The sequence below is a fragment of the Tasmannia lanceolata genome, unplaced genomic scaffold, assembly GCF_043159265.1.
Source record: "Tasmannia lanceolata isolate RefF3 unplaced genomic scaffold, GAP_Taslan_0.1 ptg000021l, whole genome shotgun sequence".
Lineage (NCBI taxonomy): Eukaryota > Viridiplantae > Streptophyta > Magnoliopsida > Canellales > Winteraceae > Tasmannia > Tasmannia lanceolata.
Window position 1 is genome coordinate 5,272,048 of NW_027518698.1, and position 144,179 is coordinate 5,416,226.

General features: G+C 40.0%; 1 protein-coding gene across 4 annotated transcripts; it reads left to right on the plus strand.

The window, feature by feature from the left end:
• Positions 1–11,587: 11,587 nt before the first annotated feature.
• Positions 11,588–91,070, plus strand: LOC143855435 (transcription factor-like protein DPB). Of its 4 annotated transcripts, none has more exons than XM_077365555.1 (11): positions 11,588–11,856; positions 11,943–12,186; positions 40,934–40,984; positions 41,795–41,874; positions 42,240–42,283; positions 83,175–83,237; positions 83,368–83,514; positions 83,682–83,750; positions 83,956–84,054; positions 89,692–89,768; positions 90,210–91,070. In XM_077365555.1, the coding sequence occupies exons 2-11, from the start codon at positions 11,945–11,947 to the stop codon at positions 90,442–90,444; spliced, it is 1,107 nt and encodes a 368-aa protein (XP_077221670.1). In that variant the 5' UTR covers positions 11,588–11,856; positions 11,943–11,944; the 3' UTR covers positions 90,445–91,070. The 4 variants fall into 4 exon arrangements, with proteins under 4 accessions (XP_077221670.1, XP_077221671.1, XP_077221672.1 ...); XM_077365556.1 differs by having other exon boundaries at positions 11,596–11,856; positions 89,698–89,768; XM_077365557.1 differs by lacking the exon at positions 40,934–40,984 and having other exon boundaries at positions 11,599–11,856.
• The last annotated feature ends 53,109 nt before the right edge of the window (positions 91,071–144,179 follow it).

The window sequence follows — 144,179 nt, forward strand, 5'->3', positions numbered from 1 at the left end:
GGAGAGTCTTTGTAAAGGTGTGAGGGCATCCTTGTTTAATATCCCTTGGAATTGTAACCGCCTCGGAGCCGGGCATCGTGGAGGTCTCCAATAGTGGAATCCCTCAAGTGCGACCTTGAGTAGAGTGGAGTAGGCCGTTGGCCGAACCACTATATATCGGTGTGTCATTTCTCACTCTTGCATTTCCATTATTGTCTTGGTTTGGCATTTCACTTTGTTCTTTCAATTATATTTGCACTAACCAAATATTTAATTAAGTGAAGAAAAATTCCAATTAGGGTTTATATATAATTTTCAAAAGGCCTAATATTGAGTTAAATTCAATTCACCCCCCCTCTTGAGTATTTCAAATACCGCTGTCAAAGGATGAGCGAAACAAAGACTCTCTAACAAAGCCATCCAAAGGACGAGTGAGTCAACGACTCTCTAATAAGGACAAATGAGTCAAAGACTCCCTAATAAGAACAAACGAATCAAAGACTTTCTAATAAAAAATACTACAGAAGACAAATGAGCCAAAGGCTCTCTAATACTACAACTTAAAGGAGCAATGAGTCAAGGACTCTCTAAAAGGAGCTGCTCTAATATAAGGCTAGGTAAGCCTTCTAAAAATGAAAACCCTCAAATGTGACAAGGCTTGTCTTTAAATAGGGGCTCCACAAATGAGGCAAGGCATGCCTCCTACGAGAAAACTCCCTACCAAACTAAAGCGACCTCCCTAAGGGTAGGTTCAAAATGAGGCTTGTCTCCGAAGGAGCAAGGCCTAATGAGACATAGCATGAACCCTCTAATCCCCACAGCTGTCATGTAAATGAGGACAACTGAATTGAAGTACCCTGAAAGCTAAAAATGAAGGCGAGCTTACGAATATATCCTGGGAGCCCCCTTTTTCTTTTCATGTATGTAAAATATCTAAGGGAGATGAAGAAATTGAGGATTATAAATACCATCAGGTTGCAAATTCAACCAAATGACAGGACCTAACTTCAGCCCAGCTCAGCACCTTTACAAAACATGAATGGCCAAGGGTAGTTTACACATATGCGAAGCTAGATTACATGCAAAATCCAATGATGAATTGCAAGAACACCTTAATTGTAATCATCATAAACCAGATAAGAGAAATGAAGCTGAAATGGAGTTATCTTTTGAGAATCTAAGACATAAAATTCAAGATATTTCAATCCATCAACAATGAAGACAAACCTTCACTGGGTATGGCCTGAAGAAAGAAAAATCAGAAGCCCAAGCTGAATTATATTCACTTTCAACAAGTAAATTTCTCAGACAAGTATTCCAACTTTAAATTCAATTTAGCATATCAAATTTCCCGCTGATCATTTATAATTGAGATTCACACTCAAAGTTTCTCAAAATAGCAGCAAAAGTTTGATAGATGAGAGGGATCAAAAGTATCTTAGATTTATAAAATCTCAAACATCAATCAGTAAGAATTAATCATACAGTTTGGTCCAGAAATCACACAACAGTATCAATCTTAGATCAATAAAACAATGATGAAATAACCTCAGATATGTGAAATCACAGGTTTAAAACAACTAATTCATCATAACTCTGTACAATTCCAAACATCAAAGAGCAGATTAAGTATTGAATTATAACTATAACCCAAATTCTCATGTAAGTAACTACAAGATCTAAAGAAATTAAGCTAAATAAAAGAAGAGTACCTATTTTCCTTAACTGAGAACGAAAATTGATGAGAAAACACTCCAAAAGATATATGGATGCTTCGATCTCCCCTTTCTAACCTCTGAGCTTCAGATCTCTTAGTTTCATTGAAAAAAATGACGTCCGACTTCTTCGATGATGAGAAACGACCGGAGATAATGGCACCATCCCTTGATTGAGATTAAAACTCTTGGAAATATCAAACCAGCAGATGAAGCTTGCAAAAATGTCAAAGCCGCTAGAGATCCAACTCATTAGAAGAGAAATGAGCAAATCTTGTCGGAGAAGACAGAGCAAATCGCCGAAGATAATGATGATGATCAGAAATTTTGTCGAAAAATAAAGTCGAAATTGCAGGCGGGAGTGAAGCTTGTCGGAAAAGATGGTTTGCCTGAGGAGAAGGCTTGCCGGAGAAGAAAATTATGGTTTGGAATTTTAGATCCCCTCTCTCTCTCAGATCTGAAATCTAGCAATGATCGACCGGCTTGGAGGTGGGAGAGATGGTGGTGACGGTGACCGGAATCGCGTAAGGTTGGGAATGACCAAGCTCTCCTCCTCTCTTCTTTCTCCCAAACCCTCTTCTTTCTCCCAAACCCCCTTTCTCTGTGTATCCCTTACGAAAATGAGAGGGATTTGAAGTGGGTTTTAATGGTATTTGGGGAAAGAAATGAAGTGGCGAGAATGGGGTTTTGAGGGAGGAGATGGGCGGATATGGGATACTAGTCGGAGAAGATGGGTATCGGCCTGAGAAGGAGTTGGGGAGGTGATGATGGCTGCTAGGGAGGTGAGGATTTGGGGAAAAAGAAGAATAAGAAGGTGAAGGTGGGTCCGCCCGGAGTTGATGCCGGAGAAGAAAAATCGTCGAGGCCTCTTTCTCTCTGCAAATGGGTTTCTCCCTCTCTCTCCCTCTGCTAATTTTCTAACGAAAATGAGACTTCCCCCCCTCTTTTTGATTTTTCATCGGTGGTTTTTATACCCACACGATGGCTGCTGATAATGGCACACCCCAAATTGATGGGCGCACAAAATCTGATTGGCGCGCCCGTCAATTTGTCCTATTATTGCTTGAGTTGGCCCGCTGCAGGATAAATCACCCCCCTTTTCGGATTGCAATGCGCGCACCGTCCTGGTTCGTTGGCTAGGCTAACACGCTCAGATCACGATGAAACTTTTTCAGGGACTTATGGGAGACCTTAAGCTACCCCAGGGTTTAATTTGAGATCTCAACTCACTGATTCGACGAGGCCTTGCCCAAACGACACGAACTTGGGTCTGGTCAAAATGGGGTGTCTACAGTTACTGTCTTTTGTTACTTTCCTAACAAAGACATGTGTAATATATATATATATATATATATATATATATATATATATATCCACATTAATCTAACTGATCATATCCGTCCGTGCAATTACATAAAATGCGGAACCATGATCCATTTGGATATTACCGGGTCATTCGAGTTGTGAGTGGGATCGTCGTAGGGATCCGACAGTCAATCCTGCATAACCCTATGGTGGGCCCCACTGCGATCTCGCTCTCTAGTTAAACTACACTCGCATTAGGTCAGTGGCCTCCATCGAGACGTAACCCTGAAGATGACCGTCAGATCATCTTACCCCTAATCACATCATGTATGTGCAAGTCCTTTCTTCGTAACCACATCTACTGAGCTAAGTCATACGGGAGGTGCACACCCCCCCTTGGCCCACTCTTGGTATACCATTTTGGTCAAGTGGTGTTCGGCCTTCAAATGCATTTGTAAAATCCTTTGAAAATAATTCAATGTTTCATAAAACTTTCCGATAAACATTATATCAAATGCGCCTAGCCAGGTTATTTAATAGGCCTACCGCTCTCACAAAATTGTAGATGTCAATCCCTAAATTTTAGGGCGAAGAATCTCTTGTTGAGTATCACTATTGGTCTCGAGGGTTTGCTTTAGGATATAGCTCTATCGAATGTGACTCTAAAAATAGAATAACTATAAGATAGACTATGACCCTAGAACGGACCGGCAGACCAGTAAGATCCCTCAGGTCTAAGGACTTGTGAAGGGTCCTGTCTGGAAGAACAACTTTATACTTTCTTGTCCACAAGTTGTTCTTTATTTGATCTGGTTCGGTTACGCGATCTAATCGTCGCACCCACTCTTCTTGGTTAGGGTCCACCACCAAGATGACCGAGATAAGTCACCTTACGTCATGTGCTTGTAGGCAAGACTGGTGCTATTGTATACAGAAAGAGATGTCTAGTCTTCTTGCTCCCTTGGATCTGTGAATCCTTTGAGCATGACATTTCTACTATACTACCTAAGGACGAACATGTGTCAATAAACAAGCACATCACACACATTCATTATTATAATTACCAATTTATGTCATGAAATAAGCCTTTATTAATTTATAAATGTCATTTTGTTGGCTTTTTAGGGCACATAGTCTCACACAACCTAGAGTTTGCCCTTAGTCAACCTTCTGCCTCTCTTGAACTCATAGAGAGGCCTTGGTTGACTTCTTGAAAGTTTTCTTGTTCTTGACTTTGGAAATATTTTTCTTAGAACCTTGGCCTTTACCTTTTGTTTGTTTTTTTTTTTTGCCTTTCGATTTGGTAGTTGAAACTAAGTTAGCTTCAACTAAGGAAGATGATTTTTTTATTCTTTTTCTGAAGATCCTCAATAGATTGAAGATGATTCAACAATTCTGTCAGCGTCACTGACAGTTTGTTCATATGGTAATTCATGACAAAGTCATTGAATGATGGTGGTAGGGATGCTAACAACATGTTGACTTGCGACTCAGCATCTAACATGGCTCCTAAAATTTCGAGCTCATTTAGATAGCCCATCATCTTCAACATGTGATCTCTAACTGGGGTTCCTTCCACCATTTTTGTGGAAACCAGGCCCTTAATTGCTATTTGTCTGGCACTGTGATTTTGTTGTCCACACATCTCCCTAAGATTGTGCATAATATCCATGGATGAAGCCATTCCGACATGTTGTAGCAACACGTTCGACATCGATCCAAAGATATAGCACTTAGCCATTTGGTCGTCTTCATTCCATTTTGTGGCTCTGTCCCTGACATCTTGGGGAGCATCGGAACCAGGCAACTAAGGTGCCTCAGTAGTCAAGACCCAATGAACTTTCGTTGTTGTGAACGCTAGAGTTAAGTTCCTCTTTCAGTCCACATAATTTGGACCAGTAAGTTTGTTGTCTTCAAGAATCCTACCTAATGGATTGAAGGACACCCTATCTAATGCAAAGGAAAGGAGGCATAAAATTAGCAAGACTAACCATTTTAGATTTATCATGACATGTAACCATTAGATCTGGGTTTTTAATCTGTAATGGTACTGCCCATTGTTTGTCACATTTATGTGCCCTTCAAACACATAAATCAAAAGAAATAAGATGATTTCTCCAATGGGCATCGGATGCTCATTAACAACTACTTTGTTAAGTACGAGTGGATTCATCTAATCCATCTTATTATTAATATGATATGTGATTTGATTTTGGCCTCCAAGCATCGCAGTGTATCTATCCTTTGGGCATCAACACTCTTTGCTTGGTTAAGTTAACACCCATTACCTCAGAACCATTTTACAAAACATACTAGCTTCTGCTTTGGCATATGACTAATGTATTTTGCAAATATCCCTTATCCTTATAGGAATCTATTAGTTACTCTAGATAGATAATCAAGATCGGCTTTTGCTTTGGCATATGATCGTCTTGTTCTCTAAACTAGCTAACCAATAAATCGCTATGGAAGGCCATGGATATTAGTCCTTTCGATTTAAATCCCCATTTACAACTTAATATTTTATAAAGAGGGTTACTTTTAAGTGGGAAAAACTTATTCCTATGCATGCATCTAAAACAAACCATCCAATGGAAATACATACATAAGAAAAGGAAAATGCAATCATCCATCACACATCCAAACCACAGAAAAGTAAACCAACCACATCCATATGCTTAATTTTGGCATCTTGGATTTATAGGGATTCTCTCACTAACCTCTTTATAATTATCTAACAATTTTAGAGTTAGTTAATCTTCATAATTCCATATTGCCAAAATTAAGGGTGAAATTTAGGCAACTATTAGCTATTCGCAATAGAAAAAATCCGCCAACCTCAAGGGAATTTTTCAAAGATATTGGTATTGATATACTTCATCATATGAAGTATCTTAGATCAATAGGAATCATGAAGAAAGCGTCTGCCCTCCACTGAATCGATAAAATCGAGGTTCGCCATCATCTATAGCCTTCTTGAGGCATCGCCATGTCCAAGTTCTTTGATTCGTCGTTGACCATCTCAAGAGCAATTATCTTTCTTCATTACTTTTGATGTAAAAATAAAATAAACTACCCTAGTGTCCTACAATAGCCTAAATAATATGTACATCAAAAGAAATTCTCCATGGGAAACCAGTTGTCCGCACAACTACCTAGATGGAGTACATAAACCAATAAATCATTAATTATTACATTGCGGACTTTTAATTGCTATATTCCAGTAATATCAAACCATAAACATAAATAACAAACATCCACAAATATTATCCATATGCATCTCATGCATGGATAGATGTCGAGTAATCCTTTTTGGCCAATTTCTCACCAATAGAGATCAACTCATGCTGAAATTAAATCAAATAATTTTTAATTCGGCCATAAAAACTACTAACATCTAAAAAAATTTAATATAATCATTCCTTATGATGGTAGAAGTTACCACAAAATTGTTTCCCTAAAAAAAAAATTGTTTGAGCGAGAAAAGCTCAAAATAATGGTTTTCGGGAACCCTTTCAAAATAGCATAATTTTTGAATATTTTAAGTGGGAGAAAAATATTCGGACTACCATATTAGCTACTGATTATGCTTAAAATACTCCCAAATAATGTTTGAAAATTTTAATCTTCGGCTATAAATTTTTCTCACAACTTTGGGGCCATTCCGAAATAAAAAATGCAATTCCCAAAATAAAAATCAGCAAAAGGCTGCACTTTTGCCCTAGCTTGTAAAAATCATATCTCCCAATCCGCTCATCGGATTTTGATGATTCTTGATGCGTTGGACTCGTATTCGAGTCTACTTTTTAATCATCAAGAATCAGATCAAAATCACAATGAGTAGATCGAAATTACAAATCTTTACACAACAGTCCATATGTTGATTAATTAACACTACGGACTAACAACCTCAGATAGCTGGGATAGAATGTACGAACTCACAGCAGATATACCGCATGATCTATCTTTGGCTAATTTAATCCCCTGATCTGAGCCCTAGTTGCTCTGATACCACTTGAAGGAAGGTTATCCCCTTCCGGCAAGATCGCTATACGCAGCGGAACAAAAATCGCTTAGAATTTTAAAATTTTCTTTTGATCTTGCTTTTGCCCAAGGTCCTAGAGTCTAGATCAGTTAATTATGTTAATCAAACATAAATAAATGCCTTTTTGAAGAAGAAATCAAGGAATCACGCTGCTTGATCTACTCCTCGAACGGTTGCAATCGTTCTAAACACCGCGGACCCCGCAAGTTGAACCGATGGATTCTTTTTCTTTGCTCGGACTATTGTGGATGTAAATAACTCTTATTCACCTATTTAAGGTCTGATCTAATCAGTACCTTTGTTGTAGAGAATAGAGAAATTGATTGGAAGCCTTTCTCTTTGAAACTAGTTCAATTGGAAGAGAAATAAAGAGAGAGAGAGAGATGGAAAACTATTTTTCCAAAGGAGGAACAAGGGAGAACGAATTTTTGAGTATTCCATACTTAAAATTTCGTTCTCCCCTCTCTCTTTTATATAAAGTAGAGTTTTTGTTTGATAAATCCTTGTTTCTCTCTCCCAATTCCAATCCAATTGAGAAACTGACTTGAATTGAGACTCCTCGAGTGAATGAGACTCTCACAAACCTCCAAGGCTATGTGGAGACACTAAAGATACATGTGATAACATGTATGGAGGCCTCCCTCCAGCCCTCTTAGCCTTATCTCATAAGAGTTGGTATTGGAAACAAATTGCTTGCTTTGTAGATCCTACAATTTAGCAATTCTTATCCAACAAGGAGTTTGAGTGCAACTCAAAGTCCTTGAGCAATTGTGACTCTTTTCCCCAGTTCTCCAACTGATTTAGGAGTGTTGTGAGCCCCACAAACCTTATCCAAATGTGTAGTCCTATCCCAATTCCCAATTCCATTCCAATTCCTCAACTTTTGCAAAACCGGTTTGGGAATAACTATCCTCATTTGGATTACACATTATTATGATAATTATTAATAAAATTAATAATACATAATAATTTATAATAATTAAATAATAATTTAATAATTTAATCGATTAATAACTCACATCCAATGGGAGTTATTTCGCCTCCAATTTGTCTTCGAAAAATTCTCTTACTGTCTTTTGTTACTTTCCTAACAAAGACATGTGTAATATATATATATATATATATATATATATATATTAATTAATATCCACATTAATATAACTGATGATATCCGTCTGTGCAATTACATAAAATGCGGAACCATGATCCATTTGGATATTATCGGGTCATTCGAGTTGTGAGTGGGATCGTCGTAGGGATCCGACAGTCAATCCTGCAGAGCCCTATGGTGGGCCCCACTGCGATCTCGCTCTGTAGTTAAACTACACTCGCATTAGGTCAGTGGCCTCCATCGAGACGTAACCCTGAAGATGACCGTCAGATCATCTTACCCCTCTAATCACATCATGTATGTGCAAGTCATTTCTTCGTAACCACATCTACTGAGCTGAGTCATACGGGAGGTGCACACCCCCCCTTGGCCCACTCTTGGTATACCATTTTGGTCAAGTGGTGTTCGGCCTTCAAATGCATTTGTAAAATCCTTTGAAAATAATTCAATGTTTCATAAAACTTTCCGATAAACATTATATCAAATGCGCCTAGCCAGGTTATTTAATAGGCCTACCGCTCTCACAAAATTGTAGATGTCAATCCCTAAATTTTAGGGCGAAGAATCTCTTGTTGAGTATCACTATTGGTCTCGAGGGTTTGCTTTAGGATATAGCTCTATCCGAATGTGACTCTAAAAATAGAATAACTATAAGATAGATTATGACCCTAGAACGGACCGGCAGACCAGTAAGATCCCTCAGGTCTAAGGACTTGTGAAGGGTCCTGTCTGGAAGAACAACTTTATACTTTCTTGTCCAGAAGTTGTTCTTTATTTGATCCGGTTCGGTTACGCGATCTAATCGTCGCACCCACTCTTCTTAGTTAGGGTCCACTACCCAGATGACCGAGATAAGTCACCTTACGTCATGTGCTTGTAGGCAAGACTGGTGCTATTGTATACAGAAAGAGATGTCTAGTCTTCTTGCTCCCTTGGATCTGTGAATCCTTTGAGCATGACATTTCTACTATACTACCTAAGGACGAACATGTGTCAATAAACAAGCACATCACACACATTCATTATTATAATTACCAATTTATGTCATGAAATAAGCCTTTTTTAATTTATAAATGTCATTTTGTTGGCTTTTCAGGGCACATAGTCTAACACAACCTACATTATGACCCGTCAAATGGATGGTTTGAATCATCCTATGGATTTAGTCATACAATAACATTAAGGCCCAATCGTAGGCCCCACCCATATTTTTCAAAATGAAGTGTACTGTCCATACCATAGGATGATCGAAGCCGTCCATGGTTTGGATCATCCTATAGTGTGGTTCGTACAGTAACATTAAGGCTTAATTGTAGGCTCCACCCATATTTTTCAAAATGAAGTGTATGGTCCAGACCATAGGATGATCCAAGCCGTCCATTTGATGGGCCATAACGTAAATGGGTTGTGCCCCCAAAATCATTTGCATAGGATGATTGCAACCCTCCAATCTATAGAGGTTTCCATAAATAAGCAGTTTCTCTTTATATATGAGGGCTAGGATCATCATATGGAAATGGGTTTTTGGGGCACAACCTATTTACGATGTGGCCTATCAAATGGACGGCTTGGATCATCCTATGGTGTGGGCCATAGTTCATTTCGAAAAATTGGAGAGAGAGAGAGAGAGAGAGAGAGAGAGAGAGAGAGAGAGAGAGAGAATAAGCGGTTATCTAGTCCCCAGTTTTGAGAGAATAAGCAGTCATCTAGTCCCCAGCTTTTATAGATACCAATTTATTTAATAAATTCTGAGTCGTATGGCGGGCTGCAACGTAGAATGATCCAAGCCGTCCATTTGATGGGCCACAATGTAAATAGGTTGTGCCCCAAAAACCCATTTCCATATGATGATCCTAGCCCTCATATATAAAGAGAAACTGCATATTTATGGAAACCTCTATAGATTGGAGGGTTGCGATCATCCTATGGAAATGATATTTTTGGGCGCAACCTATTTAAGTTGTGGCCCATCAAATGGATGGTTTGGATCATCCTATGGTGAGAGTCATACAGTAACATTAGGGCCCAATTGTAGGCCCTACCAGTGGAAATGATATTTTGGGGCGCAACCTATCGCAACCCTCCATTCTATAGAGGTTGCATAATATGTAGTTTCTATTTAGATCGAAGGGCTAGGATCAGCCTATGGAAATGATATTTTGGGATGCAACTTGTGGCCCGGACGGTTTGGATCATCCTATGTTGTTGCGTTCATTTTGAAAAGCATGGGCAGGGTTCTAAGATGGGCCCACCAATGGTTCTTGTTGGAGAGAGAGGAAACATGGTAAAAAGTTGGGAAACGTGTTATATACGTTAAACTTAACGCTTACAATTACAACGTCGTCCGGGGGAGAATACATCCTCCAAAGGGGGGACCGGCGTGGGGGTGGGCGGGAACGAAACTTCACTCAAGTCGGGATCTGAGGAAGATCATTCACCCCCTCTAGTGGCCCAATAAAAGCATGCCACATTTCCTTGGGAAAGTTGCATTAAGCAATTATACCCCAGCTCTATTTTTATTGATAAAATGACAATTTTGTCCCTACTTTTCCAATTACGTGATAGTGTAAGCCGTATAGTCCAGTACGCTTCAAAAACTGGTAAGTTGTTTGAAGGAGGTTGTCCATCTGTCGCCCATCAAATGGACGGTTTAGATCATCCTGTAACGGTTTAGATCATCCTGTAAGGAGGTTGTCCATCTGTGAGCCTATGTGGCTGCTCTCACATGCAATAGAAGCCCGCAAAATGCTTTCTGCGATGGTCCTTAGCAGATCCCGAATTCAAAAGAATAAAGAATTTCATATAGAGAATGTTGCGTCTGTCACTAGTAACTTGGATAAATGAATACAATTTGGATACAGAGGGAGCGATAGAGAGACCCTGTATAGTCTAGTATTTTTTCAAAAAGTACCGTATAGCTTATTAGCTTACACCATAAGATGTCCAAACCGTCCGTTTGATGGGCAACGACGAAGTAGATTGTGCCCCATAGAATGATCTAAACCGTCCATTTGATGGACAACTACATAAATAGATTGTGCCCAAAAATTATTTCCATAGAATAATCTCAACATTGATTTATAGTGGTTTCCAAATTATTTATAAATCGTCCATTTGATGACCAACAACTTAAATAGATTGTGCCCAAAAATTATATAGATGTGTCTAAAATATACAATTCTTCTATAGATCGTAGGGCTAAGATCATCCTATAAAAATGATTTTTGGGGTAAAATGTATTTTGGCTGTAGCCCGTCAAACGGACAGTTTGGTTCATCCTACGGTGTAAGCGCACTTTTTGAAGCATACTGGCTCACACTATCATGTTATTGAAAAGGCAGAGATAAAATGGTCATTTCGTTAGTAGAAAATAGAACTGGGGCATTCCCAGGGAAAGGTAGCAATGTGGCATACTTTTATTGGGCCACGGCGGCGCGGGGGGGCGTAGGAATATCAGCGCCCTTAAATCACGTGACCTCACGTGAACCTACAAAAACATTTTGCCCAACTGTTCGTTCCCTCCACTCTCACCCCTTCCCCTTGTCAACAGCAAAGAAATCCAAATTTTCCAAAACCACAATCCACATAATTATTGTTGGCAAATGCTGTAGAAAAATAAGGGGTTTTCCACATGTACTAGAGCTGTTACTGATGCTCCGTCTCTGTTCATGCCCTAGGCCTAGTTCCTCAATTCTACAAAGGTTCGATTAGGTCTTTTTGGGTTTTCATTGAATCTAAGATATTTTGCTGATTTCTGTGTCCTTTTTTTTTTCTTCTAATTTTTAAGGAATGGTAACTGGTGGGATTCATCAAGAAAATGGAGGTAGAAACCCAACAAGATATTCTAGGGGAGCGGCTAGGTCTTGGGGGACAACATTTTCAGGGCAATCAATCTCGACGAGCGGGAGTGCAGGTTCTCCATCGAGCAGGAGTGAGCCAGCGATGGCGACTCTGGCGAGCGAGAATACTTTTGGAAGGTTGAATCAGTTGGATATTCATGGTGATGATGCTGGATCACAAGGGACTGTAGGGTGAGTTATTTTAGGATCACAAGTGTATTGTTTCATGCTGCTTAGAAATATCTATTTTCTAATATTTATAAGTAAATTTTCTGAATTGTCCTAAATTCTAAACCAATTGTAAGTTCCTGGATCACAAGGGACTGTGGGGTGAGTTCTTATGGGATTTATCCTTTAAGCTGAAATAGGTGGAATTCTTTCAAATGCTTTGAGAAATGATGAGAATTGGATTTTCTTTTGGGTTTTTTTGGAAATTTTAATTGCTTATGATGGTGGGCGTTTTTGCAATTGGTCAAAAGCAAGGTGGGAGCCATCTGGGTTTCTGATATGCTTTATTTCTTGGAAAGAAGATGTGAGATTTAAATTTTTTAGTGTGGGAATTGTAGTTATGTGTTGAAAATTGCAAAGACCTATATAAATTTTCGGAACTTCCCAAGTTGGGAAAAGGCCTATGAAAATGATCGTCATTCTCGATGGTTGAGGTTTGCTGTAATGCATTGGAACACATTGAGAATCATAGGTTTTCCACAGTGTCCTCCTATAAGGAAAAACCCTTGGAATTGAATTTTGTTTTTGATGTGTAAATTTTGGTTATGAGCAATCAACTTTGTCCACTAAGGTTAAATTCCTTGTAATGTGGCAAAGAAATGCTGGGGCAGTAAGCTTCATTTGTGTTTAGTAGTCTCATTTGTTTGTGAGACACCTAGAAATTTAAGTTTGTTCTTGAAGATGAGAAGTGCTATAGTATGTCTGAAAAGACATGCATTGTGTTTATTTCACTTTTGTGTTTGGTTTGGGACCCCTCAAATATAACTTCGTCACAAATGTCGGCATTGTTCTAATGTATTGTAGATTACTTAAAATTGGTGTTTTTTTATCTCTTTTTTTATTTTTATGTGGATAAGAACCCAATTTTGACTATAATCCAACCATGATGCTAGATAATGTTCTGATCTATGCTACACCAATATGCATACGAGTATCCAATTGGGTAGGGATAAGGTACAATGATTCTCTATACATTGAAATCCAAAGATACCATTATGACAAGGATCTAAAATGCATATGTTGGACACAACAATCCTCAAAACTTAGGATGCAACAATACATGCCTACTTTGATTCCAATTTCCACCGTTCTAGGTTTGATCTATCAAATGATAGCACAAAAATACCAAGAAATAAGATAAGAAAACAAGCACTATTGAATTAATGTAATCCAAAATAAACAACAGCGCTGCAACATTCTGCAATCTAAATAAAAAAGAAAAGGATATGAATTCGGCATATGCGTATCCTGATGAAGGTAAATTACTAGGAATCCACCTAAAGTATAGTTGCTTGAGAATCGAACAAAAGCATTTACAAATCAAATAAATCTTTGCAGAAGATGAGTGAGAGAGATAAACCAACTAAATCTATCATCAAACATTATCAAAGTAGGGTAAAACCCTCATTAAGCGAAATTTGTAACTATTCATTAACCTCTCAATGAGGTATTCAAAATAAAAAACTCTCCAAAAGTACATCAAAACATTGTGTCTGTGTGTGTAACTGAGCTGAGTCCATACTATAGGTTTAGGATCACTTTCAATAGTCAGGTCAACTAAAGTACATCATAGTTTTAATACTCCACCGCGTTTTCTTGGACTCCCCCGAGTTGACTCCCTTTTACCTTGGCCGCGTCCTTGTCCTTGTCCACGTTTTGTCCGACAAAGTTAATCAAAACTCCTTTGACTCTCCCATGTTATGACCGCGTCAACTAAGTACTCTCAACTGCGTCAACCAAGTACGTGACCGCATCATGCCGACTCGACTAGGATTTCCTTTGGCCGTGTTTTGCCACATTCATGTTTTGAAAAAAAATGAAGTATAGTCCACTCCTATTTTATAACAACCTAAAATATAAGCAAGAAGTGTATTGTTTCATGCTGCTTAGAAATACCTATTGAAATACCCCAAAAACGTCGTTTTTGTAGGGGTATTTTAGTCCCAAACTTAAAAATAATTAAAAGGTATTTTAGTTCATAATATATAGGGATTAATAAGTTTCCTAGTTGGACTAGATTAGGGCTTCCAAAACCTACTTATTTAGGACTCTTAACAAGAGTCCATAAACACACATTAAAGCCACAAATCTCAAAACTTTTAACCCTAAAGAGGAGAATGTGTGGAGTTCTTCGGGAGAGGAGAAAGTGTGGAGCTTTGGAAGATTTCATCTCCAAAGAGGTATGTAGTTTAGATAAAATTTAATGGTGACTATTCTATTCTCTACAGAGATTCAAAATCTCTTGAATGAAAATTAAAGGTTGTGTCTAGGGTTTGTTGAATAATAAACAACAAACATAGAACACACAGTGTAAATTTTGTGTTCTTCGAGTGAAGAACCATGGATAGGGTAAGGGAGATTGGTTTCTCCGAGGATCTTAGCGTTCTTTTCGGCGTTTGATGCCCTAATCAATTAAGAAAATTAAAAGAAAGGATATTAATATTGTTAATGCACAAAAAAGGAAGTAAAAGAAGGGTTTTTGGGTGAAAACCAACGAAAAACAGCAATCTCGCGAGTTTTGGAAAAAAACCCAACTCACGATACTCGGACACCCGAAACGGACGTCCGAAGGGGTCCTCAGACTCCCGAAGGGCGAGGGTCTGGCGCTCAAAGATGCGCACTCGAGAGATACCAGAGAGCATAAAAATCTCAGAGACGCCTGATGGAGTGATTCGGACGTCTGAAGGGGTCCTCAGACGCCCGATTCGGAAGCCCAAACGCACTGTTTGTGGCAAATTTCAGGAATGTTTTCCCAGGCAGTTTTTGAGGGCCAGATTCGCCCTGAAGTACTTGGTTATTGACTCCAAGGTATTGACCTATGGAAAATATGGATTGTAGGTGATAATACGCAGTAGATTTATAGGAATCTTGTTCGTGGGAGATGAATTCAAACAAGCACCGCAGGTGAGTATTCTTGTTCTATTCATTGCTATTTCATCTTCTAGATGTTCATTATGCTAGTTGTGCATGTATCTTGTTTATTGAGGCAATTATTGATGTGTTAGTGTACACATAGAGATTAATCAATAAAATTGTATGTTTCCGAGTACGGAATTACAATTTGCATGTTATATGCCAGTTACACTTAATAGTCACAATTTTGCATTGGGACATAGTGTTGTTCGAGTGAGATGCTACAGTATAGTCCTTTGAGACAAAGTTAAAATCTTTTGGGATTGATAAGCGTGTGTGATATATATCCAATGAAAAAAGAGAGCATGTGTGAGACTTTTCTAGACGATCGAAGGAGATCACAGTTCTACGATTGAAGGAGGTCACGGTTCTAGCCGCAGTTCTTGCTCTACGCAGTACCTTCGAAAGCATGATCCTTCGCAGTACCTTCGAGGGTGAAATCCTCCACGAGATTAGTTGGGATTCGGCTTCCCCCGGGTTAGTGGGCAGGTTCCGTTGACTACGTAGTCTAGTAGTACTAGTATCACCACACCAGACAACAAATTACAGTAACAGTTTATTGCATGTTTGTGACAGATTTGCTAGCTAGTTGCTATGCCAGTATATAGTGTTACATGGAATGCTAGTTTAACAGTTTATTTCAATTCTTAATGATATTCATGATATTGAATTGTTAGTATTGAACTTGTCTATCTCATTGAGCTTTAGCTCACTCTTTGTATTCTATGTAATAGATGGCGAGCAGTAGGATACTTTGATGCAAGGGCTTTTGGGAGTGAGCAAGGGCGCAAATTTAGGAGTTGATTTATTTCAGTTATTTAATTATTGAAATAGTAGAAGTAGGAATTAACTTCAGTTGATTTAGTTAATTAATTCGATGTAGCCCATTGGGCAAGTGATTTAGTTTCCACATTTTCACTCTGATAGTTAATTATTATCTATGGTTTGGTTATTTTAGTTGCTCTGTTTTATTGCATGGTTCTTTTGAATGCCTTTCATATTCGTGGTTTGATGAATATGTGGCGCTGTTACATGACTAGACCGGAACTAGGTTTGAGGGTGTGACAATTTTTTGGTATCAGAGCATATGTTATAAAACCTAGAGATAATGAAAACACTTAGGACACATTGACGATGAGAGTTGGGGATATCATGGGGACGATATAGATGTGTGTGTGTGTGTGTATACTAGTAAAAAGCCCCGTGCGATGCACGGGCCGACAAAGAACTGTACGGACCACATCATAGGTGGATCCAAACCTTCCATGTGATGGAACACAACATCAATAGGTTGTGCCCGTAAAATCATTTCTATAGGCTGATCCTAGCCCTCCAATCTATAGAGGTTTCCATAATTAAAAAAGCATAAAGGAGGGGGGTAGGATTGAAATTATGTGGCTTTAATGGGTGCCTTTGTTAAAAAGCATAAAGGAGGGGGTATGATTGAAAATATGTGGGTTGAATGAGTGCCTTTGTTAAAAAAGGTCAAAAAAGTGCTGTGTAATTCTATTAGAATTTTGGGAGAAATTCAAATAATTCTCTCCTTTTCTCTTCTGCTATATAATATATATATATATATATATATATATATATATATATATATATATATATGTATGTATTTTGCTTGTCAATATATGAAATTCTTGATTATAAGGAACCCACACCAATACTTATGACGCTTATTATTTGCATAGGTCCAGATGCCCCCTAAGCACTATAAGAGAAATACCGGTCCTTCTGCTGCCACAAATCAAGGGCAGCCACTTGTTCCACAGGGGACAGTGCAGGAGGAGTCCCATGATTCTGTCGGACGCTTCTTGGACACTAATGCTATAATTGGAGCGGATGGAGTTCCGCCAGGAAATCTGCATGGGGAGATTCTAGAAGTGGATCAACAAGTGAGTTCAGTAAATGCTCATTTGGGGACTCAAAATATAAATGAAAAGGAACAACCGGAATCTCCAAGTTCTAAGGATATGATGAAGACTTTGGTGGGACTGGTGACTATGCAGGCGCAACAGTCACAGCTGCATCCTTAACCTCAGCCAAAATAGCCTAGCAGAATGTCTGAATTTCAAAACTTAACAACTCCATTCAAGGGGAGTTCGGGTCCTTGGAAGCTGAGCAGTGGTTGATGGACACTGAAAAAGTTTTTGATTACTTGGGATACACGGACCAGTAGAGGTTGGATTCAGCCACCTTCATGCTCCGTGGTGGTGCAGATACGTGGTGGAAGATGGAAAAGCGAACCACGTGGAAAGATAAGCAGTGCACGTGCAAAGAATTTCAGACGGCCTTCAATGACAAGTATTTCCCGGAGAGCACGAAGATTCTGAAAAAGAACGAATTTTTCAAGATGAAACAAGGAGGGATGACAGTGACCGAGTGTGAGTCTGAGTTTAGTAAATTGGGGAAGTTTGCCCCTTCAGGGTTCATGGGAAATGATGGCGCATTGGCACATCTATTTCAATGACTCAGGGAACCTATTAGGAAGAGGGTGAAGGATTTTCAAATCTGATCATATGCAAAGTATGCGGGTAAGGCCTTCGCAATTGAGGAAGGTGTTGTGAGGGCGTAATAGGCTAGAGAGCTCCGACCGAAAAAGAAGTTCAAGACCTCAGAGTCGCAGAGTGGCCAAGTGAAATCCCAAAGGGCAATGCAAGAGGGGGGTGAATTGGGTGTTTTAAAAAATTTCTTTTAAACTACAAGTAAATGTAAAATTAATCTAATTAGTTCTAACCCTTGTTCAAAATGTATTCAAGTAAAGGAAAGAGATTACCAATACACCATGATAGAGGAGAGGGAGAGTAAGGAGACTACACAACAATGTATAGCGGTTCGGTCACAACTTGACCTACTCCACTATCCAAGTACTTGGTATTTCCTTGGGATTTTCTCCACTATTGTGAGACTTCATTATGCCGTCTCTCCAAGCGTTACAAACAACACCACCTCCAAAGGGAATAAACCCTTTTTGTACAATCTGCCTCCGAGGACGTTCTCCTTCGTTGCACACCCCCTTGAAGGAAGAAACTCCTCTTTGCAATACAATAATGATAAGGAAGAAAAGAACAAAGCTCTCAAGCCTCTGAAAGGCAAATACAACTCTCAAAGCTCAATAACTCTCCAAATGATTGAAACTAAATGCTTTTGGAGAACCTCTTGACAAGTAGTAAATGCAAAAAATAAATGCTCAAGAGGTTGATGAAGAATCCTTTTAATTTTTTGAGATTTAAAGCTCTAGAGTTTGATAAATGATGTTTCAAAAGGTTGTAATGAAGGTATTTTATGAGGTATATATAGCCCTAGCAAGTTTAAGACTGTTTGGGGGCAAAATCGTAATAAACGGGTCAAAGAAAAGTAATTTGCGCAAGCTCCAACGGTTAGCTTTCCAGACCGGGGCGGTCGACTGGGGTATGGCGGTCGCTCGCCCTTATCGGGCGCTCTTTTTAATTTTCAAAATTCAAATCGCCGCGGTCGCTTGTCGGTATTTTGCTCAAAAACTATTAGCGGTCGAACGGGGCATTCGCGGTCGCCTATCTTCCTGGATGACTTCTAGATTTCCACAAGCATATCCGCGGTCGACCGGGTAGGCCTCGGTCGACCGGCCCGCCTTTGTTGGGTGAATGCTGGGATTCCAGCAATCATCCCGCGGTCGCCCGGGATAGCCTGGTCGACCGGCCCTGCTTTGAAATCTTGTTTTTGAAAGTTTTGTTCATAGGGCATTGGGCCATGGTCTTTGGGCTTTAGGCTTATGTTTTCAAAACCATTTTGGGATTTATCAAAATGTTTTTCAAGGAGTTTTGAAAACACTAAATAATGCAAATACTAACTGTCAAGAGGACTCTAATGCATTCTAAAACATAAGGACCTTGAGTCTTCTCGAACTTCAATCTACTTGAGCGCTTGCATGAGCCATTCCTTGTCTTGAAATAGTCTTCAATCTTGTTCTTGCGCTTGTGGTTCCCTTGATTCTTTGATGGACTTTAAGAGTTGTAGGAGAACCACAAAGTCTTGACTTTCTCCAAGATGAGCCATTGTTCTTCTTGCTTCAAGTGTTGATATTGATTTATCCTGTCTAGAACAGAACACTAGAGAAGCCATTAGCCAACTACCATCAATTTGGGTTTGCTGATCATCAAAACATCAATGGGATGTACCCTTGGGCTTACATTATCCCCCTTTTTTATGATGACAAACCTTAATTGATTATGGGGATGGAGGCTCCCCCTTAATAAAGCAATTATGTAAATTGTGCCTCCACCTTAATTGATTATGTAATATGCTTATCATAATCTTAGTTTTGAGAGAAATTATGCAAGTGGTTTAGAATATAACTTTCGGCATGAGATAAGCATAGGTAGAGCTGTGTAAAGTGACTTAGAGAAAACATATGCATGGTGTATAAAATGTGATTGCTAGAGTGAGCAAGTACATGCATGAATATAATCAATTTACCATTCTTCTCCCGCTTTAGTCACATAAAAAAGAATGGGGAAAGATAATACATGCGTAAATCCCCCCCCCCCCCCCCCCCTCTTTTTTTTGAAATCTTTTCTCCACGTAGATAACTAACTACATGCCTATATAATTATAGTACAATAAAGCATGTAGACATGTTCATGGTCTTGATGAGGCATATAGCCAAAGGATTAGGTGTCATGATTATGAGTGAAGGTACTGCTTCCCTCTTAACCAGTAAGAAGGCTAAGAGCACCAATTGAGTAGCTTTTAAAGTTAAAGTTGACATCATGACCTTGCAGTCAATATCACACATTCAATCAAGTACATAGTATATATGTATATATAGACATTAAATAATTCCTTCAAATTCTTTTACTTGATGAGTGACCATATATTCAAACCACTCTTAAGATCACAAAATCTTTCTTCACTTAGTGGTTTAGTCCTAGAGTGTTGAATGGGGTTCTTGGTTAGATTGATCGCACTTGTGTTATCACAGTGAATTGGAACACAATCAAATTTAAGACCATAGTCTTCTAAGGTGTTCCTCATCCAAAGGATTTGTGTGCAACAAGCTCCGGCTGCAATATATTCAGCTTCAGTAGTAGAAGGCAACCGAGTTTTGCTTCTTACTAAACCAAGATATAAGAGATCTACCTAGAAACTGACAAGTGCCACTGGTACTTTTCCTATCCACTCTACATCCGGCAACGGTAGCATCTGAATACCCTACTAGGTTAAATTCTTTAGAATTTACAAACCATAACCTAGACTAAGAGTCCCCTTGAGGTACTTGAATATTCTTTTGACAGCACGCAAATGGGATTTCTTAGGGTCCGACTAAAATCTAGCACATAAGCAGACACTAAACATAATGTCGGGTCGGTTAATAGTCAAATACAGTAGACACCCTATCATGCCCCTATATTTCTTTTGATCAACAGATGGGCCAAGATCATCTTTGCTTAATTTTGTGGATGTGCTCATAGGAGTAGGCTTTGTTGGAGAGCTATCCATCCAAAACCTTTTAAGCAATTCTCTTGTATATTTTTCTTGATTTATGAATATGCCATTTTTCAATTGATGAATTTGGAGACCTAGGAAATATTTTAGTTCTCCCATCATGCTCATTTTAAACTCATTTTGTATGCATTGGGCAAACTCTTTACATATACTCTCATTTGTTGATCCAAAAATGGTGTCATCAACATAAACTTGCACAATGAGTATGCCATCTCCTTGTCTTTTGATGAAAAGGGTTTTGTCAACCTTGCCCATATCAAAGCCTTTGTCTAATAAGAAGGAACTAAGCCTATCATACCAAGCTCTAAGAGCTTGCTTTAGCCCATATAGAGCTTTGTCCAACTTATAGACATGGTTAGGGAATTTGAAATCTTCAAAAGCTGGAGGTTGTTCAACATAACTTCCTCCATGATAAACCCATTTAGGAATGCACTCTTGACATCCATTTGATATAACTTGAAGTCTCTATGACAAGCAAATGCAAGAAGCATCCTAATGGCTTCTAACCGGGTAACGGGTGTAAAGGTCTCTTCATAATCGATACCTTCTTCTTGATTGTGACTTTGGGCTACTAATCGAGCTTTATTCCTTTGTATCTCCCTCTGTTCTTCTAACTTATTTCTATAGACCCACCTAGTACCAATCACTGGGTGGTCTCTAGGTCTAGGAACTAATTTTCAAACTTTGTTTCTTTCAAATTGATTTAGTTCCTCTTGCATGACAGTAATCCAAAATTCATCTTTTTCGGCCTCATCTATATTTTTGGGCTCTATGTGTGACAAAAAGGCGGCAAACTCACAAACTGTAAGCCCAAGGGTACATCCATCTCTTGTTTTGATGATCAACAAATCCAAATTGATGGTAGTTTCCTAATGGTTGCTCCAGTGTTGTGATTAAGACAGGGTTCATTCATGTCAACACTTGAAGCAAGAAAAACAAGGGCTAGTCTTGGTGGTCTCCCTTCAAGCCGTATGGTGTATTGAAGAATCAAGGGAACCACAAGTGCAAGAACATGTTCGAAGACTATCTCAAGATAAGGAGAAGATCATGCAAGCGCCCAACAAGATTGAAGATCAAGAAGATCCAAGGTTATAGTTCTTAGAATGCATGGGAGTCCTCTTGGCATTTTGTGTTTGCATATTTTGGTGTTTTCAAATCATCTTTAAAACCATTTTTCTAAGTGCATAAATGTATTTGAAAACACATGTTTAAAGCCCAAAGACCATGGCCCAAAAGCCCCTGAATTTTAAAGTTAAAAATAGATTTTCACTCAGGGCCGGTCGACCGGGATAGGCCGGGCGACCGCGGGATGTTTACTGGAATTCGAAGGCATATCGAAATTTATCGGGGCGGTCGACTGGGACAATTCGGTTTAACCGCGGATGCGTTTTCTGGAAATTCAGAAAATATCCAGATGGGTATCAAAGGTCGACCGCCAACCCCTTGGTCGACCGCGGAAAGTTTTTAGGCAAAATAAATTTAAGAAACAGTAAGCCCATGGCGGGCGGCCGCGAAGGTCCGGTCGACCGCGTAAGCCTTTTTCAAGCCAAAATATTTTCAAACAGTTAGCTCTCTGCAGGCGACCGCGGCGATAAATATTTTGAAAATAAAAAAGGGCGTCCGATAAGGGCGGGCGACTGCGACGGTATCGCGAATTAGCCATTGGGGTCTGCAGTGGGTAGGTGCAACCACCCAGTTTTATTACAGTTTTGCCCTTGGTTCTTCCCAAATGTACTAGGGCTATTTAAACCCCATTAAAAACCTTCTCTAATACCTTTTGAACATTTGAATATCACCTAGAGCTTTCTCTTGAAAAATCAAAATGATTCTTCTCCAAATCTCTTGAGCATTTAAACTTGCATTCACTTCTTGTCAAGAGGTTCTCCCTAAGCTTTTAGTTTTAATTATTGGGAGTCTTGTGAGCTTTGAGAGTTGTATAGGCCTATAAGAGGCTTGAGTGTTCTTCATTTTCCCTTCTTCTTCCTTTCATGTGTACGTGAGATTGCAAAGAGGAGTTTTTTGCTTCAAGGCCGGAGTGCAACGAAGAAGAACATCTTTGAAGGTGGATTTGTAATACAAGGGTGTGTCCCCTTGTTGAGGTGGTGAATGTGTGTACGCTTTGTGAGACGGCGTCAAGGAGTCTCACCATAGTGGAGAAAATCCCAAGGAAAGGCGAAGTACTTGGGTAGTGGAGTAGGTCAAGTTGTGACCGAACCACTATAAATCATTGTGTGGTCTCCTTACTCTTCCTCCTCTCTCTTGTAGTGTTGGTAATCTCTTTCCCGTTTATTTTTAATATAACTTGAACAAGGTTTAGAACTAATTAGGCCAAACTCACTTGCAGTAGCTTTTCAAATAGAAAAATTTGAAAACACCAGTACACCCCCATCTTGGTTGTTGCCCTTCAGGATTTGACTTGGTATCAGAGCTAAAGGCTCTTAATAGAGATTTTATATCCTAAAATCTACAAGAGAAAGATCCATGGCAATCGATCCTCCTCCATCCTCATCTAATCCCCTTCCTCCTCCGGTAGCTCCCTTAGGGTATATCGAGGGTCATGCCTCAAATAGATCTCCGTATTTTAATGGACTAGACTACGGGTATTGGAAAATTTGAATGGCGTTTTATGTAAAATTCGTAGATTTTGAAATTTGGGAGTTAATCCAAGATGGGTACATTGAACCCACAACAGATAGGAAGGAATGGAGTCCCGCCGACAAGAGAAAGGCTATATTGGATGCCAAGGGAGTAACACTACTATTTTGTACTCTTTTTCCTGAGGAATTCAATCGTCTCGACTTGTAAGACGACGAGGGTAATTTGGACCTCACTTGAGACAACCCATGAAGGGACAACTCAAGTGAAGAATCTAAAGTGAATATGCTTATTAGTGATTTTGAAGCCTTTGAGATGCATGAAGGAGAATCTATCTCCAACATGTTCACAAGGTTTACTAATATTGTGAATGAGTTGAATGCTTTAGGAAAAACCTATACAAATTATGAACTGGTCGAAAGGCTCCTAAGATGCTTTCCTGACTCATGGGATCCAAAGATCACGGCAGTAGAGCGATCAAAAGACTTGGATACCCTTGAACTAAATGACCTCATGGGTAACCTCATCACTCATGAGATGAAGATGAAGAAGAGGGAAAGCAAAAGAAAAGGAAAGAAGGAAGAATCTAGGAAGAAGGATGTGGCTTTCAAATCCAGGGTGGAAAGCAAAGAAGATGACAGTGAGAGAGAGCTAAGTATGAAAAATCTAACTTCGGAAATGGCTCTTCTCTCCAAACGGATCTCGAGGTTTGGGAAGTTCAATCGGAAAAATAGGAGCTCAAGAAGAAGTATTTCCTCAAAGAGAGATAAAGACAGAAGAAGAAGAGATAATGATGATGATCCTATTCGATGTTTCGAATGTGGTAAAGAGGGACACATTCGTACTCACTCTCCATCATTAAAGAAGAAGGAAGATAGAAGAAAAGGAAGAGATGGCAAGAAGAAAAGTTTTAGTGCTAATTGGGATGGGTTAAGCGACACATCAGATAGCAAATCAAGTGGAGACTAGAAATCCAACTTTGTGTGCTACATGGCAAGTGATTCCTCCAAACTCAATGTAAGTCAAATCTTAGGCTCTTTGTCCAAAGTAGTGATAGTGATAATAGTAGTTGTCGTGAAAGTGATAATGAAAATGAACAATCTACCATGAATGAATTAATTGATACATGTAAAAAAGTCAACAAGGCACTACTTCTTGAAGTTTCCAAGAACCAAAAATTAAAGAAGTCACTTGAAAATATAACCAAGGACTTTGGAAACTTGAAAAATGAGCTTGATGAAAAATCTTCTCTAAATGATAAACTCTTCATGGAAAACACATTGCTTAAAGGAAAATATGAAAACTTGAAGTGTAAGTTTGATTATTTGAAAGAAGAAAATGAAAGATTGTATATTGATATTGAAAAAATGTGTGATGAGAACAAGAAACTCAAATATGAAAATGATAAACTTGTTCTTAGACATGCATCTGGAAAGGACAAACTTGAAGAGATTTTGGCAAGCAAGGTTTCTATTGGGAAGCAAGGTCTTGGTTACCAAGATTCCCAAAAGAAGGTTGCTCATAAAACCAAGTTTGTTAAGTCCAAAACCCCTAACAAGAAGTTTAATACTTTCTCTCCTACATGTTATTATTGTGGAAAATTAGAACATTATAATTATCAATGTAGATTGAGAAAATCATCTAACTTTTGTGGGCAAGAAAGAATAAGCCTATTGATACTAACAATGGAGGACCCAACATAGCTTGGGTACCTAAGGGCAAGACTTAAATCCTTTTTGTAGGGGTACTTGAGCTCAAGAGCCATAACGGATAGATGGTACCTGGACAGTGGATGCTCAAGGCACATGACCGGAGACCCCATCAAATTCTCAAGCATTGTCATGGGAAATCAAGGACATGTCACCTTTGGAAACAATGACAAAGGAAAAATCATTGGGGAAGGTACTATTAAATTCAAAGATCTTAGTATAAAAAATATTTTTCTTGTTGAAGGCCTACATCAAATCTTGTTAAGTATTAGCCAACTATGCGATGTTAATTGTGAAGTTTTGTTTAAAAATAAAAAGTGCATAGTTAAGAAAGAAAATGAGAGTAAAATTAAATTTGCAGCGGCTAGAGACGGAAGCCTATATTCATTGGTCCTAGAAGAGCTAAATGACCAAGATGTGAAATGTCTTTCCTCTGCGGAAGACAATTTATGGATTTGGCACAAAAGGCTAGGACATGCGAATATGGATCTAATGTCGAGGCTTGCCTCAAAAGAAATTGTGAAAGGTTTACCCAAGTTGAAATATGAGAATGATATTGTATGTAGAGGTTGTCAACTTGGTAAACAACACAAGAATTCATTTAAACCCAAGCATATCATATATACTTTTAGACCATTACAATTATTGCATATGGATTTGTTTGGTCCCATGAAAACATGTAGTCTTAATGGTAGAAGATATGTGTTTGTGATTATTGATGATTTCTCTCGATCTACTTGGGTTTATTTTCTTGCATCCAAAGATGAGACGTTTGAAAAATTTTGTACTTTATGCAATAGATTACAAGTTGAAAAAGGTTGCAAGATTTCAAAAACTAGGAGTGATTATGGAACCGAATTTGAAAACATTCACTTTAGTTCATATTGCAAAGAACATGGAATTGATCACAATTTTTCACCACCTAGAACTCCACAATAGAATGGTGTAGTGGAGAGGAAAAATAAGGTTCTTCAGGAAATGGCTAGGTCTATGCTTCATGACAAAAATGTGCCTAGAATTTTTTGGGCGGAAGCCGTTAACACGGCTTGCTATGTCATTAATAGGGTCATGATTAGGCCTCACACTCACAAAACACTTTATGAGCTTTGGAATGATAGAAAGCCTAATATTAAATATTTTAAGATGTTTGGATGTAAGTGTTATATCTTGAATATAAAAGATAACCTTGATAAATTTGATACCAAATCTGATGAAGGTATTTTCCTTGGATACTTTACTAGAAGCAAATGATATAGAGTATTAAATAGAAGAACACTATGTGTTGAAGAAGTCATTCATTTGAAATTTGATGAACTTAGTGAAGAAATGAAAAGATCACATGATGATGAAGATTATGAGGTTACTCCCCGAAACACAAACGTAAACGAAATTGAAAATGAAGTGTCTCTTGATAATATTAGCGAAACCCTAGAGACATTAGAGCTAGAAAGTCCTCCTAAAGAGGTTGATGATCAAGAGAAAGGGAAATAGATTCTATCTGGTCACCCAAGTACTCAAATCATCGGTGATACCTCTCAAGGAGTCAAAACAAGGTCTCAGTATAGAAATGTATGTGAGTTTGCTGCATTCTTGTCACATATAGAGCCTATGAGTATAGATGAGGCGGAGAAAGATGATTTTTGGATTATTGCTATGCAAAAGGAGCTAAATCAATTCGAAAGAAATAAAGTTTGGAAATTAGTTCCTAGACCTAGAGACCATCCTGTGATCGGCACTAGATGGGTCTATAGAAATAAGTTGGATGAATAAGGGGAGATTCAAAGGAACAAAGCTCGATTGGTAGCCCAAGGTTACAATCAAGAAGAATGAATTGACTATGATGAAACCTTTGCACCCGTAGCCCGGTTAGAGGCCATTATGATGCTTCTTGCATTTGCTTGCCATAAAGGATTCAAGCTATATCAAATGGATGTCAAGAGTGCATTCCTAAATGGATACATAATGGAGGAAGTTTAGGTTGCTCCCAGATTTGAAGATTTCAAATTCCCTAACCATGTCTATAAATTTGACAAAGCCTTGTATGGTTTAAAGCAAGCTCCTAGAGCTTGGTATGATAGGCTTAGTTCATTTTTATTAGATAAGGATTTTGATATGGGTAAGGTGGATAAAACCCTTTTCATTAAACGTCAAGAAAGTGACATACTCATTGTACAAGTATATGTTGATGATACCATCTTTTGATCAACAAATGAGAGTGTGTAAAGAGTTTGCTCAATGCATGCAAGATGAATTTGAAATGAGCATGATGGGAGAACTCAAATATTTCCTAGGGCATATTCATTAATCACGAAAAATATACAAGAGAATTGCTTAAAAAGTTTGGGATGAATAGCTCTCCAACAAAGCCTACTCCTATGAGTACATCCACCAAACTAAGCAAAGATGATCTTGGCCCATCTATTGATCAAAAGAAATATAGGGATATGATAGGGAGTCTATTATATTTGACTGCTAGCCGACCGGACATTATGTTTAGTGTTTGTCTATGTGCTAGATTTCAGTCAGACCCTAAGGAATCCCATTTGCAAGGTGTCAAGAGCATATTCAAATATCTCAAGGGGACTCCCAGCCTAGGTTTATGGTATGAAAATTCCAATGATTTAAACGTAGTACGGTATTCGGATGCTGACTTTGCCGGATGTAGAGTGGATCGAAAAAGTACAAGCGGCACTTGTCAGTTCCTAGGTAGATCCCTTGTTTCTTGGTTTAGTAAGAAACAAAATTCGGTTGCCTTATCCACTACAGAAGCTGAATATATTGCTGTAGGAGCTTGTTATGCACAAGTCCTTTGGATGAAGAACACCTTGGAAGACTATTGTCTCAACTTTAAGTGTGTTCCAATCCATTGTGATAGCACTAGTACTATCAATCTAACCAAGAACTCTATTCAACCCTCTAGGACAAAGCATATAGATATAAGACATCATTTTCTTAGAGATAATTCACAGAAAGGTGACATATCAATTGAGTACATTCACACTGATACTCAACTTGCTGACATATTCACCAAACCCTTAAGTGAAGAGAGATTTTGTGATCTCAGGAGTGGTTTGAATATGTGGTCACTTCAACAGGTAAAAGAATTTTGAAGTGGCATGCATATACATATATTCTATATATTTGAATGATTGTGTGTTATAGAAAGCATGGTCATGATGTCAACTTAAATTTAAAAGCTACTCAATTTGTACTCTTAGTCCTCTTATGCGTAAGATGGAGAGTGTACACTCACATTCTAATTAAGACATTTAATCATTAGGCTTCATGCCTCATCAAGACCATGATCATGTTTATTTGCTCTTTAAGTACTATATGTATCTAGGCATGTATTCTACAGAAAAAAGGGGGAGAACGGTTTTTACAAAAAAAAAAAAAAAAAAAAGAGTAAAAAAACCAAAAAAAAAAAAAACAAAAAGGGGGATTTTCACCTGTTTTATCCTTCCCCATTCTTTTTGATATGATGAAAGAGGAGAAGAATGGTAAATTGCTTATGTATGCATGTGTGCTCTCATACTTTTGTGTTTCATGCGTATGATTTCCCTAGTTACCATGTTAGCTCTACCTATGCTTATCGTGGACTCATGGTCATTTATTCTAAGTTGTGTCATAAATCTTTTAATCTACATATGTATGATAAGCATATATTGAGGGGGAGGCAAAATGTACATAAATGTTTTATTAAGGGGGAGCCTCCAACCCCTTAATCAATTTAGGTTTGTCATCATAAAAAAGGGGGAGAATGTAAGCCCAAGGGTACATCCCTCTTTTGTTTTGATGATCAACAAATCCAAATTGATGGTAGTTTGCTAATGGTTGCTCCAGTGTTGTGATTAAGACATGGTTCATTTATGTCAACACTTGAAGCAAGAAAAACAAGGGCTAGTCTTGGTGGTCTCCCTTCAAGCCATATGGTGTATTGAAGAATCAAGGGAACCACAAGTGCAAGAACATGTTTAAAGACTATCTCAAGACAAGGAGAAGATCATGCAAGCGCCCAGCAAGATTGAAGATCAAGAAGCCCCAAGGTTATAGTTCTTAGAATGCATGGGAGTCCTCTTGGCATTTTGTGTTTGCATGTTTTGGTGTTTTCAAATCATCTTTAAAACTATTTTTCTAAGTACATAAATTTATTTGAAAACACATGTTTAAAGCCCAAAGACCATGGCCCAAAAGCCCCTGAATTTTAAAGTTAAAAATAGATTTTCACTTAGGGCCGGGCGACCGCGGGATGCTTACTAGAATCCGCGGGATGCTTACTAGAATTCTAAGACATATCGAAATTTATCGGGGAGGTCGACCGGGACAATTTAGTCGACCGCAGATGCGTTTTCTGGAAATTCAGAAAACATCCAGATGGGTATCATAGGTCGACCGCTAACCCCTCGGTCGACCGCGGAAAGTTTTTAGGCAAAATAAATTTTAGAAACAGTAAGCCCATGGCGGGCGACCACGAAGGTCCGGTCGACCGCGTAAGCCTTTTTCAAGCCAAAATATTTTCAAACAGTTAGCTCTCTGTGGGCGACCGCGATGACCTCGGTCGACCGCGGCGATAAAGATTTTGAAAATAAAAAGAGCGCCCGATACGGGCGGGTGACTGCCGTGGCTCGGTCGACCGCGACGGTATCGGGAATTAACCGTTGAAGTCTGCAGTGGGTAGGTGCAACCACCCAGTTTTATTACAGTTTTGCCCTTGGTTCTTCCCTAATTAACTAGAGCTATTTAAACCCCATTAAAGACCTTCTCTAATACCTTTTGAACATTTGAATATCAAACCTAGCGCTTTCTCTTGAAAAATCAAAAGGATTCTTCTCCAAATCTCTTGAGCATTTAAATTTGCATTCACTTCTTGTCAAGAGGTTCTCCCTAAGCTTTTAGTTTTAATTATTGGGAGTCTTGTGAGCTTTGAGAGTTGTATACGCCTATAAGAGGCTTGAGTGTTCTTCATTTTCCCTTCTTCTTCCTTTCATGTGTGAGATTGCAAAGAGGAGTTTCTTGCTTCAAGGCCGGAGTGCAACGAAGAAGAACATCTTTGGAGGTGGATTTGTAATACAGGAGTGTGTCCCCTTGTTGAGGTGGTGAATGTGTATACGCTTTGTAGACAGCGTCAATGAGTCTCACCACAGTGGAGAAAATCCCAAGGAAATGCGAAGTACTTGGGTAGTGGAGTAGGTCAAGTTGTGACCGAATCACTATAAATCATCGTGTGGTCGCCTTACTCTTCCTCCTCTCTCTTGGTGTTGGTAATCTCTTTCCCGTTTATTTTTAATATAACTTGAACAAGGGTTAGAACCAATTAGGCCAAACTCACTTGCTCTAGCTTTTCAAATAGAAAAATTTGAAAACACCAATTCACCCTCCTCTTGGTTGTTGTCCTTCGAGATTTCACAAACATTTCTATAGTGAGACCTAGTTTTAACTTCTTGAGAGATATGACCAATGATTTGGGTACTTGGGTGATTGGATAAAATCCTTTTCCCTTTTCCTTGATCATCAATCTCTTTAGGACTCTTTAATCCTAATGTTTTTGAGATCTTACTAGTATTATCAACTTGCACTTCATTTTCATTTTCATTTTGGTTTGTGTCTTGGGGGTTTACTTCATAATCATCATCATCATGTGTGTTTTTGGTTTCTTCACTAAGTTTATCAAATTTCACATGAATGACTTCTTCAACACAAAGTGTACTCCTATTGAATATTCTATATGATTTACTTCTTGGAGAGTATCCAAGGAATATACCTTCATCGGATTTAGCATCAAATTTGTGAAGGTTATCTTTGACATTCAAGACATGGCACTTACACCCAAACCCCTTAAAATATTTGATATTTGGTCTTCTATCATTCCAAAGCCCATAAGGTTCTTGTGTGTATGGGGTCTAATCATGACTGTTAATTACATAACAAGCCGTATTAACGGCTTCGGCCCAAAAGATTCTAGGCAAATTTTTGTCATGAAGCATTGACCTAGCCATTTCTTAAAGAACCATATTCTTTCTTTCAACTACACCATTTTGTTTTGGGGTTCTAGGTGTGGAGAAGTTGTGATCAATTCCATACTCTTTACAATATGTGCTGAAGTGAATGTTTTCAACTTCAGTTCTATGATCACTTCTAATTTTATAAATCTTACATCCTTTTTCAGCTTGCAACTTTTTACGTAAGTTGCAAAATTTTTCAAAAGTTTCATCTTTAGATGCAAGAAAAGAAACCCATGTAAATCTAGAATAATCATCCACAACAACAAACACATATCTTCTACTATTAAGACTACAAGTTTTCATAGGTCTAAACAAGTCCATATGCAATAATTGTAATGGTCTAGAAGTAGATATGATATTTTTAGGCTTAAAGGAGTCTCTATGTTGTTTACAAAGTTGACATCCTCTACATACAAGATTATTTTCATATTTCAATTTAGGTAATCCTTTAACAATCTCCTTAGAAGCAAGCCTAGACATGAGATCCATATTAGCATGGCCTTAGCCTTTTGTGCCAAATCCATGAATTTTCTTCCAAGGTAGAAAGACATTTCACTTCTTGGTCATTGAGTTCTTCTAGGACCAATGAATATAGACTTCCATCTCTAGCCGCTACAAATTTGACCTTGCTTTCATTTTCTTTCTTAACTATGCATTTGTTATTTTTAAACAAGACTTCACAATCGACATTGCATAGCTGGCTAATACTAAGAAGTTCAAATGAAGGCCTTCAACAAGAAAAACATTTTTAATACTAAGGCTTTTAAATTTAATAGTACCTTCCCCAATGATTTTTCCTTTGCCATTGTCTCCAAATGTGACATGTCCTTTGTCTCCCATAACAATATTTGAGAATTTTGTGGGGTCTCCCGTCATGTGCCTTGAGCATCCGCTATCCAAGTACCATTTTTCCGTTGTAGATCTTGAGCTCAAGCGCCCCTGCAAAAACAAGATTCAAGTCTTGGTTTTAGGTACCCAAGCTATGTTAGGTCCTTCAATGTTAGTGCCGCAAGACTTGTCCTTCTTCACCCAAACAAGGTGAGAGGACCTTCTAAATCTACATGCATAGTTATAATGTCCAAGTAATCCACAATAATGACATGTAGGTGAAAATAATCTAAAACTAGTGTATGAAGTTTTGGACTTAACAAACTTGTTCTTGTGAGCAACCTTCTTATGGGAATCTTGGTAACCAAGACTACGTTCTCCAATAGAAATCTTGCTCTCTAAGATCTCATCAAGTTTGTTCTTTCCACATGAATGCCTGGGTACAAGTTTATCATAATTAACATTTAATCTTTTGTTCTCAATACATAGTTTTTCAATATTAACATAAAGTTTATCATTTTCCTCTTTTAAGTGGTCAAATTTATAACTAAAATTTTCATATTTTCCACTTAGTAGAGTGTTTTCCATTACAAGTTTATCATTTAAGGAAGATTTCTCATCAAGTTCACTCTTCAAGTTCCCAAAGTCCTTAGTTATCTTTTCAAGAGACTTTCAAATTTTGACTTTTGGAAACTTCAAGAAGTAATGCTTCCTTAACTTCTTGACATGTTATTAATTCTTCCATGGTAGGTTTTTCATTTTCATCATCGTTTTCACTACCACTACTACTATCACTATCACTATCACTATTTTGAAGAAATGAATCTAAAATTTGACTTACATTGAGTTTTGAGGGATCGCTTGCCATGTAACAAACAAAGTTTGATTTCTCATCTGCACTTGAGTTGCTCTCAGATGAGTCACTCAAGCCATCCCAATTTGCGCTAAAGCTCTTTTTCTTCTTGTCATCTCTTCCTCATCTTCTATCCTTGTCATTCTTTAGCAATGGGCATTTGGGACGAATGTATACTTCTTTACCACATTCGTAGCATCGGACGGGATCATCATCTTTGTTTCTTCTTCTTCTTCTATCTTTGTCTCTTTTTGGGGATTTGCTCCTTCTAGCACTTCTATTCTTTCGATTAAATCTCCCAAATTTGCTAATCCTTTTGGTGAGGAGAGCCATCTCTGTAGTTAAGTTTTCAATACTTAGCTCTCTGTCACCGTCTTCTTCATCACTGTCCACCTTAGCCTTGAAGGCTACTTCCTTCTTCCTTGATTCTTCCTTCTTGGTTTTTCTTTTTGCTTTCCCTCTTCTTTATTTTCATCTTATGGGTGATGAGGTTTCCCATGAGGTCATCTAGTTGTAGGGTATCCAAGTCCTTTGATTGTTCAATTGCAGTGATCATTGGATCCCATGTGTTCGGGAAGCATCTAAGAATTCTTTAGACCAACTCATAGTTTGTATTAGTCTTTCCTAATGCATTCAACTCATTAATAATGTTAGTAAACCTAGTGAACATATCGGAGATAGATTCACTTTCATGCATTTCAAAAGTTTCAAAGTCACTAATCAACATATTAACTTTTGATTTTTTAACTTCAGTTGTCCCTTCATGGGTTGTCTCAAGAGTGGTCTATATGTCTCTTGCCGTCTTGCAGTTTGAGACTATTAAATTCCTCGGGAGATAGTGCACAAAAGAGTTGTGTTACTCCCTCATGGTTTTAAATTTCGGCCGAAACGTTTCGTTTCAGCCGAAATATTTCGGTTTCGGTGAAAAACGAAACGAAATTCACAGTGAGTCGGAAAAGTACCAAACTTCGCCGAAACGTTTCGAAAATTTCGGTGAAATTTCGGAAATTTAGGTGAAACGTTTCGGTGAAGTACAAAATTTCATCCGAAATTTCGGAAATTTCGGTGAAACGTTTTCGTGAAATTTTTACAAGATTTCGTCCGAAATTTCGTACCGAAACCGAAACCGAAACCGAGATTTAAAACCTTGCACTCCCTTAGCATCAAATGTAGCCTTCTTTTTATCCGCGGCACTCCAAGACTTCCTTTCCGTGGTAGGTTCAACATACCCTTCTTCAATTAGTTCCCACATTTCCAAATCTATGGATTTAAAATAAAAAGACATTCTAATTTTCCAATATTCATAGTTTAGTCCATTAAAATATGGGGGTCTATTTGAAGCTTGACCTTCGGCATACCCGGAGGGAGCGCTACCGGAAAGTGGTTGGATGTAGAGGGGCTATTAGTTGCCATGGATCTTTCTCTTGTAGATTTTTGGATCAAAAATCTCTATAAGAGCCTATTGCTCTGATACCAAGTGAAATCCCAAAGGGCAACACAAGAGGGGGGTGAATTGGGTGTTTTAAAAATTTTCTTTTAAACTACAAGTAAATGTAAAATTAATCTAATTAGTTCTAACCCTTGTTCAAAATGTATTCAAGTAAAGGAAGAGATTACCAATACACCATGATAGAGGAGAGAGAGAGTAAGGAGACTACATAACAATGTATAGTGGTTCGGTCACAACTTGACCTACTCCACTATCCAAGTACTTGGTCTTTTCTTGGGATTTTCTCCACTATTGTGAGACTTCATTACGCCGTCTCTCCAAGCGTTACAAACAACACCACCTCCAAAGGGAATAAACCCTTTTTGTACAACCCGCCTCCGAGGACGTTCTCCTTCGTTGCACACCCCCTTGAAGGAAGAAACTCCTCTTTGCAATACAATAATGATAAGGAAGAAAAGAACAAAGCTCTCAAGCCTCTGAAAGGCAAATACAACTCTCAAAGCTCAATAACTCTCCAAATGATTGAAACTAAATGCTTTTGGAGAACCTCTTGACAATTAGTAAATGCAAAAAATAAATGCTCAAGAGGTTGATGAAGAATCCTTTTGAGTTTTTGAGATTTAAGGCTCTAGGGTTTGATAAATGATGTTTCAAAAGGTTGTAATGAAGGTATTTTATGAGGTATATATAGCCCTAGCAAGTTTAAGACTGTTTGGGGGCAAAATCGTAATAAACGGGTCAAAGAAAAGTAAGTCGCGCAAGCCCCAACGGCTAGTTTTCCAGACCGGGGTATGGCGGTCGTCCGCCCTTATTTTGCGCTCTTTTTAATTTTCAAAATTCAAATCGCCGCGGTCGACTAGGGTAGCCACGGTCGCTAGCCGGGGGCTTTCTGTCCTATTAAATATTTTGCTCAAAAACTATGAGCGGTCGCCCGCCAAGACATTCCTGGATGACTTCTGGATTTCCAAAAGCCTATCCGTGGTTGATCGGGTAGGCCTCGGTCGACCGGCCCGCCTTTGTTGGGTGAATGCTGGGATTCCAACAATCATCCCGCGGTCGCTCGGGATAGCCCGGTCGACCGTCCCTGCTTTGAAATCTTGTTTTTGAAAGTTTTGTTCATAGGACATTGGGCCATGGTCTTTGGGCTTTAGGCTTATGTTTTCAAAACCATTTTGGGATTTATCAAAATGTTTTTCAAGGAGTTTTGAAAACACTAAATCATGCAAATACTAACTGTCAAGAGGACTCTAATGCATTCTAAAACATAAGGACCTTGAGTCTTCTCGAACTTCAATCTACTTGAGCGCATGAGCCGTTCCTTGTCTTGAAATAGTCTTCAATCTTGTTCTTGCGCTTGTGGTTCCCTTGATTCTTTGATGGACTTTAAGAGTTCTAGGAGGACCACCAAGTCTTGACTTTCTCTAAGATGAGCCCTTGTTCTTCTTGCTTCAAGTGTTGACATTGATATATCCTTTCTTGAACACGACACTAGAGAAGCCATTAGCCAACTACCATCAATTTAGGTTTGTTGATCATCAAAACATCAATGGGATATTCAGCTTTCCTGCAGCAATATATCCCGTCTCATCATGTTTCCTCCGCTTGCTTAGTCTGTGGGCAACTCGGCCACAGGAAAGCCGATTGTCCTCAGAAGAAGGAAGATCAGGCTCAAGGACCAAGCCAAATGGTACCTCCATTGCCAGCACGAGTGAACCAGAACCGACCTGTGAACCAGAGTCCTCGAGTGCAGGCAAAAGCATATAACATCAATGAGCAGGATGCTCAGACCTCTAATGTGGTGGTGACAGGCTTGTTGCATATAGTTATTTTATTTTGATTGCATGCATCATAGGATTGGTAGTTATGAGGGTTTACCTGTCACATGTACCTTGTTGATTTCTGATGCATATGCACATGTTTTGTTTGATTTGGGCGCATCCCATTCTTTCATATCTACTAGTTTCGTTAGGAAGAACAAACTGAAATACGAACCTATGGAAATGGAACTAGTAGTGGACACTCTAGCGGGAGATTCTATAATGACAGACAATGTCTGTAGGTCTTACACAGTTGAGATTGAGGGTAGGAAGATACCCGTAGATTTGGTGATCCTAGAGATGAAGGACTTTGATGTCAACCTAGGAATGAATTGGTTGGCAGCAAATCATGCTAACCTAGACTGTCATCAGAAGATAAAGTTTTGTGTTCCAAACCAGACAGAGTTTATTTTTAGAGATAGTATGAGAGTTGTACCTCTTCGAGTCATATCTGCTATGCTGGCTGGCCAGACGACTATTGAGGAATCGATGTCAAGGATTTTTGGCCTCTGTTGGAGATATCAGTCAAGGAGATCCGAAGTTGGAGGACATTCCTATTGTGAAATAATATTCGGATGTCTCTCCGGAGGATTTGCTTGGGTTGCCACCAGATAAGGAGATAGAGTTCACTATTGACCTAGTGCCTGGCACGGGACCTATCTCATAGGCTCCCTATCGAATGGCTCCAACAAAATTAAAAGAGCTTAGCGTAATGTTGTAAGAGTTGCTGGATAAAGGGTTTCTCAAGCCTAGCGTGTCACCTTGGGGAGCACTAGTTTTATTTGTGAAAAAGAAGGATGGTAGCATGCGACTTTGCATTGATTACAAAGAGTTGAACAAGGTGACTGTTAAAGACAAATACCCTTTACCTAGGATTGATGACCTGTTTGATCAGCTTCAAGGGGCACAAGTGTTTTCGAAGATTGATCTTCGATTGGGATATCACCAATCGAAGATTAAGGCTGAGGATGTGCCAAAGATCGCATTCCGAATCCGTTATGGCCACTATGAGTTTCTAGTATTGCCACTCGGTTTGACGAACGCACCAACAATTTTTATAGATTTATTGAATAGAGTTTTCAAACCTCATCAGGATGAGTTTGTCGTTGTGTTCATTGACGATATTTTGATATACTCTAGGGGAAAGGAAGAGCATTAAAAGCACTTGAGAACCGTCCTACAAACCCCTAGGGAACAGGAGTTGTATGCAAAATTAAATAAATGCGAGTTTTGGTTCGAAAAAGTAGCTTTCCTTGGGCATGTGATTTCTAAAAACGGTGTATCCGTAGACCCTCAGAAAATTCAGGCAATGGTGGAATGGAGTCAGCCGACGTATCAGAAGGACGAAGTTTCTTAGGATTAGCTGGTCACTAAAGTTTGTTGAGGGATTTTCGAGCATTGCAGTTCCACTGACACAGTTGACTCCCATAGGTGCCAAATTTGTGTGGACAGAGAAGTGTGAGCATAGTTTTCAGGAAATGAAGGATCGACTTGTGTCAGCTCCGGTTCTCACCTTACCGTCGGGGAGTGGTGGTTTTGTCGTGTACAGTGATGCATCCAGTAGTGGCTTCGGGTGTGTATTGATGCAGCATGGTCGAGTTGTGGCCTATTCATCCAGACAATTAAGACCATATGAGCAAAACTATCCCACTTATGACTTGGAGTTGGCAGTAGTTGTGTTTGCACCCAAAATTTGGAGACATTATCTCTATGGAGAGCAATGTGAAGTGTCTACTGATCACAAGAGTCTGAAATACAGTTTTACTCAGAAAGAGATAAACATGCGCTAAAGAAGATGGATAGAGTTATTGAAAGATTATGATCTGACGATTAGTTATCACCCAGGGAAGGCAAATGTAGTCGCCGACGCCTTAAGTAGAAAATCACAAGGGTCAGCTTTGATCACAAATAAGAGACATCTTAGATGATATAAGGAAGCTGAAGATTATAGTGATGCAATTTGAGCCACGGGCCCAGTTGGCGAACTTGCGAGTTCAGCTGACCTTGCTAGAAAGGATTGAGTCTAGCCAGACAGTTGATGAACAACTTTAGAAAAATGTGAGCAGTAGTAGAGTTTGGAGCATAGACAGATTTCAAAGTGTCCATAGGGACGGGTCATTGAGATTTGGCAATAGGTTATGCATGCCAAACAATGCAGATTTAAAGAGAGAAATCTAGAGATTCACAATTCATGATATTCGATTCATCCTGGTGGTACCAAGAGGTACAGATATTTGAAGGAAAATTTCCGGTGGAATAATATACAGCAGGAGGTGGCACAGTGCCTAGTATGCCAGCAGGTGAAAGCTGAACACCAAAGGCCGACAGAAAAGTTAGAACCTTTCCCTATTCCCGAATGGAAATGGGAGTGTATCATGATGGACTTCATGACAGGACTACCTCGAACTCTGTAGACGAATGTTGCAATTTGGGTAATTGTCGACAGGTTGACAATGTCAGCCCATTTCCTGGCCGATAGAGTAGGAGTTACTCCTCTAGAGCTGAGGGTAGAGTGGTATATCGACGAGATCGTGAAGTTACACGAAGTTCCACTGTCAATCGTATCAGACACATACCCCAAATTTGTGTCACAGTTTTGGCAAAGCTTACACATACCATCCGCAGACGGATAGTCAGAAAGAACTATTCAGACCCTCGAGGATATGTAGAGGGCTTGTGCTTTAGATTTCAATGGTAATTGGGATAAATAATTACCATTGATTGAGTTTTCCTACAATAACAGTTACCAGGCCAGTATTCAGATGGTACCATTTGAAGCATTGTATGGAAGGAAATGTCGGTCTCGCATTTGTTGAGATGACGTGGGCGAAAGCATAATATTGGGTCCGGAACTGGTTCAACAGGCAGAGAAGAAGATTCGGTTAATCAGAGAGAGGCTTAAAACAGCTCAAAGCCAAGAGAAAAGTTATGCTTATACCAGGAGGCGAGATTTAGAGTTTCAGCCTGATGAACATGTGTTTTCGAAGATCTCTCCTACCAAGGGGATTATGAGGTTTGGGATCTGAGGGAAGTTGAGTCCTAAATTTGTGGGGCCATTTGAGATTCTAGAAAGGATTGGAGCGGTAGCTTACCGACTCGCTTTACCATCATCATTGGAGGGCGTACATAATGTAATCCACATCTCTATGCTTCGGAAATATGTCCTAGACCTGAGTCACGTTATTCAAGAAGCCCCGCTTTGGCTTAGGGAAGATCTGACCTATGATGAAAGACCAGAAAGGATTGTAGATGGAAGGATCAAGTCTTGATGCGCTGGACAATTCCCCACGTCAAGGTCAAGTGGAGTAACCATTCACAAAGAGAGGACGTGGGAATTGGAGGAGGAAATGCGAGATAAGTATTCACATTTATTCACAGGTATGCAGTTAGTTTACTAAATTTTGCGGACGAAATTTCTGTAAGGAGGGGAGGATTAAATACCCCAAAAATGCACGAATGTTTTTGGAGGGGTATTTTAGTCCCAAAATTAAAAATAATTAAAAGGTATTTTAGTTCATAATAAATAGGGATTAATAAGTTTCCTAGTGTCCGCGTTCAAAACAAAAAGTTTCCTAGTTGGACTAGATTAGGGCTTCCAAAACCTACTTATTTAGGACTCTTAACAAGAGACTACAAATACACATTAATTCCACGAATCTCATAACTTTTAACCCTAAAGAGGAGAATGTGTGGAGTTCTTGGGGAGAGGAGAACATGTGGAGATTTGGAAGATTTCATCTCCAAAGAGGTATGTAGTTTAGATAAAATTTAATGGTGACTATTCTATTCTCTACAGAGATTCAAAATCTCTTGAGATGAAAATTAAAGGTTGTCTCTAAGGTTTGTTGGAGCAAAAACAACAAATATAGAACACACAGTGTAAATCTTGTGTTCTTCGAGTGCAGAACCATGGATTAGCGTAAGGGAGATTAGCTTCTCCGAAGATTTCCGCTTTCTTTTCCCGTTTGACGCCCTAATCTAATAAGAAAATTAAAAGAAAGGATATTAAGATTGTTAATGCACAAAAAAGGAGGTAAAAGAAGGGTTTTCAGGTGAAAACCAACAAAAAACAACAATCTTGTGGATTTTGGAAAAAACCCAACTCGCGATACTCGGACGCTCGAAATGGACGTCCGAAGGGGTCATCGGACACCTGAAGACGCACACCCGAGAGATACTAGAGAGCACAAAAATCCTAGAGATGCCCGAAGGAGTGATTCAGACGTCCGAAGGGGCCTTCAGACGCCCGAACGCGCTATCGGGGCAAATTTCGGGAATGTTTTCATGGGCAGTTTTTGAGTGCTAGATTCTCCCCGAAGGACTTGGTTATTGATGTATGGACCTATGGAAAATATGGATTGTAGGTGATACTTTGAAGTAGATTTAAAGGAATCTTGTTCGTGGGAGGTGAATTCAAACGAGTACCACAGGTAAGTAGACTTGTTCTATTCATTGCTATTTCATCTTCTAGATGATTCATTATGGTAGTTGTGCATGTATTTCGTTTATTGAGATAGTTACAGATGTGTTAGTGTACACATAGAGATTGATCAATAAAATTGTATGTTTTCGAGTACGGAATTACAATTTGCATGTTATATGCAAGTTAGACTTTATAGTCGAGTGAGATGCTATAGTATAGTCTTTTGAGACAAAGTTTAAGTCCGTTGGGATTGATAAGTGTGTGAGGCTTTTCTAGACGATTAAAGGAGGTCACAGTTCTAGCCGCAGTTCTTGCTCTACGCAGTACCTTCGAGGGTGAAATCCTCTACGAGATTAGTGGGGATTCGGCTTCCCACGGGTTAGTGGATTGGTTCCCTTGACTACGTAATCTAGTGGTACTAGTCTCACCACACCAGACAACAAATTACAGTCATGTTTATTGCATGTTTGTGCTAGTTTTGCTAGCTAGTTGCTATGCCAATATAAAGTGTTACATGGAATACCGGTTTAACTCTTTATTTGAATTCTTAATGATATTCATGATATTGAATTGTTAGTATAGAACTTGCCTATCTCATTGAGCTTTAGCTCACTCTTTGTATTCTATGTAACAGATGGCGAGCAGTAGGATATTTTGATATGCGGGCTTCTGGGAGTGATCAAGGGTGCAGATTTAAGAGTTGATTTATTTTAGTCATTCAATTATTGAAACAGTAGAAGTAGGAATAAACTTCAGTTGATTTAATTAATTAATTTGATGTAGCCCGTTGGGCAAGAGATTTAGTTTCCGCATTATCACTCTGATATATTTTAGTTGCTCAGTTTTATTGCATGGTTCTTTTGAATGCCTTACATATTCGTGATTTGATGGATATGTGGCGCTATTATGTGACTAGACCGGAACTCGGTTTGGGGGCGTGACACCTATTCTCTAATTGAAATAGGTCACAAGAAAGAAAGTGTATTGTTTCATGCTGCATAGAAATACCTATTTTCTAATATTTATTAGACAATTTCTGAAATGTCCTAAATTCTAAACCCATTGTAAATTCCTGAATAGGATCCATAAAGTCCTACTTCAAATCTTAGAAACTTTTTATTAGAAAGATTCCAAGTTCTAACCCAAAAATACTACTTATGCTACCTAAACGTTCGCTAAAATTAAATAAAATACTAAATAAATCATCATAAATAGTAAAGGCTCAGCCTATGGATTTTTTGCGGGACAAGCCTAGTAGGGACCACAAATTAGCATTACCATTTAGTCTCTATAAGGCCTAATTTTTGGGTTTTGACTGCACCTCTTCTTTGCTGAATAATGTTTACTGGTATATGGGCTTGTTTATAAACTTTACTTGCATCATATATCCTTGAGAGAATATCATACTTAGCTTGATCATAAAGCTGTCAATTGCTTTGTTTTAATGAGATTCATGGTTTTTTTTGTTGCTAACCAAGTGTTGGTTTATAAATAGTGGTAAGAAGAAAAAAAGGGCTGCACGGGCTGTAGGTGGTGATAAAGGTGGTCGGGGACTTCGCCAATTTAGCATGAAAGGTGATGTTGACAAAACAAATCCCTATTGATGACTTGTATTGTTTCTTTTTTATTTTCCTTTTACTAAATGTGGGTCTGAGGAGATGGTACTTCCTTGAAAATTTTAGGCCAAAAATTGGTGAATGCTAGCATATTGATTATGGATTGTTTTAATAGAGTGTACCTTCCATGTTCCAGTATGTGCCTTATTTTGAGTCACGCTCCATTAGGCATTTGGTTCTTTTGGGTATTTAACATGCAATCACTGGCTTTTCTCTGTTTTTTGGGAAGGATTGACTGGATTTTCTTGATTGTTTTCATAAAATTCAATAAGATGAGTCTTTGAAAACTGACTGCATGTTTCTATGATGTTTTTGTTTTCTTAGTCTGTGAGAAAGTGGAAAGCAAGGGTAGAACTACTTACAATGAGGTTAGTTGGCTTCCTAGATTTTTTACCCTACAGTACTTCTATGTTACCTTTTGGTTTTTAATTTTTTTCATTGCATCTCCTGATGTTATTTGCAAAGGTGATGGCTAAGTTATCATGTGCACCTATTCACTCTATCGTTAAATGGACACAAGGGTTAGCCTTTTCAATTAATTCTTTAAGATTTCCATTCAATTCTTTGAATTTTTTCTTTTGGAAGGGTTGACTTCATTGCATGCTCACAAACCTTGCTACATAGCCAACAAACTTAATTAATCAAATTGATATTTTTGGAGGCCTATGACAAAGTAGTTGATTTGGATCGAATATGAAGAAAAAACTACCCAACGAATTGAGAGTAATGAAATAGAGGAATCTAGACAGGGAAATCTACAGAACAAGGTGAATCCACCCAAAACATAGATTAGCCACTGAGAGATGGAAAAGCCAGTCAAGAGTTTAACTATTCTAAACTTCTAATGATCATGACTAGAAAGTTTCCCAATTAAAGAATGATCCAATAACGAATATCAAACGGGTTCAATTCTTATTTCATCTTCAACATGGTCTAGAAGCCTCTCTCTCTTGGTAGGTAACATGGGATTGGATTGACAATCGAAAGGTTGAGCTATAAAGCATCATATAATCGAGCTGTAGGGTCATCCCCTTTAACCTCTCTCAGTCTCTCTTTTGGCACCCCCTTTTTCCTTTGATCGACAATGGAAAGCCTTAATTGGTACTAGAAAACCTAAACTACATTTTAAGAAACACATGAGACATATCTAAATTGGTCATATGGAGAAAATGAAAGCACAGGCTATACAACTAAGTTACATATCAATTAGTAAAAAATGGTGACTCAAAATAATGTAACATGCCTTGCTCTTGCTGCCAAATCAGCTTCAGAATTGTTCCTTGACACAACCATTGAAACTAATTTGAGTATCTCTCCTTTGGTATCCCACTTGTGATGTTAAAAGAGACTCCATCAAGTAAGTAAATGCCTCTAAAGAGAAACTGATTTATGGGATTTTTATGCCTAGCGTTAATGATAAAACCACTGCTTCACTAGAGTACTTAATAGGGGACTGATAAATCGACCCCCATATATCTTAAATCAACCCCCAATGTGTCTTTCTCTCCTTTTTCTCTCTCTAACCCAGAGGAGAGAGACAGACACATAGGGGGTCGATTTATGATATTTGGGGGTCGATTTATCATTGCCCAATACTATTTGGGCTAGGAAGGTTTCCACAATTCCCCTATGTCAGGCCTTATCGTATAGATTTACTATTGGAATACCTTTGAACCTAGCCAATCCAAACAAATTCCTTTACCTGATTCTTTTAACGTTATTTTTTCTTGATAGCAGTTTCTATCAGAATCTAATCCTATCACGTACGTGCAACTCCCATAAACCTTATACCAAAATAAAACATTTACTCTCCGCACAAACAACCCTCCTAATCTCTAAACCAACTAGTCTAGATACCCCCTTATTTTCTGTCCCGCCAAACACTATAATTTTGGCAATAACAATATTCTTTAATGCACCACTCTCCTCCCCAAACCTCCACAATCACTTCTGAACAAAGCCCGATTCTTTTCTTTTACTGTTCAAATCTGCAACCCAACATCTTTATATTTGTAAACCACACGGCTCCATTAATGATTGTTTCTTTTGTTTCCTTCCTATCTTACCAAAGGAAGTTCTTTTGCTGATATGTCCACCTCTAATACTCATAGAAGAGATACCAAAGGTTCACTGAAACAGTTAACAGTTAGAATAATTGATAACAAAACTATTTTAAAAATTACATCCATGCTTAGATATGGCCCTAGACATGATGAACAATTGAAGTAGTTCTTTATCAATTAAAAACATAAATTAGAGAAAATAAATATTATATTTAGCATATTCACGAACAAATTTAGCCAAACACAACCAAAATAGATCTACTATTAAGTAGGGACTGCAAACCATATTGAATGAAAGAGTAAGCATTCATCTCAAAAAAGAATCCCCAAAGTAGATGGTCCAATAATTTGATTTGTTAATTAGATGATTACTTTTTTTCCCTCAAAGCTATGTGACAGAAGTCCCAAAATCATTTTATAAACCTTTCAATTGTTTTGGTACTGAGCCAAAATAAAATGGTGTACCCAATGTATTTGGTAACTGATAATGCTCATCCATGTATTACATTGAAGAAAAGAGAAGTGAGAAAAATCAGTTTTAAAAGCTCAATGCTTGCCATTTTCCACCGCTCGATACAGATGTGATTCACCCATACGTATCAGATCGTATCGTTCGAAGCAAGGATTTGTATTGGATGAAAACACATAAATAGACATGACATTGATTTGAAATTCGATGTTTGTTAAACAATACATAATGCCATGCATAAACTGCACAAGGAGTATTAAAAAATTCTGATTTAATTAGACAAATTCTTTTGCGAGAATGAAGCCTTCTCTTTCATGTTGAGAGCTTGCTTTCAAATCTTCCTATAATTATGTTTCTTAGAGGTTTGGAGGGTCTCCCAATACGAAGGGGTAGGCTCATATAGGGATACTGTAGGCTTTCCCAAATGACACATTAAAACATTACCCGTCGCTAATTCCACACTATTCGCCACTTTCACTCCCATAACCACCAATGTGGACATATTATCTTCACCCTGCCTCATAACATCATAGCACCTCCTTCAAACGAAAAGATTGCTGAACCAAAGCTTTGCAAAGCAAGAGATAATCATTGTCAAGCTTTTCACAATTACAAGAGCTCCCTTTCATGTCTTTCTCTAATGACGCCTTACAGAGCTTCATAAAATTTTCTAATGCAAAGATGTAGGCTCAAATAGGAATATTGTAATCTAATTCCAATGGAACCTTAAAACATTAGCTATCTCTATTGCTACATCATTCTTCAATTTCATCCCCATAATAATCGATGTGGAGAAATTAATTGCCCCAAGGCCGCCTCATAACAGCTTAGTACGCCTTCAGATGAGCTTGCTCAACCGAAGCTATAAAAACAAGAGATTATCATTGAAAAATTGCAGATGGTTTGAAAGTTCGAATCAACGTTAAATCCTCTTCCCCCCCCCCCCCCCCCCCGCGCGCTCTTCTCTGATCACCGACACCCAATGTTTCCACAATTAATATAAAGAGAACTAGAGAAAGAGGTAGCCCTCTTGGCCTTTTAAAGAAACCTCTGGGAGACTCATTTCTGGGTATGGAGAGCACCACCAAAGCTACACACTCCCTCATCCATCTTTGTCACCTATCAAATCCCATTCTGCTCTTTAGCAGTCCAGGAATTCCCAATTAACAATTTCATTATCATATTTCGTGCGGCTTGCGTACTATCCTCTCTTTCTTGCATTATGGTGGGAGTCAATATATTCATGTGCCATTAACAGTTTAACACACTCTAAAATTTGATTTCTGTGCCCAAAAGCCCCCCATAGTTGAAATGCAATTGAACCTAAGGCCTTCCTCAATCTTGGTGATAGAATTGTTTTTGGATTACCTGAACCCATCCTCCTTAGAACAAGAGCTAGAGATATAGCATTTTGATTCTTATAAAGTTAGGATCTCTATATAATCAATATATCTCACAAAATTTCCTTGGAGATTCCATCAAGTCACATTTAACTACTTCCAACAAAATTTTAAGGATGCCATACAAAATTCATCTGCACTCGAGCTCTGTATTCATCTCAAAACAGCCCATGACTGCCTTGCCTGAAGAACTGTTCTGTTTTTTAAATCTTCTCTTCAACTTGCTTTTAGTGCATCAAAATCAATTTTGTCAAGTTTTGGTTTGAAGCCTGACAGGTATATATTTCAATAGAAAGGAATAACTGATTTAGTAATGACATTTTTAGTATCCTTCTTAACAGCATCCGCAATCATATCTTGAATTTTACTAAATATCCACCTAGCACTCTCTTTTGACCCTTTCTCGTCTTAGTTTGTCATGGATCAGTTTTCCAATGGATGGGCCTCATGAGTTGCATCTGCTCCTCTTGGTCTGGAAGAACTTATCCTTGAGTTTAGGTCAATGTTTGCATCTTCTATTTTTTTTTGTTTGAAAATTGATGTCTATTCATAATAACAAGATGTACAAAGTTTGGGGACAAGTAGTCCCACCCCATTACATGACATCATGAACTGCCAAAGGAGGATTGTCCAATGGCCAAAAAGAAAAGAAAAAGGAAAAAACACCATCAATAAGATCTTTAAAACTTCCGTTTGTAGCCCCACACTGCACCTCCAAAAGAAAATTCGGGATTGCAACAACTCCCCAAACCTGCGATACAACCGTAGGTTGACCAGCCTAGGAGCAAGAGAAATCTGCGATACAACCGTAGGTTGACCAGCCTAGTCTTTGCAACACACAAGACTTTCATTACCAACTATCCTTTCGTTCTGAAATTTAAAGCCTGAAACCTGCGATTCAACCGTAGGTTGACCAGCCTAGGAGCAAGAGAAATCACGAGCAGTGAAGGACTAAGGTCCCTCAAGCACCTCTCGGATAACATTACTGTTCATCCCCTTCAACTTTCCAAATGAAGACCTAAACCCAGAAAACAAGTCTAATTATCAAGTCCCCAAAACTTCCAAAATCAGGTACCCTTAATGTACCTCCCATAGAGCTGTCACCAACAAAACCTAAACACAGAAACCAACAGACGAACAAATCAAAATCCAGGAACTTCTAACAGCACCACAGACCTCCAAAAAAACTATTGATAATCCAAAGAACCCCTTAGCATTTCCTAAGAGCCTTAAGTTCTCTACTACGTCAGCCCGGTGTCTTCCCTTTTTTTTCTCCCGCATCCCTCTTCTCAATATCATAGAACATTTTCTTGGTCATCTCTACATTCTCTTCAAACCCAATACCCAAAGCACTTCCTATCTTTGACATATTCTCAAATTCGTCTGACAACGCCTTATCCTCTTCCTCCGAGATCTCTTTTTCCACCTCCTCAGAATCTTGCTCAGCTCTAAAAAGGCTCTAAAAAGGCATGTCTTAATTTTACCGCTGAGATTTGCGTCCAGAGAATCTCGAGGAAGCACATATTCACAATAAGGAGTTTCAATAGCCTCTTCCATCCGGTTATCTCCTGTTTTATATCCTTCATCTAGAGCTTTTTCTTCTTCCTCCATAGCTTTTAAAATATTGTAATTCATAGACCGGAGTACAAATTTCTTCCAACGATTTCTTGCCAGTAAGCTCTTCAATCTCCTTCTCCTACCCTCTAGCCTCATCATGAAGTTTCTTCCATTGAAGTTTTAGATATTCGAGGGCCACTTCCCCCTTTGGAGCCGAGTCCTGGCGCTTCCTATTTCTATTATGACCCACTCTCTTGAGGATTTGGCTATCCCCAACCCCCAGTCCCTCCTCCCGGGCATATTTCCTTTTACCCTTAAATTCCAAAGACTCCCCTTCCTCTGAGGAAGAGGAATCCCCAGACATATCAAAGCTTTCTATCATTGAAAGGAGGTTGGAAACGAACCCTTTTTTATCCTTCTGCGTCTGTTAAGATGTCTTCCTCCAACCTTCTTCTCATAGAGAGTAGGACCGTCCCTACTGACCACTGGCAATGAGGGGTTGTAATAATTATCCACGAACCCATACGCGTCGTGCATGTTAGAGACGTTTTTCCTACGAAATCCTTTCGTTTTCTGTCTTAGAAACTGTTTTCCAGCTGGAGGGCACTTAACAAAAGGTCTCCATTTCATTTTCCAGAAAGCCTTATTTGTTAGATTGGTTGTAAAACCCCAAGCAAAATCGCTACACGTTGCCGAAGAATAAACCGTGTAACAAATTTTTTGCTCTAACTCAGGATTCCTACGGATTAATTGATTTTATTGTAATTTAATAAACACAAATATAAATACCTTTATGTAGAAAAGAACTCGTTTGCTTGATCTACTCCTCGAAAATTCGCCGGCGATCTAATCGACGTGAAACCGCAAGTTGAATCAATGGATTCCTTTTGTTGCTCAAAGGTTCTTGTGTATAACTCTTTGTTCACTTTATAATCTGATCTAAATCAGATTATAATATGAGAATATGTATTTAAATCAATGGAGCTTGGTTGGATGTTTGTCTTTGATCTAGAAAAGACAAAACTAGTTGATGGAATTGAAGGAGAAGAAGAAGAGAGACTTTGGGGTGTCTCTATCAATTTCCGCACATGGAATTATGGAAGAGCTGTAGAAAACTCCAGCCATATGTCTTGTATTTATAAAGTTTTCAATTTCCATATGCACAATCCAAAGTTTCTAGAGAAATCCCAAAAACTACGGAAACTAGCCACAATTGGAAGCACCAATTGGGAAAGCAAGCAACCCCACTTATGGAAACCCATATGGGACGTCTCCAAGGGGATTGCTTGCTGCCCAAGCAACCCTTGGGTTGCCCCATGTGGTTCCCAAGTTTTCAATTTTATTTGTTCTTTCTTTCTTTCTCTCTCTTTCCAATTTCATCACATATGTTGCTTTAATTTGGAAAAACAAATCAAGCAATAATATTCTAAATATTATTTGAATTTCAAATTTATAATGGCACATGGGGCGTGTAGCCATGGGTCCCACCGAAATTCGTCCCATGTGGGTCCACTTATCCAATTTAAATTCCCATTGCATATCATATTTAATTCCCAATTAAATTAATGCAATCCAATCCAATAGAATTAAAGCTCCAATATAATTTATGATATTCTCAAAATACCCTTATGGTTAATACTTAACCATTGTGGTATTCCCAATGTATCCCATAGTGCATATACACTATGCATCCAATGCCACAAAACTAATTCGTGTAAGCAACCAAATAAATGCGGGACCTCTATTCATTAGATTATAATAGGTCAATCGAGTAGTGAGTGGGATCGTACCAGGGATTTAACGGAAGATCCTGCAGAACCTAAAGTGGGCCCCACTGCGATTATTGCTCCGTAGCTAATGCTACAATCGCATTGAGTCAGTGGTCTCCATCAAGACGTAACCCTGAAGATAACCGTCAAATCATCATACCCCTAGTCACTTCAAACGTGCAAGTCCTTTCTCCAAGTCCACATCTACCGAGTTGAGTCCTATGGGGGTGGACATCAATTGCCCCCGGGCTCACTCATGGTATACCTCTCAGTTATGCAGTGCCCGTCCGCAAATGCATTTGCTAAAACCATTTCAAAACTTATTTTGTGAAATCCTTTTGATAAACACTTTATCAAATCCACCTGGCCAGGTATTTTTCTAAGCCTACTGCTCTAACCAAAACCTTAGATATTATCCTATAAAATAGGTAGAGAATTCCTTGTCGGGTATCATTATTGACCTCGAAGGTTTATCCAACACTCCAGTACTACCCTCTGGTGATCAAAGAGAATCACGGTTAGATAGACAAAAATGAGAGACTCGCCAACCGACCAATTTGACCCCTCAGGTCAAAGGACATGTAAAGGGTCCTGTCTGGTAGAATAACTCAACGTTCTCCTGTCCACAAGCTATTCTAATGTGATCTTGTTCAGTATACAATCTCATTGTCATACCCATTCTATCTTGCTTAGGGTCCACTACCCAAGTAATTGAGATAAGTCTCTCCACATCTCATGCATGTAGGCAAGATAGTTGCTAATTGTATACAGGAGGTGTCCAACCTCAACCCCAACTAGAAACTACTAAGATCTGCAAAGAACCGGAATCTCATATCTCGTTGCTCCCTAGGATCTGTGAATCCATGAGCATGAGTTTCATACTTTGCTACCTAAGGACAAATACGTGTAAATAACAAGTAACATATCACACATTTATAACTTTTAGTGCTCATTTATTTATCATGAAAAGAAACTTTTATTGATTAATATGCGAAATATACTGGGTTTTAGGGCACCAACTCTAACATTATTGAGTTTATCTTTTACAGGATCGAGGGTTCTGACATCCTTTACTTTCTTCGGGACTAGGGGTGGGTTTGTGTCATTCTTTTTATCCTTTTTAAACTCCCCTCTTCTTTGGTTATCCGTTCCTGATTTGCCACGTTTGTGTGCATTTAATTCCTTTTGTTTTTCCAATTCAGCTAGTCGGCCTACTTCTCCTCCAGCTTTTGGGGGCATTAACATGCCAGCTAATGATGTTTCAGCCCGATTGGACCCCAATTCAAATTTGAATTGAGGGATTTCCAACGGTTCTTTTCCTTTCGTTTGAGATAGGACTGATTTTCCTTTTCTCTCCTCGCCGGAGACGACCATCTCCTCTGGTACCGGAGTTGGACTGATCCCCTACCTCAGAGTCGGTTACAACTCCCTGATGGAACCTATCATTAATGTTCTTTTCACCATTAATAGATCCTCCATCCGGCATGGCCATAACACCTATTGAATAACTTTTATTTTCAACCTTCAATCTAATGAAAGGAGACGAGCGTTTCCAATCTGAGGTAAGAACTTTAGCTGAAGCAAAGGTCATAGAATGGTCATGATTCCCTGACAGTTTTTACTTGAAGAACTTGACCAAAAACCCTACCTAACGCTTCAAATGTCGAGGAAGTCCACGCATGAAATGGAAAATCATCAAATCTTATCCAAATAGTCTTGACACCTGTATGAAAAGCCGGATTCCACGTATTTAAGGAGGCGATGTGATGCCCCAAAGCATCCCCTCCTCGACGTAGGACCCAGTTTGCTTGATTCTCCGATTCAAATATGAATAAAACCTCCAGAGGACTAATTACAAAAGATTTTGGGAGTTGAGGAATTTCCCATGACTTTTTGGCCCATTCCCAGACCTCCTCAAGCTTCCATTTAGAACCTTTCATACAACAGATTGGGCACATTCTAAGGACCATCTTCTGATCCTCTATCTCATTACCAGAGATGCTAATTTCTAGAAACCGGCCACTGATTCCAGATTTTAGGACATTCTCCTCCATGCCATTATTCGGGGGCACTTGAAGGCTCTCTACGCCAGCTATACCATTCTCTCTGTTCAGCAAACACTTTCTGCAACAACTATGCCAGCTATTTCCGGAACTAATGTTTGCATCTTCTCTTTGTGCCTTTAATGCTACCCTCAATCTTGGTCTATTAATCTTGTTCCTATTGTCAATCTCGATCTTGATCTTGATTTTGATCTTTGACCTCATCCTCATTGATCTCCATGCCATCACAAAATCCATGGTATCCACCATGATCTCCATCTATACTTTGGTCACAATCGCTATCTAGATCACAAATCCTTCCCGATCTCATTCCTATAGAACTATATTATGATCTCTCTAGAGATCACTCGTGTGAGTTTATCTAGTTTCTTATTAATCCTTTCAATAAGTAATATCATTTGGCCTTAAAAATGCTGGAGCCACGTACCAACATGCAATGGCACTTAATTTTGATGATATTCTTCATGAAGTTGTTGAATGTTATGTCGACAATTTGGTGGTCAAAATAAAAGATCGGCAAAACCATGTCATTTATCTCCGTCATATATTTGAACACCTTCGGATCCATTAATTGAAAATGAATCTTCTAAAAGGCATATTTGGAGTAACCTTAGTTAAATTCTTTGGGTTTATAGTGTGCCATCATGGAATTGAGATTGATCCAATGAAAATAATGGCCATCTTTGAGATGCCATCCCCTCAGATCTTCGAGAATTGAAGGGACTACAAGGAATGTTAGCCTATATCATGAGATTTATTTCAGATCTTTCTAGGCATTGTAAACTGTTCTCAATGAAGAAAGATATGTTCCTTTTGAATGGGATCAAGATTGTAAGAGTGTGTTTGAAAGAATCAAAGCGTAACTCGACGGGGTGGAAAAAGAGCGGAGGATTTGGGGCGAGGGATGACGAGGTTGGAGAAAAAGGTTGGAGACTAGATTTGGGGTGAGGGATGATGGTGTGGAAAAAGAGCGGAGGATTCAGGGGTCCTGAGTGGACGAAGAACTATGTGTGGAGGAAGAAATAGGAGGGGAAAAAACAATGTTCTCCAAATAATCCATCCCCGCTCCCCAAGGTGAGCCCAGGAAGATGGTCGGGAGATTGAACTTGTCCTTATTGTCACTATCATAACTTTAAATGGCGCACAAATTGCCGGTTGTGTTCCCAGCCGAAAAAGAAAAAAAAGAAAAGAAAGAAATCGGACCCCCTTTTTCTTGGGTATAACCAATCTTGGGCCACCGACAACACTGAGGGGGAATCATGGTCGGATTCTAGAGAAATCTCCTTCTTGAGAGGAAAAGGGATTCCGTCCTTATCGGTAGCGGGGAAGGAAGTGACATCTCCAATGAATATCTTAAAAGCATGCTTGGTCGGCAGAAGATCTGTCCCAAGCAGGTCTCTAGACGAACTATGGTCGTGGGCAAAAAGCTTTTGGAACATTCTTTCCCTTACATGCCCCTGTTTGCCAGCTTAGGATGAGATCCTCTTTTGCCGAACAAGCGTCTCAAGTCCTGGCTAAAGGTAGGGAAGCATGTGGCAACCAATTACTCTCCGTTTCAGCATGGTCTCGGGATTTCATTCAGGGAGTTGAAGAAACCTGGGTCAACTTTTATGGAATCCCCCTTTATGCATGGGCAACGTCAACTGTGGAAGCTTTGGGAAGCATCTTTGGTCAGGATTTGGAGATAAGAATGGAGGGAGAACATAGGGAGTGTATGAGTTTTGTCTCGGCTAAAATACTCGCCCCTAGGTGGAAATTCTCCTCATTTGTCCTCCTCTGGGTCTTGGATGAGGTTTTTACTATAGGTATTGAACTTTGCAAGGGACAATCTTTGGTCTCCCATAGATCTTAAAATTTTTCATCACCGAATTCTCTAGAATTGCCACCCTTGAATCGTCCTAGCGTCCATCGTACTGGGTCGACGCCATTGGTTCTACCGGAGGAGAGTGGTTTCCGGGATTTGTCTACCTGGAGGGTAACTGGCAAAAAGTCAGGTGATTTTGTGGACCCCTCTCGTTTGAATTCAAATTTCAAACCCCGTAATTGGTTTCCCTTTTTGGCCTTGCCATCCCGTCCCCCTTTTTCTGTCTTGGTGTTAGCCTAAGGGTTCAATAAGTAGTCCTAAACATTTGTTTTGATGTTTAACAAACTCAATTTGCCATGTAATGATTATTTGTACTAATGCTTCTTGATGTTTAAGTGATCATGTTCCAAGCACAAGTAATCTCAGGATTGTGCCTCAAAGGGTAAATCATTTAGTGATCAAAACAATTCAAAGATATGAAGAGAGCAAAGGTAAAGCAAAATCAAGGCATGATCAATCCTCCCCAAATGCAAGATCAAATCGCAAGGATAAAGTGAACTCAAGGAAGGTGAACGCTCTAAACACTAAAGCTAGGCACACGTGAATCAAAGGAGTTGATCGAGCCGAAACAAAGCCTCGTTGAAGTGCCAACAAATTGGAGATCAAAGTATACTTAGAATGTATGGTGTTTTATCATGTGTATTTCAATTTCATGGCATAAAAAGAGGACTTAAACCACACTAAAATGGACTATACGTGTATGTGAATAACCATGGTGGTGTTCATACATTATTGAACCCACATGGCATCACTAACTGAGAAAATCAAGTTCCGGAGGCCAAAGACAAATCAACAACAGATTGGAAGAAATGCTGTTCCAGGGGCCTCCACGGAACTCAGTTGGTATCCACAGAGCTCCGTGGACGGAACTCTGTGGACCTTCACGGAGCTCCGTGGAGCTATTTGTTGGAAATTTAAAAAGTGACCAACGGTCACTACGGAGCTCTGTGGGATGCCTCTGTACTAGCCGTCAGAGACTTCCAAACCGCCATATTTTAGTCTCTTCTATATAAATGAAGGTCTAGAGCTCCTTTAAACCTTCTAACACCTTGCCCAACTTTCTTGGATCATAAGACACACCTTAGCATCATAAAAGATCCTTAATCACTCTCATATCCTCTCTTTGTGCCTAAATCTTGAAATATATTTGTGAAACTCTAAGATTGATTTGTACTTTTCTTTTAAGTGAGAGTGAGTGTTCTGTACATTGTAACCAGTCTACTAAGAGGCAAGTGAGCTACATCCTTCATTCCTTCTTTGTATTTGGCGAAAGGGGCACCGTAGTTAAGTCCCTTGGAGCGTTCAAGCTCGGATTGTACTTGGGCGGAAGCAACGCCATATTTAAGTTCCGTAGAAGAAGATTCTTAGTGGATTCCTCAAAAGATCAACTTGAGAAGAGTGGAGTAGGTCTTGGGTTTAAGACCGAACCACTATAAAAATCTTGTGTCAAGTTTCATTGTCTCTTCTCTTCCTCTCTTTTCGTAAGTGCTTAACTCTTTACTCTAAAACTATTTCTTATCTTTAATCAAACTAAAACTAGAGCAAGATAGTTTTTCAAAATCTTTAAAAAATTTAAAAGACACCCAATTCACCCCCTTCTTGGGTTGCTAAGTGGAATTTCACTTGGCAAATTAAGCAGTGGAGGGGCTCCCGCCGAACTATCCTCCAAGGAAATATGTGGGTCCCTTATGTGTTTGGATATCTAATCCTAGAGGTCTCTATCTGCAGTAGTTTCTCACGAACTCTAGATGGTTTTGGTTTTTTGGGAACCGAAAAAGTAAGCTAGACGTGTACGCTACCCACCTGGATCTCAAAATCGATATATTAAATCGTGATCATCGTAAAGGTCAAGAAGGAGGTAAGGCATTCCCTCTTTAGGGGCTGAAGCCATCATTATTTATAGTAGTTCATTTATGGTGCCTTGGGTTATCTAAGGGGATGATTAGCAATATGTCGGAGTCCATGCTAGGGATCTTCTATCGATGTTTACATTAATTCAGGAATTTTGTCTTATTGCCTCTGGAAGACGAAAAGGTAGAATCCTTGGTCAGGAAGGTTTAGGCATCATAAATGCGTTCAACCCCAGGTTGGTGTCCTCGTTCTACGTGTGTTATGGGGGCTGTTATTAGTTTTAATTCCTGGGTTCTAAACCTCCTTGGCGGTTACCTCTGTGATTTAAGAACCTTGGAAGCATCTTGCCGGTTCTCTTAGACAGTTAGGAGAATCGATCAGAAACAATCTTCTCCCTTCTCTTCATCTTCCTCGGTAGGTCCAAGTAGGAAAAGGAAACGTCGTTCAGACAAGCCGGCTCGGGAGGAGTTTCTTTTAAGACTTAGGGTGCATCAAAATCCTCTCCAATGCCCAGGGAGAGAATTGGTGAATTCATTAAAAAGGAATGGACTCTCTTTAAAAGAGAGGCCAATAGGAGGAGGGAAGTCTTCTCTAACTTAACTGGGACTTACAATGTGAAAGAATCTCATAAGCCCATGCATAAACACCCTTTATTTGTCAAGTTCATGATGGACGAAAGAAAAGAAAGGAGGCTAGACTGGGAAGCGAAGAAAGAGGTTGGGATTCGAAAGCTGGAGGATAGGATTTTAAGAGAAGAGGCTTCAGAGACTTTAAATGAAGGAGACCAAGTATTGGAAGAAGAATCGGTCCTCGACGAAATCAAATCCATTGTTGAGGAATTGGAGAAATGCTCGGGTTAAGGAAGTCTGTTTTTATGTCTTCTTTGATCTTGCATGGATCAATGGAGAAGGAGCCTTTTTGGGTGCTTTTGCTTCTGGTTCTATGAATTTCTGGTGTCTTGTTAATATTGGTGCTAACAAAAGGAGTGGGATTTGGATTGTAAAAAGGACTGACCTAGGAATTTTTTGGGAACCCATAGGTAAGACCGGCAATGGTATTGTGAAGGAAAAAGTTAATGTTTTGGTAGTGAATTTGTTCTGTTAGGTTTACCTTATCTGGTTCTGGGTATGCCCAGTCCCGTCTTATTGATATTTTTTTTTTTGAAAGATGACAGATTTCATTAATATTCAAATAGCATTCGGGACCAGGGGTCCTAGCCTGCAATTACAAAATATTAAAGTGAATTAGCACTTGTATACCCGAAGCCAATTCAAAAGCAGAAAAAGAAAATGTTACAAGCCTCAACTACTCCTTTCCTCTATTGTAACACCCATATCCTTGTACCTATACATATTCTATTGTATATGTATCCTTTCCTTTATACATTGTTCTTTCCTTTCCTCATCTCTTTAATCTGTCATTTTGGTTTGCACAAAATTTTAACCTATCTAAAAGAGTACTATTTGAGACTCTACAAAATAGAGATTCATGAACCATCAGTGCCACAAAATTCTAATTCAGAATTCGAACCATTCGGCTGTGTAAGGTTCAGGGATTAGCAATTTCAAGAGAACCAGCTAGATTGGCGCACTCAAACTGGATAACCACCGCGAAAGAACGAATCTCTCAAGCTTCAGCTATTGGATCTAAAATCTTGGAGGACGACCAGCATCCCAAATCATTAAGCAACCCAACTCCTGATTGAGGGGGTTACACCCTATTCTCCTACAACCCAAATCCTATTTTTTCCACCAAACTCGCCAGACTAACACTATTATGCACTTGTCCCTCAAGAATTGTATCAGAGGGGCACCCTCGCCAAACTCACCAATATAGACAACTACTCCAGGCGTGACGATGACCAAGCATGAAGAGGGATATCATAGAAAATGCAATGGTAGTGATTACCAAAAAGCTGGGTTTGAATCACCTGACCCAGATGCCCCCCCGAGGTATTCCACAGTTGACGATGACCAAGCATGAAGAGGGATACCATAGAACCTAATCCTAACAGTTCTGGCTCTCATGTTATAAGCTGGGAATCAAGGTTGAAGGGAAGATAGAAATCCTCTAAAAAAGTCACCTCCACGCTTGAGGATTGCATTCGCCTGGGATTTAGACTGAAATCGGAAAAGGTTATCGACAGAACTAATAGAGAAAGGCTTTTGCAGGTCCGACAAACCCCAACAATTTTTGGCCCATTCCCAGACGTCTTCCAACAACCAGGATGCAGATTTTGAAGTCTCAATGAGGCAACACTTTAAATATTGCTTTCATTCCTCCACCACATTAAATGGAACCTCCACAGGCAAGGGGTCAGAATGAGTTTCAACCTGGGAGGGGCCGGCTTTAGGTCTCTAAACCATGATTGGGGCCGATGTGGTTTTGAGATCGAGACATTTTCTACAGGCGTTGCGAGTGCCAAAATTTCTATATTGGCATTTCAGGCACATCCAGTCACTGGCCTTGGACGACAAATAGCGATTAAATTCAGAGGCTCTTTGACCAGGGACTCTTTTGGCCCCAAATTCCAGCCGTCTTGATCGAGTCTCCCTGTCTTCATTACTACCCAAAGACCCTGAGTGGGATCTGGGATGAGCCCAGTGAGATCTGTTAAGATTGTCACCTTGCCCAAACAAGCTGAAAGTTCTTCGGCAGCAAATATTGAGGATCTCCAGTGACTCAAAACTTCCAGAGCAGGATACCCTGCTTCCAGGAAATTTTGGAAGTGAACCACAGTGAGTTCTAGGTTAAAGGCGCAAGGGCAAATTAAGGGTTCCACCGGAAAACCAGAGACCACTCCCGCCGAGGGAGGAGCTCGACAGCATCCGAAAACGTCTCGGATAGTCATCGTTCCTACCTTCTGACCGGTCTTATTGATATTTTGTAACGCAGGACGGGACTCCTAGTCCCCAATGCTTTTCTAATATCAATGAAACTTGCCATCTTTAAAAAAAAAAAGCGTAACTGTAGACACCCCATTTTGACCGAATCCTAAATAAGTGAAATGGTGTCTCAAATTTTACCCTAGAGTAGGTTAGGATCCCAAGTAGGTCCCCTGCAAAATTTCATCAAAATCCGCCAATAAATTGCCTAATAGGACGAGCAAAGTTAGAGTTGTAGTATAAAAAGAAGGAGAGTGAATTATATAAACTGAGGTTGCCCAAGAAGAAAACGAGTGTTATATATTACTTATACAAAGCATCCATTTCAAAAAAAATATTACTTATACAAAGCAAGAAGAGGGGTGAGTTATCTACCTGGAGGTTGTTGCATGGAAAAAACGGAAAGGGCATTGTTATGTTTTTGTATTATTCAAGAGGGGTGATGCATTATCGTAGCAAGGGAGTGTCGGTATCAACTTACAAATCAATTAGAGAAGAAAAGTAAGTTGGGTTAGTGGCTTCATCAAATATAGGTGTGTGAATACTAGCCTCTATGTTGCATCAAGATACCCCTTTGAAAAGAGATGAAAAGGGTTTGCTGCAAGTAGCAAGGGGGTAAGATATATCATTTCTTTTTACCTGAACCCCCCCCTCCTTATGAATTAAAAAATTCATAATGAACATGTTATAACTTATAAGGGCTGTCGATGGGAGGAATGGAGGGTATTTTCTCTAGAGGTCAACTTTTTACTCGAGCCGCACTTCTAATAGATGAAAAGAATGCTGAATATCTTCAGAGTGCTGTTCAAATGAGAAAGGGGTATAAATATACCATAGGGCAGCAAAGGAAGGAAAAAAGGGGAGTGCCTTATCGAGTCAGGGTGTGTGTGTTCATATTAATAGTAATCCATAAAATTGTTTAAGAGGAAAAGACAACTAGGGAGTGTAAAGATCAAAGTGTGGGGGTGCTGATATCAGCACATCCCCACATCTATTTAAAATCGATTGGATATTCAGAAAGGGGCTCTTGCTCATTTTTTTTTTCAGATTAGAAATTCTCTCACACACAGAGAGAGAGAGAGAGAGAGAGAGAGAGAGAGAGAGGAGTTCTCTTCTCCGGCGATCTCACCGGTGCCGGCATCTTCATCACAAAATTCTCTTTAGCTTCTATCTACTTTCACCTTCTGTACCATTAGAGCTATTTCTTTCAATAGATCTTGGAGATCATGTCCTAAACCCTTTTCCTCCGGCAAGCACACACACAGATCTTCTTTTCCTCCTAAAATCTTAGATCTACTCTATTTCTTTCTTCTCTAAACCCTAGATTTTTTTTTTCTTTTTGTTAGAAACTTTAGACCCATTATTTCTTTGGCTGAAAACCTTGGATCTTGCTTACCTTTATCTCGTATATCCTTGAAACCTCAGATCTGTTTCGAACCCTAGGTCTGTTATCAATTTGTCTCAAAGTTTCAGATTGGTCATTTTTTCTTCAAAAAAAATCCAAGATCTGAAAGAATGTTAAAGAAAAATAGCTGCTGATAAGAGAAGGATAGCATTAGCGGTTCAATTGGCATACAAGGTAAGTTTATTCTCTTTTAATTCGAAAATTGTGCTCAATATCAGTTCAGGTAATGATCTGTTAAGCTTCCATGATTAAATAATCTGTTTTATTGAGGGCTTTGATAAGGAATTTTGCTCTGTTTTGTAATTAGGGGATTTATTTGAAGAAAATTTATCATGTTTCTTTGCTTTAAGGATATATGAGGATTTATGAGGCAACTCTGGTTTTCCCATGACGTAATTTGCTTTTTGGAAGAATTCATTTGGTTCACATGGATAAATGTTCAATTTAACTTGTAGCTGTAATTTTGCTGGAAGTTTGTTATAAGGATTTGTAATTATCTGAGCCTTTTTGCAATTATTTAATGGCTTATGGTTTTGATTCATTTCAGAAACTGTAGTGGATCCTTGTGGTTTACAAAAATTCTGTATCATTTGCTAGTGTGTGAGTGAGGTTTGGTTCAAAAATTACATTAGTTCTCTATGATTCATGATATTCCTCTCTAATATTTGTTAAATAGAATGAGGTTATAATCTTCTTAAGAATTGGTAATAATCCTCTCATGATACGCTATTATTTGTTTTGATGATTCATTTGGTTGTATGCGATGATGATTTCACCTGGAAATAATGTTAATTCTTTCATGAACTGGAATTTAAAAGAAAAAAAAAATAGTAATGTGTGCCGGATTTTAGTTGTTTCATTTGATAGCTGTTATACATTTTGGTTAAGCTTCCTTAAGAACTTCCTTAGAAAAAAATGAAAATTATTTTTCTTCGTCTCCAAAAGTGTGTTAAATAATGAGGGCATAATTGCTTCCTGAGTTTTTATTATGCAAAGAATGTATAAGAATTAAAGTTATAATGGATTTATTGGATGCTTATCATTTTATAAGACCATCACTGTCAGAACTTTTCTTGTGAAAATGCAGATTTTTTTTTTTTGGCTTGTTCTTAAATCTTTTTTAGAACTTTGCATGAGTAACCGGATTTATAAGGAAGCTCTTTTGGAAATTAGAACTATAGATAGGTTATTCTATTATTCTTTGAAATGAGCCTGGTATTGTAGAAATGTTCTGTGACTTTGAATTTGAAATTAGTAATGTCATCAGTTTAGTGAGAACCAAGATGTGTTGTATAAGTGTTCAAATACAGTTGGGGTTATGTTATTCTGTTGATCCTTTTGGATGATGATACTATTAGGCTCAAATAAGTCTTCAACATCAATTGAGTCATGTTTTGTTGGCTTGTTGGAAATCATTATAATTTTATTTTATTTTTATTATTGCTTGTATGATGAAAGGAGTAATATGCCTTGATTTGATCAAGTATTGATAACGGCATTTGATACTTGCTTGGACCAATTCATTTCTTTTAAAAAGGATAATTTTAAAAGATGATGTTTTTCAGAATTAATTGATATTAAGAATAACAAAATTAGAGCTGTAGATTTTAGAATATGGCATTATGAATGATTGCTTGTTTCAGGATAAGGATGAGTTAATCACTTTGCGTGTCTTTTTTCTAAATGATTTGTTTTTGTGGACTAAATGCTTGAGAGTTGTGTTGACGTATTGTCTGCATTGATTCAATTCATAAGTCAGAGCATGAGATTTCTGGTGGAAAGTTCATTTCCATCAAGTTTTGGAGAGGTATAACATTTTCTGTTATACTTATTCCTTTGTAAATGACATCAGATTTTTTTTATTTTATCATATTGCTAGGAAAGAACTACTCAGAAAAGGTTTTATAGTTGTACCTATTCAAGTTATATCTGTCAGAAATAAGGCTTGTTAGAATCTCATAGTGTCGTGTGCTATTTTTTTTGTCAGTGAATAAGTATTGAAAATTATAGAATCGACACTAAAATTAAAGATTCATATGTGTGGCATCTAATGCATTGGTTAGATAACTCGTTCTGAGAATGTGTGGATGTGTTCCAAACTTATTTTGATCCTTAATTCATGAATATGAATTGTTATATCTGAGTTTTGATTTTACATTTTTTAAGGAAAGCCTAAGTAGAGTCAGTTGATCTTTCTCCCGTTTTTGTTCTTATGATGATTTTCTAAATTGTTTTTATTATGAAAAGGGAGTTAGGGATTATTGTTGTTTGAATCATCATAATATGCTGTTTGCTTTAGTGGTGCGCATATTTAAAAGGTTCTGTCTAGTAATGAGCATATGTGATATCACTTGTAGATAATAACCTTCTATGAGCTTATTCCTGTCTTGGAGTTGGTCTACTAAAGTGTTTTATGAACTGTTATAAGAGTTTAGCTGTTGTTATAATGCTTTTTTTTTTAAAATACAACCTTATAGACCATCATGTGCTTGTCTTAAGGTTCTGTATATAGTAATGCCCGAAACCCTGCTGTGACTGAAATTACTCTGAATGGAAAATGATACTAAAACAATCATGTTATATGATTATATAAGTCAGTTATTCAGCCTTTTCGATTTTTATCAGACTTATAGATCATCTCATGGAAGTAAAGTGTATTTTAATGCCTGTCAACAATATTGCTTGAAAATTTACCATGATTCATAGTGTTTTGTAAGAAAAATGATTTATGTTTAGTCGTATTTTATGGTCTGGCATTTATTACTTTTATCTTGGTAACTTTAGTTAACCTTTAGTTTTTTTAAATGCTAATGAAGCATGTGTTTGTAGTTGTTCAGACTTTTTATCAAAGTATTGGTTATCACAACCAATGTCTTTGTATTAGTGGCTCTAGTTATTTTGTTTTCAACTTTATCCCTTTAATTATTATTGGGATGATGCAATGATAATCATCATATGTAATATATTTGCTATCTTTGTTACTATCATAATGCTGATTGAGATCATGTATTGTTGGTCTAATGGAAATTATGTGAACCAGGTGATTGTGTTGTTTCATGAAAATATTGTAAGTAGGACTTTATTTATCAGTTAGATACAATACTTCTTAATATGATAGTCATGTTTCTTTCGAGATAATTAGCTCTCATAAGTTTGGTAATATATAAAGAAGAGTCTGGCCTTTAGGTTTAGCTCTTTAAAAAGTTTTGATACTTGAGAAATGAAAAATTGATGAGTAGTGTTAAGGTTGTTCGAAATTTCTTTCCCCTTTTCTTTCTTTTCTGAACTTGTATTACTATTTTGGTTTAACTAAAGATTCCCTGTATGTCAATTCGTCGTTGGGAAGTTCTTCTAGGATTTAGAATACTCATGGATATTTAATCTACTCTTTGTTTTCAAGAATTTTCCTGTGGGCTGAGGCAATGAAGGAATGTTCCTTTTTGTCTTGGTCTCTTTCAAGTTAAGGGATCCTTTCTTCTTAGAATCATATTCTAGGACCCTATTTTTTTAATATAGAAGCTTGTTCTCTATCATTGCATGGGCAATGAAAGAGTCATCTAGAGCCCATCCTTTAGGGGACTTGCTCGGTCCTAGTAGCATTCCCCTCTTTTTTCCTTTTCATTTAGGGGGCTTGCTTAATCCCTTGGAAATATTTTTAGTTATCTATTCTCCATCATTGCAAAAGGGCTATGATGTAGCTATCCGGAGCCTCCCCTTTATGAGACATACTTTGTCTTGTTAGGTGGTCCTCTTTAGGAGAGACATGCTTTGTCTCATGAACAAGTTATCTCATAGGAGACTATCCAAGTCTCATTGTTAAAAACCCCCTATTATTTAGTGGCTAGCTTAGTTATTTAGTACCCTATTTGTCATTGCAAGGGGCAATGATAAAGTTACTTGGAGCCCTCCATAGGAGACATACATTGTCTCATTAGTGGTAGTTGTTTCCTTTTCATTTTAGAGACAGGTTTTGTCTCATTTGCCCTAGTCAACCTCTTTTTTCTAGAGACAGGCTTTGTCTCATTTGCCTCAGTTGTTTCCCTTCCTTTTAGGAGACATGCTTTGTCTTATTAGCACCCCCTTTTGCAGAGTCATGAGTTTAGAGGTCAGCCTTATAGATTAGGAGTATACCTTTTAGTTAGGAGTTTATCCTATAGCATAGCCTTCTTTTATAGAGACTAGCTTAGTCTTATTTGAGCCTCCCCTTCTTGGGATCATTTTACTTGTTTTGGGACACTAGTTTACTTGTTTAGGGATACCCTCAGGCTATAAGGATTCTGTCCTTAGTTTTGACACTCTGCTAGGCTGTGGATCACGGGGTGTGGTCATATAGGTTCCCTTTAGCTAAAGGGTGAAAACATTTTGAAAATTGCAAAAACATTGGAAATCTTTAAATAGAAAAATAACAGAAGCATCTTAAAACACAAAAAACATCTGAAACATTTAAAAAATACAAAAACATTTAAAAGTCAAAAGAACAAAAACATTGAAAAACATTTGAAAATTCAAAGACATCAGAAAAGTTAAAAGACATTAGGAGAGCGTATTAGAAAAGTCTGTTTCCGAACTACGTTGGCTTGATCATTTTCCACGAGATACGTAGGCAGCTTGGGATCTTCATCCTAAGTCCAGTCAAACATTTTAAACCTTTTAAACAAACATTTCAAAACTTTGTAAATCTTTTCAAAAAGATTTTGCTCTAGAGTTAAGAGTCTGTCCTAGATTTATAGAGAGTTTTAGAGTTAGGAGTTTGTCCTAGTTGTATAGAGAGTCCTAGAGTTAGGAGCCTCTGTGCGGTCAGTTGACATGGCGTCAACTGATGGCTAGAATAAGATTAACTTAGATAGCCCATCTTTTCTTTAGGGGGACAGCTTAGTCGCACATAGGATGTAGGGCCTACCTACATTAGTTTAGGGTTAAACTTGCATTTAGTTAGGGCATATAGGAAGTCCTAAAATCCACAATCCACTTCAACCTAACTAATCATCTTCAATAAGCTTTAATAACCAGTTCAGCCTAATTCAGGTCTAGTTGGTCGAGTCTAGTTTAGTGGTCTAGGCACAATAGGCATCGTAGTTTAGAATAGGCCACCGAACTACGATGATCTTTATTCCAAAAGGAGGCTTGGATACGTAGGCAGCTTGGAGGACGGCCATCCATCATACTGTTGCACATTTTTTATTGTTTTAGAGTTTTAGGGGTCTGTGGTTTGGTATTTGTTACTATTTATTGTATAGGGGCATGTTAGTGTGTTTTCTTACTTTGTCTTGAGTATTTATTCTCTTTTGATGCATCTCTTGTACAGTTTTACTTATTCTTTCACATGCTTAGTTGTTGTACGATATCTGTTCTATTATCTGTTTATCTGTCTTTATCTTATCTTATCATATCTTCTCATGTTTAGTTGTAGCGCTACACTGCTTACCCGTTTATTATCTCTTGTTTATTTGTTAGATGTAGATCTTTATTTAATATTTGCTTATCTTATCTCATTATACCTGCTCATTTATCTGCCATTATCTACTTAGCTGTAGTTGTGCATGTGGTTGTTTACTGCTTTCTTAGATGTGATGTGTTAGGATTAGATGTGATGAGTTAGGACTAGATGTGATGTGTTTTCCTTTTCTTTGCCCATCCTCGGATCATGCATGCTTAGGTAGATGTTTTCTCGGGGATGCCCGTTCCCATTTCACATGATTTTAGCCCAAAATCCTTCGAAAATAATAAAAATGGCATAAGAGATCGAGTGTGCTCGGGCGAGTGGGGTGCCCAACACCTTCCCCACTCGTAACCAGGGACGGACCATTTCTTCTCTGGTTATCCGTTGCAAACAGAGTATATTATGGGTTCTATGGCCTTAATCCATGGATGGTGACCTTCTTCATATTTTAGGTACGTCTTGGTTCTGGGCTTTGTCTCTGAATCAAGAGGTATCGCATATATCGTTATAACTCATGCTGTGAGGGCACCATTCCGAGAGGTCCTTGGTAGAGCTCTCCTTCTCATGTGGAGATCAATGGATGAGAGGGGATCCGTCCTCCGCCGTCTGAGATCGCGGGTCCACAATAACTCCTCAATTTGTGGGTGTTGAAAGCACCAATTAAAGAAAAGCCTTATTCCTGTACATTGTAGCATTTCATGGATCCTTAAGAGCACTACTAGCACAATGCAATGATGAAGGGAAAGAAAATGCTTGCTGCTACCTAAGTCGCACATGAGTGGGAGTGAAATTCAATTACTCTAATTGAGAAAATCTGCATACCCTTGTCTTTGCTTTACAAGAACTCCAACACTATCTCTCTGTACATCCGATGAAGTTGATATCTTGGGCTAATACACTCAAATACTTGATGTTTCTAACGACTCTGTACACTAGAAAAGGGCTCCTTACTGTTAACATAGTTTGAGATCATATATGCACCACAAAGAGCGATAAAAGGTTAAGCTCTTCCCAATTTCCTCACCGCTTCGCCAGTTAAAAAAAGATATCCCCACCACACCGACACTAAAAAAAAGATTTCCTCGCCTCACATCCCATACTTGATGATTCACCATTTTCAGAAAACTTACTTGATGAGGTCTTCTATACGGTAATTCGAAGAGCATGGAAAATTTTCTTTGATGGAGCATCTCAAAGATCTAGGTCTGGGCATTCCTGAAAATGGTGTATTTCCATATTCCTTCACAATCATCGACCCATGTTCAAACAATGTTTTGGAATATGGGGCGCTGATTATAGGATTGGAAATGCCAATTCGCATGAAAATCACGTCTCTACAAGTGTTTGGGGATTCAAAATTAATTGTAAAATAGCCTTTAGCGCATACAGAGTAAGGAAAGCAGAACTAATTCCTTACTTCGAAAAGGCTAGATAATTAATTGTTGATTTTGAAAAAAATATAGATGACACACATACTCCCGAGGCAAAACGCTCAAGCCGATGCCTTAGCTAAACTAGTCGCACCGCCGGTGTCCTCTGGCCGTGAAATCACATTAATCAACATTAGAGAATGAAAAATCCTTCCGTCTCTAACTCTTGATATGTGTGTTTTAGTGAGGAGCTAAATTTTTCCCCGACTTAATCTTTGGCTTGTAGATATATGGGTCTAAAATTATTATCCTTGCCTGACCACGATGGAAGATAGGCGCAACAGCAGATGGAATCACATATTTGGAAGAAACTAACGGTGGGATGTAAGATTTGGAATGTGACGTCAAGCTCAGGAAAACGTCTCGCCGGAGCAATCAAGGGAGGAAAGGTGGAATGTGGTGAAATCCAAGAAGGAGAAGAGAATAGAAACTGCTGCGTGTACAAGAAGGGAGATGGGTTTGAGAGATTGGCAATGCTCTAGATGCAAAATCACCAACTTTCGAAGAAGAGCTTGCTGCTGGAAGTGCTAAAAAATTTGGGGCAGAAACAACCTAGATAAGGGTGGCACTCAGAGATGGATCAGGAAGGAGAAGACTATTCCGCCACAGGAGGAAGCTTCAGATCCCACCGAGGAGATGCTTGTGGTTTCAAATTATCATCTTCCAAATCCCGGGGATGAATGAAACTTAACTCCAGGGAGAGAATCGATAGACCCAACCCCAGAAATTCCCTGGGTAAATGTAATCTCGCTCTGGTCAATCCCAGAGGTAAAAAGAGGTATTTGGGGAAAAGTTAGAGAAGGAAGATCAATTCTTCTATAAACCATGAGAAATTGGTTGTCCAGAATAGGAGATCATGATGAAGATGTATCAATATATAAGTTGAATAGGAAGTAGGTCCTTATTGTTCCATCGGAAGGCAGCAATATGGAAAGTCAGAGAAGATTATGGATTAGTTCTTCGAATTCTCCCTTTGAGGATTTACAGCCATGGTATTACAGATTTCAGGGTTTATCTACTGCCTCTTGGTGGGAGATTTCTGGGTCGCCCCCACATGCTTGGTGTGAATCTAACTTCAGGTTGGTAGGAGGTAGATTAGGTAGGAAGTTGGCTGTTGATGCATCTTGCTTCGCAGGGAATGGATATGATAGAGGACTAGTGCTTATACAGTCCTCAGAAAATGATACGGAGAGTAAGATTGCCGGTTTTTGTTGACGAAGTGGGTTTCTGGATTTCAGCCACCAATGTGAAAATCAGCACAGGAATCAGAGACAGGAGACACAAAATGGCTGATGAAGAAGAAAGCTTGGTGGGTCGGAGAGCTTGGTGGAAAGGATCCTTTGTGTCTGAACCAAGAGGCGGATTGGGGACGATGGGGGCGCAAGTTAGCACAATGTGTGCCAATAATTTCAAAATGAAAATGCCTCTGTCAATGGTCAGAGAAATATGCTGGCTGGGGAGACGTGTTCTTCATCCGGGGCTCTTGCATGTGGTAGCTCTAGGGGTTTGGGAAGCGTGGAGCCCGTTCTCCACGCAGTCACTCTTTCTGATACATCTGTGTCAGAGAGACAGACAGGTGGCACAATCTTAGCTAGGGACAAATATCACGTCCTCTTGGGTAATTAATGAGAATCATTTAGCACACGCCATCCCAATCTCTTCAGATATCATGGGACAAGTGGCACCATATCAGACAAGGTTAGTAATCTCTTCCAGCATTGCAATAGACGTTTCCCAAGTTTCGGTGGTGGACAACTATCATACACATCTCAGTTGCGTGAAGGAAATCAGCTGTGTGGGTCCTGATATCTATCTAAAATTGAGAACGAAGGGAAATGGCTGGTTGCTGTCTAGAATGCCTTGCCAGGTGACGGTCATCTACGAAGTGGGTCTCATATTCTGGCCTTTTGTAGAGTGGGCCTTGGGAGAGTGTTGGAACTGAAATAATAAGTCAAGGAGTTTGGGGCCCAGAATTATAAATTCATCATGTTGTGAGCCTGGAGAGAGTGGTGGATGGAGTCGTTAAGGGTTATACCTTCTCTGGGTTATCCGAGAAAGGTATCGTCAATTTCCCTTCACCAGGAGTATTAGGGGTTCTATTCGATGGAACCTCTCAGGACTCTCAGAGGGAGGCAAATGAGGCACCTCAGTGGGGGTGCACATTTCCAGCTGGAAGCTCAGAACGAGTTTTGCCACCTCTTCTTCCTTTGGAGAAATCTAATGTATCTCGCCAGAAGGCTATAGTAGTATCCGAGGACTCGTGTACACAGATTTCTTTTTTTAGAATTGGATTATGGATTGCACCTTCTCTTTGGTGGTGTGGAGGATCCAGGTGCAGGTGTGAGCAATTTAATTGAGTCTAATATTGTCTGCCTCGATGTCTCTCCTAGAACCGTGGAGGAGGAAAGTGATGATATGAGACGAGATCGTGACAGATACGCAGAGTTCTTTTTTCGATTTGGATTTTGGATTGCATCCTCTCTTTGATGGTGTACGGGATCCAGGTGCAGGTGTGAGCAATTCAATTGAGGCTAATATTTTTTCCCCTATGTGCATGCATATCCAAATCCTATAGTCTCTCCCCAATGCCCTGCCCCCTCGGCAGGCTTTCTCAAAATCAATTTTGATGGTTCTAGCCTCAGTAATCCTGGGCCTTCTGGGATTGGTGACCTTCTTAGAGACGAGACGGGAGTCACGTTGTGGTCCTTCTCAGGACCCATTGGTTTTGTGGACTTTAATGAGGCGGAAATCAGGGCGGCTTTGTATGGTATTAAGCTAGCAGAGTCTATTGACGTGGCTAAGCTTATAGTAGTGGTGGGAGATTCGCTTAAAGTCATCGGACAACTTCAAGGTAAAAAGTCGGTCCCTTGGAGATTTGGGAGTTGGATGGATGAGATTAGGGATCGCATTGGAGGGACGAATGTAATTTTCCATTACGTAAAAAGATCTTCAAATGAAAAAAAAACGATCTGCAAATGAGGACGCTGATAAGCTTGCCAGGGAAGGAGCAGGGAAGCAAGAGCTCAAGATATTCGATTTTCTCCCTCAATGTTCTGTTTTGTGTTCTCTTTTCATTTCTTTTAGCCGCCCTCGTCGGTCGGCTTTGTCTATTCTTCTCTTCTATTAATGATATCTAACCATTCAAAAAAAAAATAAAAAAAAAAATCCTACCGTCTCTTTATGTCTTCCTTGAAGCTGAAAGTGGGCATGGTCGGCACAATCTTAGTCTACAAGATTGAAAGAAATGATTGGCGCCAACCATTGATTGATTATGTAGAGCATGGGAGATTACCTTATGATCCCTAAGCAAAAAGTGAATGTAGAATAAATGCTCCTTAATTTCTATATTTCAATGACGCACTGAAAATCCAATGTCCCAGGGGTGATGGCAACCCAGGAGAGGGGGGGGGGGGGGAGCGGGGGGAGGTGAATTAGGTTTCAAAAAACTTTTCCCAAAATAGTGCGGAATTAAAAACAAATGGGAAAATTAACCCTCAAGCATAAAACAAAGTAAAAATCAAATGCACACACAAAAGAAATAGAGAGAGATAGAAAGAGTGCACCGTGATTTTTTAGTGCTTTGGTCTAAGCCTAGGACCTACTCCACTCCACTAGGACTCTTGATGGCTTCACTAAAAAACAGATTCCCTTAACGGAGGGGAATCAACCCAATTACAACTTCCAGAGAAAGGTTCGTGTCTCCCACACTTGCTCTGCGGAGATGGCTCTGCGTCTCCACCAACACTCGCCAAATACGCTTCTTGAATGTAGAAGGAAAAATAAAATCCCTTTGAAAGAGTTACAATGTTGAGGATATACAATTTGAAGCCTATGATCCAAATCCTTAATCCAAGATTAGAGAGGCATAAACAAGTTTCTTCACTCTTAAATATGTTCAAATATAGCTTGGGAGTCTTGGAATAGTGTTTAGAAAAGATTGGAACACGTATATAGGCTGCACAAAAAAACTAGCCGTTATAGACTTTCCAACGGATAGTTCGGAAGCCTCTCGGAAGTCATTCGGACGCCCGACCAACTAGCCATTGGGAAAAGGCAAAACTGGCAAAACAGTGTTCGGAAGCCTGATGGGGTCTTCGGACACCCAACTAGGGTGCCCCGAACAAGGCTTCAGGCGCCTTTGAGATTTTGAGCTCATCGGCTAACTTTTTTTAACATATTTGGATGCCCGAACACTTTCCTCGGACGCCCGACTTCGGATGCCCGAAGACAGTTTTCCAGATTTTCACAGTTAACTTGTAAAATTCATATCTCATTCGTTTCTTATCAGATTTCAACATTCTTGTGCTCTATGGACATTAGAAGAACGAGATCTATCTGTTAAAAATATTTTCAAAGATATTTAAAAATATTATGGACTAATTTTCCTAAGATTAAGGTCAATAGTCAACTAAGTACGTTCCAATTTGATACTTGTCTTTTGCTTACCCTTTGGGCTTTTGGTCTAGTCATTTTACCTTACTCTTTTGTATCATTTGGGACCTTATTAGTGCGTTATTTATGCCTCAATAAACCTAATCTAAGTATGGATCTTATAAATTCTAAAAGGGACTCAAACACACTTGATCTTCTCTTGAATTCTCCTCTTCAAGCCCACCATGCTCCTTGGATCTCCAATGACTTCGGCACTCCAAATATGGTCCAATTAGAGCTTCTTCGACCCAAGCTTCCATGAATATGCACTAATGAGATTTACAACTAAAGACAATCAATTGAGCCCCCTATTGTATAATCTTTTTCTGTTAGTGCCCCCTATTGTACACTAATGAGATCTTTTTCAAATACCAACGCATCTCTCTCAACCCTTAAATGATTTTCATTTCCATTGTTTTTCTGTTTGTGCTTTGCTTATGTTGCCCGTCTGGGCCCCCTATTGTATAATCTTTTTGTTCCTTTGAATCTGGTCGGGGTCTTGCCTAACCCCAGCTTGCCTATCAAAAAAAAAAAAAACTAAAGACAATAAAACTCATTAGTGATTCAAAATCACGTGTGTTTGGAATCATCAAAACAAGAAGGAAATCCCAAGGGGGGAAACCATTGGGCTTACACACACTATATTAGAGGTCTCTTGATGGAATTGTTCTAAGATGTCTCTCCAAAAACAATGCAAAAGGCGCATTGTTTGAACTACACGTCGGAATATGTGATGCTCATTTGTCAGAACTTATATCATTAGTAAGAAAATTATGAAGTATTCGTAAATGCACCATGGCTGCCGATTCATTATAATTTGCTTGAAAATGCAGCGTTTGTTGATTCCATGCAGATTTCATTCACAACCGCGAAAGCCCCTACTCCATCCCACAATTTCTGCATTACCATTCGTTGCTTGGGGTATGGATATGATATGACCAATTCACTCCATTTTATGGAATTTGCGTCTCCCCGAGTCCGAACCTCAAAGCCTTTGCACATGTGCTTAGGCATATGAGTAGTCGCTGCAAGACAAGACAATGCAAAACAGATAATTTTTACTTTTCATCAGTGTGCAGCTAAGCAAAAAAATAGACATTAAGCAAAAGAAAAAGGAGACAATATTCCTTAATTCCGATTTTAAGTTTCTACAACAGTCCGGTGGACAAGAAAACTAAGGACCTAAGTCCCAAAATGATTCTGGTCTGCGGTCCTTTGACAAGAATGAAGGATTGTAGAAACTCTCTATGCTCTACGATCTTCAAGAATGATATTCATAGTGAGCTAACCAAACCAGCATTACCAATGAATCTCCTTTCATGAAACCTTCAAGAACTTCCAATCGAGAACCCATTCCTGTTATTCATTAGCAATCCAAATAGCTTCTTGATCTTCCTTTAGCTCCCCAAAACCTTAACCAATTACTTTATTAGTTCACCCATAGGATGCCCTACACAAGCACCTTCCCTCCATTAAAGATTCCCATTAGTTTCGCACGGACACATTTCGTCCCTTTTCCAACAGTTTCACGTAGTGTTTAAAAATGCGGATGCGATCGGAACGCGGCCAAGAAAAATCCTTGTCGGCGCAGCGCGGACATGACCAAGAACGCAGTTGACGTGGTCATAACTCGGGAGAGTCAAAGGGGTTTTTATTGACTATGTAGGGCAAAATGCGGAATGCGGATAAGGTGCAACGCAGAACGCGGCGAAGGTAAAAGGGAGTCGACTCTCGCCCGAGTCAACGAGTTTTTAAACACTTTCATTTGCCCTTTTTAACCTTTTCACAACCCTTTTCCTTATGTTTTGCTCCCATTTCCTTTGATTTTCCTCAACCAGTTCCTTAAACTTAATTCTCATATCTAAGCTTTCACTACAAACATCCATGCATCAGGTATCAAAGCTTCTATCATCCGCCTCTGCTTCAGGATTACACTTCAATCTTTAAAAAAATCAAAATTCAATAAAGGCATGAAGTTTAATTCCTTGATTGCCTTAAACATTCATAATCGGCTTAGATACAAATTCTATTTTATAAGATCCGTTTCAATATGTTAACAGGTCTTTAGGTCTTTATTGTAATGCCCAAGGGCATACTTGTCTTTGTACTTCACTCTTTATTATTTATATTACATGAGTGAGGGGGAGAACCCTAACTCAATCTTTTCTCTCACTCTTTACTTTCTATCTTTTCTCTACCTCTCTCAACATGGTATCAGAGCTCTAGGGCATGGATGCCTAGGGCCATTTTTTTTCTTTTCTTTTCTTTTCTTTTCTCTCCCTAACCCTAACCTTAACATCCACCTCCATCTTCTCCATCCCTAACCCTAACCATAACCCCTCCATTCTTTGCTACAATACCCGCTACAGTAAATCGCTACAATACTGCTACAGCACTGCTACAGTAAATCGCTACAGTACCCTCTTTTCCCCACTCTTCCTTGCCCTAATCTGATCCATCATAATCTCTTCTTCTTCTTTTGGGTCATAGCTATGCCCTAGATTTTCTTGTTCGGCTTGATCAATATCTTCATGGTGTTGTTATTGGATTTGTACCGACATCATTGCGATGCTTGTGGCTCGGAGTTGTCTCGACTTTGTCTTTATGTCGTGAGGCTATCTCATGCCTCCCTTATGCATATGTTGTCCTCATGAAGCCGAGTCTATTAGCTTGCTTATAGTCTTCATCCTTGTCTTTACTTGCTCGTTGTTGGTCCTCTTCAGTCTTCTTCCCGGTCTCTTATGGAAGATACCCCTCATATTGAGGACCCTACTATTCGTACTCCAGCTATGGCTACTAGTTCCCAGCCACGTCAGGCTGCGTCGTCATCTTTGTCTTCGGTGGATGCGTCATTCCCACCGATTACCACCTCCCGTCTTGATGGGTCCAACTATTTGACTTGGAAGATTGCTGTGGAGACATATCTGAAGGCCCGACAAAAGATTTCTATTATTCGTCGTGATCCCCCTTCTGAGACTGACCCTACCTTTGATGATTGGGATGTAGATGATGCCCTTGTTCATACACTTCTATGGCAGAGTATGACCCCTGCCATTGCTAGCACCATGATAGATCTCCCTACTGCCAAAAAGGTATGGGAGCACACTGCGGCATTATATTCTGGTGAGGGTAATGTCGCCCTTCTCTGCGACACTTATTTGCGCTGGATGGGTCACAGGCGCGGTGATTCTACAGTCCATGATTACTGCAGACAGTTTGTCTCCTATTGCCAGCAGCTGGATACTCTTATACCTCTCACCACTGATCTTACCACGGCAGCCAGACAGCGGGATCAACTCCGTGTTGTTCATTTCCTTGAGGGTCTTGGACCAGAGTTCACTCATCTTCGATAGCACATCCTTGGGTCTGGTACTGTACCCACTCTTCAGGAGGTATTTTTACGAGCTCAGCAGTGTGCACTTGGCATTACTGTTCCTACTCCCGTGGATGTCTCGACTACTACTGCTTATGGAGCCGCTGACCGCCCTTCCCGAGGAGGAGGCATTTTTGGTTGCGGTCGTAGTCGCGATACTAGCCGAGGCGGATATGGCGGCGGCCGAGAGGGTGGCCGTGGAGGTCGAGCTCGGCCCTATTGTACTCATTGTAGGCGTGAGGGTCACTATCACGAGACATGCTTTGATCTCCATACTGAGCTGCGTCACACTCCATATCCTCGTCAGGGCCGTACTGCACATCTTACCCCTTCCAGATTCGCTTGCTCCTGTTGACAGCCCCTCACAGACACCACTGGCTACTCCGACCGATCAGATGGTCGTCTCTCGTGCCGACTATGATGAGCTACAGCGTTTCAGGTCTGCCAGCCGCCCTCCTACTGCTGGTCTTGTTCAGCCAGGTAGTTCTCCTGCTTCGTTCCTATCTAGTTCTAGCTCCTGGATTATTGATTCGGGAGCATCTCATCACATGACAGGTACCCAGTCATCTTTACATGATTTTCATCATGTTGTTCACGTTCTATTACTCTTGCTGATGGGAGTACCTCTCCTATCACTGGTGTTGGCAGTTATTCCCCTTCACCAGGCATTACATTATCATCTGTGCTCTGTGTCCCCAAGTCACCTTTCAGTTTACTTTCTGTTAGTCAATTAACAAAGCATCTTCATTGTTCTATCTAATTTTTTCCTTCATATTGTCTTTTTCAGGATCTCTCGACTGGGAGGACGATTGGCTCGAACAGTGAGGTGGATGGCCTTTATCGTCTCGACTGCACTCCGTCCAATCCGATTCTACATGGCTCGGTCGATGCATACTAGTGGCACTGCCGTCTAGGTCACCCGTCTATGGAGCGTTTACGCAGAATTCCCTTTGTTCCTTCATCTGTTAGGTCTTTTCAGTGTGAGGCCTGTGAACTTGGGAAGCATCATCGTGTGTCATTTCCCTCTAGGACTGTTAGTCGGGCTTCACACCCTTTTGCTCTTGTTCATTCTGATGTATGGGGTCCTGCGAGGACTACCTCTTTATTTGGATTTCGCTATTTTGTGGTCTTTATTGATGACTATTCACGTATGACATGGACTTATTTAATAAAAGATCGTTCTAAAGTTTTTTCTGTGTTTCGTGATTTCTATGCTGAAGTTAGTAATCAATTCTCATGTGTTATCCAATGTCTTCGCACTGACAATGCAAAGGAATATTTTTCTTACTCAAATGGTTTTCAGGAATTCCTCTCTTCGTGAGGCATTCTTCATCAGTCCTCATGTGCTCATACCTCTCAGCAGAATGAGGTGGCTGAGAGGAAGCTTCGCTCCTTGTTAGATGGGGCCCGGACACTACTCTTTCAGATGTGGGTCCCTAAGACCTATTGGGCTGATGCTGTACTCACAGCATGCTACCTGGCAAATAGGCTTCCCTCTTCGGTCCTTGGTGGCACCTCTCCGTTCTCGATTCTCCGTCCTCCCTCTGACCCTTTCCCTCTTACAACTCGAGTTTTTGGCTGTCTCTGTTTTGTCCACGTTCTTGAGTCAGGATTAGATAAGTTGGATCATCGGGCCGAATGGTGTATCTTTCTAGGTTACTCTTGGACCCAAAAGGGTTATCGTTGCTACAGCCCTCACCTGCGACGATCCTTTGTCTCGGCGGATGTTACATTCTTTGAGACTCAGTCATGTTTTAGTCCGTCCATCTCGTTGGATCCCTCCCCCTCTACACTTCGGGAGGATTCCTCGCATACTCCTGTTCTTCCTCTTCCAGTTCTTCCTGATCCCATCCCTGTTTCTACACCTCCGGTGTCCAGTTCCTCCCCTACAGTTAATTCTACTGTTATGCCGATGTCAGCGCCTTGTGCAGCCTCTCTACCTCCACCATTGAAGCAGTATCAGAGTCGGACCAAATCTGTTGCTCATTTAGCCCCGCCCGAGCCATCATCATCTCAGCCGGAGATCCCCACTTCTGAGGTACATTCTGACTCTCCCATTGCCTCTCGCACTCGGTCTCGCAGTACTGCTCATCCCATTTCCTCTTTTGTGTCTTATGACTTTCTCACCCCTGTATTTCGTAGTTTTGTTTCGTCTTTGTCCTCTATTTCTCTACCTAAGACTCTACATGAGGCACTTGATCATCAAGGCTGGCAGGCGGCTATGGATCTTGAGATGCAGGCCCTTCAGGCCAATCAGACATGGGATTTGGTCCCTCTACCATATGGTGCTCGCCCCGTTGGTTGTCGCTGGGTTTATGCAGTCAAGCACCTTCCTGATGGCACAGTTGAGCGTCTTAAGGCTCGACTTGTTGCCAAAGGGTACACGCAGACATATGTGATTGATTATGGCGAGACTTTTTCACCAGTTGCAAAAATTCCTTTTGTCTGTGTCCTGCTATCCTTTGCTGTGAATCATGGCTGACATCTTCATCAGTTGGATGTAAAGACTAAAGAATGCCTTTCTTCATGATGATTTGGAGGAAGAGGTCTATATGCAGCAACCTCCTGGATATGTTGCTCAGGAGGAGAGATCTTCTCTTGTTTGCCGTTTGAGGAAATCCATTTATGGTCTCAAACAATCTCCGAGAGCCTGGTTTGGGAAGTTCAGTGCTACACTTATTCGCTTTGGCATGAAGCAGTGCGCAGTTGATCACTCCGTCTTTAGTTTTCAGTCTCAGACTGGTTGTGTTCTGTTGATAGTATATGTCGATGATATCATTATCACTGGTAGCGATACATGTGGCATTCAGAGGCTCAAATCCTTCCTTCAGACAGAGTTCTCTACTAAGGATTTGGGTCGTCTTCAGTATTTCCTGGGCATTGAGGTTGCCTATTCGACTAGGGGTATCTACCTCTCACAGAGGAAGTATGTTCTGGATCTTCTTGATGAGACAAGTTGTTTGGGAGTCAAGCATGCCTCAACTCCTATGGACCAGAATATGAAATTACTCCCTGAGGAGGGAGTCCTGTTAGAAGATCCAGGGCGATACAGACGGTTAGTTGGTAAGCTCATTTATCTTACTGTTACACGTCCATATATTACCTTTGCCGTTAGCGCTGTTAGCCAGCATATGAGCTCACCTCGCATTTCACACTGGGCTGCTGTACTTCAGATATTGAGATATCTAAAGAGTTCGCCAGGTAAAGGGTTGTTATTTCAGAGGCATGAGCACCAGAGAATTGAAGGATACACTGATGCAGACTGGGCAGGATCTCCGGCTGATAGACGGTCTACTACAGGATATTGCACCTTTATTGGAGGTAATCTTGTTTCATGGAGAAGTAAGAAACAAGATGTCGTGTCTAAATCCAGTGCCGAGGCAAAATATAGAGCTATGTCTCATACGAGTGGGGAACTCATGTGGCTACGTTCCTTACTTTCAGAGATTGGATTTCCTCCTTTTTCTTCTTCTCCAGCTCAGTTATACTGTGACAACAAATCCGCCATTTACATTGCCACGAATCCAGTCTTCCATGAGAGGACCAAACATATTGAAGTGGATTGTCATTTCATTAGAGATTTGATTCAGCGAGGCTACGTATCCCCCGTGTTTACCAGATCTACAGATCAATTAGCAGACATGTTCACGAAGCCTCTAAGTAGAGCTAAGTTAGTTGATAATTGTAACAAGCTAGGAATGTTAGATATTTACATTCCAGCTTGAGAGGGAGTGTTAACAGGTCTTTAGGTCTTTATTGTAATGCCCAAGGGCATACTTGTCTTTGTACTTCACTCTTTATTATTTATATTACATGAGTGAGGGGGAGAAGCCTAACTCAATCTTTTCTCTCACTCTTTACTTTCTCTCTTTTCTCTACCTCTCTCAACACAATATAACATTTGAAATTGATTTTTAACTTCATTCTTTCTGTCACAACCGTTCCATCTCCTATACAAGCTTCTTTATTACTATCATAGATAGGATCCCCTTCAATTTCAAGGGGTTTGTTTTCATGTTTTCCATTATTTCTAGGACTAATTCTTCATATTTTCAAGAAAGGACATCGTAGTTTGGGAATATATGTTGACTGAACATCCTTAATATCCAATGTATGCTTAATTCCCGATTCTTTAATTTCTTCCACAATCTTTTGCAAATTAAGATGAGCAGAACCCTCCACTTTATAAGATTTAGGTCTAAAATGTTTATTGACAAAAGTGCAATTTTTTCTGCATCCATCACAAAAGAATGTGTTTTTTTTGCCTGTTAGTTTCATCTTGATCATATTGCTATGGTCTTCCAAGCAATAGGTCACATGCATCCATCAGTATTACATCACTCCACACACTTCCTCTTTGTACTTAGGTCCAATGGGAAACAAAACTATGCAATGAGTAGTAACAAGCAAGGTTTTAAATTTCGACCGAAATTTCGGTTGAAATTTCACTTATCCCGAAATTTCATCCGAAATTTATGGGATTTCACCCAAAAATCTAGATTCTTGATAATTATTTAATATTATCCCGAAATTTCAGCTGACATTACCGAAATTTCAGAAATTCCGGGCCAAATTATGTACGAGATAAAATAGGCGTTAAACGATTTCGTTAGATTTCGTCCGAAATTCCGAAATTTCGGTTTTGGTGAGTACCGAAATGCATTCCGAAACCGAAATTTAAAACCTTGGTAAGAAGTACCTAATTACATTTCGTGAAATGTTGTATCAATTTTGGTTGAGGATGCTTTTCTTCTTTTATTTGTAATTTGTCTATCGTCTCCACCGGCACAATGTTTTCATTGGATCATCCATCGATATTAAAATTACATAGTTTTGCTTTAGAGATACTCCTTGTTCTAAAGATGTTTGATCATTCCATTCCTCCTCATTGATGAGGTGATAATAGTGTCTTCTAATTAAAAAAAAATAACAGTCCACTTTCGTCTTTGGTAAAAGAATTATCTTTTTCTACAATCCTCGTGTAGAGAAACTTGTGCACAAAATTTACAGAATTTGGGTAATCTTGCCTTGACTTTCTAGTCTCAATTCTATTCTTTTTTTTCTTTTTTTTTTGGGTAGGTAAGCTGGGATTGAACTTGCGACCTACAGGTTGAAGAACAAAGCCTTGACCATTGAGCTAGAGTCTCATCCCCTCAATTCTATTCGTATGCTTGAACAAATCAATCCTTATCATGATTTTGTTCTTAATCTCAATCAAAACAATTTAGACCTCGAACTTTATATTGAGCTCCACGTTGATGAAAAGGGTTGATATTAGTGTGCCCTCCATTGTTCGACTTCCCATCAAAATCATCTTCATTCCTCTGTTTTCCTCCACACAGTACTTCATAATCGACATGAGTCAATCTAGTCTTTGCAATATCCTTTAAGAATTTTCTCTACTTCATAATCGACATGAGTCAATCTAGTCTTTGCGATATCCTTTGAGAATTTGCTCGAATTGATGAATCTTTTCATGCTGATCAAAAGCTTTCTTATGTGCGATCGTGAATCCTCTAATGATTTCCTGAACCAAACTTGTTCTGACACCAATTTGATCCAAGATAACTGCTACCAACCCACCACGAAGAAATCTTGCTGGAGAATTAAACAATCACACAATCCATCCGGTATATCTTCACAAACAATGCTAGAGAGATAAAAACAACAGTAGATTTGATCATAATTAGAATGCGTATTCCATGTTGCTGCCCTAAAAACACTATTCACGCTTCCATTACAAAACAGCCCATCAAAACTTTTTAGAGTCTCAAAATAAAATAGAAAACGTATCACATATTACTGTCCTAAAAACACTGTCACGTTTTCATTACGCAGGGGCCTACCAAGACATGGTTAAGTATCCCAATTAACCTACCAGAAAAACTAAGTTTACCCTTTTTCTTGACAAATGGAGCCCTAGAGGGCTCGCAGTTGATCTTAGCATGACATATTATACGCTTTCCAGGGGTGGAAGCACATATAGCATGATGGGGGCCATGACTTGCAAAATTCCTTCTATACTGCATGGGTGTACATGCGTGCTTTAGTTAGTTTAGTGGCCATGGCCCCCCCAATGACCAATGCATCTAAATGTAAATTAGTCCGTCTCCCCCAAGTGTAAATTCCTGGCTCCGCCCCTGACTCTTTCGAGCCTACTTTTGGATCTCAGTCGATCTTCTTCTCTTGAATCATACTTGCTGAATTATTGGTTTGTTCTTTTCTTTTTCTTTTTTTTTGAATGGATTATTGGTTTGTTCATGAACCTTGCATTAAATATGCATGCAAAACATCCATGTAAAACTGATTAAAGAACACATCAATGTCTAACTAGTTATTGCGCCGTTGTTAGCTTAGTCTTGGGAAGCAATGAAAACCTTGGAGGCGGGCATTGGTTTGGCTGTGGCAAGGGATGGCAAAGATTCTCGATTGAGGCCATAGGCCTTGAGCTTCATTTTTAATATGCATAACATCGTCATCTTTGTCTTTGGTAGGTCCGTCAAAGAGTGCCTCTTAGTTATGAATTCCGTTCCATTTTCGACAAAATTCTTGGAATGTTCTGTTCCGTAAAGGAAAGCAGAATAGAAATTGTCTCCCGACATACCAGGTTGTGTTCGGGTCAATTACGAATACTTCAACCTATTTTGATTGTTTCGGTCATTTTGCTCGTTCTTGTTTGTTTTAGTTTGTAATATTTTTATTTTTTTCCCTATTCAATTGAGAAACCAATCGCCAATAAAATTTGTGGTTTAATAATACCAAAAGACTCTCTTTATACAGATTATATAGTTGGTACTTCCTTGATTCTAGATAGTTGTTAAGTTTATATTAGTAAATGGCCTGTCAAATAAAATAGTAATTATGTGTTGCTGTGGTTTTTGTTATTGTTCTTCTCATCTTTTTCTATTTTTTGTGCAAATTCTAAATTTTAACTTTTAAATTTTTTGTCGCTTCTTTTCGAAATCAAGACACCAGATTGGGCGAAATACCAAAACATTCAATTCCAAAAGAAAAACATAACAACCACTGGAATGGAATTGAAAACTATGGCATGTCTGTTGGGATTCTTCTGAGACTATCTGCTCTTCCTAATCCAAATTTTCTAAACTATTTCCCAAGGTCCTTTTCGATCCATATCATTTTTCCTCTTTTTCCTTGCGGGTATAATGATGATGGTATACTGCCCAACCACCTAACTGCTTTCTTGTCCTGATTTCCTCCGTAGTCGTGGCTCACCTATGGTGTTTTGAAGGGCTGATTGGCTGCAATGCAAACATTGCACGGGCATGTGATTAAACGAGGGAAAGGACATTTTAGTCATTTTTGAGAAACTTTATAGGTTAGATTCCTGTAAAATCTAGGGGTATATGCGTATATTTTTATTATAATACTCTAATAAAATGTCATACATGCACTTTATAATGTTTTTAAAGCTTCTCTTTCTCTTTTTCTCTTAACTAAAAGAATAAATAATCTGAGTTACTGAACAAGTATGATCATGTTTTCTGGTTCAATGGGACAAATTTTTATATCCAGTCTGCATGCAATGATTTTGTTGATTATAATAACATAGCAACTTTGAATCATTGGAAAGAGGGATCAATTTGTTGCTTATTTTTGTTAAGCTTAATCTGAAATTTTCTGTTTGTTTGAATGAAGAAGAGTGCTCTACAGACAGAAGTCGTTGGAAATTATAAAGATGTTCCTGTTGTAGCTATTGCATTCTTGATGTTTCTCACAGGAAGAAAAACAATCTGTAGAATCCCGACTGACAATTCAAAGAAGATATTTGGTATACTCCACAGCTGTTAACAGGGCCTGGCACCATGCCGATTGATTAGTTGGTGGAAGGAAAAGAAGATGGGCCTCTTTAACATACTCACTGTAGCTTACATTAAACCAACTGAATTGTTCAAAAGGACTAAAATACTCCTCAAGTGAATAAATGTGAAATACAAAACAAATCAAACTAGCCTTCTATAAGAACTACCAAAAATTTTATTATCCTTAGTTCGAACCATTCACCCCTATTCGTATTGTCTGGGATTGATTCTCTGCTTCTTTGGATTTGTTTGGGATGTGCTACTGATTGAGTAGGTGGTCATTAACTTCTATACTAGAGTTCATAACTTCCTAAGTTCCTGATTTCAATGAACCATCATTATTAATTGTTTTTTTGAATGGTCCATCATTATTTTGTTATTGGTCTACAACTGCAATTTTTATCTATGGAGCTCTGGTAATCTGTTCCTTTTGCTATGGATTTCTTCTTCGCACAAAAACACTTTATACTATTTATAGTGTTTTGACCTATGAAGCACGGGTACGGGGTGCGGGTACGACACGACACGGGTACGTAGGTACGTGATTTGCCAAAAAAACCGGGTGCCGGTACGTTCGTGTACGCCGAATATAATAATATATTTTAATATTTTATTATATATTTATAAAAATTAAAAAAAAAAAAATTGTAGAGCAATCAAATAACAATAACATCACCAAAATGGAAAATTCTAATATTACTCTTCATTTCATAAGTGATTAAGTTCCTATTTCATAACATGAGGCATCAATACATCATTCATTAGAAAAAAAAGTTTGTCACCAGTGTGTTGACCAGTGTGTTGACCAGTGCCTGAGAAGATGAATAATTTTTAGAGACCAAATTATGAGATTTTTTTTACCGGACTTTTGGGATTTAATAATGTTTGGACAAAATAGATTTTATGAATTTTTAAAATTTGAAAAATACCCCACCGTTTGGAAGTTAAGAAAGTTAAAATTTTGACCCGAGCATTTTTCTTTGAATTTTGTACTAGAACTGGAGAGTTGACTTTTTTTCCTTTTAGATTTGGGTGTTGAAACTATTTTTAATAAATCCAAAAGGGGGGTATTCCGTTATTTACATGTAAATCTTAAGTAAATGGACATTTACTTAAATGGTTTACATGTAAATACCGAATACAGGAAAGTAGAGAGAAGTACAGGAGAGGAAAGAGAAGCAGCAGGAAGAAGCAGGACGTGTCGGGTACGCGTGGTGCGCACCCGACACGCACCCAACCACCAAAACTAGTTTTTTTTTTTTTTTAAGAAAAAAATGGGGTACGTACCCCGGACGTACCCGCACCCCATACGTGTCGGGTGCGGGAGCCCCGGGAGAGTACACGTGCTTCCTAGGTTTTGACTTTTTCCATTTTCCATATGTTTCTTGTTATGTATTTTCTGCCCTACCCTCAACTATTAAAACTTTTTTTTTCAGGTTGCAGATGAACTAGTGGCTGAATTTGCAGATCCTAGCAGTAATCTGGCTTCCCCAGACCAGGTAAAAAATGTTATAATTGTGAAAATTGATTTCCTAATGGGTATTCCTCCTTTTTATTCATCTGTTTTATTGTCAATCTGATGAGATGGCGAGGTGGACCACTATTCTATGAGTTACTTTTTTTTAACAGCAACAGTATGATGAGAAAAATATACGGCGGAGGGTCTATGATGCCCTCAATGTTCTTATGGCAATGGATATTATATCAAAGGATAAAAAGGAAATACAGTGGAGGGGTTTGCCTCACACCAGCCTGAATAACATCCATGAGTTGAAGGTTTGATTAAACCATTTCTTCTGTTATCTGACAGTAAACATTTTGTCTAAGTGAATGCCATAGCTCCAATATGAAATAGTTCATTCTTTTGTTCAAGCCACAGGAATAAAGTTTAACATGTTGCTCCCCTTATGAAATTCTCATTTAAACAATATTTATTTTTCCAGTCAGAGCATATTGGCCTGAGAAACAGGATTGAAAAGAAAGCCGCATATTTGCAAGAACTGGAGGAACAGGTATGGTGTTTTGCTTATATTCATCATTGGGTTCAAATTTTGTACATCCAGTCGTCATTGGCTTTCCTATATGTTTGTTCATTTCATTGGCATTACTGGAGCTATTTTTATTAAATCAGGAAAAGATTTAAGACAGAATTTTCTTCATCTAGTTAATTTATTGGTTAACTAGTGGGCAATTGCTAATTTTCGCGCACCTTTTAAGTTCGTAGGTCTTCAAAATCTGATACAGCGGAATGAGCAATTATACCGTTCAGGAAATGCACCCTCCGGGGGAGTGGCCTTACCTTTTATTCTGGTTCAGGTATGGTGTTTTAGCTATTTTCTAGTACTACCGTCAGTTTTGCTAGTCCAGTAATACTTTAAAACCAACGAGAATTAAAAATTATGGGTAATTATTGATTTCAATTTGGAGAAAACTACATTCTCCACATATATTTGGTGTATAAACGGGGACTCAAGTCCTAAATGGAGTCAAATTGTGACACATGATTCTGTCAAACATAAAATCAGCTAACATGTCCGAATGAGAATTAAGATACTATGTCAATAATATGAAGTTGAGTTGTTATTTTGGTCTATTAAGAGACCGTCTGCCCAGTGAAATTTTGGTAGAAGGGAGCCAACTTTTGGTTCAGCCTTATGCGAGTGGAGTTGGAGAGGTTAAAAATTGGATGTTTTCCAATCTTGGGTGTTGTTTCACTCTCCCATTATATTGGGAATGAAAGGTGTAGATGCATCCATCAACATTGAAGAGCATTTTAAGCAACCCGTCTGCATACCTTGTTCAATGGGAAGTGGGAGCCTGTTTTGGACAAAAGGGGTGAAGGGTATGCAAAATTGCTAGAGCAAATGACAATAAAGCAGTAGTCAGCCACATAGTTACAGAATTTGACAAATTTTCAGTAAATTCACAAGTAATCACCGACTTTTCTGAAAAAAAGACTTTTTTGCAAATTGTTGGAAACTATTCAGAATTTGTTAGTTTTTTTTTTTTTTTTTTTTTTTTATATATATATATCACAAATTTTCAATAATTCACCGATTGAGAAAAAAGTTAAGATGAAAATATTAGTCATATTCGATAATATCCTTTTTTTTTGGGTTACACGAATACAATAGGTGCCTAATATTCTAGGATTTTTTGGCAAATACATGCCTATCTATAATATTGATTTTGGATATTTTCATATTCCCCTTGATATTTTTCAATTTTATTTTGGATTTGATGGGAAATTTTGTATATCTTGTCCATATATATATCCTCTGTCCCAAACTAGTTGGGGTTGGCTAAATGAGTCCTTTAGAAAATTTTCATGAAGAAGGTGAAAGGATCTACCTGGCTCAAATTGACTAAGTCTAATCCTGACACTAGTTGGGTTCGTCTACATGGATCAATTTCTTCCATTCTATCCTATCCAAGGTCATGTTCTCTGTTATATTCCTAGCCCTCAAGTCTTTCCTCACCGTTCCTACCCAAGTTGTTTTCGGTCTGCCCCTACCTCTTTTTACTCTATCAACTTGGCACGAGTCACTTCTTCTCACTGGAGCATCCAAAGGCCTACGTTGGATATGCCAATGCCATCTTAAGCAGTGCTCTCTCATCTTCTCCTCAATTGGTGCCACCCCCACCTTTTTACGGATGTCCTCATTTTTAATTCGATCTATCCTTATCTTGCCGCACATCCATCTAAGCATTCACATCTCAGCTACACTCATCTTATGCACATGCTGCTTCTTGGTGGCCCAATATTCTGAGCCGTACAACATGGCTGGCCTCACAGCTGTCTTATAAAACTTTCCCTTTAGCTTGGTAGGTATTTTACGATCGCATAGACAAACTAGCAATAACCTTTTGTTGCCCAACTTCAAAAGATAAGTTTTTATATGATATTTCTATATTGGATGTGTGAACGCTTCTGAGTATGTGAGAACTCTTTCGAGTCCAAAGTTCAGACCGATGTTCTGTATTCAATATTTCATAGTCTGTGGCGGGATTTCTTCAGAAGCCGCCGGAATCTCCCTCTGGTGGCTCTTGACCCTAGTTTCCCGCCGGATACTCTCATTTGCAATTGTGGTTTTAATCTTGACCGAGTAGCGGAGCATTTTTTAAATTTTATAGAGTCCGGTTACCGTGCATTGGAAGTGTTTGAATCCCTTGGGGTTTTCAATATTTGTTGCCGACGGTCTTTAACCTTGTTCGGACAAGGAGACAATCTGGTCAGACCCCAATGGACCCTCCCAGATCCCACTCTGGATCTTTGGGGAGCATTAAGGACAGGGATATTAGAGTGAGAAGACTGGAGTTTGGGGCCAAAACATTCCCTGGTCACATAGCCACTGAGTTTAATCGACGTTTGCCTTCGAATGGTAGTGACTGGCTGTGCTCGAAGTGCCACAATAAAAACTTTGGCTCTCACAATGCCTGTAAGAAATGCTAAGGACCAAAGAATAAGATGGCTCTATCCATGGTTTGGAGGCCTAAGGATGGTCCCCCTCAGGTTTCTGTTCACGATGATCACCCGGCACTTGATATCCTAGTTAGCCTGGTGGAGGAAAGGAAAAAGAACCTTAAAAGTTGCCTCATTGGGAGTTTGAAGTCTGGCTCATGGCTTTTGGAAGAAGTCTGGGAGTGGGCTAGACGATGCTGGGGTCTCCCTCCCCGATCTGCAAAACCTTTTTCCATCAACTCAGTGGACATCCTATTTTGCTTTGAATCGTAATCCCAAGCCACTTCTATTATCAGGCGCGGGGAGGAGATGCTCTGGGTGGATACCTATCTTCTCTTCAGCTGTGGTTTTCTGCATATAACACGAGCGCTAGAACTATAAAGATCAGATTCTATGATATCCCCCTTCATGCGTGGTCCACATCAACCGTGGAGATCCTTGGTCAACATTTGGGTCAGGTGCTCTAGACCCACCTTTATGGCAACCATGACCACTGCATGGCTTTTGCTTCTAACCTGGTCATGACACCTCTTTGGAAATCTTTCCCTTTTATTAATCTAAGGGTAGATTCCAGTATTTACTAGGTGGGAGTTAAGGTGGTTTCCAAGCATAGTATTCATAGCCTGGTGTTGTCGGTGGTGGGGGAATCAAGTAGTAAAAATAACTCGGTTTTTTTTAAGGACCCGGTATGCAGGCATCCGATAAGGCGTCGCCGATGATGGCTGCCCCACCGGAAAAGGTAGCAGATGCTAATCCCGAGGGTGATGGTGATGGCAGGGAGCCATTGGTGGGTCCCTTTTTTTAATTTTGAATTGCCTAGCCCCTCTTCTGTTTCAACAGACAACAATCCGCCTAGATTGTCAGATAGCAGAAATGCATCTGTGCGTGGGAAGTGAGGTCAGCCTGGAAAAGGAGCGATGCAGAAATCCTTAAATGTAGCAGCACGTGGAGAGAAGGGGAAGGCTCTTCGAAAAGACCTTGCTTACAGTTGTACACTGAAGTCGGCAAAAGAGAAAAAAGCTATAAAAATAAAAATAGATTCTATAAGGAGAGTAAAAACATCAAGGAGAAGCGTCTACGTATTGGGAAAGGAAATATATCACGTAGAGATATTAAACCGGAGGCACAATTGCTAGCTACCAGAGGTGGACTCTCTGTTTTTAAAAGAAAACTCAGAGGCATCTTTAGGAAAGAGTCTTAGGAAGAGGAAACTCATCCGATTCGCAACATTTTCTTCAAGACTTTGATAAATTTCCCGATCCATCCATGTCAGGAGAGGAAGTGAAGTGAGCCAGACTAGTAACAAAAGAAATGCTTAGGATTTTACATTCGAAGCTAGAGCTTTAGACCTTCTGAAAGATCTAAATTATAACGAGAAGCTGGCAAGGAAGGAACTCCCCACTCCATGTGAGGTTTCTCTGGGCTCGCTGAAAAAGCAATGGGCTCAGCTAAGGACTGATTCCAGAAGCAGCGAGGGGAATCGCCATAGTTCATCTGAGAAGACAAATGATAAGGAATTGCATGTCCTCCTCGAACTCCCCATTTTTAGTAAAATCTTAGAGAAGGAAAGGCGCTCCCGTAGATTTCACTAGAGGAAAAGAGGGATGTAGGAACCTAGAGCAATTGCAGGCCGGCCCGGTTAATGAGTCTATTATCTCCCGCGATTCACTGGGGTTGGAAGTAAGTCAGCTAGTTGGGGAGCGCTTGGGGCCTTTCGTGGACACTAAGGGGCCGTTGGGATACGTGGATTTTAGAATCCAGGTTTTTAGTTTGAAAACAATATAAAACAGGGTTTATCGTTTAAAAAAAAAATTAAAGAGGGTTCATGATCAAGCTGCTGCATGCTGTCCTGGCAGCGTTTCTTGGATTTTAAGTAAGAAAACCAGGTTTTAGAAACCTCTCCCCCATCATGAGATTTCTAAAACCTGGTTTTCTTGCTTAAAATCCAAGAAACGCTGCCAGGACAGCACACAGCAGCTTGATCGTGAACCCTCTTTTACACTGTTTTCAAACTAAAAAGCTAGATTCTAAAATCCGCGTATCCAAACGGCCCCTAAAGGTAAGGGCAAAATGGTGATAAATAATTCAAGAAAATCTGGGGATCGAGGGTCATTCTCGGAGGAGTTTGATGATTTGCTATCAATGGGGGACGTTTTCAGGATCGGGTATGAGGAGGATTTAGGGGCGACAAAAGAAATGTTCCTGGTTATGGCGGCAAGAGATCTGGAAGAAAAAAAGAGAGAGAGGCTAAAAAGAAGTCTGGGGAGGGGGTTCTTGACAAGTAATGGGTTCCCTTTCTCGTTTCGCCCTGGTGACCTAAGTCTCTTCCAAATTAGGTCTTTTTGTACCTTTACACAGTAATTTGGTGTAAATTCAGGGAATCTAGAAGTTTTCATTTTTTAGGGGAGACTGCCTCAGGTGCCATGGCATAGATGGTTGAGAAGAGTTTTTCAAAATTTGCCAAGAGGTTGTTGGATGTGTAAATTTGGGGGAGCTTTGGGGAGAATGCTTGTAGCTTTTGTGATTATCCAAGGAAGAACGCCATGATTACATAGCAAAGAGAACGTAATTGGTCTATATCCAGAGGAACTGCAATTTCCACAAGTTTTGGCTTGACAGACTGCCTTTCGCTTAGACTAGATTTCATCTGGATCGTCTTGCTTTGCTATTTTATTTCCTGGGGTGTGGTGATTAGTTTAGAGTTTTAAAATCTGAGTTCTTGTTATGTGATCAGAACTAATACGGTCTGTGTTAAAAAGAGGTCTCTGGATGCAGAAAGTCATACGTGGAGTTTTAAAAGATAGATTGTCACTGGAATGAAGAAGGGAAGGAAAAGACACATAACTGTAATTGCTTGTTTTGATGCTTTATTGCTGGTTCTGGGTATGCCCGGTCCAGTTCTCTTTTATATTCTGTAATACAGCATGGGACTCCTGGTCCCTACTGTTATTCTAAAATCAATAAAATATGTCAATTTTCAAAAAAAAAAATGATATCTCTATATTTGTAATTTATCAATAAATAACTTCTCTTCGAGCTTCAAGATATTAGATCATATGGTAACATATGGCCTCAATTATGGCAACCACTTGCATTATAGTTTACCGTAATTCTGGTGCACCGTGTCTATCATATGTGAAATTATTATGAGACAAGTTTATGGAAGTAATTATCCTTCTGGTGATTTGTGAAGGTCAAAATACTTGTATCAGCAAAGTGGCCTTGCAGATACAATAGGATGCATGTGGATATTTCGATTAGCCTTAAGGTTTTATGTTGATGACAATGGCCAAGCATATCCTTACCAAAATTCATTATTTCTGTAAATATTTTAATCTTTATTTATATAGACTCATATTTTAGTTTATGCGTAATATGTGCGATGCATGGATCATCGTCTGGACCCAGCTTACCTACCAAACTAATAATAATGATGCATGAAGCTTTGCAACTGTAGTGACTCTGCTTTCTCTTGTTTCCGTATATTTGAGCAACAGACGCGCCCACATGCAACTGTTGAGGTGGAAATTTCAGAAGATATGCAGTTGGTGCACTTCGACTTCAATAGGTAATCTGCATGACCCATCCCATATTTGCGCACTTACAATTTTAGGTATGCATACGATGTTTTATAACTCACTCTGAGGAGAACTCAGCTGAGGTAAAGAGGAGTTGACTCGGGTGGGCCAATTATTGACATGGTCAACTTTTTATAAACTCAAGCGAGTCATAGGAGTTTTCGATTAACTTAGTAGGGAAAAACTCCGACTTAGATGCGAACTTTGCTAAGGTAAAACCAAGTCGACTTGCGCGAGTCGATGATTGACTTGAGGAGTTTTTAAACAGTAGTTATGTGGCCTAATGATGCCATGCATATGCCATGCTTTTATTTCCCAATTAGATTGGTAGCGTAGTTCTAAAAGTAGGCCATGGGACCCAAATCTCATTGAAATTATTGTGCTTTATTCTCTTTTGCTGACATTATTTTTTCCATGAATGCCAACTACAGCACCCCTTTTGAGCTGCACGATGACGCTTATGTTCTCAAGGCAATGAGCTTTAGTGAACTACAGACCAACATTGCTGCTCATGAATCTGCTGCAAATGGAGGCGAAAGTTCCAGCGGGGTAGGCATCTATCAAGATCACATACCACATCCTTCTATGTCCAACAGAATGGGTAAGCCTCCCACTTCACCTCCCGTTCCAGGAATCCTAAAAGCCCGCGTCAAGCATGAACAGTAACCTGTAATTTCAAGCCTTCTATATCAGTATGCGCTGCCATTCTCGTTTTCTTTTGTTGTATAGGGCATGTTTGGTAGCCATGAAAAAAAAAATCATGGAATCCTGATTTACCTAGTGGGAGAGAAGTGCAAAGAAGCAGGATAGAAAGAGAGATTTGAGGTAAATGAGGAGAGCATGTGATGGGGCTGGAAAATGTGGAAAATAAAATCCTATTCTAAACAAGGAATTTTTTTCTATCCCATGCTCTCCTCTCTCATCCCTCTTTCAAATCTCTCTTTCACGGGCCCTCTATGCTCCTCTAACACGGGGTAAAAAATATTCCATGGAATTCGTTTTTGTAGTTGCCAAACACGCCCATATAGTGTAAGAGTAATTTACAGAAGGGTGCGGCCCCTCCGAGGCTTCTCAGTGGTTCGACATGGTTGAGACCTTGTCGAATGAATTGAAGGACACATGTGAAACTCCTCATGCCCATTCGTGCAAACTTTTGAGGAGGTTCTGTTACGCAGTAAGCTCTACAAATCCATGATTTGGTAATGTATCTAATAGAACATATTCTTTATGTTATCATAATTGAAATGAGTTCCATTATCTTAGAATTAATATATAATTGCACTGTTATGTGATGATATTGTGTCATTTATGTTTATTGCAACAAAATCTGCAAGTTCTGAATTACAAGCGAGCTCGTCGGCCCTATGCATAATGTGCGGTGAAGTTGGGTTACATAGCATCTTTGTACTGTCCTTGGTCATGTAGTACAATATGCCATACTTAGGAAGAGAGAGAGAGAGAGATGGTCCACATACTGTAAATTAAAACTTTTTAATTCTTTTTTTTTTTTATGGGAAATGATGAATTCGCCCCTTTTCTTTACCTGGGACAGCCAGCTCCAGTGCATGTGGCAATCAGGCCGTTGAATCCTTCACACGTGAAGTACATCATCCCCTCTCCTGTCATTGATACATCATCCTCTCTCCAGTCATTGATAGACTGGAGCTGCCTGTCCCAAGTAAGAAAAGGGGCGGATATATCAATTCCCTTTTTGTTTGCCCCGTACAGTGGGGGGCGAAGGGGGAGAGTGTTTCTTTATGTATAATAATAATAATAATAGGGGATTTGCTAGGGACTTTCGCAGAAAGGCATTTTGTGACTGGCAGTTGTATATGAGAGCAGCCATACAGGCTCACTTTTCAGTAGGTTTTGTCTTTTCATTTGATTCATCTGGCTGCTCTTACAAACATCCCACGTGAAATGCCTTTCTAAGAGAGTCCCTAGCAACTCCCTAGATATAGATTTATAATTAAGTGCTTGATTTCAGATAACATTCTTCTTTGGGAAATGATATTTCCACTTTGGTTTGGCTTTCTCCCAAAAAATGTCCACATTTCTAACCGTGGCTTTAGCTCCGTTTCTTTCAACGTAAAATGGGTGTTCAAACAAATTTAATGCCCATTTTTCACTTAAAAATGGGTGTAAAATTTGTTTTATACCCATTTTACTTCGAAAGAAACCTTAAAGACATGGCTGGAAATGCAGACATTTTTAGGGGAAAAAACCAACCAAAGGGCGTGGAAAGAAATGGAGCCTAAGGTCGTGTTTGACAACCATGAAGTTTTTTTTTTTTTTCATGGTAAATCAGTTTCTCAGAGTAGTGTGAGAGCCGAGAGAGGTATGGTGGGTTGGAGAGTAGAGACATATAGGGTGAGAAGTGGCTAAAAAATAAGAAAAAATATTCATAGTTTGGGTCGATTTTTTTGTTTCCTTGTTTCTCAAGCTTTTCTTACTCTCACTACACCAAGCTTTTCTTACTCTCACTACACCCCTCTGGTGTCTATTTTAGGGAAGCTAGTATTCCAAGAAAAAAAATCATGGTAGCGAAAACTGCTTAAGGCTCAGGTTCTTTTTATGTATTTTACGTCCAATTTACCTAGGAAGAAACATAGCCTAAATGAAGTATGATAGGAAAAAGACAAACAAAAGGCGTAGAAACGTAGAAATGTCATTTCCCTTCATCTTTATGGCAATTATAACCGCCTCTTTTAACATGTGATTATAGAAGTTCAAAGTGAAGAGAGGAGTGCGATTACCAAACAAGGAAAGTCAGATATCATCTCCCTTTAGTCACTCTTTGCTTAGCAACTAATTTTTTTTCTCTAGAAATTAGAAGCTTTCATCTTTGATTTCTATCTGCTAAACATCCTCACTGCATGCATATGACCATTTTTTTTTTTTTTGAACTATCCATTTACGGTATGATATCTAAAATCTCAACCTGTCAACAGAAAATCAGCTCAGCTGAATGGAAATTGGTTCAATTCATCAAGCTGCACACTGCGCTCTTATTTTGATAATAGAACTCACTTTATTAAATAATTTTCTAATTAGTTGTTTATAGTCTTTTGGGAATTATAACAACCTCTAAGAACTAGTTAGTGAAGTATAAAGCCAAAGCCATAACTTGTTAGTTCAACTCTTGTGGCTTGGTATTCAGCTTCTTTCACAACTACTGAGTTGTTGGCGAGTCAACTCGTTTACTGTAGTTGACTCATTAAGGTTTAGTACTATGGATGGGCATACCCTCTTCACATTAGTTCAGTTATTATCTCTTGTCACATGTATGCTTGATTTAGTTCATATAATTTTGCCAATTAGTCACTAAACATATTTCAATTGCCAAAGAATTAACTTCTTGAAAAAATATTTCAGGAAAGTCACGATACCAAATTTTAATTAAGAAAAATGCTCTTGATTATTGTATTGCCGATATCTGTTTTATTCAGTGTTTTTCATATTAAGAAAGATAGTCTTTCTAAAGAACACAAAAACGAGATATTTTTGGCAAAACTGTCATACTTTTTAGTTATTTAAAGTGCATTTTTGTTAATAGGTAGTATTTATGGAAAGGGCGTCCTTGAAAAAATCCAGTCGCAAGGGCGTTGTTAGCCCAAGGGTTCAATTATCACCTATGTTTTGAGGATTTACAAACACAAAATTGATTAAGGTTTTATAGACTAATATTGTGTCTTGGAGTGTTGGTGCATTAGACAGGCTATCAGTGGATCAACATCATCTTGCACTACACCATTGCCAAAGCTCTCACAATCATGGATAATGTCAAGGAGCTGAACCTAAAAGGAAGACATCCATTCATAGAAGATGTCAATTAGAAGAGCTCAAACTCAAGTCCTCACAAGCAAAGGCAAAAGTTCAAGTTCAATATCAAAATGAAGGCCAATATCAAAGAGCATGATCAAGAAACAAAGCCAACGCTAATTCGAGTTTTTGAGGACCAATGAAGCAAAGGCTAGTACTCTAAAGAAGTTCCAAAGGTTGAAGTGAAGATCAAGCAAAGGAAAAGTCTATGAAGATTCAAACTTGAAGACTAATTTTGAGGAGAAAAGGTTTAGAATGTATACCCTTACTCTCTTAGATTTATTCCAATATTAAGGTACTCAAAAGACACCAAATGATTTTAAAAATAGACCCAAAACAAAGTGGACCCAAAGCCCAAGTGCCAAAGTGAGGTCAAACATGAACAAGGGTCAAATTGGCACTTGCATTGACCATTGAACATAAATCCTATCATAACAGGTCCAATTCTTTTTAAAATATTTTTGAAAATATTTTTAACAGATTCCTCTCGTTCTTCTAATGTCCGTAGAGCATAAGAACATAGAAATCCGATAAGAAATTAGAGAGATATGATTTCCGAAAGATCACTGCACAAAACAGTTTTTCCTACGCAGACCTCCGTGGTACCCCCACGGAGCTACATGCACGGAACTCAATGGGATCTCACAGGACTCCATGGAGGCTTCTGTCCGAAAAAAAAAATGGGCCAACGGCTACCGTGGAATTTTACGAGTAGCCTCCGTACTAGGTATTAAACTTGTAAACACATTTTTGGCAAAAAAATCTCACCCAAACCTCTTGTACCACATTTTGAAGTAATTCTTTGAGAGTTTGGTTTAGGCTTTATCTTTGTAATCTTCGAGAGACTGTCTTTTGTTCTTCATTGTGCCATCTAGCCTACTAAGAGGCAAATGTTGTATTCTTTTCTACTTTTTCTTCAATATTGTAAAAAGGGCAAAAGGGCATCGTATTTAAGTTCCTTAGAGCGGTGGAGGTTGGATTGGAATTGGCGAGTGCTCGGAGACGCGGAGCCATCTTTGTGGGCAAGTGTTGAAGACGTGGAGCCATCTTCGTTGCATCAAGAATCATATTTAGTGGATTTCCTCAAGGAGCCAAACTTGAGAAGAGTGGAGTAGGCCTTGGGTTTGAAGGCCGAACCACTTTAAATCTTGTGTGCAATCTTCTTCTCCTTCTTGGTGCACCATCTCTATCCCTATTCTTTTATTTGTGCTTTCTTTGTGACTGGGATTATCTTGTTCTTGAGTGATTCACTTGCATAACTTTGATTTAGGCATATACATCTTGCAAGTTAGCCAAATAGTTTCTTAATCAAGCATTAACTACGGATTTAATGATTATCATTATTATTATCTTAAAGTCAATCAATTTGCCTTGATTAAGTAAACAAATAGTAACTAGAGATTAGCAAGGGACTAACTAGTATTGAGTGTTAAGTGTTGTTAATCAATCTACCGTTGTTTAAGCTATTAAAAGCAACACTAGAAATCTTAATAGCAAAAGTTTTTAAAAGGTAATATTTTTATAAGACAACCAATTCACCCCTCTTGGTTGCCCAACTAGGATTTCAGGCGTCCCCGTCGATCTACATCACCAATTGCATTTACAAGAGAACTAAAAAACACAAAATTAAAAGACCGATAAGTGCAGCTAGGTGATGTTGATCCAATATGGTGCCCATGAGGCTAGGCTTTTGCAAGGCAGCCTTCAATTTAGCATTCCTTTTATTAGAAATATTTTTTTAATAGTGAAACTTGTACGCTAAATCATGATTTTCAATGACTAATTATAATATAACATATAGGTCATGAATTTAGTAGAAAATCCCTTGATTGTTTTGCAAATAAATTTTGGCTCAAGATTAATATATAAGAGGGTAGCATCTCTTCTGAAATTTGAAAAATGTAATTTAATTTATTTATTTTCTCCTTTGGGGCCATTTGGATACGCAAATTTTAGAATCTTGGACTTCCTTAAAATCCTGGATGGGAGACGAGAGAAGGAGACCGTCTATCGTTTTATGATTTCTCGCTCTTCTTTTCGTTAGGAAGAGATTTGGAGATTATCCCATGTTTCCAGGTTTTAGAAATCTCAGGATGGGGAAGAGATTTCTAAACTTAGATTTCTTACTGAAAAATTAGAATTTTAAAGAGAAGGTGAAACAGACTGTCTCCTTCTTATCATGTCTTCCATCCATGATTTTGAGGAAATCCAAGATTCTAAAATCCGCACATCCAAACGTCCCCTTTGGGTTTGTGGATCCTATTCCTTTGAAAAGCTGGGAGGATATTTTCTTGCATGTCAAAAACCATTGATCATTGAGAACCATAAATAATGCAGTCTTCATTAGACTACCTATTATTACGTTTGATTGAAATTTAAGTGGGAAAATGACCAAATAGAAGGGGTTTCTACTGACTATGACATTTGAAGAGGGGTGTTTTGTAAATCACCAATCAAGAGTGCATATGACTAAAATGCCCTTGATTCTCTCTCTCTCTCTCTCTCCCTATCAAATCACCTTTTTGAAATGATTACATTTAGAATACAAATCCCAAAACCCACCTTTTTCTCTCTTCTTCTTCTTCCTCCCACCTACGTACGTATGAAAAACCCAAAAACCTTCATTTTTGAAACCCAAAAACTCCATTGTTAGATGCCAAAAGCTTCATTCTATTGCTGAAAACCTCATTTTTAGATGTCAAAGCCTCCCTAACCCTTCATTGCATTAGAAAACGCCACCATTTACAATAACTATTGCAAAAAAACGTTATTAGATTCCGAAATCGCAAAAATCTTCACTAGAAACCATATTCCATTGCACAAAGCCTCCATTCAATGGAAATGTGTGTATTTCTAGCGCTCTCCCTTCTCTTTCAATTATAAGGCATGTTTATAAACTTGAATGAAAGTTTTCCATGTTAAACTACTGTTTTCCACTTTATAATCATTGTTATTTTACTGTAAACCACTAATTTCTTAAGTTAAATTACTATTTCACTATGATAAACCACTACTGAAGTGTGTGTTTATAAGTGGTTTATATAGCTTCTTTGGTTAAGAATCCTCAGTAGTGGTTTATAATCCTAAGTAGTGGTTTATTAAGGCTTACCATTGGTTTAGAGTGTTTATAATTGGTTTATAAGGATTAACAATGGTTTAAGTGTTTATAAGTGATTTATACAAGGTGAGCAGCAGTTTATAGTGTTTATAAGTGGTTTATATAGGCTTATCAGTGGTTTAGAGTGTTTACAACTGGTTTATATAGGGTAAACAGTGGTTTATATAAGCCTATCAGTGATTTAGAGTGTTTATAAGTTGTTTATATAGGGTTATCAGTGGTTTAGAGTGTTTATACATGGTTTATACAGGGTAAGAAGTAGTTTATAGTGTTTATAAGTGGTTTATATAGGCTTATCAGTGGTTTAGAGTGTTTACAACTTGTTTATATAGGGTAAACAATGGTTTATCTAAGACTATCAATGGTTTAGAGTATTTATAAGTGGTTTATATTGGCTTATTAGTGGTTTAGAGTATTTATACATGGTTTATACAGGGTAAGAAGTAGTTTATAGTGTTTATAAGTGGTTTATATAGGCTTATCAGTGGTTTAGAGTGTTTACAACTGGTTTATATAGGGTAAACAGTGGTTTATATAGGGTAAACAGTGGTTTATATAAGCCTATCAGTGATTTAGAGTGTTTATAAGTGGTTTATATAGGTTTATCAGTGGTTTAGAGTGTTTATACATGGTTTATACAGGGTAAGAAGTAGTTTATAGTGTTTATAAGTGGTTTATATAGGCTTATCAGTGGTTTAGAGTGTTTACAACTCGTTTATATAGGGTAAACAATGGTTTATCTAAGCCTATCAGTGGTTTAGAGTGTTTATAAGTGGTTTATATAGGCTTATCAGTAGTTTATAGTGTTTATACATGGTTTATACAGGGTAAACAGTGGTTTACAGCGTTCATAAGTATTTTATATAATCGTAGCAGTGGTTTAGAGGATTTATAACTGTATAATATATGGTAATCAATGGTTTAGAGTGTTTATAAGTTGTTTATATAAGCCTAACAGTGGTTTAGATTGTTTATAACTGGTTTATATAGGCTTAACAGTGGTTTAGAGTGTTTATAAGTTGTTTATACAGTATAAGCAGTGGTTTATATAGGGGTAAGCAGTAGTTTAGAGTATTTACAAGTGGTTTATATAGGGTAAACAGTTGTTTAGAGTGTTTATAAGTTGTTTATACAGTGTAAGCACTGGGTTAGAGTGTTTATAAGTGGTTCATGTAAGCCTAGCAGTGGTTTAGAGTGTTTATTAGTTGTTTATATAAGCATAACAGTGGTTTATAGTGTTTATAAGTGGTTTATTTAGGCTTAACAGTGGTTTAGAGTGTTTATAAGTTGTTTATACAGTGTAAGCAATGGTTTATAGTGTTTGTAAGTGGTTTATATAGGGGTAAGCAGTGGTTTAGAGTTTTTATAAGTGGTTCATATAGGGTAAACAGTGGTTTAGAGTGTTTATAAGTTATTTATACAGTGTAAGCACTGGTTTATATAGGGGTAAGCAATGGTTTAGAGTATTTACAAGTGGTTTATATAGGGTAAACAATTGTTTAGAGTGTTTATAAGTTGTTTATACAGTGTAAGCAGTGGTTTAGAGGATACTGGAGAGAGGTGCACGAACCTGCGGGGCATTGTGACCCTCTAATGGACGGTTGTGATCATCCCATGAGAGAAAGAGGGCATTGTGGCCCTCTAATGGACGGTTGGGATCATTCCATGAGAGAGAGAGAGGGGCATTGTGGCCTTCTAATAGACGGTTGGGATCATCCCATGAGAGAGAGGGGGCATTGTGGCCCTTTAATGGACGGTTGGGATCATCCCATGAGAGAGAGGGGGGCATTGGGGCCCTCTAATGGACGGTTGGGATCATCCCAAGAGAGAGAGAGAGAGGGGGCATTGTGGCCCTCTAATGGACTGTTGGGATCATCCCATGAGAGAGAAAGAGAGAAGAATTGTGGCCCTCTAATTGATGGTTGTGATCATCCCATGAGAGAGAGGGGGCATTATGGCCCTTTAATGGACGGTTGGGATCATCCCATGAGAGAGAGAAGGGGGCATTGCGGCCCTCTAATGGACGGTTGGGATCATCCCACGAGAGAGAGAGGGGGGGGGGGCATTGTGGCCCTCTAATGGACTGTTGGGATCATCCCATGAGAGAGAAAGAGAGAGGAATTATGGCCCTCTAATTAATGGTTGGGATCATCCCATGAGAGAGAGAGAGAGAGAGAGAGAGAGAGAGAGAGAGAGGTGACGGTATTTTAAAAATGAGGGTATTTTTGTCCTAAACCCATACAAACCAGTCACCATCACTGTATATTGGTTATTTCCAAGTCTCCCCTCTTCAAATGTCATAGTCAGTATAAAGCCCTTTCATTTGGTCATTTTCCCAATTTAAGTTCATATATAAATTGACAGTTCTGACACTGGTTATCTCAACCAATCCATTTCTCATATTCATCTGTCATTGTATGTATATGAATGCCTTCTCTTATAAACGTATCTCTTTGCAAGTTTGAGAAGAAAAATGGTTTGAGATTTGTGCTATTTGAGTTGATTTTTTTGTTAATTTAAGAACAAAAGTCATTTATAAATTCAAATTTATTTATTTACTTTATGAAATGTGGGGATCGCTTAGGCCGTTGTCGTTCCTCCTAACCATCCAGATCGGATAGAAAATCTTGTCAAAATTTTGCCTCGGTTGATGTGGGGGAGCCACATCAACCAGAGCCAGTTGTGCCAGAATCAGATCCAGACGGATCATGCCTAACCCTTCTGCTTTTCCCAATGTGGGGATTCCTTTGGGGGTTGGTCTCGGTCATTGAGTTCCTAAGGGTGGCCAGTGCCGCAGGCGATTTTCCCCCTTGAGTAGGTCGGGGAGGTGGCATAGGTTGGGGAGTTAGAGTAGGTTGGGTCCCTGCTGGAGCCTTTCTCTTCCTAGCGGTCGCCCTGTTCAGTCCAGCAACATCTACGGCGTTCATTTATGCAGAGAAAAGAGATGAGCTAAATTCAGAAATAAAGGAGAGAAAAAATAAAAAAAATTCCTAAGTCTCTACCTTAAGGCACGTAAGTGCTTCCTTGGTTGAGCTAACCTCACACCACTTCAACTGCCTCTACAATAAATCTCTCCAATGGATGGGATCCTGGTTGCAGATATGATGGAAGATATCTCTTTGCCTCGATCAATTGAGGAGTGTCATTGACCTCATCAATAACCATATCTCTTCACCTCGTGCTGATAGTCTAATTCGCACCATATCGAACTAAGAAGTACTTACTCTTCCATCCATGTATCGAGCTTGGTTTTTCCGGCCACCATCCCAACATATGGTTGTTCAATCATAAGCCGACCTAGATATAACACAACGAGTAAAACTATTCCTTGTGAGGATAAGTTGTAGCTAGTCTGAAGATCTAGTTTGTCCGATTTTCATCAAAATATCCATTTTGTCCAATCAGAAGCCTACCTGGATATAACACAATGGGTAAAACTATACCTTGTGAGGATAAGTTGTCCGAACATCCGGTTCCTCTGATTTTCATCAAAAAACCTTGTTCGGTCTAATCATCAAGCCGACCTAGATATAATGCAGCTATTGGCACTTATTCCACTCGAGAACAAGTTGTAGCTCGTCCAAAGCCTAGCTCGTCTGACATCAAGCCAACAACGATATAATACAGCCACCAACACTTATTCCAGTCAAGAATAAGCTATAGCTTGTCTAGGAGTCCAGTTTGTCCGACTAATGAGTCGATATGGATACGACGCAGAACGCAAAACCACCAGACGATTTTTCTCAGCCGACTTAGGAGATAGCAATGCAGAGTGAATATCCCAAAAGACCACTACTACTTGCTCACCCGTAACCGGCCAAAGGAAGTGAGGAGCAACTGATGGGGATGAAAATAATGACCCAATAGTGGGAAGCCACGTGGCCAGGGGTACCTAAGTAATTCCACCACATGAGTGGGGACCTAGAGAAAAGAACACCCAATCGTAGGCCGCCACCTGCACAGGATAATAAGGTAATTCCATTAGATGAAATTACTAATAACCCCAGGATGCCCAAGCTATAAATAGCATTCAAAGGTTTAAAGGTCATGGACACAAATTTCGAAATTTATTATTCTTACTGATTTTTCGTTATCAGCTGCTGGTAAGAGTCGGAGGGTCTACTCGAAGAATCATCTCTGGATTAGTCTTCTAATTGTTTGCTCGTATGCGCAAGCATATATCCACCCTCTTTGAAGCAGGTTCATCGTTAACCAAATTTTGGCCGCAACATACTTTACCTTGAAGACGAGTAGAAACATCCACGAAAGACAGTTGGTTCGGAGAAAAGATCGAAAAGGGAAATAAGGCACATAGCTTCGTTAGATTGTCCACACTTAATAATTCAGCTGCCGCTCTGCCAGTTCGCGTAGTGGTGGAAAAAGCGCTCTTGTGGTGTTTGATTGTCCACACATAATCATTCAGCTGCGACACCATAGCAATTCAGCAGCAGCATGTTGTGGTGGTGGAAAAAACTCTCCTCCCTCCCACCTTGAAATCTCTTCCTAAAATTTACTTTTCTTAAGAAAGAGCACCTCTTCAAGGTTTTTGCTACAAATTCGACCAGTAATGGTTAATAGTTTAATCAAGGGTTATGATCAACAACAACGGAGCAAAGTCATTGTGAACCATCAGAGTGGATGATCTAAACCATTCATGTTTTACCCCATGATCAGATTATCTTAGGGTTTGATTCAACAAGCTTTATTAACGGTTCGGCTAAAATAGCTAAAACCTTTTGATGTTTTTAGTCCTCAACGTTTGGGCCGGGACTAAGATCAACGGTCTAGATCTCACATACGTCGCATCCTACTGTGGGACAAGATAATTACTACCGTTACAATTGTTGAATGCTAACTGTATTGATAATTTGGAACTAACTTACCTTGTCTCTTCTTTTTGATTGGATGCTAAGAGCTTTTGGAAGGGAAATGATATATTCGCCCCTCTTTACACTCTGGAGAACCTTGCCTGGTGTAAAAGGGTCTCATAAATACACTAGAGTCGGCTGTCCGAAGTAGAAAAGGGTATTCATAAATACACTACAGGTGGCTGTCCGAAGTAGAGAAGGGGGTGAATATATCACTTCCCTTTCTGCTTGGGTCTTTGGAAAAATTGCCAATGGGGGATGCCAAAATACAAGAATTGTGAGCGGGGGACACAATTTTGAAAAATTGTTGAAGAGGGTTGATAACCCCATTTAGAGGATTGATAACCCCCTTTTAGAGATTTGACCCTACTTCGTCTCCCTCTAACAATTTTTAAAAAGTGTGTCCCCCATTCAAAATTCTTGTATTTTGGTGTCTCCCATTGGCAATTTTCCTAGGTCTTTTCATATGGGACCCACAAATCGATGTTAACATTTAGGGAAAAATACAGATACACCCTCTCCAGTTTCTGACACATTCAACTCTAATCTTGACTTTCAAAACGTGACAAGTATACTCATGAAGTTTTTTTTAACGTGACGTAGTAGACGGTGATGTGAAAATGACCAAAATACCCTTGTCTTCCCCAATTGAAAAGTAGGGTTTTCAGACTTGAAAACTGAAAATTAGGGTTTGATTCAAACCCTTGTTTATTTATCAACATAAACCCTCGATTTATGAGTTTTATTTGTCTTCATTCACACAATTATCATAATTTGCACATAAACCCTAATATTTTAGGGCTTTTACTTATTTTTATCAATGCTTTTTTCTTGAAATGAGGGTTTGATGTAGCCATGGGGTGGGGTTTAATTGTCTATGGTGAAGGTGACGGCGGTGGCCGGAGATGGCGATGGTGGCTGTGGCCGAAGGCAGCGGTGGCCGGATTTGCGACGGCGGCGGCAGGAAATGGCGTAACCCTAATCCCTCTGCAAATGAGGGTATTTTTGTCCTCAAAATATTAATTATTGTTAGTTTTAGTCTTTTCGTCAGGTTAAACTGACGGACCGTTGACGGAGGGGTTGTACTTGTAACATTTTGAAAAGCCAGAGGTGTACTTTTCATGTTTTGAAAGTCAGGGTTAGAGTTGATTGTGTCATAAACCAGAGGGGGTGTAAATGTAATTTATCCTAACATTTATTTAGGCGGTGACTGTCCTCGTTGTGGCCTAATCGTTTTGCTTGCCGGTCACTGGCTATGTAGACCGAAGACAGAGTGAAGCTTCAACGAAAATCTTACTTGTGTTCCGAGAAAAGCTTCAGAAGAAAAACAACGCGCTTAAGACTGATAGATATTCGACACTGATGGGGTGTAAAAATCCCAGCCTCTCATAGGCCGCCACCTGTCCAGAAGTAGGTGAACTCCAGCCTCTCACAGGCCGCCACCTGTCCTGGAGTAGGTGAACTCCAGCCTCTCACAGGCCGCCACCTGTCCAGGAGTAGGTAAACTCTAGCCTCTCACAGGCCGCCACCTGTCCAGGACACCTGTCCTGGACACCTCACCAGGTTATCCCCTATAAATAGGGGATCAAAGCTCAGACCAATGGGTAATGCAAAAAACCCAAACCCTCTCCTCCCAAACTCTTAGACTTCTCCCCTTCACTCCTGCTCATACTGACTTGAGTGTCGAAGGGCCTGTCCGGAGTAAAACCCGGGTTGGTCTTCTGACCTCGCTTGACTTGTGCAGGACTCAACCCTCACAGCAGGACTCGCTTCTAGCCACTTCACTACTCGTTCACTCCGGTCCCCCAGGACTCAGTTCCTTTGGTTATCCAGCTCAGCTCTTACGTCACTGTCGTACCTGTTACCGATTTTCGGTCCAACAGATTGGCGCCATCCGTGGGACCCCAGAACTAAAAGTCGTTCTCAAACATCTCACAAAAATGGCAGGGCGCAAGAATGCGCGGATACCAGCTGCACGGACTGATCAAGCCGTGCTGCCTCGCAGGACCCGAAGTGAACGAATCGCCTCGCTGGTAGTGGCGGCCTCTGCAACAGCTGAGCAGAACCCCGCTAGTTCAGAGCACCTGAATCCCCTGCCCACTTCGGAGCAAGTTCAAGCTCTATTTCAACAGATGACAGCTCTCGTTGGGCAGTACCAGCAACTGCTTCAGACGCCTTCACAACCTCCCCAGAGGCTTCGCGATCTGTCCAAGGAAGGCCAGACGTCCACAGGGGAGAGTCGTCGCACCATGGTGAGGATCGAACTCACCACTCCACCAGACAAGTCCATCACCCGACAGCGAGGCATGCCCGAGCAGAACCTTACCGCCGTCAGAGGTCACAGTCCCGCTCCGCACCAAGGCCCCGAGCTCACGAAGACCGCGCTCCACCAGTGAAGTCCCGGTCTCGTCGAAGGAGTCCGGAGAGCCAGTCCGGCTCCGCGGTAAGCCGATCAATGGGAAGAATTAGGTCCGCGGAACATAGAGCGGACCCGCTCCTACAGAGAATGGAAGAAATGGACCACCGGATAGAGGAACTGGCGAAGGACCAGAGGCGGCCCGCCTCCAGGGCGTTCTCAAGCAGAACGCCGTTCACTGATGATGTCCTGGGTGCTCCAGCACCCAGAGGCTTTAAGATGCCCGATGTCCCGCAGTACGACGGGACCACTGACCCGGTCGACCATTTGGAGACATTCAGAACAATGATGCTCTTTCACGGCGTCTCCGACGGCTTCATTTGCAGAGCGTTTCCAACGACGCTAACTGGCGCGGCGAGAGACTGGTACTCCAGGATCAAACCGAACTCCATCAGTAATTTCGATGATTTCGGAGAGGATCTGGTACGCCACTTCATGAGCAGTCGCAGGCCGAAGAAAACGACAGCATCTCTGATGGCTTTGCGACAGGACGACAATGAGCCTCTGAAAGTGTTCGTCCGCCGCTTCAACAGGGAGGCACTTCAGGTGCCCAATCTAGATCCCTCAGCAGCTATGAATGCGCTCCTCGCGGGTGCCAGATCTAATGACTTCCGTCGGGCCGTAGCCCGACAAAATCCGCACTCACTGGCAGATCTCATGGCCGGGGCAGAGGAGTACATAATGGTGGAAGAAACCCTGGCAGCTCTTAATTCAAATCGGAGGATAACCTCCGAAGAGAAAAATCCCACCAAGCAACGCAGGGAGGATAAACCTCCCCGGAGAGAGAAGTCTCCGCCTCCTCAAAGAAGAGGAGAGAACTTCACACCCCTCAACACCTCCAGAAAACATATATTGGCTGCCATCAGCGAAGAGGAATTCGTGAAGTGGCCTGCGAGAATGATCTCCAAAGGAAACAGAAGAGATCCCTCAAAATATTGTCGCTTCCATAAGGACCACGGCCACGACACGGATGAGTGTTGGCAGCTCAAAGAGGAAATTGAGCAGCTGATCGGCCGCGGTTATTTGAAAAAGTATATTCGAACTGATGGCCGCAAACAAGAACGAAGAGAGAAGAGCCCCCGAGGCCGCAGTCCTCGAAGATCACAGCCGCCCCCTGCTCGTAACAAAACTCCTCAGCCGCCCAGTACGCAGCAGGAGGCACCTCGATCTCAGCCAAGGGGGGTCATCGGTACAATAATGGGTGGACCAGCCGCCGGGGGCACATCCTCTGCTGCCCGCAAAGCATATGCGCGACGGGTTAACGCCGTGCACACAACCAGCAAAAAGACGAGAACGGAGAATGAGATCTCCTTCTCGGCAGATCTGGACAACCTTATCCTACCCCACGACGATGCACTGGTTTTAACCATGCTCGTTGCCAACTGGGAGGTAAAGAAAATTCTCGTGGACAATGGGAGCTCAGCGGACATTTTATACTACCATGCCTTCGAGAAAATGATGATAGGCGACGACCGTCTGAAGCCGACGAACTCGGATCTATTTGGCTTCTCCGGAGAGGTCGTAAAGGTGGTGGGGCAGATTGAGCTCCCCGTCCTTGTCGGAGACCCACCTTGTCAAGCCTTCGCCATGGTCAACTTCCTGGTAGTAAAAGCCACCTCGGTCTATAATGCTATCCTGGGACGGCCTGGCCAGAACCTGATCCGTGCAGTGGCCTCGGCTTACCATCAGAAAATGAAGTTCATAACGCCCAATGGCGTGGGCGAAGTCCGAGGAGATCAGCCTCAATCCAGGGAGTGCTACGCGACGGCACTCAAAGGCAAAAATGCAGTGGAATCACTGCCAATTGAACTACTTGATGTAAGGGACGAACTCAGGGGGAACCAACCCGCTAAAGATCTCATCTCCATCCCACTATGCCCAGAAGACAGTGAGAAGGTGGCTCTGATCGGTTCCTCTCTCAGCAGTAGTATTCAGCATCAGCTTGCTGAGTTTCTCTAGGAGAATGCAAATGTTTTTGCATGGGTTCCTGTTGATATGCCAGGCATTGACCCAGAGATCAGCACCCACCGACTCGGCGTCGATTCGACCTGTAGACCGGTCAAGCAGAAGAGGAGACATTTCGCTTTTGAAAGGCGACAGGCAATAAAAGAAGAAGTGGAGAGGCTTTTAAAAGCTGACTTCATTCGCGAGATTCGGTATCCGGACTGGTTGGCAAATGTAGTCCTAGTCAAGAAGGCAAATGGAAAATGGAGAACCTGCGTCGACTTCACCGACCTGAATAAAGCTTGTCCTAAGGACAGCTATCCACTCCCGAAGATCGACCAGCTCATTGACGCCACGGCGGGTCACGAATTGTTGAGCTTCATGGACGCCTTCTCCGGATACAACCAGATTAGGATGTATGAATCGGATATACCAAAGACCTCCTTCGTCACAGATCAAGGGACTTACTGCTACCGCGTTATGCCCTTTGGCCTCAAAAATGCCGGAGCTACTTACCAATGGCTAGTGAACCGACTCTTTCAGCACCAGATCGGCCGCAACATGGAAGTTTATGTGGACGATATGCTGGTCAAGAGTCGCAGTGCGCAGGATCATGTATCTGATCTCAGGGAAACGTTTCAGGTCCTGAAAAAGCACAGCATGAAACTTAATCCCACCAAGTGCACCTTTGGTGTCAGTTCAGGGAAGTTCTTAGGATTCATGGTAAGCCAGCGAGGCATAGAAGCAAACCCGGAGAAGATCAAAGCTGTGATGGAGCTCACTGTTCCAAAAACTATTAGAGAAGTCCAGCGACTCACAGGAATGATAGCCGCACTGGGACGCTTTATCTCGAAATCAGCAGAAAGGTGCTTGCCCTTCTTTAGCGCGGTCAAAGGACTCAAGGCCGCGCCCTGGACGGAGGAATGCCAAACTGCATTCGAAGAATTGAAGAAGTACCTGTCCTCCCCACCACTACTAACAAAGCCGGAGCCGGGCGAGGAGCTATTTCTGTATCTCTCCATTAGCTCCACGGCTCTGGCAGCTGTCCTCGTCCGTGAAGAACACCGCCAGCAAAAACCTATCTATTATGTCAGCAAGGTCCTTCACGACGCAGAAATGAGGTACCAGCGGGTCGAGAAATTGGCTTACGCGCTGGTAATGGCGGCCAGAAAGTTAAGGCCTTACTTTCAAGCCCATACCGTAAAAGTCTTGACTGATCAGCCACTCCGGCAAGTACTCCATCGACCATATCTCCGGGCGACTTGTGAAGTGGGCCGTGGAGCTGAGCGAGTTCGATATCCAGTACGCACCTAGGCCAGCCATCAAGGCCCAAGTATTGGCAGACTTCGTAGCTGAATGCACCATCCCCCAGCAGGTCGCCGATCCTGAAGCAGTACAGCTCCCAGTTGCAGAGAGAGCAGTTCCTGAAGAATGTATAGCAGAGGAAATTCAGACGGAAATCAGGCCACCGTCAGCCGAGCAGGACTCCATAACCAGCACACCGACTTGGGAAGTATATGTCGACGGATCTTCAAATAAAAACGGCTGTGGAGCCGGCCTCATCCTCATTGGGCCTGATGAGTTCACTGCGGATTACACCCTGAGATTCGGATTCCGTGCATCCAATAATGAGGCAGAATATGAAGCCCTCCTTGCCGGAATGAGCCTAACAATTCAGACCGGCGCCCAGAAATTAAAAGCATACTGCGACTCACAGCTGGTAGCAAACCAGATCCAAGGGGTCTACGAAGCTCGGGACGAGCGTATGATTAAGTACCTCGCCCAGGTTCGCCAACTTTCCAGTCGGTTTGCAAGTTTCGAGGTCATCAGAGTACCAAGAACAGAAAATGCCAAAGCCGACGTGCTGTCAAAACTGGCTGCCTCTGGATATACTACTCTCGGAAGCATACACATGGAGTTCCTACAAAGGTCCAGCATCGACAGTAAAGCCATGGAAGTCATGCAAGTGGAAGATGAGCCGTGCTGGATGGATGAGATCATAGGTTATCTGCGCGACCCTAAACTCCCGGAGGATAAGAAGGAAGCCCGCAAGGTGATACAGAGAGCTGCCCGATTCTCCCTCAGTGGCGACGATCTATATAAAAGGTCATATACTCTCCCATATCTGAAGTGTCTGAGGCCGAGCGACGCCGCGTATGCACTACAGGAGACTCATGAAGGAATTTGCGGAGAACATCTGGGGGGCAAAGCCCTGGCGATAAAGGTGCTGCTCAGAGGACTGTATTGGCCTACCATCAGGCAGGATGCACTGGGTCTGGTTAAAAGGTGTGAGAGGTGTCAGAAGTTCTCTCCCACCATCCACCAGCCCGCTGTAGCAATGGCTCCAATTATTAGTCCACTCCCCTTCGCAGTATGGGGGATGGACATCCTGGGCCCTTTCCCACCGGCCTCTGGAAAGCGCATGTTCGTGGTAGTGGCGATCGACTATTTCACTAAGTGGGTGGAGGCAGAACCTCTAGCACAGATCACACAGCAAAATGTGCAGAACTTCTTCTGGAAATCAGTAGTGTGCCGATTTGGGATTCCCCGTGCCTTGATAACCGATAACGGCAAACAGTTTGACTGCCGGAACTTTAAGAAATTCTGCTCCGATCTAAAGATTGAACAGAGGTTCACTTCGGTGGCTCACCCCCAGACCAATGGGCAAACGGAAGTGACTAACAGAATCCTGCTTCAGGGGATAAAGAAGAGACTGGATGAAAAAGCTGGTCGATGGGCAGATGAGCTCTATCACGTTCTATGGGCGTACCGCACTACTCCTCGTACGACAACTGGTGAATCGCCGTTCAACCTCTCCTTTGGTACTGAGGCTGTGATACCGGTTGATATAGGCGCTCCATCTCCCAGAATCACCAGCTTCAATGAGCAGCTTAACAGCGACGGGCTCCGCGCCAATCTCGACTTGTTAGAAGAGATCCGGGAAGAATCTCGAATGGGGGTGGCTGCTTACAAGCAGAGGGTATCCAATTATCACAACTCCAAGATTCGTCCCAGAGAATTCAGGACAGGGGATTTGGTCCTGAGAAAGGCAGCGGTCTCCCAACCGACGAAAGTCGGAAAACTCTCCCCGACTTGGGAAGGGCCGTATCGGGTGAAAGGAGTTATCCGCCCAGGAAGCTACAAGCTAGAGACACTGGAGGAGTACTTATTACCCCACGCATGGAACTCCAAAAATCTCAGGAGATATTATCAATAGACAAAATGTCCTGCGTAAAAAGGTGACTTTGTAAATTTGTAAATTTGTTATTATGAATAAATAATGTTTTTTGCAGACTCAGTTTCACCCTTACTCACTGGAAACCCAGTTCTTGAACTTGGGTACTCACTGGAAACCCAGTTCTTAAACTTGGGTACTCACTGGAAACCCAGTTCACAAAACTTGGGTACTCACTGGAAACCCAGTTCTTAAACTTGGGTACTCACTGGAAACCCAGTTCACAAAACTTGGGTACTCACTGGAAACCCAGTTCTTAAACTTGGGTACTCACTGGAAACCCAGTTCGCTAAAACTTGGGTACTCACTGGAAACCCAGTTCTTAAACTTGGGTACTCACTGGAAAGCCGGTTCATCAAAATTTGGCCATCAACAGCCTTGGTCTCAGGTTATCAAAACTAAAGGGCAAGTCGAGTAAGTGACTCAGTTAACAGTTAAAGCTTATTAGAGACAAAGAGACAGAAAACAGAATAGGACAAGTATGATTTCATTAATCAGAGTGTCGGGCCTCGAGGGCCATTACAAAATTAACCTCAAAAGGCTGTCAAAAATTCCAGGGTCTCAAGGACCATTACAAAATGAAAACAGAAAAATACTAAGTATCTGGAAGAGAGGCGATGCCGGCAGGAGCATCAGCAGGAGCATCTGGCTCCTCATCAGTAATCTTCGGCTTGGCAGGAAGAGTCATATTCTCCATCACTAAGTTTGGATTGCAGGCCTGGAGCTCCTGGAGGCAGTCGTAGTATCCGAGACTATAAGCCTCACTCGACAGGCTGAAGAGTTCAGCCTCCTTCGCCTCCGTGGCCTCCTTCACTGCTGCCTCCTGCCTCTCTTTGGCTCTTCCTCTTTGGGCCTCCATGGCTTCGGCAGCCTTGACCAGTTTCTTCTTCTCCGAGGCCAGGTCCTCCATCAACAACTTCTTCTCCTCCTGTACTCGCCCGACGCTCGTTTGAAGCTCCTGGACCTCACGGGCCAGCTTCCCGTTCTCCTCTTCGGACTCGGTAATGGCGTCGGAGAACTTCTTACTCTTCTCCTTGAGATCATTGTAGTATAGTGAGATCTGCAGAAAGGAGCAAGCATCAGCGATGTATAGACAAGAGAAAAAATTGACAGAAAGGTAGCAAACTACATCTTTTTCTTACCTGGTAAAGCGAGGACAACACCACCTCCTCCCCTGTAGCTGGCGGCTCGCGAAGGACCTGTTGCTTGTCCTTCTGCAGCAGACATTTGCTCATGATCTCCCCTGCTACTCGGCTCTCGCCTAGGGCAGTATCATCCTTCAGAACGGCCCAATTGGGCCGAAAAACGTTCTCACTAATCCCGTAGGAGGACGGGCTCCAGGACCGGTTCCAGTAGAAGCACCACCGGACCTAGAAGAGCCACCACCCTGAGCATAGGGGCCTACTAGCTTCACTGTAGTCTTGGCCCTCTGAGCTGGGGGTGGAGGAGTGCCTCGTGATGGGGCCGGACTAGCCAATACAGTCGCCTCTCTCTTCTGGCGCTCTTGTTGTGCCTGTGTAGCACCCTCCTGTGCCCGTGGCTGGGCTCCCTGTCTTATTTTCTCAACTGTTGACTGTTTCTTCATCTCTGCAAAGAAGCAAGCAGTCAGAAGCAAGTATACAAAAATAAACGAATTCTAAAGACAGGTCTAGCTACATACGTTCTGGGGTCGCGGCACTCACGCCCAGCCTAACCAGCATCTCCTCTCCTGAGAACTCTGCACAGGGGATAAGGCCCGATTGCTCAATCTCCTTCCGCATCAAGGCGAAAGTCTCTCTATCCTCACTCTCGAGGAGCGGCTTTCGACTTAATTTGGAAGTGTCCGGAGTGTCCCACACTAGAGGGACAGGCCAGGGCTCACTGGCCTCCTTATCCTCGACGTAGAAGAACCTATTCTTCCACGAATGTATTGACGAGGGGATCCCGGTAATGATTTTTAGCTCAGGGCGCTGGCTGATGTAGATCCAGCCCCCTTCCTTATGCCTCTTCAGATGTGCGCAAGCACGGAATAGCGATAAACTCACGCTCCTCTCTAACCGGCCGTGGACGAGATACAAGAACCCAGTCAGTAGTCTCCACGAGTTCGGAGCTACTTGAGCTGGGGCCAGTCCGTAGTACCGAAGCACCGCTGCGAAAAATGGGTGCAAAGGAAATCGGAGTCCCGCCCTCAGCGACTCCTCGTAGATACAGAGATCCCGACTCTCGTTACAGGCTCTGTCTCCCTCTATAGCTGCCCTCAGTTCAAATCTTGGGGGCACGCAGTACTTGTCTCGAATATCCCCCAACATGGACCTTGTGAGGTAATTCTCCTCGACCAAAGCTCGCAGATTGTACTTTGGGTTGGCCTCCATACGCGCTCTAGCGATCACCTCCACCGCCCGGCCATGAAGGAATGTTGTGGACGCCTCGCCAACGTCGCTTTCAACACTTCCTTCTGCTCGGGGGAGACTACCAGTCGGGAGTGGGGTGGTGTTCAAGTCTAATATCACTTCGTCCCTGACCCCTCCGTCGTCGCTATCTACGAGGTCTATCCTAGCGGATAACTCAGCCATTACAGGCTCCTGAGGTGGCCTAAATTCTGAACTACTACTAGTGGAGGACTCCGTACCGGACTCAGAATGGGAACTACTATCAGACATATGTAAAGAGAAGGGCTGAGAGGAATACCGGTGAGTAGAGCTCGTCGAACCCTTGCGCCACTCCAACTACGAACTGCGAACTGCGAACTCGAGCTCACAGAGAAAGAAGAGAAAAGAAGATAAAAAGTGAAAAGTAAAAACTAAAAGGGGAAAACCTCCTTTTATAACTTTTCAGAGGCGGTGGGGCAATAAATGCGATGCACGCATCTCGAGAGCACTCAAATAGCGCCACGTGTCCCTTATTAATGACGGGCACATTCTCCCACTCAAGAATACGGTCAAACACGCGCGTGTCTCTGCGCGCGTAAAAATTTGCATCTCCAGAAAATTTTCGTGCTCCGTGCTCCGTGCTCTGTGCTCCGTACTCCATGCTCCGTTCTGGATATTCCCCAGCCGGACTGGATATAACGCGTTTCAACAAAACGACAAAAAGATGACAAAAATCAGTCCGGCCCCAGCCGGACTGGATGTAACGCGTTTCAACAAAACGACAAAAAGCAGTCCGGTCCGAACCGGACTGGGCGCAAGATGACAAAAATCAGTCCGGCCCCAGCCGGACTGGATATAACGCGTTTCAACAAAACGATAAAAAGCAGTCCGGTCCGAACTGGACTAGGCGCAAGACGAACTCCGGACTGAAAACGCCGGACTCCGAACTCCTTTCTCCGAACTCCGGACTGAAAACGACGCGTCCTACGAAACGTCAGAATCAGTCCGGTGGAAGCCGTGCTCCGGACTCCGAACTCCGGACTCCGGTCTGAACTCCCAGACCAATTCCGGCCGGACTCCGGACTGGATCTCCGGACTGGATTCCCCGATTCACTCCCAGACAATGCCTACCCATTCAGAGAAACGATTGATCACACTTTCCCAAGTCCCTCAATGACTTGGAAAACTGGGGGGCAACTGATGGGGTGTAAAAATCCCAGCCTCTCATAAGCCGCCACCTGTCCAGAAGTAGGTGAACTCCAGCCTCTCACAGGCCGCCACCTGTCCTGGAGTAGGTGAACTCCAGCCTCTCACAGGCCGCCACCTGTCTAGGAGTAGGTAAACTCTAGCCTCTCACAAGCCGCCACCTGTCCAGGACACCTGTCCTGGACACCTCACCAGGTTATCCCCTATAAATAGGGGATCAAAGCTCAGACCAATGGGTAATGCAAAAAACCCAAACCCTCTCCTCCCAAACTCTTAGACTTCTCCCCTTCACTCCTGCTCATACTGACTTGAGTGTCGAAGGGCCTGTCCGGAGTAAAACCCGGGTTGGTCTTCTGACCTCACTTGACTTGTGCAGGACTCAACCCTCATAGCAGGACTCACTTCTAGCCACTTCACTACTCGTTCACTCCGGTCCCCTAGGACTCAGTTCCTTTGGTTATCCAGCTCAGCTCTTACGTCACTGTCGTACCTGTTACCGATTTTCGGTCCAACAGACACTATCCTGACCGAAGAGAGAAAGTGAAACTTCAACGAAAATCCTATTATGTGGGTTCCGAGAAAGATTCAAAGAAGAAAAAAACAACGCGCGTAAGACACAGAGATTTACACTCGACCAACTAATCTCTGTCAAAATGGTGATTGGATTTCATCAGTTTTAGTGCCCATGGAGGAACTCCAAGTGTACCCAATGGGATTTCGGTCTGGAACTGGGAACGTAAAACCCACATGGAGAGAGAAGCGTACACTGCAATGGAGACCAGTCTCTGATGAGAATAGAGAGGACTCAACCAAGAACTGGGTAATCGGAACGTTCTATTCAAACAACACCCATGAGAACAACCACTCCGAATTCGCTGCCTCTGATCATCAAAGCACAAGCTCCTATGATCCTTCTCTTGCTCCTGATCCTATCTTGAGGGGATTTCTCTTCTACCCAATGATCAAAATGCTTCAATTAATTCGTCATCCATGTCATATGCAGAATCCTTCTTTCAAAGGAATCAAAGTAATAGATATCAGAAAGAGAATGGGAACAACGAACCTGAGCTTCCTCTTCCAAAGATTTCGGTTTACAAAGGTGAGCCCGCAATTTACTTTGATGAATCTGTTATCAATGCAAATGCTGAGAAATTCAAATATTGTCTTGTCTGGAAGTTCCCCTACTCATGTCCAAGCTTGACCCAGATTAGAAAGTGGATTAGGAGGGACTGCAAAATCAGAGGCCATTTCTCTGTTACTTTTTTAGATATTCAACACATTTTCATTCGGTTAGAGAATATATCGGACATGCTCCGATTGTGGGTCAGGAATAGATGGTGGATTAAAGGCCATCTGATGAAGGTTTTTAGATGGACTCCTCAATTCCGGTCAGGACAAGCAGAACCTGCTTCGGCTGCTGTTTGGATTGCGCTCCCTCGTCTCCCTGTTGTTTTCTTCGAAGAAGATGTCTTATTCTCTATAGCATCCTTAGTTGGAAAAGCCCTTGCGATTGATGGCGAGACAAAAATTCTGTCTCAAACCGATGTTGCACGAATCTGTGTAGAAGTTAATCTTCTCACAGAGCTCCCACGTCGAGTGTGGATTGGAATTGGGGAAGGAGGCTTTTGGCAAGACATACACTATGAGAAATTACCTTCCTACTGTCGAAACTGCAGACAGAAAGGGCATTCCACAAGAGTCTGCAAGTTCAAGACTGTCAATGCTATAACTGGCAAATCGAATGGCAAGACACCAATCTCTACCCAGGAAAGCTTGAGTACTAAAATCAATCACCCCATCACGAAGGATAATTGTGGACCTTTTGAACCAAATAGGGGATGGGAGTCTGGTTTAAAAACTTTGATTGATGATGAACCTTACCACGATCCTCATAATCAAGGTAGCCAACATACAGATGTTAATAATGTCGGGAAGAGTCAGATAGGGGTCTTCAACTCTGACGAATGTAGATCATACGTCATGTCTCCTGCTAACAACCGATCTTCTAAGAACTTGGGAGATCATCAGCTAGTTGATCAACTGATCAGGGCTGAATCAGTTGATCTCAAATTCTCTACCAACCGGGTAGTAGATTGGCACAACCAAGAAGAATATAGGACATCTATGTCTTATGCCCACAAATCCATGGAAAGAGAAAGTAGTATGACAAAGCATGATAAAATATGTGCCCCATGTCAAGATAAAGAGGGAAATAATCAGCATATTATAGAGGCAGTATCTCAACCTCTCTCAAGTAGTAATGCCGATATGATCCATACAATTTTGGGAAAGTTTGAGGAAGTCCAAATTTTGATTACCACAATGAAACAGCGTACCAATATGGGGAATTATGAAATGCTAGATGCAAATAAAGTAGATAAATTTGATTTCCAAACCATGGCCGAAGAAGAGCCTTGCCGAAACCCTCATAATGTTGAAGTTCAACGTACAGGTGCCAAAAATCTTCAAAAGAATCACATAGAGATCTACAACTCTGATAAATGTAGATGGGAGGTTGATTCCCCTGTTACCACTCCACCTTCTCATGATTTGAGAGTTCAAGAATCAGCTGATGAAGGGAACTTGGACGATGCAGCTGATGTCAAGTTCCTTGACAATTTGGCATTAGATTGGCAATCCCATGATCAATGTTGGATATCTAATTCTGCTGCCCAAAATTCTGCGGAGGGAGAATGTAGTCAGGCAAAGAATGTTGAAATTCATCCTGGAATTGAAGATAAAGCTCAAAATAGTTTGCCCACCATTGAGGTTTCTTCACTGCTACTACCAAACCGGGTGACACTTATTGAAGCACTGACCAGAAGTTTAGGAAATAATGAAAGCATCAAAATAGGTAACAACAATGCTAATGAAGTAGTTGTAACCAGCATGTAATATATGCTTTTCACTGAAAAGAATCTTAACCTCACTGTTTTTTTTCTTTTCATTGGTAGGTGAGCAGGTTTTTGGTTCTACCTTCTCCATGTTTAAGATATTAAACGTAGTGTGTATTCGTTCCACAACAGAGCAAGCCATGGATGATGGAAATAAAATAGAAAAAGACGCAAGGCATGTGCTGAAAGTGGGACCAGACCGAACCATTTTAGATGAAGTGAGCCCCCAGGTCGGTAAAAGTCTCTTACTCTTAGAAGGAGGAGGAGAAGAAGATGATCAACAGAATCAACAAGAGCGACAACAGCTGACAAACGATAAATATATTAAAAGCCAGGGAATGCAAACTCCTACGTCCAGGTATTCTTCAATAACTTCATTAAAATTACTTTGAAATTTTTTTTGTTGAATATTATAAGGATTAGCAATGACTCCTACTATAGAGTCCATGTTTTTTTGACATGCAAGTAGGTTATCATTTATAAATTGCAGAATCCATTAATATGAAGTGAGACCATGAAAAGACCAATAAAACAATGGCTGAAAAGTTGTCTGCTCCTGCCTCTTGGCCTTTGTGAATGTAGGGACTGAAACAAAGGTCAGTCCCCGTGGCGGGCTCGTCATAGGACTCATCCTCTCGACAACCTATCATTAGTACCACCTTGACAAAATTGGGGAGTATACAGTCCCAGATTTTTTTGTCGTTGAAAGGTAAACGATTTTATTATAAGCTGCGAATGGGTTACATCAAACGGGGACAAGATGTCCCACCAATGCAAGAAACATCTCATACAGTCCCAACCATTAGGGTTTATACAATACTCTCTTGATGTACCCATGTACAAAAACTAGCTCCGTGTAGAACAAGATAGCTTCATTGCTGCCACCAAACAACACCAATACCAACATTCTGTATTGAGAAGAATCAATGTTCTGTTTTTTCTGAATTGATGAGAAAACCAGCTGGGACAGGCCACCATAGGCTGCATGCAAGGTTGGATTCCTTGAAAACCCATCTTGCCCCTTTCTCCTCCTCATCCAACCAATTCCAGTGCTTCACCCATCTCTCCCATTCTTCTTCCAACTATTACCACTTCTCTTGATCCTGCTCGCTCAGAAACATCGATACGTTCTGGTCCTCCATCTCATACATTTTAATGTATTTCTTTAATTAATTTTCAATCTCTTCCTCTCTCTCTGGAGTCAATAATGATGGCTGCCTTGGACGCCACAAGAACTAAAAGAAATTATCCCTTGGAATCCTGTAGAGTAGCTTTCCATTGATGCACTAGATGTTGAATCAATTTTGCATCTCATGAATTGAAGTAGCTGAGGTTGCAACATACCTTTCAGATGGATCCCATTCAATGCCAATTTCCATGAAAAGCTCACTAATGGCCATGGTCTCAAGCTCATTCACATTGTAAAACTCCAATTGTCCATCAAAACCCTACAACCCTGCAAGAATAAATGAACGGCAAGCCTAAGAACGTGCTCAGGACTTCTGCCACGTGAGACTTTATTTGTGCCCAAGCAAAACTTGGGTCTTAATGCCTCATGGGACTTTAACCTAAGATTGTGCTCAGGCCTTCTGCCACGTGGGACTTTATTTGTGCCCAAGCGGAACCTGGGTCTTAGCGCCTCATGGGATCCTGCCCATGTGGGACTTTAGCCTAGGATCTTGCCCAGCTCTTTTCTAGAATGCCTCGTGGGACTTTAGCCTGGGTCTTGCCCAGATCTTTTCTGGAAAGCCTCGTGGGACTTTAGACTGGGGTTCTACCTAGGTCTTTTCTGGAATGCCTCGTGGTACTTTAGCCTATGCCCTGCACAAGTCTTTTCTGGAATGCCTCGTGGTAATTTAGGCTGGGGTCCTGCCCAGCTCTTTTCTAGAATGCCTCATGGGACTTAAACCTGGGTCCTGCCCAGGTCTTTTCTACAATGTCTCGTGGGACTTTAGCCCCTTACCAAGTCCTCTCTATATCAGAGGACGAATTGATCTTTCACAACATGGAAACCAAGAAATTCCAAATGCAACATGCAAAATATTTCATTCATGCATCGACAGTTACGAACAAGGGCAGAAAGTAAAAAGAAAACCAGAGAATAGCAAAACGCTACATGAAAACTTAAACAAAAAACTGTAAGGGGTGTTGTGACAGAGTTATCATAAAAACTAATCAGATGATATGGGTGGCTGTTGGCATGCCTTGATGGCTCCTCTAATCCGGGCTTGGGCTGGCTGGAGGCCTTCGAGGCCGCTCCTGCATGTGCTTAGGTGACCTCATGGGTTCTTTCCGAGGCGGTTCGTCGGTTAAGAGGTGGTTGTCGATGTATCGATGTATGTAAGTGCCCCTGCCGGATCAGGGTCTCGATCTCGTCCTTCAGGTTCCTGCATTCCTCGGTGTTGTGACTGTGGTCTCGGTGGAATCAGCATTATTAGTGCATGTCTCGCCGAGTACCATCGGTTTGTAACATCCTCGGTCTCTGAAAGAATGGCTCGTCCGTAATTTCCATCAAAACACGGGTCATAGGCATGTTGAGCAGTGTATTTTTCAAATTTGGTAGGAGGGCTGGGATGACGACCTCTCGGAAGGTCCTACTGCCGATGCTGCTTGTTGGGGCCCGAGTCGGTTGTTGGATCATCTCGCTCTCGGTGTTTGTCTCCAAACCGGTTGGGCTCTAATCTCTTTTCTGCGGACATCGTTTCCTTGACATTAATGTACATGTACTTCTTGGCTTGAGTCATCAAGTCGCGGAAATCTACATAAAAATATAATACATGCTTCAAGTGCACGAGTTGAGGTCCACCATCCCTCTTTGCCCAATATTCACCAATAACGATTATTTCGCACAATTTAAGAGTTAATTAATTTTTAATTAACCATCCATGGATCTGATATCTTTAAAAATATGTTAGAAAATTTTTTTTGACATCGGAAAAATCATCACAAAAAATTTCGTGCGAAACAGAATCCGTTTGGTTGAGAAAATTACAAAACAATCCTCGTCCGAGAACTTTGTCTAGGCAGCATGATCTTCCGAGCGAATCTAAGTGGGATTCGATTGCTCGAATGAGCTTTGAAGGTTTTGATCGTGCTAGGAACTACCCAACACAATGTTTGAAAGATCCATACCTGGGTCATGGACTTTTCAAGCTTGTTTGGGTCCCACTGGAGAAACCTGTTTCAATTTTCACAATAAAAAATCAGCAACATTGCATCAACTTCGAAAAATCATCCCTTAATCCGACCATCGGATTTTGATGATTCTAGATGCATTGGATTCGTATTCGAGTCTACTTTTCAACCATGTATAGAAATCATCACAAAAAATCCGGCAAGCAGATCAATTGCGCTGATCTTTACACAAAGGTACCTATGTATATTAAACACACAAATAGCTAGAAACCTCGGATAGCCGGAATAAACGTCCGGACTCATAGAAGGTAACCACATGATCTATCTTTGGTTTATTAGCCTCCTAATCTATCCCCTAGTTAGCTCTGATACCACTTGTTGGCAGGATAGTGATCCTTTGGCAAAAACACTACATAGAGTGGAAATATAAATCGCATAGAACGAAATTGTAATTCGTTTTTTGCCTATAACCCGTGAATTCTAAGGTCTAGATTATATTTTGGTGATGAATATAAATAGACAAGAAACCAAATACCTTTGTTATTTAAGCTGAGAAAAAGACCGTCTGCTTGATCCACTCTCCGAATCGTCACGAACAACTCTTCGTCACGAACGCCGCAAGTTGATCCGATGAGATCCTTTGATTTTCGCACAAGGGATAGAACAACTCTTGTTCTAAGATTGAATCCAATATAGATCAGATCTAATGGATGGGATTTTTCTTAATCTAGATGGAGCTTCAGTGGTTTTATGAACTAGAAGCAAAAAGAGAGAGAGAGAGAGAGAGAGAGAGAGAGAGAGAGAGAGAGAGAGAGAGAAGCAATTTGGGCATTTTTCCTTTGTGGAGAAAAACTCCAATAATAAGTTTTCTTCCAAAAGCACACTTATGCACACTCCTTGAAAATGTCCAACCTTATTATATATACATAAGAATTTTCTTTTAATTTTCAAACTCTAGAGTAACTCACATAGATATTATCTAATATTATGTGCAAGTTTGCAAACCATTTTGGAAACTAAAATACTAATCAAATTGGAAGTTTTTCCTCTCCCAATTTTGGGCCCACAACAACTTTGTTTGCAACTATAAATTCCTAGAAAATCTCCTAAAAGATCTCTCTTCTTTATCTCTTAGGAAACAAGTTTCCCAATACAACTAGTTTTCCCATTTTCTCTTTTCTACTTAATTAGAAACAAGATATTTTAATTAAAATAATATCTTCCCCAATTTAGGTTGGACGAAATTCCATCTATTTTAATTAAAATAATATCTATCCTCCTGTTATTATAAATACATGTAGAATTCTACAGATGTATTTATAAACAATTAAAATAATATCTATCCTCTTATTATTATAAAGACATGTGGAATTCTACAGATGTATTTATAAACAGATGGAATTTCGTCCAACCCAAATTAAGTAAGATATTATTATTTTAATTAAAATATCTTATTACTAATTAATTAGAAAAGAGGAAAAAGAAAAACTAGTTGTATTGGGAAACTTGTTTCCTAAGAGATAAAGAGGAGAGATCTTGTGGAGATATTTTAGGAGATTATTTAGGACTTTACATTTCCAAACAAAGTTGTTGTGGGCATCCCACACGCCCAAAATTGGGAGATGAAAACGTCAAATTTAATTGGTATTTTGGTTTCCAAAATGGTTTGCAAACTTGCACATAATATTCGATAATATTATGTGAGATATTCCATTTTCAAAAAAAAATATTATGTGAGATATTTTTGAGTTTGAAAATTAGAAGAAACTTCTTATATATATATAATAAGGGTGGACGTTTTCAAGGAGAGTGCATAAGTGTGCTTTTGGAAGAAAAATTATTATTGGAGTTTTTCTCCACAAAAGAAAAATGCCCAAATCTTCTCTCTCTCTCTCTCTCTCTCTCTCTCTCTCTCTCTCTCTCTCTCTCTCTCTGCTTCTAGTCCATAGAACCACTAAAGCTCCATCCAGTTTTAGAAAAATCCCATCTATTAGATCTGATCTATATTGGATTCAATCTTAGAACAAAATTGGTTTTATCCCTTGTGCGGAAATCAAAGGATCCCATCGGATCAAATTGCGGCGTTCGCAACGAAGAGTTCGTTCGTGACGATTTGGAGAGTAGATTAAGCAGACAATCTTCTTCGTGGCATCAACAACAAAGGTATATGGTTTCTTGTCTATTTATATTCGTCACCTAAATATAATCTAGACCCTAGAATTCCTGGGTTAAAGGCAAAAGGCGGATTACAATTTTCTTCTACGCGATTTATATTTCCGCTGCGCGTAGTGTTTTTGACGGAGGATTACTATCCTTCCAACAAGTGGTATCAGAGCTAACTAGGAAATAGATTAGGAGGCTAACGAACCAAAGATAGATCACGCAATTACCCGTTGTGTATCCGGACATTTATACCGGCTATCTGAGGTTACTAGCTATTTGTGTTTAATAAACTAGGTACCTTTGTGCAAAGATCAGCGGAATCGATCTACTTGCCAGATTTTCGGTGATGATTTCTATACATGGGTTGGAAAGTAGACTTGAATACGAATCCAAGGAATCAAGAATCATCAAAATCCGGCGGTCGGATTGAGAGATGGTCGGATTGAGAGATATGATTTTTCGAAGTTGATGGAATGTTGCTGATTTTTTAGTGCGAAAATTGAAACGGATATTACCCAAACAAGTTTGAAAAGTCTATGACCCATGTTTGGATCTTTCAAACATTGTGTTGGGTAGTTTCCTAGCATGATCAGAACCTTCAAAGTTCATTCGAGCAATCGAATCCCACTTAGATTCGCTTGGAAGATCATGTTGCCCGGACAAAGTTCCCGGACAAGGAATGTTTTGTGATTTTCTCAACCAAACGGATTCCGTTCGCACAAAAGTTTTTGTGATGATTTTTCTGATGTCAAAAACTATTTTCCAATAGATTTTCAAAGATATCAAATCCATGGATAGTTAATTAAAAATTAACTCTTAAATAGAGCGGAATAATCGCTATAGGTGCATATTGGGCAAAAAAGGACGTTGGACCTCAACTCGTGCACTTGAAGCATGGGTTATATTTTTATGTGGATGGGCTGATTTTTTTTTTGAAATGTCAAGATATATTAATAAACAAAGAGCGGAACCGAGATGGTCCACAGATTATAAAGAGGAAAAAGCAATGGCGAGATATATTTATGTGGATGAGCTGATATACATGTTATTGATTTTATCATTCGTGCTTTGTCCCACTAAGAGTCTGCAATATACTATTTTAAATTTATTTGATGGTTGTGCTCCTCTGGAAAGTTGGGTGGACGACTGGTTTCCCACGGAGATTTTATCATGATATATATATTACATAATCTAGTGTAGTACACTTGGTTAGTATATTTCTTATTTGTACAAGACCAATTGAGGATGAGATCACTCGCTTGGAGATCGACGGATGCTTGGAATCGATAGTATCATGGAGATGCTTCAGACGATCTGTCAGATGATGGCGGTTTTTTACTCAACCAAGGAACAACATGGATGCTGATGATGTTTATTTATTTAGCCTTATTAGATAAGGTATTTATATGGTTTTTGGAAAATTCGCCCTAAGGTCGGCGGATATGCCCTGGTGCGAAAGGGCGAAATTACACAAAATTCACCCTCAATTTGGTAATATGGCGTTGTGGGGATTCCGTTATTCAAAAAAGGTTAGTGGGAGGTTCCCTACAATCAAAGATACCAAATTGAGGCTATGGATGAGTGTGTGATTTATTTCAATGTTTTGGTTGGATGTGTTCATGTGATGGATGCTTTGTTAATATGTGTTTTCATCCATGTGATGGATGCCATTTAAAACAAGCAAGCTATGGATTTGATACTCCCACAATATGAAATCCCTCTAAATAATATTAAGTTGTTAAATGGGGTTCAAAGTTGAAAGAATTGAACTTCATGGCCTTCCATAGCCATATAATGATTGGCTAGTTAACAGAATATAACGGCCACATGCCAAAACAGAAACCGATTCTATTTGCTTGACTAGAGTAACTGTTAGATTCACACTAGGCTAAGGGAATTGTGCAAATTGCAAAGGTCACAAGCCAAAGCAGCAGCCGTTGTAGATTAGTATAAGTTTCCGAGGCATTGGGGTCTAACTTAACCAAGCAAAGGGTATTGATGCCCAAAGGATAAACATAACATGATGCTTTAGAGGCCAAAAGCAAATAGGAAATTATTTTGATAAGTTTCTAATACCCATTGGAGAAATCGTCAATTTCTCTTAATTCAAGAGGTAGAGGGGCCCGTGAATGAGACATACAATGGGTGGAACCATCGTAGATCGAAAGCCTAGATCCGATGGCTGTATGTCATGAAAATAAATGAACTTAAATATGGTTGTATTACTAATGTATGCCTCTGTTCCTTTACATGTAGATTAATGTCTTCCTTCAACCCATTAGCCAAGATCTTAGATGATAATAAGTAAACTCGCCCAAATTATATCGACTGGAAAAGAGACTTGATGCTGGTTCTAACAGCTGCAAAAGTCTATTGGGTTCTTACCACTGATGAACCTGAAGAGTCAGCTGCCAATGCCCCACAAGCAGTGAGGGACATAAAGCATAAATGGACTGAGGATAATGAAATGTGTAAGTGTTATATCCATGGCTCTATGTCCAATGTGTTGCAACAACTATATGTTGGAATGGCGACGGCCTCGGAAATAATGCTGAATTTAAAAAAATTATTTGGAGAGCAGAATCACATAGATAGACTGATTACGATTAAGGGCCTTGTGTCCACTAAGATGGTGGAGGGAACCCCAGTCAGGGACCATATATTAAAGATGGTGGGTTTTCTTAATGAATTGGACATCGTAGGAGCCATCATGGATGCAAGACGCAGATCGACATTGTTTTGTCTTCCCTCCCTGGGTCATCAAAGAGTTTGAGATGACCTATCATATGAACAAGTTATCTATGATGTTGACTGAACTGTTGAACCAACTTCAGTCAACAGAAGATCTATAGAAAACAAATAAGAAAAGCGCTTTCTTAGCAGAGGGTAGTGTGCCCTCAGCCTCCAAACTGAAAAGTAAGGGGAAAAGAAAGGGGAAAGGCCAAGTCTCCAAGAAAAAGGCCCAGTGGTAAAGAAAAAGTAAGCTTTCAAGAAAAAGTTAACCAAGAGCAACGATGCATGCTTCCATTGTGGTAAGCTTGGACATTGGAAGCGGAACTGCAGGAGCTACTTAGCTAGCAAGCAAAGCGACAAGCCTTCTCAAGGTATGTTGCAAATTTTTGTTGCTGAAAGCCTGAAACCAATATGATTGGTCCTGCTTTTTCGTGGTATGTTATACTGGTGCGACCTCACATATCTGCAAGACTTTGCATGGGTTCAGGATAAGCAGAAGGCTTATTAAGGGCGAGCTCTGCCTACAGGTTGGAACTGATGCAACTATTGCAGTCCAAGCCGTGGGTGATTACTATTTGGCTTTTTCTAGCGGATACTTACTTTTAAAAGATTGTCTTTGTGTACCTTCTATAAGAAGGAATTTGATTTATGTTTCCAAACTTATTTATGATGGGTATTTAGTAGAATTTAATAAAAGTTCACTTTTCATCAAAAGGAAAAGTTCTATGATTGTAGAAGGTGCATTGATAAATGGTTTGTATCTAATTAACGCTAAAGAGAACGTAAGTAATATTGAAAGTGTTCCAAGTGTTAATGTTCCAAACCTTGAAAGGGCAAGGGACACGGTGATTCCAATCCACCTTCGGCATCTTCGATTAGGTCATGTTAGCCTGGAATAGATCACAAGGCTAGTGAAAGATAGTCTATTGGATTCTATCCGTGTGGAACCCTTTCCAGCTTGCGCACCATCCTTCAAGGCAAAATGACCAAAATTCCCTTTAAGGGCAAGAGTGGAAGAAGCCAAAGTGTATTGGAATTGATACATGCGGATGTTTGTGGACATCTTTCTCATCCTATGAGATGAGAGTTTGTCTACTTCGTGACTTTTACGGATGACCATTCTAGGTACGGTTACCTATACCTAATGTGACATAAGTCTGAGACTTTTGAAAAGTTCAAAAGGTTAAAGAATGAAGTAGAAAACCAGTTAAATAATAAGATTTCTACTTCGTGACTTTTACGAATGACCATTCTAGGTACGGTTACCTGTTCCTAATGCGACATAAGTCTGAGACTTTTGAAAAGTTCAAAAGGTTCAAGAATGAAGTAGAAAATCAGTTAAATAATAAGATTAAAACTCTTCGCTCCTATAGGGGAGGAGAGTATCTCTCGTATGAGTTTAAAGACTATTTAAAAGAAAATGGAATATCGTCTCAATGGACTCAACCTGCCACGTCAGAGTTGAATGATGTGTAAGAAAGGAGGAATCGAACTCTATTAGACATTGTTCGATCTATGATGAGCTCTGCCGAGGCACCACTATTTCTTTGGGGATATAGCTGAGAAACAACGCCCTATATCCTTAATCGAGTCCCAACAAAGTTAGTACCAAGGACTCCATATGAGTTATAGATGGGTAGAAAACCCTCATTGAATCACATGAGGATATGGGGTTGTCTTATCCATGCTAAAAAGATAAGTGATGATAAGTTGAAGACGCGTACGCAAAGGGGTCTCTTTATTGGATATCCTGAGGAAAGAAAGGGTTATTAGTTTTAAAACCCTGGCGAACAAAATTGTTTTGTAAGCCATAATGCCAGATTCTTAGAAGAAGAGGTCATCCAAAATGCAAGTGAGAAGGAAATGATTGCCTTAGAAGAGCAACATGAAAATCCAATTGAGAGATTTGAGGAAACTGAGCGAGTACGTACTGAACCTACTCCAACACTTCGACATAGCACTAAGGAGATCAGAAGACACTATAGATATCTCTATTTGGGTGAGGAGAATAATCCTAGTTTAAAAGAAACTGATCCCTTAAACTATAAAGAGGCGATGTTAGACATCGATGCGAGCAAATGGATGGATGCTATGAAATCCGAAATGGACTCTATGTATTCCAACAAAGTCTGGACTCTAGTTGATCCAGTAGAGGGTATAAGCACATTGGATGCAAATGGATCTTTAAGAGGAAGAAATCCTTGATGGTGAGGTGGAGACCTACAAGGCACGGCTTGTAACGAAGGGTTATACTCAAAAGGCTGGAATTTTATTGAGTCTAACATCGCATGTATCAATACCTATGAGGAAAGAAGGAAAAAAAAAGAGAGAAGAAAAGAAGTGAAAGGCTAGGGTTTTCGATGTTTTCGCTTTCGTTTGATTTCGGTTTGATCTACTGAGGGTTTATACAATGTTTTCTTGAAGTTTTTGTTTTCTTTAAGGATCAATAACCTTATTTTTAAATTTCTTTTCAAAGTTTTATGCCCTAAATTAGCATATATTATATTTTCTTTATGTAAACTCCACTGGGAGTAACCCAAAGTGTTAAGAGATCTGTTTTAATCGATCTATCCTATGCGTGTGATATTTTGTATGTATTTCTCACCGTTTTTTTTTAACAAAAATCAGCTTGTAGATATTAGGTTCTAAATCTTGATGGTTTTATAATGAAAACTATAATGAATATGATATAGCTCGAAAAGTGACTGCTAGGGTGAAAGTCTTACTTAGGTTATTCATAGGAGTAACTTATGACTAACTATAATAAGAGAGGATAAATAGGTTGAAACAGACCAATTTAATTAGAGAATAGCTTTTAGTTTTAACCAATTTAATTGACACTTTGAGATGTGATAATTACAGGTTTACTTTCAGTTGACACTTAGAGCCATTCACTTCATCTCTTTACACTCAAACTCTAAGGCAAGTGATAGTGGCTTCCATGGTAACAGTTGCATAAATGGTCTTGTTTTTATGATTGCATTTCGTGTGATTAGATTCTTTTCTAAATGGTTAAAATGGATAGCAAGCTCTGTTTTGATAAATTGTTGAAAATATGGTACTACACTAACCATGCAGGGGAAAGTAAAAGAAAAATCCCTCATGACAGAGAGGGAAAGAGGTACGTATAAAAAGCATGCATTCACATATAGGATACTATGGGAGGGAGGCCCATGGGAGACCCCCTTGGAGCCAACCTTGGGCGAGATGCCAAAAGCCACCCCGAGGAGAGCGTACGACATTGGGCTGGCAATGCATTCAAGTGGATCTGGTAGACAGGATGACGGATGGGGGCCTAGATGGTCAAGATCAACGGCGGCATATAAATGCCATGAAATGAGAAATAGCGGAAAAAGAAAACGAATGAAAGGGGGTTTGAAATGCCGTATGGTCTTGGGGTAGTCCCATGCATTTTTCTTTCGCATGCATTCATCTTTGCATTTTAAGTTTGATCTCTATTTCTATTTCTAGTTCTAGTTCTATTTTTATTTTAATGAATGCTTGTTTTGCTTATGCTAACCCTCTAAATTATAAGAAATAATTTCATAATACAATCTCATTTAGTGGCTTTTACTTTGCGAGCCATTAAGGGATCTTGTTCAGCTTGTTGCTGACTCTGTCACCACGCACAGGTTCTCTAGGTGTTAGCGATGGAGCTTCTTTCGCGTAGAAATACACTATAAATGTCACGGGATTGGGAGCTGGTTAGAGTGTCGAGCTATATTTAGTTATGGTGTTTTAGTTTGAGTTGCAGATCAGCTTTATTTTAAATTCAATGGTATTTTTAGTATCTGGTTTTAATATTGTAATGGACCATAAATTTCATAATGGTATAAGATTTGTTCATTTTATTTGATGAATTGTCCTCATGGGATAAAATTGGTTAGTCAGCCTACTTCCCTTTTTGGGGTAGCGATTCGGGTTTTAGGATTTGGCAAAAAAAAAAAAAAAATTGTCTAAAACTTTGCCCAAATCCAAGTCGTTACAAAGAGAAAGGGTTAGATGGTGAAAGAGAGAGAGGCATTGTTCACGGCACTATTCATGACACTGTTCACGGCACTGTTAGAAGGAAGATGGTGGCTAAGGGTGATGAGAGAGAGAGAGAGGGCTGCGGTGAGGGGGCGTGGTGCGTAGGGTCAAGGGAGAGAAGAGATGAGCGAGGGGAGAGCTTCTCCAATGGTCCCTAGGGCTCTGACACCATGTTAGAGAGAAAGGGTTTGTGTAAGTTAGGGATGTCTCCCCCTAACACATGTATTTATAAATTATAATAACAAGAGGATAGTACAAAGACAGTTATGCCCTTAGGCATTCTACATATCCTAACAGTACAATTGGCTAATTAATCATGAAAAACTAAGTCTTTGCCTGACCTAGCATTATATAATTTCTCAGAATACAAGGACAGAGATAACGTTTAGTATTTATCTAACAAAAAAACTAGAAAAAAATAAGGGATATATTAATCCTTCTACCTAGGTAAAAGGGATATTTCAACTGTAAGAAAATTTGCATGTCATATTTGTATTGTTGGGCAGCAATACAAATATGTTAGTGAAAAAATGCAAGCAGTTGTGAAAATATGGGGAAAACTTTCATACGAAAAGCTTTTCCATACCTGTTTTGCAATAGATTTCTGAACATCTTCCTCATTTAGTGAGCTCTTGGGCGAGCGAACAACATATGCAATTGGAAGCTCACCAGCTTCAGCATCAGGAAATCTACAAGTGTAAAAAGATTTAGTCAAGTTTCAGTCGCATTGAACCTCAATTTCTACAGAGTAATATAGGGATATATGGTACCCTATTCAGTAATATATGAATGTATATATGCACACACACATATATAATCTATTATGTACATATAGAGTGGTGTTACTATGTTAATAGGACAATCGAGAATAGCCACTGTCCCTCGATCTGTGTCGGGTCTGTGCATGTGCACACCCATAAATATGTAACATGTATACATATCCATATTACATAGATTGGTAATAACTCAAGGTATAACGACGGCATCTAATATTTCAGGGTGAGAAAGAAGCAAGCCTTCAAGCTCTGCAGGTGCAACCTATAGAGAATTGCACAAGTGAAAATCAATGCTTTCATAGCAGACAAAAAGAGTTATTGCAAGAACATGTTTTAGATGATTTCCAATATAAACAAAATGATACGCAAGAAAAATATAATTCTATTTATTGAAAATGCAAATATAATGAGGTTGTGCTTAAATTGCTATATCATATGAATTCTCTTTAGATACTATTTCAATGTTGCATTCATTGTATCTAGATCACCTGTGCTTTAATGATATATCATTTTATAATTAAGCATAGACACATACCATTATTCATATTTTAATAGAATGTATCCTTGCTTATTGAGCTTCATGATCACATCATGTATCTCTTATTGTCTATAAAGAAAATAAGAAATTACCTCTTTAGACTATATGTTGTGCTATATTGAAAATCTTTTAGAAAAACCCATCTAAGTGTAAGAACACACATATGCACTTAGCATCCACAACTAGATGAGCTAACATGTCAAATATTGCTAGAAATAGATCTAACAAGTGTCTCATTTTGTATCTAGCAAAATTCATCAAACACACATCCACAAAGAACTTCATTGAAAATATTTGTCCATTCATTTTCTTGAGCCTAAATGTTAGAAAAATAGAAATGAATTTTTAGATGTCCTCACATAGCCTAGGGATCAAGTTTACATGTTCATTAGAATCCCATAGATGTGAGAAAAATAGAAGAAAATGGGTTAGATCACAAAATCCCTTGAAGAGTATTGAAAAATCCAAAACAGGGGTGTGGCGGTTGACCGAACCTTGACGGACGACCGCGGAAGGCAACCTGGGCAAAAATAAAATCGAAATAGGTTAGACGCGGCGGACGACCACGTGAACCCGGTCGACCGTGGATGATCGAACTAGGAAAAATAAAAAGAGTTAGGAGGGTCGCGGCGGACGACCGCGATAGCACGGTTAACCTCGACGGTCGAAAACTACGTTTTAAAGGGCGACCACTAGTCATTTCTAACTTCCGCCACTCATTTCTTCTCCTAGAGTTTTCTTCCCTCCTTGCTCCTAAGCCATTTTCGGTAGAAGATAATTAAGATTAAGGCATTCAAGTGAGTTTTGATCCATCCTCCCTCCTCTATTTCTCATTTTCTCATCTTCTTCCTTGTTTTCATCCATATAATCTCTCCATTCCATTTCTTCTCTTTTTCTCCAACAAATCATTCATTTTCTACTTATTCCCATTCTCCTCATCCATTCTCACCATCTTTCTCAAAACCCCCTTGATTTTCACTTTGATTCTTCACTTTTCTCTTAAAACCCTAGAAACTAAATATCAAGGAAAACCTTAGCTAAAAAGGGGAAGCGAGCAAGAACGGAACCGGAAGAAGAGGCGTTCCCCACTAAACACTTCTTCAATAAGCAAGCTATGGATTGTCACAAGGCCTTCGTAGATCGATTCGTCATCTCGGGGGGAAAAGTTATTTTCCAAGACTTTGACAAATTTGATCTTCTATCACTTTTTGAATTCCAAGGTTGGTCATTCTTTCTAGTCTATAGCGCTCCAGTCTATCCTGAGATAGTTAGGTATTTTTATGCCAATTTGGATATTTCCCATGAAGGAGTAGTAATGAATACCCATATTCAAGGAGATAAATTTGGGTTGAATTTGAAGAATTTTTGTGCTTGGCTTGATATACCTAATGCAGGGAAAATGATTTTCTTTTGGGGGAAAGATGAAATAGAAAATCACTTTCCAAGAGAAGAGGTATATGGGACATTAGGTGTTCCTCCTCCAAAGGATAAGTTAAACATCTAGGCTAGTAAAATGAATGATGCTGCTAGGGTGATTCATAAAATTGTGGCATACAATATCACTCATAGAGTAGGAAATTTTGATGCAGTGAAGCCCTTTCAAGTCTCATAATCCATTGCATTATGAAAAAGATCCAATTACATTTAGGCTTCATCATGTTGGGGTATATGGATGAGGCAGTCAAGAGAGGACGGGCGGCCTACCTTATGACATGCAAATTACTAAGCTCCTAAGGCTCCATAAGATTAATCTAGAAAAAGCCTTATCAACAAACCCTGATCCTCCACTCAATCACTCCACCATTACCCTTATGAGAATTCCTATACCAGGAGTAGGTGGTCCTAGTGGGGTCACACAAGATGACACAGAAGAGGCTGTGGATGAAGCTGAACGAGTGGCCCTGATGTAGGACCAGAGTAGAGCACATGAGCAGGCACAAGCTCAGCAGCGTCAGCCCCCTACCATTGGTTCATATGAGATTCTTACTAGAGATATCGCATCATTGAAATCTGGCATGGACACCCTCACGACTGGGTTTGATACCCTCTCTACTGCCTTTACGACTGCAAAGAGTCAGAGAGCCTCAGATCATGCGAGACTTATGAAACTTATGTCAAGGCAGCATAGGGAGATGATGCAACTTATCAGAGGAGTCAGGCCACCAGATACTACACCTCTATGTCTCCATCTCGTGAGCATCAGCCTCCTCCTCCTCCTCCTCCTCAGGAGTGACAGATGACAACACCTTCTTTGCAGCAGACACAGTCGATCACATTTTACTGTTGATTATCATCTTTTGTTTAGCTTTCTCTTGCCCAGTATGAGCTTTTGGACTATATTTTTATTCTCTCATGGATGATGTTTATGCCCAGTATGGGCTTTATGACTGCTGTGGATGTTGCCCTAGATGGGCTTGTAGATATTGTTGTTTAGATGCCCAGTGTGGGCTTTAGGGTTGGTGATGGATGTTCTGTTCCAGTAAGGGGCTTTTTATATTTTATTTTGGTTCATGTCTCAGAGATTGTATGACTGTATCTATTGTGGTGGTGTTTAGTACATGTCTTTCACACTCATTCATGTATCTCTGAGGATGTTTTGACATGATGTGAAGAGCGTGTGTCTCTTCCATCTATTGGCTCATGTATATGGAGTTTTATGTGTCATATATATATATATATATATATATATATGATCTTTTGGTTGCCATGGATGTGTATTCCCTTGTTGTTCATTATTTTGGTATCCATGTGGTTATTAGACTGCACTTGCCTCAACTTTATAATCATATGTGTAATAATCATCCATTCTAATTCAAATTGTACTTCTCATTTGAATGGAGCAAAAATTAGAATTATTGAGGTAATTTAAATCATAGGCTCTGTGTGCCTTGAACTATTCTAGTTAGACTAGATGCACATAGTCAGGGGAGCTTTCACTTGCAAATGTATCTCTATCTAGGGCTAAACAACTTAAACTCAAAAATTATTTTAGTTCTGAGCATGTTCATACTCAGGAAAAGACTTATCTGCCCTATGACAAGAAAATCCCTACATAATGCAACTTGTGAACTTGAAAGGTTAGGTCATAGATCTGAGCATATCTTTGCTCAGGTAGATACTTATCTGCTTCAAAAAGTTGTAAATGAGCCCAAGTATTCAAATCATTCTGCTCTGTCAAGCCCTACAACATAAAGTTTCACCTTGGGCTAATGACAAATTCATAGGGGGAGAGCTAAATAGTCATATATTCACACTTATAAAGACCTATGTGATATGCTCATACGGTTTATTGCCCCGATTCTTGTGCTTAACTTGCAAGTCATTTGATTAAAAAAAAATAATATGGCTTATCATGCATTTCACTTTTGTTTTCTCTTTGATAAGCATTACTAGTGCTTGAATGGTATATCATATACAAGGCACATAGCTTAGACAAGCTATTATTCATCTTGTCACCCCACTTGTACTTTCACTTGTTTATCCCTACCTTTTTGCTGTTGCCAAAAGGGGGAGAATTTTGAGAATTGATTAGGTAGTCCAATTGTATATGCACCATATGTTTTACAGTCATTAATTATATATGTGCATATAGTGAGGGGGATTTATGCTCTATTGTCTATATCATATCATGCTTATTCATCTATTTAGTTGATATCTCCTATCTCCCTAATCAATTTGTTTGCCATCATAAAAAAAGGAAGAATGTAAGACCAAGGGTTCTCATGGGTTAATCATTCACCTTACCTTCTTATTTTGATGCTAGCAAATCAAATTGATTAGGTTTTATGGACTAATGTGTTGCTTTGAGGTGTTGTGTCATATACAGGAATTTCATGTCATAATCGCCATTGCACAACTCTTCACAACGCATGGCTTATGGATCAAGAAGCAAAGAAGGAACCAAAAGCTTGCACCTACATTGGAAGCATCCTCATTTGGAGATGATCAAGTCAAGAAGCTCAAGATAAAGATCCCTCAAGCTACCTCGCAAGTGTCGAAAAGAAGCTTGGTGTTGAACATGCCATTGGTGACTCCTCATGCACCTCTCAACATGCAGTGAAGATTGGAGGAAGTCACAAGAGCCAAGACAAAGTTCAAGATGTTCACTCAAGCAGAAGAAGTCCAAGGAAGGGCAAAGGAGTCAAGACATTCCAAGAAGACTCAAGGTTCTTATTTTTAGAATGTATTTGGAGTCCTCTTAATTTTATGTTTAAATGCACTTTCGAAAGGTTTTCAAATGGTCCTCATACTTAACTTTTTACATCCTTGAAAACTATACACGCACTCTAAAAAGTGTTTGAAAACCTAGGACTTAAGCCCAAAGACCAAAGCCTAAAGCCCCTTGATTTTAAAGTTAAAAATGGAATTTTACTCAGGGCCAGTCGACCGGGCTATGCCGGGTGACCGCAAGATGCTACATCCGTCCAGGACATCTCGAAATTTATCGGGCCGGTCGACCGGGGTAAGTCGGGCGATCGCAGATATGTTTTCTGGAAATCCAGAAGACATCCAGGTGGGGAAGGAGGTCGACCGCCATAGGTCCGGTAGACCGCGATAATGTTTTTGAGCCGAATTTCTAATCAAACAGATTGCCTTCGCCGGACGACCTCCATAGGGCCGGTCGACCACGCCGGTATGAAATTTGTAATTCAAAATGAGAGCCCGATAAGGGCGGGCGACCGCCGTGCCTCTGTCGACCGCTGCGACATGGAAATAGAGTCGTTGGGGCTTGCAAGGTTGACTTTTTCAACCCTGTATTTTATGGTTTTACCCCCAAACGGTCATCTTTTCTTGTGGGCTATATATACACTATCTAAACCTTTCTAAACAACCGTTTTGCAAGATCAAATTCTATCTTCTTGAATCTAAACTTTTAAATGAAAGGTTAAACCTCTTTGAACTTGAATTTTTACATTCTATCAAGAGGATCTCCATAGGCTTTACATTTTATCTTCCTTGGAGTGTTTGTGAGCTATACAAGATTTGTAATCCGCCTATTCAAGAGGCATTGAGAGTTTTTCATTTTATTTCTTCATTGTATTTGAGGGTCTTCTCTTCGGCCCGGTAACAAAGGTGAAGACATTGTGAGGGTCTACTCTTCGGCCCGTTAAGAAAGGTGAAGACGTTGTAAGAGGGAGTGACCCCTCGCCAAGGCTTTGTACAAAAAAGGTTTGTACCATTTGAAGTTGAAGGAGTTGGTGTATGGCTTTAAGATTCGCCCGTTGAAGAATCTTATTGGTTAGTGGAGAATCCCAAAGAGGAAAACTTGGAAGAGTGGAGTAGGTCAAGTTGTGACCGAACCACTATAAAACTTATGCCTTGTGGATGCTTTCTCTTCTCCTTCTCTTTGCACTTTGGTGTTTGGTAATCTCTACCATTTACTTTTGTTTATGTTCCATTGAACAGGGGTTGGAGTATATAAGCATAAAGTAATATCTAATCCCTAGCCTACATTATATTTATTGATTGATCAAGGGTTAGACTTGTTAAGGCTTAATTGGTAAATTGATTTTATTAATCCACTTAATTAAGCCTCAAAATTTTAATTAGCCAATTCACCCCCCCTCTTGGGTTGTCACCTTGTATTTCATGTACAAATTTTTTGGTCACCGGAAAAAGGCAATTGCTGCCAGCCACCTGCGGGTTTTCCGGCGAACAGAGGGTACCGGCATGTTCCCTTTTATCCACCAAGTATACCCCAATGATTTCGTCGTGTTTGGACGGTCGGATCATGAGATATAAAGCGCCAAAGTGAAGTGGCAGTTCGGTTATATGTCGTGAAAGTTGCAGAGTTATAAAACTCACCGTGGAGAAGATGACCAATTTATAAATAGTAGTTTAATATTGACTAGTGATCGATTGGTATTTTTTGTAACTTTGAAAATAATTTTTAGAATCACCATTGAGTAGTTTTATAAAGAAGTGATGTGAAGTGGTAGTTTTTTAAAGTTAAAAAGTTTTATTTTACAAGCGGCTACATAACCGTGCTCACGCGTGCACCATAGAAAAACAGGGGGGGTTGAATTTATCCTCTGAATGGGGGTGAATTTATCCTGTGAAGGGAGGTGAATTTATCCTGAACAGGTTTTATAAAAACTTTTTGTGTGCCCACTTCCGCCTTCTTCCGTCCGACTCTTAGTGCTAGGTCCCCTCTATCTTTTGGTAAAAGTTTTAGAGGTCCCACCTCTCTACTCGAATGAAATCTAAACTTTTTGGCATATTTGGGTTCCCCTACTATAAGCTTTTTAGACCCATTTTGGGTAAATTTTTACAAGATAAGAATGTATCCTAAGGTTTTCCGGTGTTCCGGATCCATTGGCGTAGGTTTCGAAGCCATCTGAGGATTGTATCTTATAGCTAATGTGTAAACATGCTTATAGGCCTCCTTTTGTGAGTTTTTTTTGGACCCTGTAAGATTCCCGTTTTCGGTTTCTCACAACTAATACTTGTTTTGTCTTGCTTAGATGCATCAATTGCATAAGATTTCTTCTTGTGGCTTACATGTTTGGTTTATTTTTATGCACCCAAATACATATTGTGGATGTTTTGTATGCCCCGCTTGATCTATTAACCCTTTTGATTTCTCGTTCTTAAGGTTTTGTGGCATACTGTTAATTGGGTTCATATTAATTTTATTATTGGACATGAATCTAATTTGAAGATATGCTTTTAGGCTCTTTTTAAATATCCAACTTTATTTTAAGAGGACTTTTGTGTTTGAATTTAGTTGGATTACTTAAGAAATATTTGTGCATATTTTGCGAAGGACCTTTGGATTCATGCAACAAAGTTTTTAAAGGATTCCTAATATTTTTGAAGCACAAATTAAGAGCTTAATATATGTAAACATACAATAAGGGATTGAAATCTTATGAGTTGCAGTATAGGTTGGCCGTGGATAAACACCATTGTTGCACTTGTATCTATTTAGTTTCCCTTGTGCACCCAACTATGGTTTCTAGACGCTCATTGTTCACATAAAAAGGTTTTTGTGCCTAATATTATAGGATTATTTGGATTCAAGAAACAAAGTTTCCAAAGGATCCCTATTGGTCGTGAGGCACAAATTGAGAGGCTTACATATGTATGCACACTGTGAAAGTTAGCAATCTTGGAAATTGCCTAAGGGCTTTGATCGGCCCAACGGAAGGTCATTGCTCCTATGTAATTTTTGAGTATGTGATTGAAAATTTTCATAATTGTGGCCTCTATGCATATGATTGAGATGTTGTATTTTCAAAGATAAATACTACGTTGGATTTTATCTTCCATGGCCAACTTTAATGATGCAATATCCTTAAATTATTGTGTGTGTGTATATTACAATCTATTTTATGAGATCATTCAACTGGCTTCCATCCAAGCATGATAAGGTTTAACCCAACCAAGAATGCTTGTCCGGGTTGTTTGGGTGGTGTAAGGAAGTTGCAAATGAATAATCAGGCTTGGAATTCTATTCTGCCCAACGTTGATGGAATTTCTAGTGCTAAATTGTTCATTTTCACTTGTCTTGTTGCGAGAGCCCACTGCGTGTCGTGGTTCGGCCCAATGGAAGGGCCACGATGACACGACGGGTGTCTTGACAGGATCACATAAGGATATTTTGAGTGATCTTGTAAAGATCTAACAAATCATGGAATAATAGGTGTTAAAAGTAGTGAGCTTATAAGGAAGTTATGTCCATGACATTGAACCCTAAACATGTCTAATTTGAATACCTGATTTTATTAAAGTATATTGGTAGGATAAAACACGAGTGATAGAACGGATCGATAAAGTTCTAGGCTACATGGATAGACTATACATTGCTGGAAGACACACGCACCAAAATTCACAAATGGAAGAAACTTGTGAATAGTGGGAGTGCACTAATAGTGTTAGTCTAAGAAATCCATTTTATGTGCAATCCGAGATACTCGTTCTAATTCAGAAATGCAAAGGAGGTTGTGAATGTAGCCGATGACCTTTTCAGATGATCGTTCAAGACACTTGTGAGTACCCTTAAGATAAGTTTGGATAACCATAAAGTCAGCTGACCAAAGAGGTCTTTATGAGCATATTTTTGAACTCTTTGAATTTACACCCTTGATAATGCTCACTATGAGGTTAATTCGAAGGCAACACGTGGGAGCCGATTTTTTCCCGTGCTACGCAGGACGACAAGGGATCACCACATCGGGTTTCTAAAGGGGGGAATTTTTGATATGCGCTACTTGCGGACTCGGGACCATAGTCCTAACTTTGCAAACTAGAGAAACTCAGAGTCGCTACTTAGGTTAGGGCCTAGGACCCGTGCCTGTTCTTTCAAGAAAATGAGCATTGGGGCTCGAATTTCGTTGAAAGAACAGTAATCAATGGGGTTCTTTTACTATGGGCCTGTGAACCTTATATTTTGCTCTGTTTTAAGGCGTGGTCCTTACAAATATCTGGGTAAGGGTTGTGGTTACAATTGGGGAAGGTGTTAGGCACCCCTCTTGGCCGGATTAATCCAGTCTCTTAGCTTGGATTGGCATTTTTGAAGGATTTGAAATGAAATAATTTGATTTTATTCCCCCTGTTAGGTTATGCTTAATATCGCGATATAAATGAAAATGAATTTACAGAAAAAATCCAAAAACCAAATATGCGGTTTGGTTCAATCCTGCTTGAAACTGTAGACACCCCCATTTTGCTCCGCTTTAATCAACAAAGAAGTTAGTGTTTTGCTATCGGTTTTCTACCATTTTCCATTCCCGTGTCTGTCCCTCATGCCTTCTCGATCTTTTTGATCATTTCCGTCATGTTTCGTATTTTTCCGCTAAGTGTTGAGAAAGGTTATTCACGAGAATCCGAGCAAGAGGGAATTTGGACCCATTCGGTGGGCCCTCCTTGAACATGTTGATGGAATAGGATCAAGCAAGTGGGGCCCGCATTATCATCTTGCTTAAACTTATGTCAAGCAACGAAACTATACCTTTTTCCTTGGAAAATGCATTTCGGCTTTATTTGGAATTAACACTAAAACATTAATTTCTATGAGAGGGTGCCCATGTGTTTTAAGCCATGGGATGGGGCCCACCATGTGCCCAACATGGTGTGGACCCATCACCATATCTCTAAAACATCCAAACAAATTGGAGTGGGACCGCCATGATAAAAAGTTTAAACACTGGTAGGGTCATTATCATTGTGGGGCCGCTTTATTAATTTAATTTTTTATTTCATGGGAATTTCGGCTAATTTTTAATGAGGTTGGATTACGTTTGCATGGCCACTTAAGGATCCTGCTAATTTTTAGAAAAACAGATTTTTTCTCCCAATATATTCGGCCATTCCTTGTGGTGAAAGAGATTACTATCTTGGGCACTCTCCCTCCCAAAAAAAAAAAAAAAAAAAGAGCTCCCTCGTCTTTCTATTATAAGAAGAATCCCTCAAAAAAAGAAACAAAAGGAGGAGGAAAGAACCTGTTTTAAGAAAGAGGAGCATAGTTCGAAAAAAAGAAGAAGAAGAAGAACTCGGCAACTTTCCCTCAAGAGATCGGTTACAAAGGAAAAAGAAGGAAACGGGGAGGGGAGGCCGGAAGCATTCTCTGTTTTTCCCTACTCCAAGAGCAACTCTCCATCACTCTCCTCTCTCTCTCCCTCAGTTTCCCTACCCTGGCAGTAGCTCTCCCTCATCTTCTCACGTTCACTCCCTCTCCCTCTATCACTCTGTTTTTCTCGATCCTTTTTACCACCCTCTGTTTTTTCACGCACCATCTTCGTCACTCTGTTTTTCACGTACCCTCTCTATCACTCTGTTTATCCCTCACCCTCTCCATCACTTGGTTTTTTTTCCACACTCTCACTCACCCTCGATTTTTCCCACACTCTCGCCACCCTCTGTTTTTCCCGCACTCTCAACACCCTCTGTTTTTCTTATTTTCGATCTCACTTTCTCATCCTCACTCTCACACCCTCTGTTGTTCTTATTCTTGATCACCCTCTCGAACACTCCTTATCTCTCCATCTTCCTCATAGCCCATTCACTCTCATCCCCCTCACCTATCTGCAACCTATCCCCAACAACAAGTAGTGGTTTTTGTTTTAAAAACAAAAGAAAAAAAAAAACAGAGTATCCCACTACTCCCTCTCGGCTTCCCTCTACTTCTCTCATATCCATATCTCCCTCTCAGCTTCCCTCTGTTTACCCCATCACCCTCGATTTTTTTCTCCCTCATCCTCTCCCTCTGTTTTTCACGTTTTCATCCTCTCTGTTACTCTCTCTCACTTTCATCTCTCTGTTACTCTCTCTCTCTCTATCTCACTCATCCTCAAAATCTCTATATCTGTCGATCCCTCAAATTCTCTATTTTTGTCGATCCTCAAACTCTCAATCTCTCACTCACTCTCACTCTCTATCTGTCTCCCTCTCTCTCTCTCTTCCTCTCAAACAGTGAGAAAAATAAAGAAAAAAGAAAGAAAAAGAAGGAAAAGACATTGGAGTGCACATCAGCGGACGTTCTCGGATTATCAAGCTTTTGGATTCGGCGAGGAACTCTATCACAGGTATGCGCACTGTTCTCGGGATTTTTTAGAATTATTTGGTATTTTTTTATATTTTTGCATGATTTTTAAGCATTTAAATGAATTTAATTCAATATTAAATGTGTGTGCTCAAAATCATGATCTGCATGAGTGTTTCAATTCCGTTTCGTCTCGAAATTTAATACACTGATCTATTTAAATAGACTAAAATAACCATCGGATCAGATCGGACATTGAATCAAAGGATTTCGAAAATTTGAGTGAAGAGTGGAATTTCATTTAAAATAATGGCTGAGAAATTACAAAATTCGAAAAATTAACTATCTCAGGATGATTGATTTTGCGGAATTTTAAAATTTTCTTGTGTTCATCACATCAGAACAAGATTAAGGGACGTTTTCCGAAGTCGTAATTTTCTCAAAAATCATGTTTTAAAAATAGAAAACTCTTCAAAAATATCTTTTTGACGAAGAAAAATAAAATATATACTAAATAGATTCCAAAATTAATGAAGTTTCGTGAGAAAATAATATGGTACTGATACATTCTACCATGAATTTTTAAAGATTTTTGGATTTTGTTTGGTATATCATTTGATGCTTTCTTTGAAAATTATCAAATTTTGTGAAAATTTTTACTGACATCAGATCACAATTAAAATTCTCAAACGTTTTACAGTAGTCTTTAATTTCATATTTCTTGATACTGTAAAATTTTCAATTGATTTAGATCTTCTTTCCTAAGGGTTGTAGTGTAAATTCATAATCTGGTCTGAAAATTGAAAAATCCGAAATTGATAGTAAATAGTTTCTAAAATTCATGAAAATCTCACAGAAATCTATGTTTACTTATATCTTAATAATATAGAAATTTCAATGAATTTAGATTTCTATTTCTAGTAGTTTCTGCGTTATTTTTGCAATCTGGTCATATTATTATTAAATCAAAATTAAATAGGAGCTTGATGTAAAAATCTGCAAAATTCTTCCAGTAAGCTACATATATTCTCATCTTGTTTCTGTAAAAATTTCAATTCGTTTCGAATTTATTTGCAATAAATTCACTTGTAAAATCACTCATGCGGTTTAAAATTGATAAAATCCACTCAAAATTGAAATTAATTAAAAATCATTATCAAAATTTCTAAAGAACCTTAAATTGTTGTCACATATTAATTCTTTAATCCATTGAAACAGAAATCTTAGGATCCTTAGATTTTCCTGGTAAAATGGCCAGTGCATCCATAATCGTATCCCAATTGCAACCGATCTTTGACAATTTGAATATTTAAGCTATAGCATGTTGTTGGCTCCGAGGTTACTGTCCACGGAAATTCTGAGATATGCCAGGCAATAAGGTGCTATAACCTAAGTATTAAATTGCACAAGGAAAGAGCTCATGATTCCCTTCCTTGGATGCCATTCGAGGCCGAAATTGGTGAACCCTAGAACCTTTGGTATTCCTTAAATGTCCAGAAACCAAAAATCCTTGAAATCTGAAATTAATTAACTTCAAGAACTTGAATCGATTTGTCTCGAGTCTTTGGGAACCATGGGATTATGGTTTCCGTCGTAAGAACCATTAGAGCCCAATTTAGGAACACTGGTGTCAGGTCGTGTCCTAGGTTTAGGGAGTCTTAGGTTTTAGGGAGTCCTAGAGTTAGGAGTCCAGCCTCATCACGGACGTTTGCTATGGATAGCAACCGTGCCATAGGTCTAGTTACACTAGTCACCCAATCTTTTCCTAGGACAAGCCTAGTAAACTAGGATGTAGGCTAACCTGCATTAGTCTAAGGAACAACTTGCATTTAGATAATAATCATATAGCATCTTAGATGAAATCCTAGGATAATAAAATCCTCAACTTAAATTAAATAACTTCTCTTAAAACTGTTGAAACAGTCAATCCCGTCTAGGTCGGTGTCTTAGTTGAGTTAGGCATAAGTAGCTTAGCTTAGGTGCACCGAACTACATCGACTCTGATCCCAGTGAGGCTTGGGTACGTAGGCAGCTTGGATGTCTGATGGCATACCAACCGCGAGTCGGCTCCACAACAAATTGTGGTGTTTTGTATATTAATTTTCTTGTAAATGCTTAATCAAATCACTTAGGATTTTTCATGAAATTAGAATTTTAGGAGAACTTTCACTTAGATTGAATTCAAACAAATAAAGTAATCAAGGTACACACTTAGGATCTACATTAAAATTAGATCATAGGATGCATGTCACATAGTTCGCACACTAATAAAGAGTTGAATGAGCCATTTAAAATAAATTTAAAAGAGTTAGCTTTTGGAATTGAAGACCGATTATCGGGCAGGAATGGTGCATGTGGTGGATAATTCCCCATACTTTCCATTCTTGTAACCAGGTAACGAGTCTAGATTTATGGTTAATTATGGCTCCTAGATCCCACATCTAGGTGGCGACTCTGTCAGTCTCTTTTGTGTGGAATTCGGATTGCCTTAGTGATCCCAAGTTCACATAAAAGATGAATTAAAATCAATAATAAAAGAGCACACGCCAATCGCGTGGGTACGAGAGACCAAGAGAGAGCGTGGCGGCTCGCGTCCCACCCCTCTCGCGGGATCGGGTCCCACAGAAACCATATGTCACGGGCTCCAAAGGAACTCTGCAACTGATCCTAAGTAGGCCCCCTCTCCGCAAATCAAACGAAAAAAGACAGTACAGAAAGTAAAAGTAAGGCAGAGGGGTTTATGCCATAAGCGCTCGGTCATGCGAAACAAGTCTTATGACGTCACCACCTCATGCCTTGCTTGGGAAAGGAAACTATAGAAAGCTGTAAATGACAGAAAGTAAAAGAAAGGAAGAGGGGTTTATGACATAAGCGCTCCGTCGTGCGAAACAAGTCTTATGATGTCTCCACCTCGTTCCTTACTTTGGAAAGGAAAGTACAAAAAGTTGTAAATGATAGGAAGAGGGGTTATGCCATAAGCGCTCGGTCGTGCGAAACAAGTCTTATGACGTCACCACCTCGTTCCTTACTTTAGAAAGGAAAGTACAGAAAGCTGTAAATAACAGAAAGTAAAAGAAATTTCATCTTTCTTCTTTTTATTTACATTTTAGGGCTTTAAGTATTGTCGAACTTTCGGCAGAACCACAGCGCTATATTGAGAATAAGGCGTTGGGATCTTCGAAATTCGGCAGCGCTACCGCGCTGTGTTAAAAAGGAACCTCCGAGGCTGTGGAGAAATGGACAACGTAACGGTGCTGTATAGCCGAAAACGTCTCTGAGTTTGTCTAGATTTCGGCAGAACAACGGCACTACTATGGAAAAGGAGCTCGTAGTTCCTCGAAATTCGGCAGAACAACGGCATAAAAAAGAAAAAGTCACTCTGAACCTTTGGAAATTCGGCTGAGTGCCAATGTCCGAAAAGAGCTACCTAGGGTTTCTCTGCTTTCTCTCTTCTAAAGCAAGCTAACTAGGGTTTCTTTCTGATTTTCTACAGGGGTTCGGGGTTTGAATTTCACCAAAAGGGGGAGAAATACACCGGAAGGTGTATACACAAAGGGGGGGGGGAGAGAGAGAGAGAGGTGTAAAAGACCTTTACCCCCCCATTTATAGGGGAGGGGGTTAAAATATCTGGGTCGACCCCAAATTCATCTCAGAAGAATTTGGAATTCGCAGAGATGAATTTGGGATGACATATCCACCTTTTGCTGGATGATGTCGTCCCCGGTTGGCGCGATACTTTGTCCCTTCTCCATTTTGTTTTGTAGTGTTTTCGTCTTTTATCGGTAACTTCGATCGTCCATATCTCTTCCGATTGGACTTCGATTCGCACGTGGTCAAGTCCGTTGGATTCCTTGTTTCTAGGACCTTCCAATGGACCAGATATCAGGTGCTTTCGAGAAATAGGGTGCCCTCTGGGTGCTGAAAGAGTGTTTCATACCCAAAATTAACCTACCGATTGGAAATGTCGTGTACAGACGGGCATACCGATTTATGCTGTAAAAGACGGATACTATGTGGACAGGCTTTGGATTTGCCAAAAAAGGCGGTTGCTGTGTGAAAACAGGCTTTCCGGTGGTTTAAAACAACTTTCAGAAATCGTTTGTTACGCTAAAGAGAGATTTGAGAGAAACACAACTAGTGCTCTGGAACTCGTCATAAGGTTCTTTCTCACGTCACCTATCACTAATACTTCATTGACAAAATTGGGTGTCTACAGATGCCCCTCTTTGGTAGAGGGTGCAAGGCACTTGAATGCCAAAGTAAGGAGACAACAAAATTTTGGTAATGGAGACTAATGATAAGCTTGCAAAACTCACATCGGATCCTTAGGTGTTCAACCTTCACTGAGGAGTCTTGCTGTCAGGTCATTGAATGGAAACCTCTCACCGACGGTTTTGGGATTTTGAAGATACAACCGTTAGAACGAGTCCTGGGATGGACGTTATTACTAACAGCTGGGAGGGACATCAGGAATCAGGTTAAGGATACCTGACTCGGAGAGGGACCTCTAGGGATGTCTTTTTGACATCTAGTGCGGACAGTGACAATAGAAATGTCAAAGCGACACCTGTTGGTTGATACGACGAATCGTATGCAAGATTTTGATATGACACTGTGTTTTAAACGGTGTCTGATCTCGACGAGTTACCGTGTATAAACGGACTTACTCGGGCTTTGACTTGATTTGCAGGAT

Excerpts from the sequence above, each read along its gene's own strand:
- LOC143855435 (XM_077365555.1), top strand. The coding sequence starts at position 11,945 with ATGGTAACTGGTGGGATTCATCAAGAAAATGGAGGTAGAAACCCAACA. Across the intron at positions 40,985-41,794 it reads GCTTCTGGGAGTGATCAAGG|TGGTAAGAAGAAAAAAAGGG; the intron begins GTGCAGATTTAA and ends GTTTATAAATAG. Across the intron at positions 83,238-83,367 it reads ATCTGGCTTCCCCAGACCAG|CAACAGTATGATGAGAAAAA; the intron begins GTAAAAAATGTT and ends TTTTTTTAACAG.